The sequence below is a fragment of the Macrotis lagotis genome, chromosome X (assembly GCF_037893015.1).
Source record: "Macrotis lagotis isolate mMagLag1 chromosome X, bilby.v1.9.chrom.fasta, whole genome shotgun sequence".
NCBI lineage: Eukaryota > Metazoa > Chordata > Mammalia > Peramelemorphia > Peramelidae > Macrotis > Macrotis lagotis.
The window spans coordinates 93,515,695-93,659,873 of NC_133666.1; the positions used below are offsets into that span (position 1 = coordinate 93,515,695).

General features: G+C 35.4%; 1 protein-coding gene, 1 long non-coding RNA gene and 3 pseudogenes across 6 annotated transcripts; 3 read left to right on the top strand and 2 right to left on the bottom strand.

Moving 5' to 3' along the window:
* The first annotated feature begins 4,002 nt into the window (after nucleotides 1-4,002).
* LOC141499701 (eukaryotic translation initiation factor 2A pseudogene) lies at nucleotides 4,003-5,952 on the top strand (annotated as a pseudogene).
* Nucleotides 5,953-36,767: 30,815 nt separating this feature from the next.
* Nucleotides 36,768-94,589, bottom strand: LOC141502074 (uncharacterized). Of its 2 annotated transcripts, XR_012472374.1 has the most exons (4): nucleotides 94,325-94,589; nucleotides 89,609-89,663; nucleotides 52,981-53,132; nucleotides 36,768-49,630 (listed from the first exon to the last, which is right to left on the bottom strand). It is a non-coding gene; the product is annotated as an uncharacterized LOC141502074 (long non-coding RNA). The 2 variants fall into 2 exon arrangements; XR_012472373.1 differs by having other exon boundaries at nucleotides 36,768-53,132.
* LOC141498325 (elongation factor 2 pseudogene) lies at nucleotides 73,617-76,466 on the top strand (annotated as a pseudogene).
* On the top strand, nucleotides 93,546-120,023 carry NFIL3 (nuclear factor, interleukin 3 regulated). Of its 4 annotated transcripts, none has more exons than XM_074206639.1 (2): nucleotides 93,546-93,560; nucleotides 112,393-120,023. In XM_074206639.1, exon 2 carries the CDS (start codon nucleotides 112,563-112,565, stop codon nucleotides 113,946-113,948), a length of 1,386 nt encoding a protein of 461 aa, XP_074062740.1. In that variant the 5' UTR covers nucleotides 93,546-93,560; nucleotides 112,393-112,562; the 3' UTR covers nucleotides 113,949-120,023. The 4 variants fall into 4 exon arrangements, with proteins under 4 accessions (XP_074062740.1, XP_074062738.1, XP_074062739.1 ...); XM_074206637.1 differs by lacking the exon at nucleotides 93,546-93,560 and adding an exon at nucleotides 93,588-93,954 and having other exon boundaries at nucleotides 110,335-120,023; XM_074206638.1 differs by lacking the exon at nucleotides 93,546-93,560 and adding an exon at nucleotides 93,588-93,954.
* Nucleotides 103,497-104,633, bottom strand: LOC141502073 (glyceraldehyde-3-phosphate dehydrogenase-like; annotated as a pseudogene).
* Nucleotides 120,024-144,179: the final 24,156 nt, after the last annotated feature.

The following is a 144,179-nucleotide window of genomic DNA, read 5'->3' on the forward strand; positions in this document are numbered from 1 at the left end:
TCAATGATATATCGTATTTTCCAGTATCATAGATTGAATAATCCAACAATATCAACCAGATAGAAAAGATGTCAGGCTTTAGCCTGACTCCAAATCAAGCACACACTGTACCACATTTCTTCTGAATAGTAGGATCCCTAAGATCTAGAGAGATACCATAATAAATTCAGAGTAGCAATTGCTATGATCTTTTAAAATTAGTTTACTATGTTCATTGTATTTTAAAGATTGAGATATTTCATAACTTATAGTACTTGGCTAGTGAACGAAAAAGGTTTCCCTTTTTCCTTTCTTTTCTGTGAATGCTTTTTCTGTGCTGTAGGTGGCATCTCAGGACTAAGAATACATACCTCCTTCTATGCAGCCCTTAGTCTCTATTGTTAAGTATAGCTTTTCACCTTAATATCAGCATTTATTTATCATTTGAGTACTTGACACTTTGGGGGCAAATTTTCTCTTGGCTATTTCCTAAAAAGACAACCTCTTTTGAACAAAGGGTAAGACACTATGTAGCCTCCATTGCTTTAAGTTTTTATTTACATTTAGACAATCATTTAAGAACAAAGGTATACACACATACAAAACACATAAACATCTGGTAACAGCTTAGCAAAAAATAAAAGCAAAAAATTCTAAATATATTTTGTTTTAATTAACTATTTTTTACTTAAGTAGAAAAATAATTTTTAGCATTCATTTTTTAAAAATTAGTTCCATATTATCTCCCTCACTCCTTCCATCCTCCTCTGTCTCCTCATTGAGAGGGCAAGAATTTGCAGTCAAGCAAAACATTTCCAGGTTAGTTGTGTTATGAAAAAAAAACCCACAGACTCCCTGTACCACTACCACCCCCAAAAAGAAAGAAAGCTTTAAAAATAATGCTTCAATTTGCATCCAGACTTCAGTACTATGCCTGGAAATTTTTCATCATAAATTCTTAGAAATTGTATTGCTGAGAATAGCTATATATCTTCATATAATATTGCCATAATGTGCACAATATCCTCCTAGTTCTGCTTATTTTACTTTGCATCAGTTCATGTCTTTCCAGGTTTTTCTGAGATCACCCAGCTTGTCATTTCTCAATTGATGGGTATTCCAACCCTTTGCTACCACAAAAATTGCTGCCACAAATATTTTTGTATATATAGGTCCTTTTCCTTTTTTAAATCTTTTTGGCATAAAGGTCTACTGGTGGTGTTGTTAGGTATGGATGGTTTTATAGCACTTTGATCATAATTCCAAATCGCTCTCTAGAGTTGTTGGATCAGTTCAAAACTACCAAAAGTGCTTAAGGTTCCCAAATTTCCCACATTCTATCATTTGTCATTTCCTTTTTCTGTCATATTAGCCATCCTGATAGGTATGAGATAGAACCACAAAGTTGCTTTGATTTGCATTTCTCTAATTAATAAAGATTGAGAGTGATCTTTTTTTTTCATATGATTACAGACAACTTTGGTTCCTTCATATGAAAATGGTCTGTTTGATCAATCAAGGAACAAAGTTGACTCAGTTCCATATTTATTTAAGAAATGAGATTTTTATTAGGGAAACGTCATTTTTTTCATTTATGATTATTAGCTGTGTATTTCCCTTCATGTTATTTTCCCCATTCATCCTTTTTTTTACTTTTTACTTTTTTTATCATTCCATTATAGTCAAGTCACACCCATGCCCTCTGTCTATGAGCACTCCTTTAACTGTCCTAATAATGATAAAGTTCTTAAAAGTTCTAAGTAGCATTTTCCCACATAAAAATGTAAGTTGTATAACCTAGTGAATCTACTATGATTTCTTTTTTTCTGTTTGCTTTTTTCTGTTTTTCTTGTGTCTTGTGCTTGAAAGTCAAATTTTCTACTTGACTGGAGATTTCAAGAGGAATGCTGGAACTACTCTATATCATTATATATCCATTTTTTTCCAGGAAAATCATACTAACATTTTTGGGGTCAGTGATTCTTGCTTGAAATCCTAACTCCTTTGTCTCCAGAATATTATATTCTAAGCCATCCCTCCCTTTAATGTAGAATCTTCTAAGAATTTGCTATCCTGACTATGGCTCCATATTTGAATTATTTCTGGCTGCTTGCAAGATCTTTTCCTTGCCCTGGAAGCTTTGGAATTTATCTATCATATAGGAATTTTAATATTGTCATCTTTCTCAGGATATGAGCAGTGTATTTTTTCAATTTCCATTTTATGCTCTTGTTCTAAAATATCAGGGCAGTTTCCCTTGATAGTTTCTTGAAAAAAGTAGGCTCTTTTTTCAACCATGGTTTTCAAATAATCCAATACTTCCTAAATGATCTCTTTTCTAAGTCAATTGTTTTACCAAAAAGATATTTCATATTTTCTTCTATCTTTTTCATTCTTTAAATTTTTTAAAATTGCCTGGCCAAGATGGTGGAGAGAAGACATGCACAGTTCTAAAGTCTCCTGATCTTTCCCCATCTATCAAATGAAACAAACCTCTTAAAAGAAATCCGACCCACAAAACCTAGAAAGAAAAGCCAGGAGAAAGAACATCTACCTCAGGATTTGTTTCTGGCAGCTGCAATGGTCAAATTCGGGCGGGTGAGTCTGGGCTCAGAGGGAGGATCAGCCCCTGTCAACCAGATTAACAGCTGAATTGGAGCCGGGATTCTGAGGGCCTGAGAGCCAGACCTGCTGGATCAGCAGTGGGGCTAGATGGCAGGGGCTTGAGTCAACTAGGGAGTAGAGGCACTGCTGTTGGTGCTGTCCCCTGAGAGCTTGCAGACAGGGCTGGGGGGAGAGTTCTGGTGCAGGAGAGCTACGGACACCATCCCTGGGCTCCTCTGGCCTTCGGAACTCAGAGTCCATGCCTCCATTACAGCTCAGACCTCTTCCTGGAACAAATGCAGACTACTTCTGTCTCAGGCCCGTGTGTGTGAGCAGAAGAACCAGCCCAGCTGACAAATAACCGCAGGCCAAGGTAAAGAGCACCATTGATTGAAGGCAAAAAATTTCAATAGTTCCAACTCCTCCCTTCAAGCAAAGGGAGAAGGCCTCTCAACCAAGGTCACAGACACTCCAGAGAAAGCAACCAGCACCTCCTACTGGCCAGCCAGAGAAACTGCACCCAGTGAGTAAAGCCTTTAGCGATCCCAAGCCCCTGTGAACCAGCCCCTCCCCAACTCAGGTCTTAGCAAAATGAAGAAGAGTCAGCAGAAAGGTGGATCCATAGAAAAATTCTTGGAAGGAAAAGACCCTAACTCAGAAAGACCTAGAACCTCTGAGGAGAATATGATATGGTCATCAGCACAGAAAGACTTCCTTAAAGAAATAAGGAAGGAACTTAAAAATTGGGGAGAGACAATTAATACCTTGCAACAAGAAAACAAATCCTTAGAAAGTACAATTGGACAAATACAAAAGGCGAATAAATCTCTTAGATCCTCAATTGGACAAATACAAAATGAGAATAAATCTCTCACATCATCAATGAGAATAAATCTCTCACATCATCAATTGGACAAATACAAAATGAGAATAATTCTCTCAGATCCTCAATTGGGCAAATGCAAAAAAGAAAATAATTCTCTCAAAACCTCAATTGGTCAAATGGAAAGCTCTTTCAAAAGGAGAATTGACCATTTGGAAAAGGAGTTGCAAAAGGTAAATGAAGAAAATTCCTCCATAAAAAAAAAGAATGGAGTCTACAGAAACAAGTGACCCCATGAGACAGCAAGAGTCCGTTAAACAAAATTAAAAATAGAAAAAATAGAAGAAAATGTAAAATACCTCATCAACAAAACCACTGACCTCGAGAATAGATGGAGGAGGGGCAACCTGAAAATTATAGGACTTCCTGAAAACATTGAAGAGGAAAAAAAAAGCCTGGACTTAATATTACAGGAGCTAGTGATGGAAAACTTCCCTGATATCATGGAATCAGAGGACAAAGTAGTTATTGAAAGAGTACATTGCCCGCAGGGGCCGGCCAGGTGCGCTGAACTCTGACCCAGGCCGCCAGACGACGGGAATCTCCTTCTGGAACAAGATGGCGCCCTCGGCCCCGCTGCTGGCAGTTCGAGGATCCGAGGGGCTCTACATGGTGAATGGGCCTCCTAATTTTACAGAAAATACTGTATTTCTAAGGGAATCAGGGGAAAATTGCAAAGTCTATGCTTTTAGCAAAGATGGAAGCCTGTTTGCTTGGTGTAATGGAGAAAAGGTAAATCTTGTGAATGTTGCTGACAATGAGTTGCTGCATTCCTTCAATCTTCCAAAAGCAGTTTGCCTTGAATTTTCACCAAAACATAATGTCCTAGCAATATGGCAGCCTTATGTAGCTTCTAAAGATGGCATATCAGGAGTCCCTAATCTACAACTTTGTGATGTAAAACTGGAAAATGTTTAAAGTCTTTCATCCAGAAGAAGATGCAGAACTGGTGTCCATCTTGGGCAGATGATGAAAGTATTTGTGCCAGGAATGTTAACAATGAAGTCCACTTCTTTAAAAACAACAACTTCAGTACAATTGCAAACAAACTCCATTTACAAAAAATTAGTGATTTTGTGTTATCACCAGGACCCCAACCATGCAAGGTGGCCATCTATGTTCCTGGCAGCAAGGGAGCACCATCATTTGTGAAGCTGTACCAGTACCCCAGTTTTAGTGGGATTCATGCTGCTCTGGCAAACAAAAGCTTCTTTAAGGCAGATAAGGTGACAATGCTGTGGAATAAAAAAGCCACTGCTGTATTAGTAATTGCTAGTACAGATGTTGACAAGACAGGAGCTTCTTATTATGGAGAACAAACTCTTCACTACATTGCAACCAATGGAGAAAGTGCTATAGTGCAATTACCAAAAAATGGTTCCATATATGATATAGTATGGAATTCCAGTTCCACCGAGTTTTATGCTGTTTATGGGTTTGTGCCAGCCAAAGCTACAATTTTCAATTTGAAGTGTGATCCCCTGTTTGATTTTGGAACTGGTCCTCAAAATGCAGCCTACTACAGCCTGCATGGACATATATTAGTACTTGCTGGGTTTGGAAATCTCCGGGGACAGATGGAAGTGTGGGACATTAAAAACTACAAACTTATTTCCAAACCAGTGGCTTCAGATTCAACATACTTTGTCTGGTGCCCAGATGGAGAATATATTGTAACTGCTCCAAGGTTACGTGTTAGTAATGGATACAAGATTTGTCCCATCAAATGCAGAAATATGGCAGGTGTCTTGGCAGCCCTTTTTGGATGGAGTATTCCCAGCAAAAGCAATAACTTACCAAGCAGTCCCAAGTGAAGTGCCGGAGGTGGAGTCTAAGGTTGCAAAGGCTTACATACCCCCAGCCTTAAGAAACAAACCCATAACTAACTTCAAGTGGCATGAGGAGGACCTGCCTCAGAACATGAAGCTACTCTCTAAAACAGCTCTGAAAAATCAAAGAAAACATGAGGCAAAGAAAGCTGCAAAACAGGAAGCAAAAAGTGAAGGTGGTCAAGATTTGGAGCTTAACCCAGCTCCACAGCAGAACACCCCACGAAATGTTGTCTCTCTGCCAACATCAGGAGACCCTGAAGTAGACAAAAAAATCAAGAGCCTGAGAAAGAAACTGAAAGCAATTGAACAATTGAAAGAACAAGCAGCTAGTGGTAAACAACTGGAGAAAAATCAGATGGAGAAGATCCAGAAAGAAACAGCTCTCCTACAGGAACTGGAAGATTTGGAATTGGGTGTTTGAAGTTTTATGAAAAATTAGTTACCTGAAATCAGTGTAAATACATTCTCTGTATTAAACCTACTAGAATAATTAATTTCTTTTATTTCAAATGGCTGAGTCCACACACATGTACATATTTACTGTTCATCTATATTTCTAACCATTTACCTTAAATTTTGTGCATGTTGAAAATAATTTAATAATGTTTATTAAATTTGCTTTTACTAATTTCAAAGATGGGGTAGAAATGCTTATGATACAAATTAGTATTAATAATTAATATTAAGTATCAAAATAAGCATATCAAAATAATACTTTGGGGGGAAATATAAATCTGATAGCTTGAAGATCCCATGCAAAAAAAAAATTGCAACAGTTTCTACAGAACTATAGAACTTAATAAATAACTTTTTAAATTAAAAAGAGTACATCGATCCCCACCAGAAAAAGATCCTAAAATGAAAGCACCAAGGAATATTGCAGCCAAATTCCAGAACTATCAGATAAAACAGAAAATCCTGCAAGCTGTCAGAAAGAAACAATTTAAATATCAAGGAGCCACAGTAAGGATCACGTAGGACCTGGATGCATCAACATTAAGGGATCAAAGGGCCTGGAATGAGATATTTCAAAGAGCAAGGGAGCTTGGAATGCAGCCAGGAATCTACTTTCCCGGAAAGCTGAGCCTTCTCTTCCAGGGAAAAAGATGTACATTTAATGAAAAAGAAGATTTCCAAAAATTTCTGATGAAAAGACCAGAGCTAAACAGAAAATTTGGACATCAAACAGGAGGTTCAAGAGACATATGAAAAGGTAAAAAAAAAAAAAGGAGGGGGGCAGTAAAAGGAAAAAAAATGCTATCCAGTAAGTTGAAACTGGCTATATCCCAGCATGGGGGAAAAGATTCTCATAAATCTTGAGAATTGTAACTCTAACAGAGAGAATATACCTAGCCAGAAATGATGGACATTCATGACCTATCCATGAGACTGCTATCTAAATAGATGTAACTGGCTTTAACCACACTTGGGAGAAAGACCCTAATAACTCTCAGGAATTTTGACTCTGTTCGATAGAAAATAATGAACTAGAAGGGACACTCAGAATTTTGGATGACTTAGATAGAATGATCTAAAAAAAACTACCTCCTTAAAAAGGGGGACAGGAAAGAGATGGGAGGAGGGAGGGGACTGAATGGGGTAAATATCATTACACTAAGAAGTACAAAAAACTGATGGTAATAGAGGGGAAGAAGGGAGCAGATGAGAAACACCTGAATCTTCTTCTCATCAGACTTGGCTTAAAGTCAACCCACACATACTCAGTTAACTTATAAAACATCTAACCTTTCAAGTATTAAAAGGGGAAAAGGGCAGGGGGGGATGGAGAAAAGGAAAGGGAATGGGGGGAAAAGGGGGAACTAACAAAAGGAAGGGAAGGGAAAAAGGGAAAAGGGAAAGGGGAAAGAAAGGGGAGGGTGTGGTATAGGAGGGCAAACACACTGAAGGGGGTGGTATTCAGAAACAAAATACTGGGGAATATGGATAAAGGGGGGAAAGGGGGTAAAATACAAACAGAGGGAAGATAGCATGGAGGTCAATAAAGACTTAGTAATCATAACTTTGAATGTAAATTGGATGAACTCTCCCTTAAAACATAAGCAAATAGAAGAGTGGATTAAAAACCAGAATCCTACAATAAGCTACTTACAAGAAACTCATGAAGCAGAGTGATACATATAGAGTAAAGGTAAAAGGTTGGAGCAAAATATATTTTGCTTCAGCTGAAGTAAAAAAAGCAGGGGTAGCAATTGTTATCTCAGACAAAGCAGCAGCAAAAATAGATAGTGTTAAAAAGATAAGGAAGGAAACTTTATCCTCCTAAAAGGTACCATAGACAATAAAGTCATTTCAATATTGAATATGGATGCACCCAGTGGGACAGCATGCAAATTCTTAGAGGAGAAGCTGAAAGAACTACAGGAAGACATAGACAGCAAAACTTTACTAGTGGGAGACCTCAACCTCCCACTCTCAGATCTAGGTAAATTGAATCATAAAATAAACAAGAAAGAAGTTAAGGAGGTAAATAGATTGTTAGGAAAATTAGATATGGTAGACTTATGGAGGAAACTGAATGGGGATAGAAAGGAATATACCTTTTTCTCTGCAGTACATGGAACTTATGCAAAAATTGACTATGTCCCATTATCACCCCTACTATTCAATATTGTATTAGAAATGTTAGCTTCAGCAATTAGAGAAGAAAAAGAAATTGAAGGAATTAGAATTGGGAAGGAAGAGACAAAACTCTTACTTTTTGCAGATGACATGATGGTCTACCTAGAGAATCCCAAGAAATCATTCAAAAAACTATTGGAAACAATTAGCAATTTTAACAAATTTGCAGGTTATAAAATAAACCCTCATAAATCCTCAACTTTTCTATACGTGTCTAGCAAGACACAGCAGGGAGAGCTAGAAAGAGAAATCCCATTTAAAGTAACCTCAGACAATATAAAGACAATATAAAATACTTGGAAGTCTATTTGCCAAGACAGACTCAGAATCTTTTAGAAAATAATTATAAAATGCTTCTCACACAAATCAAATCAGATTTATATAACTGGGCAAATATCAACTGCTCATGGATAGGTAGAACTAATATAATAAAAATAACAATTCTACCAAAACTAAACTATCTGTTTAGTGCCCCACCAATCAAAATTCCAAAAAATATTAATGAGTTAGAAAAAAATTGTAAGTAAATTCATATGGAGAAATAAAAAGTCAAGAATTTCCAGGAGATTAATGGGAAAAAAGTGCAAAAGAAGGTGGCTTAACCCTACCTGATCTAAAATTATATTATAAAGCATCAATCATCAAAACTGTTTGATATTGGCTAAGAAATAGAGTGGTGGACCAGTGGAATAGACTAGGTGTAAAAGCAGAAGATGATTATACTAATCTGCTGTTTGATAAAACCAAATTTTTAAAAATTGCTTTATTGTCTCATAGTGCCATTAGTTTCTATTTTCCCTATTCTAATTTATAAAGAATTTGTGCCTTCTATTCTATTTGACCAATTCTACTTTTTAACGAGTTTTTTCCTTCAGTGTATTTTTGTACCTCTTTTTCCATTTGGTCAATTTAAAGAGTTCTTCTCTATGGTGGTTTTCTAAGCCTCTTTTACCATTTGGCCAATTCTGTTTTTAATGTGTTATTTTCTTCAGTATTTTCTTACCTTGTTAATACAGTTTTTGATTCCTTTATCATGATTGTTGTGCATCATCATAATTTTATTTCTCATTTTTTTCCTCAATCTCTGCTATTTGATTTTTAAAAATCCTTCTTCCTGGAATTCTTCTTGGACCTGAGATCAATTCACATTCTTCTTTGAGAAGTTGGATTAACTATTTTGGCTTTGTTGACTTCTGAGTTTGTGTTTTGATCTTCCCTGTCACCATAGTGACTTTGCATGATCAAATTCTTTTCTTGCTCTTTACTCACTTTTTCAGCCAATTTCTTGATTCTTAACTTTATATTAAAATTGTGTTCTGCTCCTGAGAGCACTCCAGAATTTTTTTGGGCTGTGCTGTTTATCAGAAATAATTCTGAGGGCCTACAAGTTTTTGCTTCTTCCAAGGTGGTTAGGAGAGGTATAGTCACTGCTCTCCTGGTCTGTACTTCCTATGTGTGAGCATAAGTATTCTTTTCTGCCCTGCATTTCTGACAAGGTCCCCACTCTTGCTGATCCTTCTTATTTTGAGCCAGTAACCCAGAATTGCATCCTCCAAGCAGTGTCAAAAAATGTCCACTCCTTCTGACCAATTGTCCAACCCTCTTATCATTTGTAGAGTGAGAGTTCCAGAAATCACAACTGCCAATTCAGTCACCCCCACCAAGTCTGCTGCTGACTTGTACAGATAAAAACTGTCCTGGAATATATTCCATTCTTACCGCCCCCTCTACCCCACCCAGAGATACCAGCATTTCCTACCTACCTTCTAAGGTGTCTAGGGATGGAAAATTGTTTCATTCTGTCTGTTGGTTTGTTCTATTGGCTGAAATTAATTCCAGGCATCATTTTTAAATTGCTAGGAACTGTAATTTGGGAGAGGTAAAGCAAGTTCCTGCCTTACAATTCCTACTTGGTTCTTCTACTCTCTGTTTATGAAACAAGTAAACTCCTTATTTAAAAATTCAGGAATGTACCAACACTTTACAAGAAAGGAAAATTGTGTAATTAAATATAAATAACATGCAATATATATATAATGACATAGCATTGAGGTGTGCTTTGAGAATTTTCTTTTTAATTATTTTTTTCATCCATATGCACATGTATATTTTTCAGTTACAAAATTTCCTCCCACCCTCCCTTCCCACCCCCCTCCCCTCAGTGGCAAAGGAATTAGGATTAAGGGAAAGATATATATTTATTTTTCTTTCTCTGGATGGTGTGCTTTGATAATCTTAAAGTACTATATAAATGCAATTAATTTTACCAATAATGATAACAAAAGAAATAATAATAACAACAACTATAGTACCAGTTAATTTCCCCAAGTGGTCACATTCTTAGATTCTAAAATTCTGTGTTATTCTACTATAATAGGCAAACAGTTCAGTCAGACACCTGCTCCCTCAACCCTAAAGGTAAAATTATGGTTTTTCATGGCATGCAGCCTCCTGCAGAGTTCTCAAAATATTTCAAATTAGGTAGGGTTTTCCTTCTCATACTTTTTCTTTTTTTATTTATTTTTTATTTTCATTTTCTACAAATGTTTTTTTTACATTAATAAAATATTCTTGTTTACAAGTAAACAAAATACTCCTCCTCCCCCATGAATATAGATAGACTTGTTTGGGTGAAAAAAGTAAAGGGGAGAGAAAAAAATTAAAGTAAAAAATAATAATAGTAATAATTGTAGGTATGGCCAGGTGGCGCAATGGACGAAGCACTAGCCCTGGAGCCATGAGCACCTGAGTCCATATCCAGCCTCGTAAACCCAACAATCACCCAGCCGTGTGACAAGCAAGCCACCCGATCCCCACTGCCCTGCAAAAACAAAAAAACAGAAAGAAAAAAAAAAGACCCAAAATAAAATAAAATAGTAATAATAGTAGGGGTGGCTGGGTGGCAGACAGAGCATTGGCTCTTGAGCCAGGAGCACCTGGGTCCAAATGCGGCCCCAGACACCCAAAGATCACCCCGCTATGTGGCCCCAGGCAGGCCATCCAGCCCCACTTGCCCTGCACCCTCCCCCAAATAATAATAACAAAATATGTGCTTGAGTATTTGTTCCAACACCAACAACTCTGTCATGGGTGGATCTCATTCTTTATGATAAGTCCATCACAAAAGTTATTTCCATATTTTTCCACCGTTGCCATTGCTGATCGCAACTCCCTCCTTTCTTATTTCTCCACTACCATGTACTCTATTTTCTCTCTCCTTTCACTATGACTCTGCTGTAGGGTCACTGAGTGGCGCAGCAGACAGATCCCTGGTCCTGGGGCCAAGAAGCCCTGAGCCCCCATACCACCCCTTAGGCCCAGAATCCACCTGGCCCTGTGGTCCTGGGCAGGCCCTCCATTCCCAGCCCCTTGCAAGAAGTAAGAAAGAAAATGTGTTATATCTGGCCACTCTCCCCCCATGGTCCATCCTATCCTCTTTTATTCACATCCCCACCCCTTCCCCCTGCTCCCCCCTCCTTCTTACTCCAGATGTCTATACCCCATTGAGTATATTTGCTGTTTCCTCTCCTAGCCATCTCTGATGAGAGCAAAGGTTCCCTCATTCCCCCTTACCTCTCCCCTTCCATATCATTGCAATAGCTCATTGTAATAAAAAAAATCTTATTATGTGAAATATCCTGGACTATTCCCCCTCTCCTTTTTCTTTCTCCCCTTCCATTTCCCTTTTTTTCTTTTGACTCCATTTTTACACCATATTTTATCTTCGAATTCAGCTTTCTCCTGTGCTTCAACTATAAAAGCTCCCTCTACCTGCTCTATTAACTGAGAAGGTTCATATGAGTATTATCAGTGTCATTTTTCTATGAAGGAATACATGCAGTTCATCCTCATTATGTCCCTTATATTTCCCCCCTCTCCTCCAATCTCCATGCTTCACCTGAGTCCTGTATCTGAAGATCAAACCTTCTGCTCAGCTCTGGCCATTCCAAAAGGAACATTTTAAATTCCCCTGGTTCATTGAAAGTCCATCTTTTTCCCTGGAAGAGGACATTCAGCCTTGCTGGGTAGTTCATTCTTGGCTGCATTCTAAGCTCTTTTGCCTTCGCCTTCCAGTATATTATATTCCAAACCTTACGAGCTTCCAATGTAGTTGCTGCTAAGTCCTGTGTGATCCTGACTGCAGCTCCACTATATTTGAACTGTGTCCTTCTGGCTGCTTGTAATATTTTCTCTTTGGCTTGGGAGTTCTGGAACTTGGCTATAATATTCCTAGGGGTTGGTTTTTTGGGATTTCTTTCTCTGGGGGATCGGTGGATTCTCTCCATTTCTATTTTGCCCTCTGCTTCTAGAATGTCAGGGCAATTTTCCTGTAGTAATGCTTTGAAAATGATGTCAAGGCTCTTTTCCTGATCATGACTTTCAGGTATTCCAATAATTTTTAAATTATCTTTCCTAAGTCTGTTTTCCATATCAGTTGTTTTTTCAATGAGATATTTCACATTTTCTTCTAATTTTTCATTTTTTTGTTTTGAAGTATTGATTCCTGATTTCTGTTAAATTCATCAATATCCCTGAATTCTATTCTTTGTCTGAAGGATTTGTTCTCCTCAGAGAGTTTTCTTATCTCTTTTTCCATCTGGCCAATTTTGCTTTTTAAAGCATTCTTCTCCTTAATAACTTTTTGAACTGTTTTATCCATTTGACCTAAGCTGGTTTTTAGCATGCTATTTTCTTCAGCATTTTTTTGGATTTCCTTGACTAAGCTGCTGACTTCATTTTCATGTTTTTCCTGCATCTCTCTCCTTTCTTTTCCCAGTTTTTCTTCCAACTCCCTCATTTGATTTTCAAAGTCTTTTTTGAGCTCTGTCATAGCCTGAGCCCAATGTCTGTTTTTCTTGGAGTCTTTAGATGCAGGAGCTTGTGCTTCCTCATCTTCACACTGAGTATTTTGGTCCTTCTTGGGCTCATTTGCAAAATATTTCTCAATAGTCTTCTTTTTGTTTCTCTGCTTGCTCATTTTCCCAGCCTGGGCCTGGTTTGGGGTGTTTCTTGAGCTTTTGGGACACTCCCACAAGGGTCTCAGTGTGTGAGGCTCTGTCCTCCCTCCTGGTCTGTGAATGACCATAAGCACCCCCCTCTGCCACGGGGCTGAGGTGGGGGGGGGGGGCCTAGACTGCTATCAGGATCTGAATGTGGTCAGAGCCCCAGAGTCCTGTTCCAGGGGCAGAGGACAGAGCTCTGCAGTCTCTCTTCACTCCCCTCCCTCAGCTCCATGGGCTCATGCCCTGGGGGCTCCTGCTTACCAGCTCTGCCTGCTTCTGTTTCCAGGTCTGGGCTGCAGAATGACCAAATTGCTCCCTGTGTGCCCCGAGGGCTGGGCTCCACGTGCTGGCTCTGGCAGAGGTTCCCTGCTGTTCCCCCACTTTGTGCCCGGTGCTCCTCGTGGTGCAGCTCGGGAGACTCCCCCACTGCTGTGAGCTGAGACTCCCAGTGCCCTGGGGCTGCCTCCAGGAGGCTGAGGTTCTTTGGCTCTGGGGGGCACCCCTCTGGCAGGCCACCTCTCCAGTCCCGGGGAGCAAAGCCTTTCTGCTCTTTTCCAGGTTACCTTGAGTGGGAGAACTGCCTCACTGGGACCCTTTGTGGGTTCTGTCTCTTGAAAGTTTAGTTAGAGTCCTTAGCTGATGAATTTTATCAGAGAGCTCCTAAGACTCGATCCCTTCTTGTCGCCATCTTGGTTCCCCATACTTTTTCTTAATCTCCCCTCTCCTTAATCCCTAGCTACTGTACTTACTCACCCAAAGTTCCTCAATCAGACCAAATCAAGTTCTTCCCTTTAATAAGATATGGGGGGGGGGGGGGAAGAAAGTGAAAAAGAGGGTAAGGGAAATCATAAAGAGGAGGGAAAAATGAAAAAAATATAATGAGGACAGGGAAGGAAAAAATTGAAAGAAAAGCTAAGTAAAGCTAAGAAAAGTATACACCAAAGGATTTAATTTGTTCATAAATAGGTCAGCTGAATTAAAAGTGCCAGAGGGAAAATTGTACAAACTACCATCTCATTTTTTCACCACCCAAACCCAAGGACCACTCCATAAGCACCAATTATAAAAAAATAGAAGAAATTTCACTTTGTGCTGTCTACCAAGGCTATTTTGAGTAAAATGAATTCACTGAAGCATCACTTAGTATATGTAGAACACTTTGAATCTAAGGAAAACTGAGAAAATTGTAATTGTTCTACATCAGTAAAAATATCAGCTATTGTAAGTTTATTATATTATATTATATTATATTATATTAATTATATTATATTATATTATATTATATTATATTATATTATATTATATTAATTATATTATATTATATTATATATAATAATTTTAAATTTTTTTCTAAATTTAAAGAATTCTACTTTCTTCACAATAACCCCATGAAGTAAATAACATGAATGTCATTATCCCCATTTTATAGATAAAGAAACTAAGCCTCAGGGAACTTACTGTATTTATTCAAGTTCACATAACTAGTTAGTGTAGTAAGATTTTAAGCCTATTTTCCTGAAAGGGTCTAAGAACAATGCTTGTTTCTCTTTACCAAGTTTATAGTCAGGATTGTAATGGCAGCAGTCCTCTAAAGTTTATTAGTAGGGGCTCTAGTAAGAGGATGACCAATACATTGGAGACAATGATACCCACTGAACTAGGTATAAGGGTGGGAAAAAAGTATATGAATGAATGAAGCAGTATGTATAATAAATAGGAAAAAAGATCTAGTAGTTTTTTAGTTGAAGTTTTTCATGTGTACCAACTTTTCCCATATCAAGAACTTTCAAAATACTGGACCTGTGGTATTTGGGATATGGCTCCCAGGTGAGGAAATTCCTTCTACCAATATAGATTGGCATTTTCTTTGCAACTTATAATCTTAGAAAATTTAATAGACTTTTGAGGAAAGGATAAGGGTAAGAAGAGAGACAGGAAAAAAGCAAATGAAAGTGAGAGGGAAGAAAAATAGAGTAATCATAATATAATGTGAATGAGATGGAGTATATAATATGGAATCATATAACATAATGGATTAGAAAGAAGAATCTAAACCCATTAATTTAGAAATATACTTGAAACAGAAAGATGTACACAGAGTTAAAATAAGACATTCAAGCAGAATCTATTATGTTTCAACTGAGGGGCTGATTTCAGACAAAAGAAAACACAGCAAGAAGAGATAGAAAGAGAAATTCCATTGACAGTAACTGCAGACAATATAAAAATATAGTCTATGTAAGAATCTACATGTCAAAACAAATCCAGAAGTAATATGAACACAATTACAAAACACAAGCAATTGCTTCTGAGTAGGTTGATCAATATAATAAAATGACAATCAAACTAGCAAAGAAGTATTTTTAGAGATCTAGAAAACAATTATAAAATTAACCTGGAAGAACAAAAAGTCAAGAATATCAATAAATAAAAACTGTGAAGAAAGGTAGTCTAGCGAGAACAGATTTTAAACTGTTTTACAAAGTGAAAATCATCAAAAAAAATCTTATTAAGTGCACAATATTCATTAGTAAATGTACATAGTATCCTAGTGTTTGATAAACCCAAGGATCTAAGCAGGATACTACAGTAGGTTTATGAGAGGAGTAAGCATTAAAGTGGTACAATGGAGGGACTGGGAGAGAACAGAGAGAAGTTAAGCTGCTGAATACATTTTGTGATACAAATTCAGATTAGATTCTAAGTGATATAGACTTGACTATAAGCAGTAAGACTTCCATTTTCTAAAATAAAGAAATTTGATTGAGTTGGCTAAAATATTTTAGGGTCCTTTTTCTTTTTCTTTATTCTCAAATACCTCTACAATGCTCTTCAGAATGGTGGGACTAGTTCACAATCAATTGCTCCTGAATAGGTTGATCAATATAATAAAAATGTCAGTCAAAGTAGCAAAGAAGTATTTTTAGATCTAGAAAAAAATTATAAAATTAATCTGGAAGGACAAAAATCAAGAATATCAATAAATAAAAATGTGAAAGAAGGAAGGAAGCAACCAGTTGTGAATTAGTGCACTTATTTTTCCACATCCCCTCTAACCTTTGTCATTTTCCTTTTCTGGCATCTAATCCAAACTCATGAATTGTTGTTTTAATTTGAATTTCTTTCATTATTGGTGAATATGAGCATTTTTATGATAGCTTTGATTTCTTCTTCTGAAAAGTATATCATTTGACCATTTATCAATTGGGAAGTGGCTATTATTTTTTCTAAATTTGGTCCAGTTTCCTATATATTTGAGAAATTATATTTTTTTCTTTTTTTAGGTTTTTGCAAGGCAATGGGCTTAAGTGGCTTGCCCAAGGCCACACAGCTAGGTAATTATTAAGTGACTGAATCCAGATTTGAACTCAGGTACTCCTGACTCCAGGGCCAGTGCTCTATCCACTGTGCCAACTAGACACCCCGAGAAATTATATTTTATCAATGAAACTTTCAGGAAAAAATTCCCCACTTTCCAGGCTTTCATTTTAATTTTGGTTGCATTGGATTTGCAAAGTAATTTCACTTTAAGCTACACAACATTATCCATTTTATTCCATGAAAGAAATTCACAATTTTGAAATGTTCCTCTACCTATACAACTGATGGGTAATTTTTTCTATCTTCCCTAATGTACCTAAAGGACTCAACTTGACAAAGTACAGACAGGAACTCTCCCCCAAACTCTTCAAATACCTTTAAATTGTGAGTCTAAACAAATTCTAAAGCAGCAGAACTCCCCAAAAGATTGAGTGACAAAATACAGGACCCATTCCTTCTAAAAACACTAGAGAGTGTACGAATAAATGGACTGTTCCTTAGAATAAGAAGCAATATCTATCCAAAACCATCAACAAGCATTATATGCAATGGGGATAGGCTAGAGGCATTCCCAATAAGAACAGGGGTGAAACAAGGATGCCTACTATCACCACTACTATTCAATATTGTATAGAAGTGTTAGCTGCAACAATAAGAGAAGAAAAAGAAATAGAAGGAAGTAGAAATGGGAAGGAAGAGACACAACTCTCACTGTTTGCAGATGACATAGTGGTATAACTAAAGAAGCCCAAAAATCATCTAAAAAACTACTAAAAATAATTAACAACTTTAACAAAGTTTCAAGATATAAAATAAACTCATAAATCCTCAGCATTTCTATATATGACTAGCAAGGTGCAGCAGAAAGAGCTAGAAAGAGAAATCCCATTCAAAGTAATTGCAGACAATATAAAATACCTAGGAGTCTACCTGCCAAGGCAGACTCAGAAACTTTTTGAAAACAATTACAAATCACTTCTCACACAAATAAAATCAGACTTAAATAACTGAGCAAATATCAACTGCTCATGGATAGGCCAAGCTAATATAATAAATATGACAATTCTACCAAAATTAAACTACTTGTTATTGTCCTACCAATCAAAATTCCAAATAATTACTTTAATGAGTTATAAAAAAATTGTAAGTAAATTCATATAGAGAAATAAAAAGTCGAGAATTTCCAGGGATTTAATGAAAAAAGTGCAAAAGAAGGTGGCTTAGCTCTACCAGATCTAAAATTATATTATAAAGCATCAGTCATCAAAACTGTATGTTATTGGCTAAGAAATAGAGTGATGGATCAGTGGAATAGACTAGGTGCAATAGCAAGAAATGATTATAGTAATCTCTTGTTTGATAAACCCAAAGAATCCAAATACTGGGATAAAAACTTCCTCTTTGATAAAAACTGTTGGGAAAATTGGAATTTAGTATGGCAGAAATTTGGATTAGACCAACACCTCACCCTATAACAAGATAAGATCAAAATGGTACAGGATTTAGACATTAAAAAAACAGTATTATAAGCAAACTAGGAGATCAAGGAATAGTTTACCTGTCAGATCTATGGAAAGGTAAGCAGTGTATGACCAAAGAAGACATGGAGAACATCATTAAAAACAAACTAGACAATTTTGATTGCATTAAATTAAAAAGATTTTGCACAGATAAAATCACTGTAACCAAGATCAAAAGAAATGTAGTAAACTGGGAAACAATTTTTACAACTAGTATTTCTGATAAAGGACTCATTTCTAAAATATACAGAGAACTGAATCAAAATTTTTAAAAATAAGCCATTCCCCAATTGACAAATGGTCAAAGGATATGCAAAAGCAATTTACAGATCAGGAAATCAAAGCGATATAGTCATATGAAAAATTGCTCTAAATCACTACTTATTAGAGAAATGCAAATTAAAGCATCTCTGAGGTAGCACCTCACACCTCTCATACTAGTCAATATGACCAGAAAGGACAATGATCAATGTTGGAAGGGATGTAGAAAACCTGGGACACTAATACATTGTTGGTGGAGCTGTGAACTTATCCAATCTTTCTGGAGAGCAGTTTGGAATTACGCCCAAAGGGCAATAAAAATGTGAATATCCTTTGATTCAGCAATACCACTACTGGATCTATACCATGAAGAGATCATGAAAAAGTGTAAAAACATCACTTGTACAAAAATATTCATAGGAGCCCTGTTTGTGGTGGCAAAGAATTGGAAATTAAGTGAATTTACATCAATTGGGGAATGGCTTAATAGACTGTAGTGTAGTATGTGATAGAACGCTGTTGTTCTATTAGAAACCAGGAGGGATGGGAATTCAGGGAAGCCTGGAAGGATTTGCATGAACTGATGCTGAGTGAGTTGAGCAGAACCAGAAGAACATTGTACAACCTAACAGCAACATGGGGGTGATGATCAAACTTAATAGACTTGCTCATTCCAACAGGGCAACAATCAGACACAATTTTGGGACATCTGTGATGGAGAATTTCATCTGTATCCTGAGAAAGAATTGTGGAGTTTGAACAAAGATCAAAGACCATTAACTTTAATTTTTTTAAAAAAACATTATCTTATTATGTAATTTTGCTATCTCTTCTACTTTATTTATCTTCCTTAAGGATATGATTTCTTTCTTATCATCAGCTTAGATCAATGTTTACCACGGAAACAATGTAAAGACTAATAGACGGCCTTCTGTGGAGGGTGGGGGTGCAGGGACAGAAGCAAGATTAGGAGGAAAATTGTAAAATTCAAAATAAATAAAATCTTGCTTTCATGAAAAAAGAAATGTTAGATTTAACAATAAGAGAAGAAAGAAAAATCTAAGGAATTAGAATGGACAATGAGGAAATAAAGCTCTCACTCTTTGTAGATGGTATGATGGCATACATAGAGAATGCTAGAAAATCAAAACTACTAGGAAACAATTAACCACCTTAGCAACATTGCAGGATATAAAATAAACCCACATAAATCATCAACATTTCTCTATATTGCCAACAAAACACAGCAGCAAGAGATAGGAGAAATTCCATTTAAAATATTTATTGACAATATAAAATACTTAGGAATCCATCTGTAAAGACAAATTCAGAAATTATATGAAAATAATTGCAAAACATTTTTCACACAAATAAAATAAGATCTAGATAATTGGCCAAATGTCAATTGCTTATGTATAATCTGAGCTAATATAATAAAAATGAAAATTCTACCTAAAAATAATAATGATGATGATACACATTCTTACTCTACTTTTGATATTATTGGAAAGGCTCATAATTTATATCTATTACTGATAATGCTTCCTCTGGAATTTGAATAAATACCACTTATCATTTTAAGAAAATTTCCATTGATTCTTATGCTTTCTAGTGTTTTACTAAATGTATTTGGTCAAAAGATTTTGCTACATCTGTTGGCATAATCTTTTGATTTTGTTATTTTGTTACTGGTATTGTCAGTTATCTGTTTTATTCCTAATGTTGAACAAGCCTTGCACGTTTAGTATAATTCTAACCCGTTTCCTTATTTACTAGGGTGAATTTCTGTGTCTCCTTTCTAAGTAGATAAAGATGCCCTCTTTTTAAGTAGCTAATTAATTGACCTAATGAATGCACAGTTCTTATGTATTGCATAGCTCATTCTTGCATAGTGGCATATAAACATTTTAACCTTTTTTTTAGATCTTTATGATTTTTCTCATATTTACCATTTTATAATGTCAGATTTTCTATACACTTCTAGGGTTTTTTTCATCAAGAATATTTGAAAGTCTTCTATTTCATTAAATATTCATTGTTCCCCTATAGGAAACACCAATTTTTCTGGATATGTTATTCTTGATTGTGATCTTATCTCCTCTACCTTCCAGAATATCATATAAGAAGTTATATTGTAAAATATCAGTACAAAGAAATTGATTTTAATAGCATAAAAATTTCCTATCTAAAGCCATAAAGAAAAATTCATAGAATACAAATATATTCCAACTTTTCCCAATAAATACAGGGATATTTGTAACTATCCTAATTTTGACCTAATCTGGAAATGTTAAGAACAACAAAAAGACAAGAGATCAGAGGGAAAGTAGACCTAGAGTGCAGAACTCAGAAGGATAAGACTGGGAACCCTGAAGACAAAGATTCTTACTTTATAACCTTACATTGAAGTCAGTTCTGCCTATATATCATCAGAACATAAAGCAGCTTATATTGATACACATATACACATGTATATATTTTTATTGTGGTTTCTTAGTCATTTTTCATTCATGTCCAACTCTTCCTGATCCCATTTGAGGTTTTCTTGGCAAAGATATTAGTGTAGTTTGCCGTTTCCTTCTCTACCTTATCTTATAAATGAGGAAACTAAAGCAAATAGAGTTAAGTGACTTTCCCAGAGTCATACAACTAATAAGTATATGTAATAATAATTATATGGAATAAGAATTGAATTCAGGAAGATGAGTCTTCTTCATTCCAGAGCCAGCACTCTCATCTATAGTAACACCAGTGTCAAATATACTTGCATGTAAATATATATCTGAGTGCATATATGTATAGTTTAGTAACTCAGAGCATCTACTGGCATAGTACAATCAGGTACAGACTTGGATTAAGTAATATTGAAGTTCAAATCCTGACTCAGAAACAAAATAGTTAGATGATTCTGGGCAAGTCACTTTACCTTTCTCAGTTTCATTTCTCTCAAATGAGATAATATATTTGTTTTGTGTGTGTGTGTGTGTGTGTGTGTGTGTGTGTATAGATAGAGAGATAGAGATAGATAGATAGATAGATAGCTAAAGTCCTTTGCAAAGCTTAAGGAAACCTTAAGTTAGTTATAATTGTTGTTATTTGATATTTAGTTGGTTATATGCATTTATTAAGTGTAACAATTGAAATCTACCAAAGATAGACACTGAGGCACAAAGTTCCAAACATCATCAGTTTGTTAGCAATAGCAATAGCAAGTAGTTTGCCAATAAAGAAAGACTAAGAAGACTTAAGCATGCTGAAAAGAGGCAGAAATGAGGAACAATAAATAGAGAACATAAACCACATAAGAGGAATGTCAACCCCACACTAAGAAACATATAATTGATTACATAGGTATTTACTTCATTCTGACTGATTTGAATATTATAGGAATTTCAATTGTCATCATGGAAGTTTTGTTTTTGGAATTATCCTTGACAAGAACAGGGAATCTTTACAAGAATCTGGAACTCTAACAGGTGTGTAATGCCCAGGTGGTTTACCAAAAGACTTTTAATAGAAAGGGGAAGTTAGCTTAGGAGCTGAGTTACCTCAGTTGTGCAAAAAAGAGAAGGTTTTTTTTTTAACAAGAAGGTTGCAGTCAACCTCCTTTCAGACTGTTCAAGATTTTCACTTTCTCTCTCCTTTCTCTGCCCCATTCACATTTGTTAGTCAACTATGATTTAGAGGAACATTAATATATATCTAATAAATGTAACTATCATCAGTAATTGATTTATAGATGACTAATATTTCACGATTCCCCCCACTGATTATGGGACATATCTCCTATGAATCGCCTTACCCTAAAGAATATAGTCCAGCTGTTTCTTGAAATTATTACTTTTCTCAGTTGAGAAATAAAAATATCTGGCTTTTCAAAGACAAAAGGATCTCCATTTACAATATATGGAAAAGAAATCCTGGGTTGACACTCATTAATGGTTCCCAAGTCCAATAACTGATTATTAGTTCAATTTCTGGTAACACAATAGATAAAATTTGAGAGAAGAGCAACAACTGGCAATGAAACTGTACTAATTTTGTGAATTACATTAATTTTTATAATTAGCGTATCCTGAAAATGTGGGAGAAATGTCATATTCAAAGGGTTGGTTTTGTTTGTTCCATTAGGCAACCACATGAGGCAATGGTCTAGTTAAAAAAAATGGGGTGGCTAGGTGGTGCAGTGGATAGATCACTGGCCCTGAATCAGAAGTACTTGAGTTCAAATCCGACCTCAGACACTTAATAATTACCTAGCTGTGTGGCCTTGGGCAAGCCACTTAACCCCATTACCTTGCAAAAAAATAAATAAGTAAAAAATAAAAAAAATTGAAGGGACTAATAACAGATTTGTCCCAGGATTTGTTGGCCTAAATGTGTTTTAGAAAGGACTGGATGTCATTTGGGAAGGCAGAAAATGTTTTTCAAGGGTCAAGATAATTCTGATGCACATATTTACACATCCAACATCCATGGAACCTAATTGCATTTATATGTTGCAGAGCATATTCTATATCTTCATGAAGTTTATTAATAGAATTAAGAGTTGTCCAGTCCTCTCACAGCTTAGCACATTCAGTTAGGTTAGGGTTTCAGTATGGGCTTTGTAGGGGCCAATTGGGAAGATTTCTTGGACTATCTGGGACTGTACCTGCAGCAACTCTATTAGTCTATATTAGCTGTTTTTTCTTTTCTCCAGGGGAGAGCAAGATATCCATTAGATCTATAATACATTCATACCTTCTAAATGACCTGAAATTGAATAACATTCCCAATGTCCTTATCAAATTTGCAAGCACTTTTTGACCTTGTAAGAAGGTCAGGGGGGTTAAAAGGATGAACCAAGGAACTAAGAGTCCCATTTCTCCTATAGAGAAATCCTGAACCAATTTTCCCACAGAGGAAACATACCATTAGACTGGTGTCTAGGCAATTCAAAGGAGATAAGAGAAGGAGGACTGTACCCAATCTGAAAAGGTCTCCAACAAAACCAGATTCACTGGATAAGGATATACCTCTTCTGTAGCCAATTGTAGCTTTTTCAATAAACAAGAATCAAAATAATCTAGATCCAAAAAACTCATCAACTAAGTCTCTAGCAGTTTTAGACCAAATCATACATAATTTTATGGCATGTGGCTTTGTCAGATCGAAACAAGAGCTTCTGTTTGTACCATGACCTTAAAATTTTCTCCAAAGAATTTATGGTAGGACACTATTAGTATTTCCCATAACTTCAAAGCAATCTTCTCAAAGCTATCAAAGAAAATCTTATCTTCCAATATTTAGAATTATCTCAGTGCTACAAATACTTTCCTGTTTGCTGCTATTCAAAATCAAAGGTAATCTATACTCCCCAAAAATCAATTTAAGAATATTTCTACCAAATTGCATGTCTGGGTTCTTTAGGAAATTTTCTACATGTAAAAGAGAATATTCTGCTTTCAAGAGGAAACTCTTTGCTTCTAGAGAATTAGGCCTTCTCCCTCTATTTGTGAAAGAAGTTGTTTTATTCACATCACAAATCCTCCCAGTTACATAAGGATTTACTTGATATAGTCTATTAATGTCAAGTCAGAATCTGGCATTCAAAAAAACCCCAAGTAAAACAGACAAATATATATTATATTTATATTATAATATATGTGCATATATTATAATATAAATATAATATATATATATACTGACTAGATTCAGAAAAATCAGTCATTGTCACTTGAAAAGGCTTCAAGCTCTTTTTTTGTGAAACTTAACTCTGCTAAAAATTCTTAGACAAGAAAAATGAAACCAATAGAATCAGACAGTACACCTTAAGCATGGAAATCTTTAAGTTTGTCTGTAATCACTCCCCCCCCCCAACTGATGTCTCTGTCTTTTGTTAAAGCCTCCTATTCCTGTAGGAGAAATGCTTCATCCTACTCTCATAGGCCTGTTGGAGGAGAAGGAATTAGGCTGTTTATAGTGTGGAATATTGTTTATCTAGAAAAATTTCTTGGATTTTGTAGAGAAGATATATATTCTGCTAATTAGATTTTTTCCCATTCAAGAAAGTACACTGTTACTTAAGGGTTTTAACAGAGAAAGTCAGTTGTTTATATCCAAACACGCACCCACATGGAGAAAAGCAAAGCACCTAACAAAGTTTTCCTCCCTTTTACTTAAGGATGTGAAAACTTAGTCCCTGCTACCTGGGAAAGTCACTAGCACTTCACCCTTATAGACTCTGTACTAGCAGCCATAGAAAGAAAGCACACAAAAAAGTTAAAATGCCTGGAGCTCTAATAAAATATTTATTTTGTTTTTGTTTTTGCAAGGCAATGGGATTAAGCTATTTGCCCAAGGTCACACAACTAGTCAATTATTAATTGTCTGATACCAGATTTGAACTCATGTCCTCCTGATTCCAGGGCCAGTGCTCTTTCTACCTCATCACCTAGCTGCCCCCTCATAAAAGATTTCTAACCAAAATAGGCAATGGGAGTTGAGTCAGAAAAAAGGACATCAAGAATTCATAGATTTCGATTGACAAAAAAGGGAGGTCCTCCTAGGTTTCCCAAACAAGTAAAATAAAGGAAACCATGGGCCAAAGAAAATTTGTGTTGGATATAAGTGTTAAACTTGGAGGTAGTCCCCTGAACAAAAACCCTCTATGAAATCAATCAAAACATGTTTTGGGAAAATCTTCCAAAGGATGGTCCTGAAGATCTGAGTCCTGCAACTAGGTCCTGGCATGGTCACCAATTTTCATGATTGAAATCTGCAGATGATAGAGATTGAGGCACAAAGTTTATGCACAATCAGTTTATTAGCATGACTAGCAGTTTGCCAATAAAGAGGGTCCAAGACTACCTCAGTTGATACAAGGATGTTGAACTCAGTTTACAGAGAATTTTTCAGGCAGATAAGAGAAATAATAAGGGGAAGCATAAACCATGTAAAAGGAACATCAATCCCATACTGAGGAACATAATATTGATGACATAGGTGTTTGCTTCGTTTCTACTGTTTAGGAGTTGTAATCATGGAAGTTTTTCTGGGGGAAATTATCTTTGACAAAAACAGGGAACCTTTACAGAACTCTGACAGGTATGCAATGCCCAGATTAGGGACATTTCTGGTCCCATGTGGTTTATGTTTGATAGTCTCATGACTATGATTCATGATGTTATATTGGAACAGCAAATGGCATAAGGAACTTGGCTTACCAAAAAGTTTTTAATAGAAAGGGGAAGTTAGCCTGAGAGCTGATCTTTACAAGTTCACACAAGATTTGCAAAAAAAGAGAACTTAATTAATAGGGAAGTTAAAGTCAACTTGCTGTCAGTTTGCACAAGGTATACACACACACATACACACACACACACACAGACACACACACATCTTAATCTAGTATGATTTATAGGAGCATGACTATATTCTTGAAAAGATGTAATTACTATATTATGTGCTGTTGCTTGTCCTTCATGATTGAAGGGGGCCTAAATGTTACTACAATATCAGGAGCAATGCATAGTGTGTCTAGGTGAGACTGATCATGCCAACATGGACTTAAAAGGCTCTTCCACAAGCCAGAAACAAATTGCTAGAAAGGATATGTCTAAATTTGTACATCTCACATTTTTATTTAGCCTATGATAACTACGTTTTGTTCATAGAACACAGAACAGTCTTTGATGCAGGAAGGCCATGCTAGGCAACCTGTGCCATGTCTCTCATGACTCACAACCAATAACAAAGTTTTTCAGAGAGACCTTGAGTGTGTTTGTGTACTAGTCTTCTGACCCCCATGTGAACACATGCCTTGTGTGAGTACTGTTTGATAGTTGAACAACTTGCCTAGTCCATCAGAGTTGTACTCTTTGGAGCAGAGTTTAAATGTTTGACCGTTCAGCTCATAGGGGTGGCTAGGTGGTGCAGTAGATAGAGCACCAGCCCTGGAGTCAGGAGTACCTGAATTCAAATCCGGCCTCAGACACAATAATTACCTAGCTGTGTGGCCTTTGGCAAGCCACTTAACACCATTGCCTTGTAAAAACCTAAAAAAAAGAAATTTCAGCTCATGAAAGGATCTCAGTGCCCTATTTTAGCAGGTTAGCTTCACTATCAACCTGAGACAATTCAATGGAAACAGATCAGTTTTCTGGCAAGGAACAAGTAGATTGTCCTCATTTCACAGGCATACAAAAATGAGGGCATAACAATAGCTATGTAGAGCATCAATTTATAGACAACCTAATACCTCTTCTCTCCTACAAATTCTGTTTGAGCCTTGCAAATGCCATGCAAGCCATAGCAATGAGTGCAACCACCTGATTATGTGCACATCCCTAGAAAGCATACTGCTAAATAAAAATACTGCTAACATAAGTAAACTCATCCACAGTATTCAAAATTTCTCCATTTCCTTTAACTGATGATTTCATATGTGGATGGTATGATGTTAGTTGGTGGAGAACATATTTTCTTGGTGCTGATTGTTAGGCCAAAATTAGCATAAGCAGCAGAGAACTGATCTATACTCTGTTGCATCTCAACTTCAGAGGTTGCATTGAATACACAATCATCTGCAAACAAAAAATTATAGCGACTTTCCCTCTACTTTAGTCTTAGCTTGTAGCTTTATCAAGTGAAATAATTTACCATCACTGTGGGAGCTAACCTTAGTGCTATTTTCATCCTCATCAATGGTATCTGACAACATCACTGAAAACATTGTGCTAAACAGCATGGGAGCAAGCACATAATCCTTCTTCATTCTATTGGAGAATAGTAAAGTGTGAAAATATTGTTCATTATCCACACTGATTCTCTAAATGAATATCTTCCAGGTGAAGGATTAGCTGATTAAGGAGGACTCTGCCAAGAATCTTGCCAACAGTAACTAAGACAAAGCCCCACTCTGCTGGTCCCAAGAAAACCTATTTCCTTTTCCTTTTTTATAGATTGACTAGTGTCCAAATGAAAGGATCCTTCATTTTCTTGGGGATAGCCTCCATCTGCCATAAAACCTAGATTTCAGATGTTTGAGCAGTGAAGTCCGTGTCTTGTAGATCTGTGCTGAAATCTAATCAGCACAAGGTGCTTTGCCACAAAAGAGGAATCTAATGGCATTCAAAACCTCCTCTTCCATTTAAAGTCTGGCTAGAGAGAGATTGATTTCAACCTGAGATTATATAGACAATGGCTTCAGCATTGGTTGATGAGGATCTATTGAGAACACTGCGGAAAAATTCATCCCATCTCTCCAGGATCATGTCCTTATCACTAATCAGTATAACTCAATCAGTAATGAGCATCAAAAAAATGTTAGATTATTACCATCATCATAAAACTGAATTTTATTTGTCTTCTTACTGGGCCAAGAATCCTGCATCTCTTTGATCTTTGCTTGTACTTTATTTTTAATGAAATTAGATGCTGCTTTTTTAGAGAGATAAATTATCCTTCTTATCCTTGTAGAGTTATTATTTTCATTTAGTAACTTCTGCATTTCCCCATAATTTTCACCAAAGTCATAGGAGCTCAGGGGCAAGACAAAAATGAAGACAACTGACAATGTATCCTAGTGGATATAATGGATGACCTTGGTGTCTGCAATGCCTTACCAAGCTCTAAGCCCTCCACAATGCCAGCTTTTGCCACCTTCATGGAGCAATGAAACAAATTGTTCAAATTTACCTATTACACAGGAGTGATGTTTGGGGTAGACTCTACCCTAACTTACCAATGGATTTTCCCCTTGGCTGCCCTCAATATGGTTTAACCCATGTGACCAAATGATTAGTTGAAATGTAGTTACTGAAGATGCTACAGCTTCCTGGAGGCATTGATGAGAGCTGGTGATAAGTGAACATGAAAGGTGAATGAAGAACCCTGAAAAGAGCCTGGCAGAGGTCCTAGTCTTCTCTGGAAAACTCCCATATACCCTGCTAAATACTAGAGATACAAAAAAATTGCAAAAGTCAATCCCTGGGGGCATCTAGGTGCAGTGGATAGAGCACCGGCCTTGGAGTCAGGAGTACCTGGGTTCAAATCCGACCTCAGACACTTAATAATTACTTAGCCGTGTGGCCTTGGGCAAGCCACTTAGCCTCATTGCCTTGAAAAATCTAAAAAAACAGTCAATCCCTGCTATTAAGAAGCTTGTAATCCAATAGAGGAAACTATGTATAGACAATATAAAAGGAAGACATTAGCACTAGGGAGAAATTATGAAAATCTAATTGTAGAATTTGGGATTTTAGCTGGAACTTTAAGGGAGCTAGAGGACAGAGATTTAGGAGGAGAAAATTTCAGAAATGGTGGACAAGCATCAAAAATGACCAGAATTGGGGCAGCTAGGTGGCACAGTGGATAGAGTACCAGCCTTGGATTCAGGAGTACCTGAGTTCAAATTACGCCTCAGACACTTAATAATTACCTAGCTGTGTGGCATTGTGTGAGGCACTTAACTCCATTGCCTTGCAAAAACCTAAAACAAAAGAAAAGAAAAAAGAAAATGACCAGAATGTGGTGTAGCACTAGCTTTTCCCTACACAATGCTAAATGAAGTTTCTACATAGATATTAAAGCCACAGATTCTACTAAGAAAAAGAGAACATCCAACGAAATTTTCAATGGTAGACATCACAGAGGATCTTCAATGAAGATCTCCCTTTGAGGGAGAAGGGGAAGTAAATTCCAGCAAGGCAGGAAAGCAGGAAAGCCAGAAGGAAGCTTTTAGTCACAATGCAATCCAGGTCCCCACAGTTTGACAATAGTATAGGTCCCAGCAGCTAGATATCAAACCAACAAGGAGGGTCCTAACCACAAACAAAAACTAGGAACCCTAGGAAAACTAGGGAAAAAGACAAGACTGGGTTAAGAACAATCCACTGGGTAGGCAGAACAAGGACATAAAGGAGGAAATAAACCTCTGCAAAGGCAAGACCTGGACTGCATCGGCAACATCTTGGCCAAAGACAAGCCAGGGATCAGATCCCAGCCCCAGCATAAAAATCTTGAATCTTTACTCCCTATACCCCAGGATTAGAACTCAGACATTTCAAGATGAGCAAAAAAATTAAAAGAGTGCTTACTCTAGAAAAATACTATGCAGATGAAGATGATAACAATGAAAGAAGAAAACAGTGAAAAATTACCCACAGGGTAGTCTCAAAAGAGTCTATGAAGTGAACTCAAATTCAAAAGCTCATAGAAAAAACTTAAAAAAGAATTTAAAAGGGGGCAGCTAGGTGGTGCAATGGATAGAGCACTGGCCCTGGAGTCAGGAATACCTGAGTTTAAATCCAGCCTCAGAAACCTAATAATTACCTAGCTGTGTGGCCTTGGGCAAGCCACTTAACCCTATTGCCTTACAAAAAAAAAAAAAGTTTAAAAAAAAGAATTTAAAAACCAAAGAAGAGAGGAAGAAGAAAAATGGAAAAAAGAAATGAGAGTTATGCAGGAAAATTAAGAAAATGTGACCAAAAAAAATCAACTCCTTTAAAAATAAAAATATCCAACTGGAAAAAGAACATAACTCTTCAAAAAATAAAATCTACCAGTTGGAAAAGGAAACACAAAAGTTAATTGAAAAAATTAAAACCCTACAAATTAGAACTGAGCAAATAGAAACCAATGAATCCATGAGACTACAAGATTTCATTAAACAAAATAAAAAGGCTGAAAAATTGAAGTAAACATAAAGCATCTTTTAGGAAAAACAATCAACATGGAAAATAGATCAAGAATAGATAATTTATGAATCATCAGACTACCAGAAAGCCTAGTTCAAAAAGAGATCCTGGAAAATATCTTGCAGGAAATTATCAGGGGAAACTATCCAAATCTGCTAGAGCAAGAAGACAAAAATAGCCATTGAAAGAATACATAGAACTCCTCCAGAAAGAGACTCCAGGATTAAAAACTCTAGAATTCTAAAATAAAGGAGAAAATGCTATAAGTAGCAAAAAAAGAAGCAATTTAAATACAAAGAAAACACAATCAGATGTACACAGGATTTATTAGCTTCAACACCCAAGGACTGGAGGACTTAGATTACCATATTTTGGAGAGAAAAGGACGGGGGGTTTACAACCAAAAATTTACTACCCTGCAAAATTCAGTATATAAATTCAGTGGGGAAAATAGATGTTCAATAAGAAAGAGGACTTCCAAAATTTCCTAATAAAAAGCAGAATTGAACAGAGAATTCAGTCACCAAATACAGAATTCAAGAGATGCATGAAAAGGTAAATGGGAAGGAAGAAACAAAATGAAACAAATGTTAGACAAGACCATCAAATTGTACACAATACTATAAGGAAAGATATAATACTTGTAACTCTTGAGAATTGTTTTTCTCTAGATTGTATTTCTAGATCTCTAGATTGTATCTCAAGAATTGTATTTCTCTAGATCTCTCTTAGATTAAGAGGATGTGTGAGTATGATTGGTTCTTGTCTTTCCATGGAAGAGGACCAAGATGACATCACTATGTTTGAGACAAAAACTCTATTGAAAAGCAGGGGTATTTACTCTAAACTTATGTGTCTCATTTCCCTTTGACCTACTTTAATTCTGCTTTGTTCACAAAGCTGAGCACTTTCTCTGATGAGGGCAACATATGCTGGGTAGTCCTGAGCAATGTCTCCCATAACTTGCAATCAATTGTAAAGTTCTTAAATGAGAGCTTCAGAGCTTACCGATACTTAGACACTTTGAGATTTTATAGTTAATTAAATCAGAAGTGAATTTAGAGGTAGAGGGTGAGAACCTATCTAGAAGGGTTGGACTTAATCCATACTTCAATTAACATGGGGGGAGTGTGGGAGAGAGTATGCTTAGGGGTAGGGGAGGTACAAATGGTTCATGAAATGATTTGGCTTTGAATGATAATTTGGCTCATGAGGACTGTGGGTCCTTGGAGGGTACTTGAAGAGGGGTAATGGATAAAATGATTATATTTTGATGTAAAAAAAAAGAAAATGTCCAGAATCAGAAGAATGGAGTAATTTGTTCAAGGAGTAGCATGGATGCCAGTGATACTATATTGCTGATTACAAGAGAATAAGTAATGTATAAGACTAGAAAAGTATGTGGTTGTGGATGAGTGTTTGTTGGGGAGAGAGATTAAGGACTTTGCCAAAGAGATTTTATATTTTATACACAATCTTACAGGGAGATACTATAACTTAATGAGGAGATGTGCTGGGGGAGAGGGATTGTGTAAGCCTTGTGCCTTAAGAAGATTATTTTGAGAGATGGATTGAGGGAAAGACCAGAGAAAGGGAGAATAATAATTATCATACTATTAAAATAGTTAAGGATGACACCTAGATTGTGAGCTTGGGTTACTAAAAGTCTGGTTGATAACTTCCACAGCAATGGGAGTAAGAAGAAGGGTTTGAGGGATAAGATAACAAGTTTAGTTTTGGACATATTAAGTTTAAGATATCTCTAGGACATTTGGTTCAAGATGTACAATAGGCAGTTGTAGATGCAAAACTAGGAGGTCAAGAGATATTCAGAATTGAGTAAAATTCGATAATTATCAGCAAAGAGGTCCAATCCATGGGAGTTGATGTAATAGTATGGAGGGAGAAAAGGGCCTAAGAGAAGCCCTGTGTGACATCCATGGTTAATAAGCAAGATTTTTTTTAATAAGCAAGATTTTGATGAAGATATAATGAAGGAAACTGAAAAGGAGTGGTAAAATAGGTCAAGGAAGAACCAGAAGAGTGTCTAAAAACCTAGAGAGAAGGGTGCATCAAGAAGATCTTGATCAATACTATAAAGTCAGAAAGGATGAGACTTGGAAAAAAGTCATTGGTTTTGCCAATTAAGAGCTTGTAACTTTAGAACTGAATGATGAGACCAGAAAGCCTTTATAGAATTAAGAAGATAATGAGAGGAAAGGAAGTTCAGTTCCAGATCTGCTGTCTCTTTCCCTCCCCCTGTCCCACCATTGGAAAGGCAAGAATTACAATCTTAGTATTCTCAAGTTCCATTTGACAGCATGTGAGTAGGAGTGAAGGCAGACAATGTTAGGAGTGGTACAGAACTGAGACTTGCCAGGACAAGAGCTTTGTATTTTTTTTTAAATTTTAGTTCTTTATGTTGAGTTTTACAATTTTCCCCCCAATCTTTCTTTCTTCCCTCCATCCCCCACAGAAGGCAATTTGTTAGTCTTTATATTAATCAAAGTTGAATGTGATGAGAGAGAAATCATAACCTTAAAGAAGAAAAATATGTGATATAGCTGAATTACATAATAAGATAACATTTTTTTAAATTAAATGTTTTTGTTCAAACTCCACAATTCTTTCTCAGGATACAGATGGCATTCTCCATCACAGATATCACAAAATTGTGTCTGATTGTTGCCTTGTTGGTGTGAGCAAATCCATTAAGGTTTATCATCACTCCCATGTTGCTGTTAGGGTATACAATGTTCTTCTAGTTCTGCTCATCTTGCTCAGCATCACTTCATGTAAATCCTTCCAGGCTTCCCTGAATTCCCATCCCTCCTGGTTTCTAATAGAACAGTAGTGTTTCATTCCATACATACACCACAGTTTAAGCCATACCCCAATTGATGAACATTCCCTCATTTTCCATTTCTTTGCCACCACAAACAGAGCTGCTAAGAACATTTTTGTGTGATGTTTTTACCTTTTTCATAATCTCTTCAGGGTATAGACCCAGTAGTAGTATTGCTGGATCAAATGGGATGCACAGTTTTGTTGGCTTTTGGGCATATCTCCAAATTGCTCTCCAGCAAGGTTGGGTGAGTTCACAGCTCCACCAACAATGTATTAGTGTCCCAGATTTCCCACATCCATTCCAACATTGATCATTGTCCTTGCTGTTCATATTGATCAGTCTTAGAGGTGTGAGGTGGTACCCCAGAGATATTTTAATTTGTATTTCTCTGATAATTAGTGATATAGAACAATTTTTCATATGACTATGGATTGCTTTGATTTCCTCATCTGTAAATTGCCTTTGCATATCCTTTGACCATTTGTTGGTTGGGGAATGGATTGTCTCTTTTGTTAAAAAAAATTTGACTCAGTTCTCTATATTTTAGAGATGAGTCCTTTATCTGAAAAACACTAGTCATAAAAATTGTTTCCCAATTTACGACATTTCTTTTGATCTTAATTACAGTGGTTTTGTCTGTGCAAAAGCTTTATAGTTTAACATAATCAAAATTATCTAGTTTATTTTTAATGGTGTTCTCTGTATCTTCTTTGGTCATAAATTGCTTCCCTTTCCATAGATCTGACAGGCAAACTATTCCTTGTTCTCCTAGTTTGCTTATAATATTGTTTTTTATGTCTAGATCCTGTAACCATTTGAATCTTATCTTGGTATAGGGTGTGAGGTGTTGGGTCTAATCCAAGCTTCAGCCATACTAACTTCCAATTTTCCCCAACAGTTTTTATAGAAAAGAGAATTTTTATCCCAATAGCTGGACTCTTTGGGTTTATCAAACAGAAGATTACTATAATCATTCCTGCTATTGCACCTGTCTGTTTCACTGATCCACCACTCTGTTTCTTAGCCAATACCAGATAGTTTTGATGACTGATGCTTTATAATAGAATTTTAGATCTGGCAGAGCTAAATCACCTTCTTTTGCACTTTTTTTCATTAAATCCCTGGAAATTCTCAACTTTTTATTTCTCCATATGAACTTATAATTTTTCTAACTCATTAAAGTAATTATTTATAATTTTGATTGGGAGGGCACTAACAAGTAGTTTAATTTTGGTAGAATTGTCATTTTTATTATATTAGCTTGGCCTATTCATGAGCAGTTGATGTTTGCTCCGTTATTTAAGTCTTATTTTATTTGTTTTATTTGTAATTGTTTAAAAAAATTCTGAGTCTGCCTTGGCAGGTACTTTATATTGTCCAAAGTTACTTTGAATGGGATTTCTCTTTCTAGTGCTTTCTGCTGCACCTTGCTAGTCATATATAGAAATGTTGAGGATTTAAGAGAGTTAATTTTACATCCTGTGACATTGCTAAAGTTGCAAATTATTTCTAGTAGATTTTTAGATGATTTGGGGGGGATTCTTTAGATATACCATCATGTCATCTGCAAAGAGTGAGAGTTTTGTCTTTTCCTTCCCAATTCTAATTCCTTCAATTTCTTTTTCTTCTCTTATTGCTGAAGCTAACATTTCTAATACAATATTGAATAGTAGTAGTGATAATGGGCATCCTTGTTTCATCCCTGATCTTATTGGTAATGCCTCTAACCTATCCCTATTGCATATAATTCTTGGTGATGGTTTCAGATAGATACTGCTTATTATTCTAAGGAACAGTCCATTTATAACTACACTCTCTAGTGTTTTTAGTAGGAATGAGTGCTGTATTTTTGTCAAAAGCTTTTTTTGGCATCTATTGATATAATCATATGATTTCTGATAGGTTTGTTATTGATATAATTAATTATACTGACAGTTTTTTTAATATTGAACCCACCCTGCATTCCTGGGATAAATCCTACTTGGTCACAAGGTATTATCCTAGGGATAAATTGTTGTAGTTGTTTTTACTAAGATTTTATTTAAGATTTTTGCATCTGGGGTGGCTAGGTGGCACAGTGGATAAAGCACCAGCCCTAGAGTCAGGAGTACCTGGGTTCAAATCTGGTCTCAGACACTTAATAATTACATAGCTGTGTGGCCTTGGGCAAGCCACTTAACCCCATATGCCTTGCAAAAACCTAAAAAAAAAGATTTTTGCATCTATACTCATCAAGGAGATAGGTCTATAATTTTCTTTCTCTGTTTTAACTCTTCCTGGTTTAGGTATCAGCACCATATTGGTATCATAGAAAGAGTTGGGCAGAGTTCTGTCTTCACCTATTTTTCCAAAGAGTTTATACAGAATTGGCACCAGTTGTTCCTTAAATATTTGATAGAATTCACTTGTGAAAATTGATCTGACCCTGTAGGTTTTTTCATAGGGAGTTCAATAATGACCTGTTGAATTTCTTTTTCTGAAGTATTTAATTTCCTCTTCATTTAACCTGGGCAACTTATATTTTTGTAAATATTCATTCATTTCATTTAGATTATCAAATTTATTAGCATAGAGTTGGGCAAAATAATTCTGAATTATTACTTTAATTTCCTCCTCATTGGTGGTGAGTTCACCTTTTTCATTTATGATATTAGCAATTTTGTTTTTTCTTTCTTTTAAATCAAATTGACTAGAGATTTATCAATTTTATTGGTTTTTCATAAAATTAGTTCTTGGTTTTATTTATTAATTCAATAGTTTTTTTACTTTTGATTTTATTAATTTCCCCTTTAATTTTTTAGAATTTTTAATTTGGTACTCAATTAGGGGGGTTTTAATTTATTCTTTCCTCTAATTTTTTAGTTGCATATTTAGTTCATTGTTTCCTCATTCTCTAATATATTCATATAAGCATTTAAAGATATAATATATCCCTGACAGATGCCTTGAGTGATAGGTTTTGGTATGTTGTTTCATTATTGTCATTATCTAGGATAAAATAATTAATTCCTTCTATAATTTGTTGTTTGATCCACTCATTCTTTGAAATGAGGTTATTCAGTTTCCAATTAGTTTTGGGTCTATATCTCCCTGACCCAATATTGCATATGATTTCTATTGCATTATGATCTAAGAAAGATATATTCACTATTTCTACCTTTCTGCAATTGATTATTAGGTTTTTATGCCCTAGTACATGGTCAGTTTTTCCTGTAAGTACCATGTACTGCAGAAAAGAAAGTATATCCCTTTCTATTCCCATTCAATTTCCTCCATAAGTCTATCATGTCTAGGTTTTCTAACATTTATTTACCTCCTTAACTTCCTTCTTGTTTATTTTATAATTAGATTTCTCTAAATATGAGAGCGAGGGTTGAGGTCTCCCACTAGTAGAGTTTTGCTGTCTATGTCTTCCTATAATTCCTTCAACTTCTCCTCTAAGTATTTGGATGCGATACCATTGGGTGTATACATATTTAGTATTGAAATTACTTTATGGTCTATGGTACCTTTTAGGAGGATAGAGTTTCCTTCCTTATCTGTTTTAATAATATCTATTTTTGCAGCTGCTTTGTCTGAGATAAGGATTGCTACCTCTACTTTTCTCACTTCAGCTGAAGCAAAATATATTTTGCTCCAACCTTTTACCTTTACTCTATTTGTATCTTTCTGCTTCAGATGAGTTTCTTGTAAGCAGCATATTGTAGGATTCTGGTTTTTAATCCACTCTGCTATTCACTTATGTTTTAAGGGAGATTTCATCCCATTCACATACAAAATTATAATTACTAACTCTTTATTGCCCTCCATGTTACCTTCCCTGTTTGTATTTTCCCTTTTTTTCCCTGTATCCATATTCCCCATTATTTTGTTTCTGAATACCACCACCTTCAGTGTGTTTGCCCCTATATCCAACACCCCTCCCCTTTTCCCTTTGCTCCTTCTTCCTTCCCTTCCTTCTGTCAATTCCTTTTCCTCCCCCTCCTCTTTTCTCCTTTTAATAATTTAAAGGTAGGAGAAGTTTCTTTTTTTTACATTTTCTTTTTTTTTCAAGGCAAATGGGGTTAAGTGGCTTGCCCAAGGCCACACAGCTAGGTAATTATTAAGTGTCTGAGACTGGATTTGAACCCAGGTACTCCTGACTCCAAGGCTGGTGCTTTATCTACTACACCACCTAACTGCCCGAAGTTTCTTAACTTAACTGAGTCTTTGTATGTTAACTTTAAGCCAATCTGATGAGAGTAAGATTCAGGCGGTTCTCACCTCTTCCCTTCTTCCCCTCTATTGCACCTCCTTTGTACTTCTTAATATATTGAGATTTACCCCCATTCAGTCTCCTCCATCCTCCCATCTCTTTATTGTTCTCCTTTTTAAGGAGGTATTGTTTTTAAATCATTCTATCTGAGTCACAGAAAGGTCACAAGTGTCCATCTCTTCTAGCTATTCTCTCTACTAGAATTACAATTATAATTATTGAGAGTCAATAGAGTGTTTCTCCCAGGAAAGGAGATATATATATATATATATATATATATAGTTTCATCTGATTGGATAACAGTTTCTCAAATAAGTCATGCATGTCCATCTCTTCTGGCTAATTAAATTCTTGAGAGCTATTAAAGTCTTTCTTTCAGGTAGGGCTATTTTCAGTTTCATCTTATTTGATAACAGTTTTTTTCCCCTTCCACCCCCTTTTTTAAAAATGTTATCTTTTCATGTGTCTCTTGAGTCTCCTGCTTGAAGTCCAAATTTTCTACTAAGCTCTGGTCCTTCCATCAGGAAAAGTCTCCTATTTTATTAAATTTCCATCTTTTGCCCTGGAAGAGAAGGCTCAGTTTTTCTGGATAATGGATTCTTGGCTGCATTCCAAGCTCTCTTGCTTTTTGGAATATTGCATTTCAGGCCCTTCGATCCCTTAATGTTGATGCTGCCAGGTCCTGTGTAATCCTTACAGTGGCTCCTTGGTATTTAAATTGTTTCTTTCTGACTCCTTGCAGAAAAGGATTTTCTCTTTTATCTGATAGTTCTGGAATTTGGCTACAATATTCCTTGGTGTTTTCATTTTGGGATCCTTTTCTGGAGGGGATAGATATATTTTTTCAATAACTATTCTGTCCTCTGCTTCCATGACATCAGGGCAGTTTTCCATCACTAAATCCTGTAATATTAAGTCCAGGTTTTTTTCTCTTCAATGTTTTCAGGAAGACCAATAATTTTTAGGTTATCTTTCTTCAATCTATTCTTGAGGTCAGTGGTTTTGCTGATGATAGGTTTGTTATTGATATAATTAATTATACTGACAGTTTTTTTTAATATTGAACCCACCCTGCATTCCTGGGATAAATCCTACTTGGTCACAAGGTATTATCCTAGGGATAAATTGTTGTAGTTGTTTTTACTAAGATTTTATTTAAGATTTTTGCATCTGGGGTGGCACAGTGGATAAAGCACCAGCCCTAGAGTCAGGAGTATCTGGGTTCAAATCTGGTCTCAGACACTTAATAATTACATAGCTGTGTGGCTATTTTTTTGGTTTTGTTTAACAAATTTTTGTTGTTTCATGAATTCATTGGTTTCCATAGACTACATTCTTTTTTTTAGGGAAGAATTTTCTTCATTTACCTTTTGCAACTCCTTTTCTAATTGGTCAATTCTATTTTTGTGATTTTGAGAGAATTATTTTCTTTTTGCATTTGTCCAATTGTATTTTCCAAGGATTTGTTTTCTTGTTGCAAGGTATTAATCTTCTCTTGAGTTTCTTTTCCCAAATTTTCCAATTGATTTTTAAATTCCTTCTTGATTTATTTAAAGAAATCTTTCTGTGCTGGACACCAAATCATATTCTCCTCAGAGGTTCTACATCTCTCTGTATTAGGGGCTTTTCCTTCTAGAAATTTTTCTATGGTCCCCCCTTTCCAGTGGCCTTTCTTCATTTTCTTAAGATCTTATGTTGGGGGAGGGACTGGTTCACAGAGGTTTGGTATTGAAAGTCCTAGAGGCTTTACTCACTGAGTGTAGTATCTCCAGCAGACCAGTAAGGGTGCTGGAGGTTTTGCTCATTTGGATGTAATATCTCCTCCTGGCCAGTGGGGGTGACCTTCCTGTAAGTCTGGGACTGTCAGTCCCAAGGCAACACCTCCACACTCTGTTTTTTCCTCAGAGTGAAGAGGTTACCAAGGCAAAAGCCCCCAGGGGCTGATCTTAGATTAGTTCATATCTCGCCCCTCCCCCACTGGCTTGATGTTCTCTGCACTTGCCACACCCTTGATCCCCAAAGACAGACCTTGAGATAAATGTTCCTTATCTAACTTCTCTTTATGGGTTTTGTCAATAGGACTTCCACTAAGAGGTTTGTTACATATTGTTTATGAGGGAGGATTAGGAGACCGTAGCACAGGACCTGGCTTCTCTCCACCATCTTAGCCAGAAATCAAGATCTTTGTTAATAGGATACTACAGCAAAGGACTAAAGAGGAGAGAACAATATATAATTGAACTGATAGACTAAGGGATTCAGTGGTAAAGGAAGGAAAATGTAGCGAGTGCAGGGGTAATGGCCTGTCAAAGAACAGATGGGTGGAGGTCATAGTGAGGATAGAGGTGAAAATAAAGGACCACAAAAATGAATGTGTAGGGTGCAAATTTAGAAAGACAGTTAGGGATTCAAAATCATTGGGACAAGGAGATTATGACCCAGGGGTAAGGAGAATTTTCTAATTATTGATGCATAAGTTCACATGAGTTATTAAGTCAAGTACGAATTGGATCTCACGTTGAATACAAGCAGGGTATTAGGCAGCTCAGGAGAGACTAGTGGTCTGATCTGAAGGAATGGTTTCTTCTATTCTTGCTAGTAGCTCAGATAAAGAGATAGATAAACTGAAGAAGGTAAAGAAGAAATAACCTCTCTCTGTTTCCTACAGGACCCAAGATGCCACTATCTCCCTGCAGACTATGAAACTGGCATGAGAAGGAATGGCATCTCTAATCTCCTGTAAACAAGAAAAATCAGGTCAGGTCAGGTAATTGACCCTACTATTTATCGTTACTTCATCCTTTGAGATTCTTCCCAAAGTTCTGGGAGGGTTTTTTCTGGGTGCATTTTGGGCTATCAGTCAACCTTAGGGTCTCTAAATCCTTCATTATCATCCCATACTTTTTTTTCTGGTCATATAATACCAATTAGTTCCCACCTTTCATAACTACATTCATTGACTCACCATAGGAAAGTATAAAGGGACTACAAAGGTACAATGAAGGTGATATAACTAAAGCAATTCCTTAGACTCAAAATCATTTGCTTCAAGAAATTTGTGAAGTTATTTGGGCTGCAAGTAAACCATCTTCAACTGTAAAAATATTTTTTTTTAGGGGCAGCTAAGTGGCGCAGTGGATAGAGCACCAGACCTTAAGTCAGGAAGACCTGAGTTCAAATTTGACCTCAGACATTTAAAAATTACCTAGCTGTGTGACCATGGTAAGTCACTTAACCCCACTGCCTACCAAAAAAATATGGTTTTTCTATCACTGGACCCCCTGATGCTGTGTCCCTGCTGTATAAAGATTGGGCTACTTTGAAAATACATCATTCCTTTTTCTTCTATTTCTTTTTAGCTAGAATTTAACTTTTTATAATTCTAAATGTAATTACTGAAAAAATCAACATTTCAGTATATAAAGTAGAACATAAAAAGGGTTATATATGAAACTATAAATCTCTCTTATTCACTGCTTGATTTTGAAAGTACATATGTAATAAATTCAATGTCCTACTTTAAAAATTGTTCCACTTATCTGTTTTCTTCTGATTTCTTTCTCTTCTATTCTGTGCTATTTTTTAAATGTTTTAAGGAATTCATTTCTCTCTCCTCTGTACTTCTCTTTCTCTCCCCTTTCTCTCCATTCCTCTTTCCCTTCCTCCTTCCATCTTTCCTTTCATGCTTCCTCTTTTTCTTCCTTTTTCCTCCCTCCCTCTCTTTCTTCATCAACACTGTCAAATTCTTCACTTCACTTCAAATTCTTCAAATTCTCACTTCTATGGGGATAAAAAATAAAATGCAATCCAAAAATAAACATAGTCAAGCAAAGACAAATTCAATGATTTGCCATGTCCAAGAATGTGTGTCTCATTAGACACCTTAAAATCAGTAGCATGGAAAAAAAGAAGAATCTATTAAAAAAAATCAGTAATATGGTTCATTATAAATCCTTTGGATTGTGGTTTCACTCAAACTTCCCCTTTCTTCATTTTTTATGATGGAACAATATCATATTACCTTAATATGCCACAATTTGTTCAGACTCTTAATGGACACTTTTAGTTTCTCTGTCCTTTTATAATAAAAAGAGCTGCTATCAATATTTTTGTGAATATAGATACTTTTTGTATTATTTTTTATCTCTTTAGAATATCAACATAATAATGATATCACTAGGTCTTAAGGGCATGCAATTCAGTGATGTTTTAGGCATAGTTGCAAACTGATTTCCTGGACAGTTCACAGGTCCACTATTGATATACCTGTCCTCCAACATTCTTTTTAACAAATGTTATTTTTCCTTTTGTCATATTTACCAATTTGATAGCTTCCTTTCAGGATTAATCACTCATACCTTTGACCACTTATCAGTTGAGATATTGCTCTTGTTCTTATATATTTGAATTTTATTGGAGAAACATGCTACAAAGATTTTTCCTGCTTCAGGGAACTATTGCTTTCCAATTCTAATTGCATTGGTTTTGCTTCAAGTTTATACAATGACAATTTAAATGCAAAGAAAATGATCCATGTTATGTTCTATGATGTTCTCTGTTCTTTGTGTGGTCATGAACTTTTCCAACTCACCATAGTTTTGAAGGGTATTTCCTTTCTTACTTTTCTAATTTGTTTATGATGTGATATTTTGCATCAGCAATATCTTCATTTGGTGGTAGTATAAATATATTTTTTTCCAGATTACTTTTTAGTTTTTTCAGAAATTTTCATTGAATAGTTTATTCACAAGTTAGTGGAGGGAAGACTTTGAGTTCATCAAACACTGTTACTACATATGATTTTTTCTGTGTATGTTGTATACCTAATGTGTTCACTAATCAATTCAATTCCCTTTTTAACCTATAAAGATTATCATTATAATTTAATTATCAATTCTAAATAAATTATTTCTAAATAAATATAAATTCTACCTAGAGATAAATCAGGAGAAATAAGATTTGTGGAAATGAAAAACAACTGAAAAACATAGCATTACACACTGACAATGTTATATGACAGCTATATTTGAGTCTTCAAATAGTGGGGATGAAGAATTAAGCTTACTTTACTTGGTCTCAAAAAGTAGAAAAGTAAGAGTTTTGCATAATGATGATGAAAATGCTGATGTTCATTCTCAAAGAAGACCATGATATCAAGTGATATCATGTGATGCCATGACAAGCACATGGATTGGATTTGAGTGAGGAAGTGCTGTGCTAAAGTGCTGTGCTAAGTCACCAGCCTCATTTTCTCTTTCAGAGCCATCTGGATCCAGCAGCCAGATGTGAATCAGATTGACTGGAGATGGACCTGGATGCGAGGCAATCAGGGTTAAGTGACTTACCCAAGGTCACACAGCTGGTAAATGTCACATGTCTGAAGCTGGATTCAAACTCCTGTCCTCCTGACTCCAAGGCCAGTGCTCTATTCACTGCAACATCTAGCTGCCCCAAGAGTCATGCAGAGAAATTAAAGGAATGCAAATTTCGGCTTTAAATGCCTACTAATTTCCTATCAATCAGAGATGTCTAAAAAAGTATAATATGTTGCCTTCTGAAGCAGTAGGTTCTATATGACTAGCGGCTTCTTATCAGGGATATTATTGAGTATATTTCTTTTTTTAAAGAAAGATTTTATTTATTTATTTTGAGTTTTACAATTTTTCCCCTTTTCTTGCTTCCTTCCCCCCACCCCCCACAGAAGGCAGTCTGTTAGTCTTTACATTGTTTCCATGGTATACACTGATCTAAGTTGAATGTGATAAGAGATAAATCATATCCTTAAGGAAGAAAAATGAAATATAAGAGATGGAAAAAATTACATAATAAGATAATGGGTTTTTCTAAATTGAAGGTAATAGTCTTTGGTCTTTGTTCAAATTCCACTATTCTTTCTCTAGATACAGATAGTATTCTCCATCGCAGATAGCCCAAAATTGTCCCCGATTGTTGCACTGATGATTCGAGCAAGTTCATCAAGGTTGATCATCACCCCCATTTTTGCTGTTCAGAAATATATTCTCAAAAAAAGAATATATTTGTGATGAAGTATTACTTGGACTGGATGGTCCCTAGATCCAACTAAAATTCTGAGAATTTTAAAAAGTAGTACTACTACCACATTTGTGAAATTTACTATTCTATTCTATTATCTTATCTTACATTGCATTCCATTATGTTACATTATTTTAATTATATTACATTAGTTATATTACATTATATTAAATATTCATTAAGTACTTACTATATGGAAAATTCTGGTTTAAGGCTTGAAAATACAAATAGAAGCAAAAAGGAAGGTAATACTTATGCCGAAGGAATACTTATGTAGAGGTGGGGGTGGGAGTGTGGAAAGGTGGTAAAATAGTTTGAAGAGTCAATAGTTATGCTGAGTTAGAGATAAGCATAGAAAACATGAATAGTTCCAAAACTGGAGGTTCTATATAGGAATTCACCAAAGAAAAGTAATTCTTCAAGAATCAGAGGAAGGAGGGGCAGCTAGGTAGCAGTGGATAGAGCACCTGCTCTGGAGTAAATCCGGCCTCAGACACTTAATAATTACCTAGCTGTGTGGCCTTGGGCAAGCCACTTAACCCCATTTGCAATGCAAAAAATGTAAAAAAAAATCAGAGGAAGGGACCATCAGAATAGATATCTCCACTGTAAAAAGTTCAGTAGGGTGAAGATGGAAAAGTATTTAAAAGAGTCAGGAATTGATTCAAGTTAGAGGATTTCTTTTTGTATCCATTGCACGAGGCAAATTTTGGTAACAGCGTAATCTCCAATCATTTGTTATCATTCTGTGTACTCTAATGAACCTTGTACATAACAGATAAATAATTTTAAGTGAATTAATTCATCTGCCTTTTTATAAAAAGAATGTGATCCTAAAACATCACCTCTGAAAAACAATACTAATGAAGTACAATAATAAGAATGATTTTCATTGCATTTAAAATTCATTTAGATAAATGAATATATAATTTTCAAGAGACAAATTATGGTCTCTTGAATACTCAGATCACTACAGTTAGAGATGTGAATTCTTAACAAGAAGCTTTCCCTTGTTGAGTCTATGTTTCTGTGGATCTGATTTTTCAACAGAAAAATAGGCAGAATAGTCTGATAGTATATTCATCATGGGATTTTTGAAGGAATAAATATTACATGAAGTTTCCATGATTGTGATGATAAGAGAGAATTTATTCTGCACTTGTTCATACTCTGGCCACAAAAATGCTAGGGGGATTGGAAGGGCAGAAAAGAAAGCATCAGAATAGGAATTGCAAGTTTAGGAATCTGGAACTAAAGTTCACATTAGAAGTGATAGAATTTATTTCTATTTCAATTGTGATTTCATCAATGTAGCTTTCCCTGCATACGCAAACTCCCACACATGCAAACCTCCACACATCCAAATATTTCTGAGGCTTGGTTAATGGAGACAACAACAAAAGCAAATCAGGCTTTTTGATCTTCTATACTTCAATCACTTTTCTAATCCTTATGCACTTACCCCCCAAACTGAAAACAGAGAGCTTGTCTAAAGAATGAATTTTGTTATAACAATAATTATTTTCTACCACCAACCATTGCCCACAAACCCAGAACTTTTAATTTATTTTCCTTTTTTTAAAGATTTTAAAAAATTAAATATTTTTGGCGGCAGCTTAAGTGGCACAGTATATACAGCACCAACCCTGGAGTCAGGAGGCTCCAAGTTCAAATTTGACCTCTGATACTTAACTTGGGCATGTCATTTACCCCATTGTTTTGCAAAATCAAAAAAAAATAGATATTTTATCTATTTTTCCAATGAAATGGTAGTTTTCAACAATCATTTTTTGCAAGGTTTGGAATTTTATATTTTTCTTCCTCCTTTCCTTCCCACCCCTCCCCCAAAGAAAGCAATTCAACAAAGACCATACATGTATAATCATGCTAAACATAGATCCATGTTAATTTTGTTGTAAGAGAAGAATCAAATGAAAACGGTGAAAAAACATAATACATAAGACAACTTTTAAAAATTGAAGATAGTAAATTTTGGTCTGCATTTAAACTCCGCAGTTCTTTCTCTGGATATAGATGTGTTTTCCATCACAAGTCTTTTACAATTGTCTTTGATTATTGTACTGCTGAAATGAACAAGTCCATCATAGTTAATCATCACTTAATGTTGCTGTTGATGTGTATAATGTTCTTTTGGTTCTGCTCACTTCACTTAGCATCAGTTCATATGAGACAGTTCAAGGGGAAATAATGTAACAGAAGATATTTTTTAAATATAAGATGAAAAGGAGGGGAAATGAAGCTAATCTCAATTTTTCAGTGAGGAATGTAACAAAATTCTCAGCTGAAAGGTTAAGTGGAGATAAATCTATGTTTATGGCATTTTAAACTAATTTGAGCCTAAATAAGTGACAGAAATATAAGCTCTCTACTGTGAATCTCTAAATTGTGATTTGAATGTTTCTATAAATCCAGACATATTCTAGTGAATAACTTTCTTTAGAATTTATTTCAAGGTTAAGGATATAATTGTAAAAAGTTACAGGGAAAACAGTATTCAGGTCTCTTATCATTCTTTACCTGCTGAGCAATAGATTTATTGTTTTACAGTAGGAGAGAAAGGTCATTTCACTGATTATAAAGAGGTAAATTTGAGGGTGAAGTTTCAAAGTTTCAAAAATATGCAGCAGTTTTAAATTTTATAATAGATCTAGCACTTAAAAACTGCCTGCCTATTATTAACTCTTTTCTGATTAAAAAAAAGAGAGAGAGAGAGATATTTGTGTACACCAAGAAAAACCAAAACAGTTAAGTGGATCTTATTAGAGCATCTAATTAAATACTTAGAAGCATTACAAATTATAATAGAGTACTGATCAATTTAGAAATAATGTTTTAAATTGATGTGTATTTTTAAATTTGAAATTGTGCTGAATTTTATGAGACTCATCCATTTTTATAGTAGATGAAATGTGCTGATTAATGGGCTAGTGGCATATAAGGAGATTTGATGTTAGTTAATGCTGCTGATCATTATTGTTTTGCTTTGACTTTGGTTTAACTCCATCCATGTTTGCTGAATTTCCTTAGCTTCCTGAAACATATTAAACCTCCCTCTCTAAAAATTTACTTCATGGTTTTAGATGTTCCTATTATGGTTTGTACTGTTTAATCTATTTTGTTGTTTTTAAACCAATTGGTTAGGAAAATTATATGCAATTATCCCTCACAGATAACCCTGGTGAAATACTTAGTGTTGTTTCACTTGGGTGCAGAGAGGCAACCTGTTATCTTGTTGGTCTCTGTTTAGTTTTCTTCTTAGACTTTACATTGGGGCAACTAGGCAGAACAGCAGATAGAGTGCTGGGTTTGGAGTGAGGAAGATTTATTTTCGTGGTTTCAAATCTGGCCTTAGATACCTAGTGACTGTGTGACCCTGATCAAGTCACTTAGCCCTGTTTGCCTCAGTTTCCTCATCTGTAAAATGAAAGGCAACAGCAAATCACTCCAGTATCTTTGCCAAAAGAATCCTAAATGGGGTCATGAAGAGTTGGGTATGACTAAAAAAATGACTAACATTAGTTGTTGAGTTAAAATCTATTAGTGCATTCTCTTGCTAATGATTGTTAGAAATTTTATAGGATTATCTTAAAAATAAGTAACCTATGAGAGAATAGTATGTTGACCATTGATCAAAGAGGAAAACTGTAAGAATTAACAATTGTTCCTATATTTTATATTTGATTTTTTTATTGATTTTTACTCTGTTAATGGTTTTACTCTGTAACCCCACATAACAAACCTCAATCTATTCTCTGTCTTTGTGAAGAACCTCATGATTTCTAAAACTCATTCTTTCTCAGAATTAGAAAGCAAAGAGTTAGGCTTTCCCACAATCATTGCTAATTAAATAGAAACTCTGAGCTAGAGTTTAGAAGTACAAATCTTTCATAAAATACTCTAATATAAACTCACATAGTTATGTAGTTATAATTTTACCTATAGTTTCCCAAGTTATAGCCCTTATATCCCTGGTTCTGCTCTGTCTCATTGTTATCCATTTGCAATGAGGAGACATTGTGAACAGCAAAGAAATATTAACATCCATAGATGAGGTCACTGAATTATTAGTTGAGAAGGGGAGAAAAGACTGGTATTTCTGTTTTTTGTTCTTTGCATTTTCTTTTTTCTTTATGACTTTTGAAGGGGAAGTCTGAGGGAGGTTACATTTTTTCTTTTCTTTTCCTTTATACCAGGCAGCTTGTCCAGTAAAAGCCCTAAACCATTTAAATAGTAAAAAGAAGTTCCACTAGAATTTCCCTGGGACTTTGACATCATCGGGTGGTATGTGAAAAGACTGATTATTTAATAGGATTCTTCCATTCTCCCCATAGAAATTTGGGTTAGGCTAGATTTTCCTAAAAGACAATATAGTTATGTTTTCCTTGCTGCAGCTTCCTGGCAGTTTCTGGATTACTGATGTGATGTCCTGATCATGTAAAGACATAAAAGGCACAACCACATGGTTAAGGACCTTTCAGACTTGATATATCCCTCTCCTCTCTCTTTTAAATACAGGCTGGGGAAATAACTGTCAGAAGTTCTGAAGGAATTTCTAGCTGCTTTCATCTCAGGCAAAAGGTTAGGTAATTCTGAATAGAATAAGGATTTTTTTTATTTTTAAGGGTTTTCTTGGCAAGGCAAATGGGGTTAAGTGGCTTGCCCAAGGCCACACAGCTAAGTAATTATTGTCTGAGGCCGGATTTGAACTCAGGTACTCCTGACTCCAAGTCCGGGGGTTTATCCACTACGCCACCTAGCCGCCCCATAAGGATTTTTTAAAAATTACTCTATTCAGTGTATTATAAACTTAAAGTTCTCTGTTTAAAAGATTTTTAGATTAAAATACTTTTCCTTTAAAAATACTTTTATAATTTTTATAAATTTCTCTATGAGAAAATCTGACTAACAACTTGAAAAGAAAGAAAAACACTGAACAATAATTTATATATAACTCAACAATCCAATGAATTTCTAATTTCTTTAGTGTAAATATTCTTTTCAGTACTGTATACAGTGACCCATCTATGCTTATGCATCTTATTCACATCTTATATATTTCCTCCCATGAGTTCACTACAATAAGGGTTTTTTTTTTATTTTTATGTATTCAAGGCAATGGAGTTAAGTGACTTGCCCAAGGTCACACAGCTAGATAGTTATTAAGTGACTGAGGTAGACCTTGAACTCAAGGCCTGACTCCAGGGCCACTGCAGCACCCGGCAGACCAGTAGGTTTTTATTTATTGGCTATCCGAAAACCACATGAGTCAACACCACATCCCTTAATCAGAAGGGACCTTCTTCTGCAAAAGGTAAGTAACATGGCATCATTTTTGAAGAAGTATCGTCATTTTGTTAACTGCTCAGTAACCTGTGAGTGCCTCATTTTGGCCCCAAATTGAAACTGAACTAACAAAGTGCCACTATCAAATTGGCACCTAATAATAGGGTGTTTCAGCAGTCCCCTTTCACACAAATCATATCCAGTATAAAGATAAGTAAAAATAAAAGGGCAGCTAGATGATACAGTAGATAGAGCACTGACTTTGATGTCAGGAGGCCAGGAGTTTGAATCTGACCTCAGACACTTGCCACTTACTAGCTGACCCTGGGCAAGACTCTTTTTTTTAAAGATTTTTCAAGGCAAATGGGGTTAAGTGGCTTGCCCAAGGCCACACAGCTAGGTAATTATTAAGTGTCTGAGACTGCATTTGAACCCAGGTACTCCTGACTCCAGGGCTGGTGCTTTATCTACTATGCCACCTAGCCGCACCCCCTGGGCAAGACTCTTAATCCTGACTGTCTCACATTCAGGACTGTCTTCAATTGTCCTGATTCATATCTGGTCACTGGACCCAGATGACTCTGGAGGAGAAAGTGAGGCTGGTGACTTAGCCCAGCATCCCTTCACTCAAATCCAATTCATGGTATCACCTCCTTGAAAATGAAGGACAAACATCATCATCATCATCATCATCATCATCATTATTAAGACAAAGTTTAAAATCTTTATAGAATTATAGAAAATGAATTTATGATACATCTCTGCTAATTATTGATTTGTGACTCATAAGTTATAATTTTCTTCTTTGAATGACATCTTTCCAAAAACTGACTGTGAACTACAACATTGAAAAATCATGAGCAAATGCAGAACTGCTAAACATATATCTCTAAAAATATAAAATAAAGAATTAGCATGATTTGAAAGGAAGAACATTAAAAGTCTTTCCAATGATATGTTTTTGGCACTTTATTTATTTTGGTTTTTGCAAGGCAGTGGGATTGAGTGTCTTGCCCAAGGTCACACAGCTAGGTAATTATTAAGTGTCTGAGGTCAAATTTGAACTCAGGTCCTCCTGACTCCAGGACTGGTGCTCTATCCACTGTGCCACCTAGTTGCCTGCTGGTATTTTATTATACAATGTAGTGCCAAAAATGTTAGCTATGTCATAAGAAGAGAGAAAATAATTGAGGCACAAGCAAAAGGATAAGCAGATGACTTGATGACTTTCAAGAAAATTAGAGACAAAAAATTTTAATTAAATTGTATTCAAGATCACTACAAAATATCTAAACTATCTAGGGTCAACTGACCCAGAATTTTTATCAATCAATGAATCAAAAAACATTTATGAAGCACTTACTTTGTGCCAGACACTGTGCTAAATGCTGGAGATACCATATGACCTCATGTATAAGACACACCTTAATTTTGGAGCACAAAATCTGAAAAAAAAAGTATTACATACAGTTATTGAACTCAAATTTTATTCATCATAAAATTCATTAAACTTCTTGTCACTGTGAAAACTCCCATACATTAGATTGCCCTCATCTGTATTTGATGACAAATCACTGTCTTAGGAGAGGTTCTGACTGCTCTCCTGCCTGTGCTCTGGTCTGTGGTTCGCCACAAGCTCTCCCTGGACAAATCTGATGTGTGGACACAGCTTAGTCCATTCCATTTCATGAACCTGAAGCACAAGTTGTGTCCTCCTTTGAAATCAATCACTTTTTTTTTCATCAGCAATTCTTCTTGCCTCCTGTTGAACTATCTTTGCTCTTCATTCCATATCTTCAATTCCCTCTCTAAATAAGGTCATTTTGCTTCTCGTGGCCTTCTTCTGTTGTGGTATTTTCAATAGTTTTCTTCTTCCTGTAGCCAGTGTCAGATTTTCTCAGTTGGAGGAGGATCAAACTTATGTTCAGCAGCATGATTTTCATTCATTTTTGCAAACTGAATCACTTTGAACTTGAATTCAGTACTGTACAAAAATATTTTCTGAGTCATTTCTGGACAGAATGTGGCAAAACATAACCTAATATATCAGTAACAAATACAAAACAATGATAACAAGCACAGAAAAAGCGGGAAATGAAAGTAAAAAAAATCTACAACAATGAGCGCAAAATCAAGCACGAAAGAGAGAGAAATCCAAGTAAAAAAAATCTACAAGCACTGTATAAGATACTCCCAAGTTTTAGAACCCAAATTTTTCCCAGAAAAGGTTCTTATACATGGGGAAATATGGTAACAAAGAGAGGTAAAGATAGTATCTGAACTTCAAGAACTCACACATTAATAGGGGAATGTTCTGGTTTATAAATGACTTAGGCCAGTCACTTGATAGTTTAAATTTTACATTGGATCAAAATGAAACACTCATAGGTCATTCACTGGTTAATAAATGGAAACTTCTCAACTCTAGCAAGAGTCAGGTATTTAAACCAGGATGTTCATTAAGGACACTTGGTGTCAATTCAGCTAGGCAAAGTTCCTTTTAGGATATTCCTGTTGTTACTCCAGTTCATCATCATCACCTTAAATCAGGACAAGAATCAGTCTCTGTTTTGGAGATATGCTCATGTAAGCTGTGTTCCTGATATTATTGGTTCTGCCTTAGAATAGTTTTCATATCGAGATCCATTGGGAACTGCAGAGAATAATCAACTATTGACAAGATCATTAACCTTTCTGAAAGGGAAAGGGAAACCCTAGATTTCTGAATTTTTATTCTCTTCCAGTTCTTTTCTTTTCTTTGTGAAAGGGCTATTACATTTTTCTTTACTGTTACACAGTACCCATTATGCTTTTTTAAAAAATGTGTTTTATTATCCTTTTCCTCATTCCTATTCCCCATTGCCTACTCAAGGAGAATTGTCCCATAAAGATCCCAAAAAAACACATTTAAATGGTAGAAGGTGCTCTAGAACAGTGGTTTTCAAACATTTTGGTCTCAGGACCATTTCTCTTAAAAATTATTGAGGGACAGCTAGGTGGTGCAGTGGATAGAGCACTGACCTTGGAGTCAGGAGGACTTGAGTTCAAGGTTGACCTCAGTCACTTTATAACTATCTAGCTGTGTGACCTTTGGCCAGTCACTTAAACCTATTGCCTTGCAAAAGAAATTATTGAAGATTTTTCTTCAAAAAGAACTTTTGCTTATGTGGATTATTTCTAAATGATATTTATTATGTTAGAAATTTTAAAATTCATAACAATATTATGAAAATAGTTTCAATTTTATGAACCCTCAGATCTCTGGACAGCTTCCTACATTTTGAGAGTTTCTCTACAAATTTCTGAGGATATACCACCATGAGAGGAAACCAGAGTTTCCACCTATCACATTCCTTGATAAAGGTTTGTCCTTTCCCCACCCCACCCCTAAAGGGGAAAGAGAGCTATCTCTGGTATTTGATTGGGCTAGAGATGTAGCTTCTTAATTACCTCAGGCCAAATTAACATACATTCCTGATTATCCAAGGGCATACAAAGATCCTCCCAAATGGAGTCAAAATATTTCAGACTTGGTAGGATTCCCAATAGTATATGAGTCATCATACCCTCCCTTGCTGACCAAGAAATGTTTACAAACGAGACAAGTAGGGATATGTCTACTCAAACTAAATAGTGAATTGAAGTAAGTTCATAGTAAGTTGAATATCTTGTCTATGCTAAATGAATCTTTTGTTAATCGCAAAATGACCTATAAGTGTTTCCTTTCATTTCAACATCCAACATGAATTGAATTAGACCAACTCCAAACACCTGGACTTCCCCATTCTATTCTCCCTTTGAGTTCTTAGTGGCTTTTGAAAAAAAAAACAGTCACCCATCCAGACAAGATTGCCTCAGTCAAATATAATGTGGGCCTTGATTTGTCTTAAAAAAGGAACTGTAGTCATATTCCCCACTCTCAAGACATCTCTTGTGCAGCTATGTCCATTACCATGCCACCCTGGAGGAGCTTCTCTCAGACCCATCAACTCTGTGAAACCAGCTTCTAATCTGTGAGTGGCTGGAGCTGAATAGAGCAAGCTAGAGACAAAAGAGTCAAGAATCAAACAAGTTTAATTTCAAAGTGAGGCAAAAAGACTTGCAAGGAAGAACACATGTATCACAACCTCATCCCTAGTGGGGGGAATCCCACTTTATTGTGATCAAATGTCAATACTTATAACAATAGCTGGTCAGTGAGTTGTAGCCCTCACAATGAGGGTAACAGCAGCAATATGACAAGTTGGATTCATAGCAAGACTTCATGAACAGAACATGGATACAGTAAGTACTTGACAACTCAGAGAATATCTGGTGCTGTTCAAAGCAATACAATAATCATATGAAATAATTCCAGGGATTTTCCTGTAGCTGAGATTATCCAGAGGGGTGAATGCAAAGGATTGTTGTTAAACCAAGCTCAGGACATAATTTTCTTGTTGGGCTATGTTCTGGAAAAAAGATAGTGTCTCCTAATATCTTGACATTTCCCTCTTTTAGTCAAAGGGAGAGGTCCTGAAAGAACCCCTATCCTTCTGATCATTAAAGAAGAGGCAGACACAAGCCAAAATGCCACAGACACCAATTGGACCAGGATGAGTATTTGCCCAAGAAGCTGGTTTTTTTGAGGGGACTTTTCAGGAAAGTATGTCCTAGATATCATTGCTAGCCCCTGTTTGCTTGTAAGCAGAAAAGGTAAGGGCAAGAACATAGGGGATGGAAATGCTGATACATACTTGAATCAGGTGACCTTGATGGTTGGGCAAATTAACAATAGAGAGAACAATATACTTACCCCTTATCTAGAATCTTGGGACAGCTGTTAAGTCTGGGTGTCAGTTGCTTCTGGAGTCATACTAGATGAGGTCCCCAGAGGGTTCTGCCATCCACTCAGGAACAGGGACTTTCTTCAGTTGATTCAGGAGTCCACAGGCACGAGTTTGGCAGCTGTGGGAGTAGTGAGAAGGATCAGGTAGGAACCATTAGAAGCAACAACTGATTGCTAGTTTTCAAATAAGATATATGGATTGTTTGAGATGTACAATTGTGAGAAAACTCAATGGCATCAATCCATGAATCTGAATATCTGGTTGGCATAAAATAGGTCCTTGGTTAAGGATCTCTTAATAGCACATAGAGATCAATCAGGTTTCCAGTCACGCAGGGCTAGGTTCAAACAATGCAATAAGGTTTTTCTCATAATTCCCATAATTGCATAATTACATTGTCAGGAATTAGATCAAACTACTTGGAAGTTTCTAAAATTATGTTTAAGTTTTCTTGGTTACCTTGGTGATATGTAAATCTCTTTACTCAGAATTTAAACATCACTAAAATCAAGGCTCTCTATATTCTAGTGACCCATTCTCAATATCCATATAATTAGCAGCTTTTGAATTAAAGATATCTCTTGTAGTTATCTGGTGCCTAGATATCTTTTTCTGGGCAGTAGGCTTATTCTCAGGAGAGCTTTAAAAGGGTTCTGCTTCTCTGGTTCCTAATCTAGAGGTTCCTAGATAATTCAATAGCAATATCATTTAAATTTGGTTCTCTAATTCTTAAACTTCAGAGAATTTCAGTTTTGTACCATTTACTTGTTTCTATTGTTACCTAAAACTTGTACCTGATATAAGAATCTTTTCAAAATTTATGAGAGGGGCAGCTAAATAGCATAGTGGATAAAGCATCAGTCCTGGGGTCAGGAAGACTTGAGTTCAAATCCAGCCTCAGACACTTAACAATTGCCTAGCTGTGTGAACTTGGGCAAGACACTTAATCCCGATTTCTTAGAAAAACAAAGAACCCCCCAAATTCTGGAGGATCCAATTGTAAAATGAACTTTTCTGGTCTTTTAAAATTATCAAATAGTTTAATAATGGGAAAATAATTTCACTTTCTTTACCATTATCCATACAAATCCATACAATCCAAACCCAATTTTAAGATTTTATTACCAAAATATGCTCAAAGTCTGAATTTCCATGATGGATAAAATTGGAAACTAATAATATACATATGTATGTAGTTCTTAGAGAAAAGTCTATTCCATTTATTTAGAAAACTTTATACCTTGTATCTTTGTCTTACTACTTTATTTAATCATTTCCCCCAGGGGGGCAGCTAGGTGGTGCAGTGGATAGAGCACCAGCCCTGGAGTCAAGGGGACTTGAGTTCAAATATTTTCTCAAAGGCTTCATAATTACCTAGCTATGTGGTCTTAGGCAAGTTACTTAACTGCATTGCATTGCAAAAAGCAACAACAACAAATCATTTCCCCTTTAGCAGGATATCATCCATATATTTGGCCACAAATACAGTTTGAAATTGTAAGATGCTCATACTTGCATATATAGGAACTCAGAAATGTTTCAGTATCAATCTATTATTTAATAAAATTTAGTATTTCACTTACAAAAATTCTTGATTATAGAAATTAACTATAAAAGGAAAAAGAGGGATATAGTTATAATAATATTATCTAATATAAAAGGAGAAAAAACTCCCTGATTCTAGACAAGAGTCATATCTGAAAGCCAATCATGTAGTCCCCAGGTGGGTAAATTTAAGAAGTAGCACAATAGAGAAATAGAGTCAGGAGGGTCCTAAACCACCCCCAAAATTTTTCCCAGGCACAGATATCACCTTTAACAGTTCCCAAGCTGAAGCACATGCCATTTACTCCTCTTGGTTTTGTGACAATACAGAAAACTATCCCTATAATCAAACTCAAAACAATGATAAATTATAGTCCCAGGAATTTTTATTTTAAATAGCAAAGTTTCCCTAACCACAACAGAGGGCTTGAAACTCTTTCCTGATGTTTCTCTAACAGTTAATATTTCATTTGTTTTTCTCTTACAAAAACTACCCATATTCTGGGGCTTCAGACAGACAACTCATCATTAATTTATTGAAGCTACCTCTTTAAAACATCCAATACACTTTCATAATAGCCAAGATTTTCAAATGAAAATTTGCTATTACATATTTTTATTATTTACATAAAAATATACCTCACTAAGTATTTGAGTTTTCAAATATCTATTTTTATCACATCCTTTTAAAAGTCCAGTTCATGTGTAAAAGCATCCAGATTTAAAAAGTGCTTTGTCTAGCAGCATTTTACTTACAAAATACAGAAATACAATAATAACATAAACAATATCAATGTATTTAAAACATGAAACAAAACTTCAAGTGACATTAATTTAGTTAATTAGAATGCCTAGTTATCCCACATAAAGTCAATAATCTTATTATCTATGGCATTTTATAACCATTTAGAGTTATCAAGTATGCAATAATTACATTCAATTAAAGAAATAATAATGTAGCACTTTATATATATATATATATATATATACACACACACATATATATATATATATATATATATATTACTGTGTTAAACACTTTACAATCATTATATAATACTCACAACAACCCTGGAAAGTGAGTACCATTATTATTTTTCTCATTATATAGCTCAGGAAACTGGGGTAAAAAGAGATAAGAACTTGCCTGAGATTATACTGCTAATGAATTTATGTAATTGAACCATAATTCAAATATCGTTTCATTTTTCCAGAATTGTTTTCAGTACCTGTATTTGGGAATCTGATCTGAGATGATCAAAGAAGAATTAACAATAAGGTGCAAACTGTTTATTTACCTAGTTTTTCTTTCTTCACTCTGAGATCACTTCTAAGTAAATGCCTTCCTTTATTGGCCTAGCACAATGAAACTATTAATCTTGACTTGACTTTTAAAACTTTTAGAATTAAATATTTATTTTCCTTTAAATGGTACCCCAAAACTTACCAAGACATTTCAGAAAGGAGTGAATTCCTAAAATTACCCCAAAGTCTCTGGAGTTCTGTCCTGTAATCTTAAAATGATTAATCTACAAACTCCTTAGATTATCAAGATGGTCTACCAATTTTGATTATCTAACTTTATTTCTGAAGTTCCATCATAGCCAAAACTGAAATAGTTGGGGATAATATGTCTTGCAGATTTTTTTCTTTTTCTCTTTTCTTATAACCTAATCTCTGGTAGAAGACAGAAAATAGAAATCAGTCCTGTGTACTGGGGCAATTGTATTCTAAATTTTCTGACTACAGCTCTTATAAATTTTTCTGGCAGGCTGCATTTTAAATCTTTCAAGGTAATAGAACCCACACAGACATTTTTTGTGATACGGATATTTTACCTTTTACAAAGACACAGACAAAATGACAAAACAAATACAAACAATTCTAACAAAGCAGGCAATTACAATTCTAATTTTAACTGTTTCAAACGAGGCACACAATTACTGAAGTGTGCAGTTAGGCATATAGTTGCAGTTTTACAGGGGTATGCAGAAAGTCCAACTAACAGAGTAGTGCAATTAAGAAGGGATATCCTTACCAGAGTGATATGAAATGATAAACTCCATGAAGATGGGAACTCAGAGGATTGGAGCCATAACAAAGGTAACTCACTAGAGGAAAGGTGATCAGATTCTAGAGCAATAAAACTCCACCTAGTTGCCCTATCTAATGAAACACACTAGATTTTTTCCAAGAAATATCTCTCAGTTTTATTTGTCAAATAAGTAGATAATTTTTAAAAATTTGCTTTCAAATTTTGTTGAACTCAATTTTTATTTTCATGGTTTTTGTATTGGTATGCAGTGGAGTTTTAAGATTTGTTACTTTTTAGATTTCCTATTAGTTGCATTTACAATTAATTGATTGTTTATTGAATGTATTTTGAAATATTAATTTCCTCCCATAGCAACTGCTTTCTGTGCTTCTGAGAAGATTTGTTATTTTTGTTTCATTGTCATTTTCTTTGGTGAAATTGTCTCTCATTCAGTTGTTCTTTTTACTCATCAATTCTTGCTCTGAAAGAATACTTTTGGACTTCCATCCAAGATGGCGGAGAGAAGACAGGAACAGTTCTAAAGTCTCCTGATCTCTTCCCCATCTATCATGTGAAACAAACCTCTTAAAAGAAATCCGAATCAGGAAACCCAGAAAGAAAAGCCAGGAGAGGAACATCTACCTCAGGATTTGTCTCCCGCAGCAGCCTTGGCTGAGTACCAGTGGGTGAGTCTGGGCTCCGAGGGAGGATCAGCCTGGGATCAGCGAGATTAACAGCTGAATTGGAACCAGGAGCCTGAGGGCCCGAGAGCCGGACCTGCTGGATCAGCAGTGGGGCTGGACGAAAGGGGCTTGGGTCTGCAGGGAAGCAGATGCCCTGGTGTTGGTGCTGTCCCCCTGGAGCTTGGGGAAGGGGCTGCGGGGAGAGGTCTGGTGTAGGAGAGCTGCTGATGCTATCCCTGGGTTCCTCAGGTCTGAGAAACTCTGAGTCCACACCTCCATTGCACTGATGCCTCCTCCAAAACAAACAATTGCAAACTACTTCTGCCTCAGGCCCAGGTGTGTGACCAAAAGAACCAGCCCAGGTGAGGAATGACCTCAAGCCAGGGTAAAGCCCAGCATTGATTGAAGGCAAAAGAATTCAATAGCTCCAATTCCTTCCCTCAAGCAAAAGGAAAAGGCCTCAATCAAGGTCACAGACACTCCAGAGAAAGCAACCAGCACCTCCTACTGGGCAGCCAGAGAAAGTGCAATCAGTAAAACCTTTGGCGATCCCAGGTCCAGGTGGACCAGCCCCCCCCAACTCAAGGTCTTAGCGTAATGAAGAAGGGTCAGTGGAAAGGTGGATCCATAGAAAAAATCCTGGAAGGGAAAGACCCCAACTCAGAGAGACCTGGAACTGCTGAGGAGAATACAATCTGGTCTCCAGCACAGAAGGACTTCCTTAAAGAAATAAGGAAGGAGCTTAAAAATTTGGGAGAGACAATTAATACCTTGCAACAAGAAAACAAAACCTTAGAAAGTACAATTGGACAAACACAAAAGGAGAATAAATCTCTCAGAACCTCAAATGAGCAAATGCAAAAAGAAATTAATTCTCTCAAAACCTCAATTGGTCAAATGGAAAGCTCTTTCAAAAGTAGAATGGACCAATTGGAAAAGGAGTTGCAAAAGGTTAATGAAGAAAACTCCTCCCCCAAAAAAAGAACGGAGTCTATAGAAACTAATGACTCCATGAGACAGCAAGAGTCAGTTAAACAAAATCAAAAAATAGAAAAAAATAGAAGAAAATGTAAAATACCTCATCAACAAAACCACTGACCTCGAGAATAGATCGAGGAGGGGGAACCTGAGAATTATAGGACTTCCTGAAAACATTGAAGAGAAAAAAAGCCTGGACTTAATATTACAGGATCTAATGATGGAAAACTGCCCTGATATCATGGAACTGGAGGGCAAAGTAGTTATTGAAAGAGTACATCGATCCCCACCAGAAAAAAGATCCTAAAATGAAAACACCAAGGAATGTTGTGGCCAAACATCAGAAATATCAGATAAAAGAGAAAATCCTGAAAGCAGCCAGAAAGAAACAATTTAAATATCAAGGAGCCACAGTAAGGATTACATAGGACCTGGCTGCATCAACTTTAAGGGATCAAAGGGCCTGGAACAAGATATTTCAAAGAGCATGGGAGCTTGGAATGCAGCCAAGAATCTACTTTCCTGCAAAGCTGAGCCTTCTCTTCCAGGGGAAAAGATGGACATTTAATGAAATGGAAGAATTCCAAAAATTTCTCATGAAAAGACCAGAGCTAAACAGAAAATTTGGACATCAAACAAGAGGTTCAAGAGACACATGAAAAGGTAAAAAGAAAGGGGGGGGGGTAAAAGGAAAAAAATGCAATCCAGTAAGTTGAAACTGGCTATATCCCAGCATGGGCTGGGGGGGAAGAGACTCTCATAAATCCTGAGAAATGTAACTCTAACAGAGAGAATATACCTAGCCAGAAATGATGGACATTCATGACCTGTCCATGAAACTGCTATCTAATGGGATATAACTGGCTTTAACCCCACTTGGGAGAAAGACTCTAATAACTCTCAGGAATTTTGACTCTATTCAATAGAATATACTGAACTAGAAGGTACAGACACTTAGAATTTTCTATGACCTAGATAGAATGATCTAAAAAAATACACTACCTCCCTAAAAAGGGGGACAGGAAAGAGATGGGAGGAGGGAGGGGATTGAATAGGACAAATCTCATTACACTAAGAGGTACAAAAAACCTATGGTGACAGAGGGGAAGAAGGGAGCAGAGGAGAAACACCTGAATCTTCTTCTCATCAGACTTGGCTTAAAGTCAACCTACACATAATCAGTTAACTTATAAAACATCTAACCTTTCAAGTATTAAAAGGGGAAAATGGGGGATGGAGAAAGGGAAGGGGAGTGGGGGAAATAAGGGGAAATAACAAAAGGAAGGGAAGGGGAAAAGGGAAAAAGGGAAAGGAAAAAGAAAGGGGAGGGTGTGATATAGGACGTGGGTGGTATTCAAAAACAAAATACTAGGGAATATGGATAAAAGGTGGGAAAGGGGAGAGGGAAATACAAACAGAGGGAAGATAGCACAGAGGGCAATGTAGAATTAGTAATCATAACCTTGAATGTGAATGGGATGAACTCTCCCTTAAAAACATAAGCAAATAGCAGAGTAGATTAAAAAACAGAATCCTACAATATGCTACTTATAAGAAACTCATTTGAAGCAGAGAGATACATATAGAGTAAAGGTAAAAGGTTGGAGCAAAATATATTTTGCTTCAGCTGAAGTAAAAAAAAAGCAAGGGTAGCAATCTTTATCTCAGACAAAACAGCAGCAAAAATAGTGTTAAAAGAGATAAGGAAGGAAACTTTATCCTCCTAAAAGGTACCATAGACAATAAAGTCATTTCATTATTGAATATGGATGCACCCAGTGGGACAGCATGCAAATTCTTAGAGGAGAAGCTGAAAGAATTACAGGAAGACATAGACAGCAAAACTCTACTAGTGGGAGACCTCAACCTCCTGCTATCAGATCTAGATAAATCAAATCATAAAACAAACAAGAAAAAAATTAGGGAGGCAAATCGATTGTTAGAAAAATTAGATATGGTAGACTTATGGAGGAAACTGAAAGGGGATAGAAAGGAATATACCTTTTTCTCTGCAGTACATGGAACTTATACAAAAATTGACCATGTACTAGGACATAAAAACCTAATGATCAACTGCAGAAAGGCAGAAATGGTGAATACATCTTTCTCAGATCACAATGCAATAAAAGTCATATGCAATACTGGGCCAAGGAGATATAGACCTAGAGCAATTTGGAAACTGTATAACCTCATTTTAAAAAATGAGTGGACCAAAAAACAAATTATAGAAAGAATTAACCATTTTATCCTAGATAATGATAATAATGAAACAACATACCAAAACCTATGGGATTTATTCAAAGAAACTCTAAGGGGATATATTATAGCCCTAAATGCTTATATGAATAAATTGGAGAAAGAGGAAATCAATGAACTAAACATGCAGCTAAAAAAATTAGAGAAAGAACAAATGAAAAATCCCCAAACACCAAATTAGAAATTCTAAAAAGTAAAGGAGAAATTAATAAAATCGAAAGCAAAAAAACTATTGAAATAATAAATAAAACCAAAAGTTGGTATTATGAAAAAAGCAATAAAATTGATAAACCTCTGGTCAATTTGATTTAAAAAAAAGAAAGAAGAAAACCAAGTTGTTAGTATTATTAATGAAAAAAGGTGAACTCACCACCAATGAGGAGGAAATTAAAGTAATAATTCGAAATTATTTTGCCCAACTCTATGCTAATAAATTTGATAATCTAAGTGAAATGGATGAATATTTACAAAAATATAAGTTGCCCAGGTTAAATGAAGATGAGATTAAATGCCTAAACAGCCCCATCTCAGAAAAAGAAATTCAACAAGCTGTTATTGAACTCCCTAAAAAAAAATCTCCAGGGCCTGATGGATTCACAAGTGAATTCTACCAAACATTTAAGGAACAATTGGTTCCAATCCTATATAAACTCTTTGGAAAAATAGGGAAATATGGAACTCTGCCTAACTCTTTCGCTGAAACCAATATGGTACTGTTACCTAAACCAGGAAGAGTTAAAACAGAGAAAGAAAATTATAGACCTATTTCCCTGATGAATATAGATGCAAAAATCCTAAATAAAATCTTAGCAAAATGACTACAACAAGTCATCACTAGGATAATACATTATGATCAGGTAGGATTTATTCCAGGAATGCACGGATGGTTCAATATTAGGAAAACTGTTAGTATACTCAATTATATCAACAACAAACCTTTTAGAAATCATATGATCATATCAATAGATGCTGAAAAAGTTTTTGACAAAATACAGCATCCACTTCTATCAAAAACACTAGAGAGTGTAGGAATAAATGGACTGTTACTTAAAGTAATTAGCAGTATCTATCTGAAACCATCAACAAGCATTATATTCAATGGGGAGAGGCTAGAGGCATTCCCAATAAGATCAGGGGTCAAACAAGGGTGCCCATTATCACCACTACTATTCAATATTGTATTCGAAATGTTATCATCAGCAATTAGAGAAGAAAAAGAAATTGTAGGAATTAGAATTGGGAAGGAAGAGACAAAACTCTCATGCTTTACAGATGACATGATGATCTACCTAGAGAATCCCAAGAAATCATCTAAAAAACTACTGGAAACAATTAGCAACTTTAGCAAAGTTGCAGGTTATAAAATAAACCCTCATAAATCCTCAACTTTTCTATTTATGTCTAGCAAGAAACAGCAGGAAGAGCTAGAAAGAGAAATCCCATTCAAAGTAGCCTCAGACAGTGTAAAATATTTGGGAGTCTATTTGCCAAGACAGACTCAGAATCTTTTTGAAAACAATTATAAAACACTTCTCACACAAATTAAATCAGATTTAAATAACTGGGCAAATATCAACTGGTCATGGATAGGGAGAGCTGATATAATAAAAATGACAATTCTACCAAAACTAAACTATCTGTTTAGTGCCCTACCAATCAAAATTCCAAAAAATTACTTTAATGAGTTAGAAAAAAATTGTAAGTAAATTTATATGGAGAAATAAAAAGTCAAGAATTGCCAGGAGCTTAATGAAAAAAATGCAAACGAAGGTGGTTTAGTACTACCCGATCTAAAATTATATTATAAAGCATCAGTCATCAAAACTGTTTGGTATTGGCTAAGAAATAGAGTAGTGGACCAGTGGAATAGACTACGTGTAAAAGCAGGAGAGGATTATAGTAATCTGCTGTTTGATAAACCCAAAGAGTACGGCCATTGGGATAAAAACTCCCTCTTTGATAAAAACTGCTGGGGTAATTGGAAGTTAGTATGGAAGAAACTTAGATTAGACCAACACCTCACACCCTTTACCAAGATAAGATCCAAATGGTTACAGGACATAGACATAAAAAACAATACTATAAGCAAATTAGAAGATCAAGGACTAATCTACCTGTCAGATCTATGGAAAGGGGAACAGTTTATGACTAAGGAAGAGTTGGAGAACATCACTAAAAACCAATTAGATGATTTCAATTACATTAAATTAAAAAGCTTTTGCACAGATAAAACCAATGTAATCAAGATCAAAAGAAAAGTAGTAAATTGGGAAACAATCTTTACAACTAGTGATTCTGACAAAGGACTCATTTCTAAAATATACAGAGAACTGAATCATATTTTTAAAACAAAAAGCCATTCCCCAATTGACAAATGGTCAAAGGATATGCAAAGGCAATTTACAGATGAGGAAATGAAAGCAATCCATAGCCATATGAAAAAATTCTCTAAATCATTAATTATTAGAGAAATGCAAATTAAAGCTACACTGAGGTACCACCTCACACCTCTCAGATTGGCCAGTATGACCAGGAAGGATAATGATCATTGTTAGAAGAGTTGTGGGAAATCTGGGACACTATTACACTGTTGGTGGAGCTGTGAACTCATCCAATCCTTCTGGAGAGCTATATGGAATTATGCCCAAAGGGCAACAAAAATGTGCATACCCTTTGACCCAGCAATAATACTACTGGGTCTATACCCTGAAGAGATGAGGAAAAAGGGTAAAAACATTACTTGTACAAAAATATTTATAGCAGCCCTGTTTGTGGTGGCAAAGGATTGGAAATCCAGTAAATGTCCTTCAATTGGGGAATGGCTTAGCAAACTGTGGTATATGTATGTCATGGAACACTATTGTTCTATTAGAAACCAGGAGGGATGGGATTTCAGGGAAACCTGGAGGGATTTGCATGAACTGATGCTGAGTGAGATGAGCAGAACCAGAAAAATACTGTACACCCTAACAGCAACATGGGAGTGATGTTCAACCTTGAAGGACTTGCTCATTCCATCAGCGCAACAATTGGTAACAATTTTGGGCTGTCTGTAAAGGAGTACCATCTGTATCCAGGTAAGGAGCTGTGGAGTTTGAACAAAGTACAAGGACTATTCCCTTTAATTTGGGGGGGGGGAAACAGATATCTTATTGTCTGATCTTGTTACCTCTAAGAATTCTGTTCTCTTTAAGGATATGATTTCTCTCTCATCACACCCAATTTGGATCAAGGTACAACATGGAAACAGAGTAAAGACTGACAGAGTGCTATTTGTGCAGTGGGGGTGGGGGAGGGAAGCAAGATTGGGGGAAAATTGTAAAATTCAAATAATATCTTTACTAAAAATAAAAAATAAAAAAGAATACTTTTTAAATTCTTATCCTTTTAAAACAATAATACTCATGTACAGCTTCTTTTAATTGCTTAAATAAATCTACCTTTCTAGGTTCTCTGACTTTGCGTTTTTTATCTGACCTTTGTATTTCAAACTTCCTAATCAATTCTGATCTTTCATAAGGAAAGTTTTAAAATCCCTATTCTATTTTTGCTCTTTAGGACTTTATTTATTTTTGCAAGTTATTCTTGATTTTAAGAAATCTTTTTGCCCTTTGGACATTGTATTTCTTTTTTTTTTTAGGGTGTTTTTTTTTTTGCAAGGCAATGGGGTTAAGAGGTTTTCCCAAGATCACTCAGCTAGGTAATTATTAAGTGTCTGAGGTAGGATTTGAACTCAGGTCCTCCTGACTTCAGGGCCAGTGCTCTATTCACTGTGCCACCTAGCCACCCCTGTGTATTGTATTTCAATGTCTCCTCTTATTTTGAGTAAAAATTTCCTATTCTTTTATGATCCTGACCACAGTTTATTGAAATTTAGGAGAACTCTTTCTGGATGCTTTTAATATTTTTTTTCACATGGCAAAGCTATGGACAGGGAATATTCACAAAAAAAAACAAACTTTTGGTTTTGAAAGGGAAATTACAAGGGCAGAGAGGAAAGTACTAGAATCCAAGGGAGGCATCTCACATTGCCTTTTTGATGATTATGATATATGAATATAATGAAAAATTTGGGGACCTTAAAAATAATAAAAGAGATATTTCAGAGATCCTAAGTGCCATGGAATGAAAGAGCATAAAGTGAGCAGAACTTGGAGAAAAATTCAGATAAGGACAGCATTATAAAGAAACTACTTTAAAAAGCTTAATATGTTTGATCAAAATACAGACAACCATTTCTACAGAGGACCAATGACAAAGCATATAACCTACCCCCTGAGAAGAGATAGATTTTTTTTAAAATGTATTTATTTAAGGCAATGGGATTAAGTGATATGCCCAAGGTCACACAGTTGGCAATTATTAAGTGTCTGAGGTCAAATTTGAACTCAGGTTCTCCTGACTCCAGGGCTGATGCTCTATCCACTGCACCACCAAGCTGCCCCCAGACAACATTTTTTAGCATCCCCAGTAAACTGTTATATTTATAATAATTATAGTAAATTGTTATCAGAGTATGTACCAGGGGGTAGAACTTGATACTTTTACAAAGTGTAGGAATAGAGTCTGAATGCTTATAAAAATACAAAACACTCCTCCTATTGTGAATTATGAAATATTATGGATTAATTGAAGCCCACAATATAAAATAAATAGAGCTTTAAAAGATTAAAACTTTGCTTTTAATTTGGAAAAATAGGGGAAAGTTGTCAGAGAAAAGTTGATAGCCATTAAATACGATGGTACAAATAAAAAGAAAAAATATCAAAACTTTTTTTAATTTTCAAGTGAACAGAAAAAAAGTTCTTAAAGGGACACAGTCAAGCAGAGCAATCTTGTATGTTAAATTTAATATTCAGTTAAAACTGTAATAAAAGTTTGCTTTTTTATATTCAAGTGTTCAAGTCTTGACATTCAAGAAGTTCAAAAAATAGTTAAATTATAATAACATCAAATTCATTTTAAAAACTGTTAATTGGCGGATTACAAAAAAACAGGAGACTGCATTGTCAGACATCAACTCTGTATGAATAATAAAAACTAGTAGGTTGAATATATAATTTTCTAGTTAATATTTATGAGTTTGGGGATTGCTATTAGTGTATAATGCTGAATGACTGCAATATAAATCTATGTGCATTGCCAGAGCATGGTCCAAATTATATAATTGTTTCCCTTACATGAGGACATTTAAAATACCCCAGATTTTATTAAATTTCTTATTTTATTTTTGAAAATGAGATCATTTAGGGGTGCCTAGATGGCGCAGCCTTGGAGTCAGGAATACCTGAGTTCAAATCTGATCTCAGAAACTTAATAATTACCTAGTCATGTGGCCTTGGGCAAGCCACTTAAGCCCATTGCCTTGAAAAATCTAAAAAAAAAGTCTAAAGAAAATGATATCGTTTAGAGGGTAGCTGTGTGGCAAAGTGGCTAGAGTAATGGCCCTGGAGTCAGGAGGAACTGAGTTCAAATACAGTCTCAGACCTTAATAATTATAATAATAATAAGTGACCTTGGGCAAGTAACTTAACTCCATTACCTTGCAAAAAAACAAAAATAAGAAAGAAAATACGATAATCTGATTTAAGTTTTTCCTATCATAAATGACTATGACATCTGTACATTTCAGGTACAGAAAATATCATCAGTTCAATTGTTTTAAATTGTCTGCTCCAACAAAAATGCCAGAACACACATTTTATTTTAATTATATGTATTTAAGATATATTGTAAATAAGCATTTAATATTATAGTTGAAAAGAGTCCTCAAGAGATTATAAGGTCTAAGCTTTGCATTTTACAGATAAGGAAGGGTTAAAATGACATGAACTTAGAAATACAAAATAACTTGACCAAATTTAGTCAGTAACCAAATATTTGTTAAGCACCTACTAAGTATCTAACTGGACTACTAGGTGGTTCAGTAAAAGAGAGTTCTGGGCCTGGAGTCAGGAAGATTTACTAGCTTACTAGACACTTACTAGTTGTGTCACCCTAGGTAAACCATTTTATATCATTTGCCTCAGTTTCCTCATCTGTAAAACAGATTGGAGAAATACTACTACAGTCTATTTGCCAAGAAAACCCCAAATGGGGTTATGAAGAGTTGAACATGCCTGAAAATAAATGAACAATACTAACAGTGGACCAAACTAAATGCTGAGGCAACAAAGTAGTACAGTCCCTGCCCTCAAGAAACTCACAATCACAAGATCAGATAAAACAATTGGGTAAAAAATAAGTTCTATATAAGATGAAAAGGAAATAATGAATAGAAAAAGGTACTAGAATGAGTGGTAACAGCTGTAGTAGATCCCAAGTTCCTGACTTCCAAGTAAGTATTCTTTTTATCACAGCATATCATAGCACACCACACTACACTGTACTTCACTACTGTAAACTGCACTGCACTACTTAAGTCATCTAGACAGTGTAATGTAAAAGAAATTGTGAAGGACTTGAAGTCAGGAGAGACTTGGGCTTGAATTCAGTCTCTGATGCTTACATTCTGTATAATTATTATTTAACTTTTTTGAGATTCGGCATACTCATTTGTAAAATGGAGATTAAAATACCTCTACAAAACTACTTCATAGAATCCAAATGAAAGTATAAAACTGTTTTTTTAATGATACATAAGCATTAGCTGATAAGCTGTTTGATTTTAGAAAAACATGGAAAGACTTGCCTAAAATGATGAAGAGTGAAATGAGCAGAACCAAGAAACCATTGTATATAGAAACACCAACATTGTTCTAAGGATAACTGTGAATAAGTCAATTTATTATAAATCCTCAAATCAACTATAAAGGACCTATGAAGGAAGTGGTTATCTATTTCCAGAGAACTAACTGATAAATAGGATGTATAATGTGGTTATCCATTTGTATGTGTGTATTGTGCTGTGCATAATACAAATGGAAAAGTTCTGCATTTTTTTGTCTTTTTTGTATTTAAGTTCAAAATGGATTTTAAAACTTTTTTAAAAATTATCTGAGTATGTTAACTTCAAATTTCTAATTCCTAAGCAAAAAAATCCTGATCTATTTCTCCTTCTTTGGTCTCCTTAGCTGAATGAAATCACAGCTCTGAAATCTAGTATTTTACTTTAAACTTACCTCATTTTTTCAAGTAAAGTAGGAGCAGGACACAGAGTTTACCCATGAAGGTTGACACAGGATGATTCAAGAGCATTATTGGAACTATCAGTTAATCTCATTGTTGGAACTACATAGATTAACAAGATAAAAGAATTGCCAATTTCAATATCATGCCAGTTCCAGGACCAGGAAACCCTACAATAAACAGTTGGAGCTCAGCTTAATCCCTGAAACTGCAAAACAGAGAAATGTCAAATGCCCCAAAGGTTAAACACAGAGAGCTACCTGACTTTTACAAATCTAATAAGCAGTTATATGATAATTCTGGCAGCTATTTCTTCCTAAATACTTTTTAAGGCAGCTAGGTGGTGCAGTGGATAAAGCACTGGCCTTGGAGTCAGGAATTCGGAAGGTTGGATCCAGTCTCAGACATCTGACACTGTACTACTGTGTTGCCTTGGATTGCTTGCATCCAGGGTCATCTCTAGTCATCTGACTCATATCTGGCCAACAGACCCAGATGACTGTGGAAGAGAAAGTGAGGCTGGTGACTTAGCACAACACCCCCTCAGTCAAATCCAATTCATGTGTTTGTCATGGCAGAACCTCCCTGATATCGCGGTCTTTTTTCTAGAAGGAAGGAACAATCAACATCATCATTATATCTCTTTAATCTTTCAAAATTCCCTATTTGTTATGTTCTGCATATCCTATCAAGATTACTCCACATGTTCATCAATCCAATTTTAATATAATCCCGTGCCTGTTCTTAACTCCCTATTTAAGACACACTCCTCCTACATATGCCTCTTTCAGAAAGTACCAATTCAAAATTCACTTCCTAAATCAGCATTTCTACTTCCTTTTCTCTCTTTTTCTGCAATCTGGTTTCCAACTACAGTTTCAACTGAATGTGGCCTCTCCAAAATTACCAATGATGATTTAATTGTCAAATTTAATAGTCTTGTCTCAATCCTCATCCTTCTTTACCTCTCCTCAGATAGATGAAGGTGGATCATCCTCATCTCTTTGATACTCTTTTCTAGGTTTTATCACATTATTTTCTCCTTATTTTCCTCTTATCTGTCTACCCACTCTTGAATCTCCTTCACTGGATCTATATCCAGGTCACATCTACTAACTCAAAGCTCTTTTGGGTTCTCTTCCCTTTCTGTATTATCTATCATCAGCTTCCAGAAATTCAATTATCAACTTTATTCAGATGATTCTCAAATCTACTTAACCTACTGACTTCCAGTCTCACATCTCTAAATGCATGAATTAGACATCTTGAACTAGATGTCCCACAGATAATTTAAATAATATAAATTCATTATCTTCTACTTCCCTTAATAACTCCCCCATACTTAATTTTTTTTCTTTTTTCTTTCTTTTTTTTTTTTGCTATTGAGTCTGTTCACTCAGATTCTCAGTCTTTGGGTCATCCCTGATTCCTCAATTTCTCTCTCATTCTTCTGTTTCCAATCTCCTACACAATTCTATCAATTCTGCCTTTGTAAGATTTCCTCTTTATTCCCTCTCCTATCCTCTGACTTGCCACTACTGTGATACAAATCCTCTTTATCTACTGCCTAAACTATTGCAATAATAATGGAGACCTTCAGGTCTCCATTTCATTCTCCATCAGACTGATATTCTTAAAGCACAGAACTGAGCATATTACTCTTCTATTCAATAAATTCCACCATCTCCCTATCATTTCTAAGATAAAGTATAAAATTTATGTTTGGCATTCAATCTCTTCATAAGCTGATCCCCCTCTAGCCTTCTTACATCTTTTCCTCCCTCCATTCACTCTGATCCAGTGATACTGGTCTCCTATCTATTCCTCTCTTAAAAACTTTATGACTCTCTCTACCAGTCATTTTCCCTTTCCTGGAGTCCCCTCCTTCCTTATCTCCATTTTATGGTTTTCCTGAATTCTTTATGTCTCAGCTAAAAACTTTTCCAGATGATTCTTAATACTAGTGACTTCCCTTTGTTAATTATTTCCTGTTTATCCTGAATAAATCTCATTTGTACACAATTGTTTACATGCAGTCTCCTCATAAACTTGTGAGCTCCTTGAGAGGGTAACATTCATTTCTCTGTTTGTCATCTATCTATCAGATTATTTATTTCGCATACCCAGCACTAACTACAATGATTGGCATATATGTGGAAATGTTTGTGTACTTGCCTTGACTTCCTATAAGATGCATTCTTCAGTTAATTTTGCTTAACAATTTGATCCCTTACTTCTAAATCTCCTAAGGTTTTTAAAGTTGCTTATGTTGTTAATCAACATTCATTCTGATATAATTTTTAAATGGTCTACACTTCCATTTCAGCACAAAATCACTTCACTAGGAGTAAAGGCCTGTTTTTTAGTGATTTTGCAAATAAATAGGGTCACATTTTCTGATGAAGAAATCAAAATAATTTATAGTCAAATGAAAAAATGATCTCAATTGTTAATGATTTGGGGGCAGCTAGGTGGCACAGTGGAGTGGCAGTTAGGTGGGATAGGACCTGAGTTCAAATCCAGCCTCAGACATTTAATAATCACCTAGCTGTGTGACCCTGGGCAAGTCACTTAACCCCATTGCCTTGTTAAAAACAAAAAAAATTATTATTGATTAGAGAAATGCGATTTAAAACAACCTTGAGATATAATTTCATACCTACAAGATTGGTTATCATTATAGAAGGGAAAGTGAAAAATGTTGTAAGGGATTTGCGAAAAATGAGCAAGCTAATTAATTGTAAGTCATCTGGAATTATGTCCAAAGAGTTATAAACTAACCCATACACTTTGACTCAGAAATATCACCACCTGGTCTAATTTTGAAAATATTTAGGGGAAAAGGAAAAGAGCCTATATGTTCAAAAATGTTTATAGCATCTCTCTTTGTGGTGACAATGAACTGGAAATTGCAGCTTTGTCCATCAATTGGGCAATGGCTGAATAAATGGGCAATGGCTGAATAAGTTGTGGTATATGATTGTGAAGGAATACTACTGTGCTATAAGAAATGATGAGCTTGGGGCAGCTAGGTGGCGTAGTGGATAAAGCACCGGCCTTGGAGTCAGGAGTACCTGGGTTCAAATCTGGTCTCAGACACTTAATAATTACCTAGCTGTGTGGCCTTGGGCAAGCCACTTAATCCCGTTTGCCTTGCAAAAAAAAAAACCTAAGGGAAAAAAAGAAATGATGAGCTCAATGGTCTTAGAAAAATATGGAAGGACTTGAAAGAAATAATGAAGAGAGAAATGAGGATGACCAAGAGAACATTGTATAAAGTAACAGAAACATTGTTTTAAGATCAACTTTGCACTTCGGGCCAAGATGGCAGAGAGAAACCAGGAACTTTGTTAAACTCTCCTGGGTTTCCCTCAGAACTGACATGAATAAATACTAACAGATTTTGGAGTGACAAAACCCACAGAAGTACAGAGTGGAACATCTTCCAGCAAATTCTGTCACTGAGAAACTATTGGGGTGCCCAGGACAGAAAACATAGACCCAGCGTAAGGCTGCAGGATGAGGAGGGGACTAACCTGAGATCCTCAGCTGTGGGAACTGAGGCTATTGTGGTACAAGTTTCTGGGTGGGTTGGCTGGTAGAGCAAGCCCAAGTGCACTAGAAAAGCTCCAGCATGGGTACCCAAGACCCTCACTCAGCCAGCATATCTGGTCTAGACATCAGATCTTGACATCAAGCCTCTGGCAATCCCAGTAGTGGGGAAGGCCTGGCATTCCTTTGCAAACAGCTCAGACATAGCCCTAAGTGTTCCCACTTCTCTCAACTCAGGGAGAGTCCAGCTGACTTTCTAGGAGCTGATGCTCCAGAGGGGCATTTCCAGTCCAGTCCAACGTAGCCCAGTGATTGGGCTGCCTGACAGACAGCCCAGAGAGTTCTCCAGGTGTTTCCAACAGTCCAAGGAGTTAGCAGCTGTTATCCCCAGTGCAGATAATTCAGAAAGAAAAACTCAGGAAAAATTCAAGAGTTCCTTACCAGTTGGTCTAGAGAGCAATTTACCTCAATTCCTGACATTTACGGCCCAGCCAGTAAGCAAGCCTCTAGGATTCTCAATACCTAAGGTCTACACCAGACAACACCAGACAAGATGATGGGTAACAAATCCTAAAATTAAAAGGAAAGGTCAGAGAAAATCAGGGTCTATTGAAAGTTACCTTGGAGATAGAATGGACAAAACACTAGTTTTGAAAAGGAGGGAAAAAGGGATGTTACATATGAAACTTCAGAGGAGAATATAAATTGGTCTCCAGCACAAAAAAAGACTTCCTTTTTCCTCCTTTTTAAAAAAATTGTTTTTTATTTTTCACATTTCTACAATAGTCTTGTAAAAGTAAACATAATCCCCCTTCCCCCACAAAAATTGAGAAACTCCAAGAAAAATAAAGAGGGGGGAAAAAGTGTGCTTCAGCCTGTATTCAAATTCCATCAGCTCTGTCTTTAGGATGAATCACATTCTTTATCACAAGTCTATCATAAGTTATTCCAATATTTTTCCCACAGTTGCTATTGCTAGCTGCATTTCTCACCATCCTATCCCTCCTCTCCCCCATTTATTCTATTCTCTCTCCTTTCAATCTGTTCTTCCTCAAAAGTGTGTTGTATCTGATTACCCACTCCCATGATCTTCCCTCTCTTGAATCACCTTCCCCCATTTTACTCCATTGCAAAAGCTCCAAAGCAAAAGCTTCTTCCTTTTTTATTTTATTTTCTTTTTTGCAAAAAGACTTCTTTTTTGTTGTTGCTTTTTGCAATGTCATACAGCTAGGCAATTTTTTATGTGTCTGAGGTCACATTTGAACTCAGGTCCTCCTGATACCAGGGGCAATGCTCTATCCAATGTGCCATCTAGCTGCCCCCCCAAAATGACTTCTTAAATGAGCTCAGAAAATATTCTGAGAGCAGCTAGGTGGCACAGTGAATAGAGCACAGGCCCTAGAGTCAGAAGGACCTGGGTTCAAATCTGGTCTCAGACATTTTTAAAAATTTGCCCAGCTGTGTGATCTTGGGCAAGTCACTTAACCCCATTGCCTTAAATAGAAAACTTTTTAGAAAGAAAGTATTCTAAAGATCAAATGGAAAAAATTGGGGAAATAAATGCAAGAGAAAATTAACATCTTGCAACAAAAAAGTGATAGAAGAAAACAAATCCTTTAAAATGCAATTAGACAGATGCAAAAAGAAAATAAATCCTTCAAAAATACAACTGACAAATGAAAAAAAAAACTTTTAAAGAAAGAATTGACCAAATGGAAAAGGAGATGCAAAAACTAAGAGTCAGCTAGGTGACACAGTGGATAGAGTACCAGCCCTGGAATCAGGAGGACCTGAGTTCAAATCTGATCTCAGACTCTTACCTAGCTGTGTGACCTTGGGCAAGTCAATTAACTCCACTGCCTTGCAACACCCCCCCCCCCAAAAAAAACTAACTGAAGAAAATATCTCCTTGAAAAATTAGGCTAGGAAAATTGAAGGCTAATGACTCCAAGAGACACTTGTTAAACAAAACCAAAAAAATTGAAGAAAATGTAAAGTGCCTCATTGGTAAAACAACTGACCTGGAAAATAGATCCAGGAGAGATAATTTAAGAATAATTGAAATACCTGAAAACCACAATAAAAAAAAAAGAGCCTGGATTGCAAAACTGTCCTGATATCCTAGAACCAGAGGGCAAAATAGTGATTGAAAGAATTCACCAATCACCTCCTGAAAGGGGTCCCAAAATGAAAACACCAAGGAATTATTATTATAGCCAAATTCTAGAATGATCAGATCAAGCAGAAAATTCTGCAAGTGGCCAGAAAAAAGCAATTTACATACCAAGGAGATACATTCAGGATTAGACAAGACAAAGGATTAAAGGATCTAGAATATGTTATTCTGGAGGCAAGGGAGTGTGAATTACAATCAAGAATTCACTGCAGCTCTTCCGTCGTAGCCGCCATTCTCGGGACGACTCACCCCAGTCGGATCGCGAGCTGGAGAATCCACTGCCATCCATCACCATGGTGAACTTCACCGTAGACCAGATCCGGACCATCATGGACAAAAAGGCCAACATCAGAAATATGTCGGTCATCGCTCACGTGGATCACGGCAAGTCCACCCTGACGGATTCACTGGTTTGCAAAGCTGGAATCATTGTCTCTGCCCATGCCGGTGAGACCAGGTTCACAGAAAATGATTTGAACTTCATCAAGCAGAGCAAAGATGGTTCTGGTTTCCTCATCAACCTCATTGACTCACCTGGGCATGTTGACTTCTCATCAGAAGTAACAGCTGCACTCCATGTTACTGATGGTGCCTTGGTTGTGGTTGACTGCATATCTGGTGTGTGTGTTCAGACTGAGACTGTACTTCACCAGGCCATTGCTGAACGAATCAAGCCTGTCCTGATGATGAACAAGATGGACCGAGCCCTACCTGAGCTGCAGTTGGAGCCAGAGGAACTGTATCAGACATTTCAGCGAATTGTAGAGAATGTGAATGTTATCATCTTCACCTATGGGGAGGGCGAGAGTGGCCCAATGGGAAACATCATGACTGACCCAGTCCTTGGTACTGTTGGCTTTGGCTCTGGGCTTCATGGTTGGGCCTTTACTCTGAAGCAGTTTGCAGAGATGTATGTGGCAAAATTCGCTGCCAAGGGTGAAGGTCAGCTGGGACCAGCTGAATGGGCTAAGAAAGTAGAGGACATGATGAAGAAATTATGGGGTGACCAGTATTTTGATCCTGCCAATGGGAAATTTAGCAAATCAGCAACCAGCCCTGATGGAAAGAAGTTGCCTAGAACTTTCTGCCAACTGATCTTAGATCCAATCTTCAAGGTATTTGATGCAATTATGACCTTTAAGAAGGAGGAGACTGCAAAACTGATTGAAAAACTTGACATCAAACTGGACAGTGAGGATAAAGACAAAGAGGGAAAACCACTTCTGAAGGCTGTCATGAGACGTTGGCTTCCTGCTGGAGATGCACTTCTCCAGATGATAACCATCCACCTGCCTTCTCCTGTAGCTGCTCAGAAATACCACTGTGAACTGTTATATGAGGGTCCTCCTGATGATGAGGCTGCTATGTGTATTAAAAGCTGTGACCCCAAAGGTCCCCTGATGATGTACATTTCTAAAATGGTGCCAACCTCAGACAAAGGCAGATTCTATGCTTTTGGCCGTGTATTTTCTGGTCTTGTTTCCACCAGCCTAAAGGTCAGAATCATGGGACCCAATTATACCCCTGGGAAGAAGGAAGATCTCTACCTGAAGCCAATTCAGAGGACAATTCTGATGATGGGCCGATACGTTGAATCCATTGAAGATGTGCCTTGTGGTAACATTGTTGGTCTGGTTGGTGTGAATCAGTTCCTTGTCAAGACAGGTACCATTACTACCTTTGAGCATGCCCACAACATGAGGGCGATGAAGTTTAGTGTTAGTCCTGTGGTGCGTGTAGCTGTTGAAGCCAAGAACCCAGCTGACCTGCCCAAACTAGTGGAAGGACTGAAGCGCCTGGCCAAGTCTGACCCTATGGTCCAGTGTATCATTGAGGAATCTGGGGAACATATTATTGCTGGTGCTGGGGAGTTGCATCTGGAGATCTGCCTGAAAGATCTTGAGGAAGATCATGCTTGCATTCCCATCAAGAAATCGGACCCTGTTGTCTCCTACCGAGAGACAGTCAGTGAGGAGTCAAATGTTCTCTGCCTTTCCAAATCTCCCAATAAGCACAACAGGCTGTACATGAAGGCTCAGCCCTTCCCTGATGGCCTGGCTGAAGACATTGACAAGGGTCAAGTTTCTGCCCATCAGGAACTCAAGCAGAGAGCTCACTACCTGGCTGAGAAGTATGAGTGGGATGTGACTGAGGCCCGTAAGATCTGGTGCTTTGGCCCTGATAGAACTGAGCCCAATGTTCTCACAGATATCACCAAGGGAGTACAGTACCTTAATGAGATCAAAGACAGCGTGGTGGCTGGATTCCAGTGGGCTACCAAGGAGGGAGCCCTGTGTGAAGAAAATATGCGTGCAGTCCGTTTTGATGTACATGATGTGACTCTGTATGCTGATGCCATTCACCGTGGTAGTGGCCAAATCATCCCCACAGCCTGGAGCTGCCTCTATGCCTGTGTGTTGACTGCCCAGCCTCGTCTTATGGAACCCATCTATCTTTTGGAGATTCAGTGTCCAGAGCAAGTGGTTGGGGGCATTTATGGTGTCCTGAACAGGAAGTGAGGGCATGTGTTTGAGGAGTCCCAGGTTGCTGGCACCCCTATGTTTGTTGTGAAAGCCTATCTACCTGTCAATGAATCTTTTGGCTTCACAGCTGATTTGAGGTACAATACAGGTGGCCAAGCCTTCCCTCAGTGTGTACTTGACCATTGGCAGATCCTGCCTGGAGACCCCTTTGACAACACTAGCCACCCTTGCCAGGTCGTGGCAGAGACCCGCAAATGCAAAGGGCTGAAGGAAGGTATTCCAGCCCTGGACAACTTCCTGGACAAATTATAAAAGCTCCCTCCAACATCAGTTCAAACTCCTGTTGGACTTTAGCATAACACCAATGCAGCAAATTGTTAAAACTGCAGTGACATCTCTTTGCATATACTTAATCAGTTCATAGCAACTTGAGACTTTCAAAACACATTGATATTCAGCCTTATAGGTTTCTGTGTTGCACATGACACATTTGGGGCCCACTTGGTGCCATAACTTGAAACATTTCCACTTGATGCAACTTGAGTTGCCTGTTTCCATATTTATTCAAGTCTTCAAAGAGGCAGAAAAAGGTGTCCTCTTTGCAGGGTATATTTGGCCAGGGCGGTGGGTTGGGATGGGTCCCTAAAATTTTCTTCTTCATTTTTCAAAGTGAAACATAGTGCCCAAAAAAGTGCAAATGAGTGCATTAAGAGGTTTTGCTTGAGTAAATGGCCTGTAGTGGATCTTCAGGATGGGTGAAGGGAAAGTTCAGGAGATATAATCTAGTTGGCCAGAAACTATAAGGCAAGAAAATTTTGTGCAGTGTGATTGTCATCATGAACATCTACAGATGTATTAGTGCCATTGGAATAATAAATTTGATATGGTGATGAATATCAAAAAAAGAATTCACTGCAAAAGTGAGCATATTCTTTCAGGGGAAGAGATGAATATTTAATGAAATAGGTGACTTTCAAAACTTCCTGATGAAAAAAAAAACAGAGTTGAACAGAAAATTTGATCTTCAAACAGGAGCCTCAAGAGATACATGAAAAGGTAAATAAGGGAAAAGAAAAAAAACTGCTAATCAATAAGATTAAACATCCCTATCTAGGAGGAAAATTCTCATAACTCTTAATAATTGTAATTCTATTAGAGGAAGCAGACTTAAGCTGAAGGTAATGACCTAAGTTGTTTTTTATGGAATGGTTTAAAATTAAGACATTAAAAAAGGTGATGGATTATAATGATATGGGAGGAAAGGGAGATAGAATAGGATAAACTACATCACATGAAGAGGCACAAAGGACCTATTACAGTGGAGGGAAAGAAAGGGGGGGTGAGAACTGCTTGGATCCTACTCTCATTGGATTTAGCTTAAAGAGGGAATAACACAAATGCTCAGTTGTGTTTTGAAAGGTATCTTATCCTTCAAATATTAGAAGAAAAAGGGAAGGAGAGATTGATAGAAAAGAGGGAAGGAAGAAATGGAAAAGGAAAGGGGGAGAAAAGGAGGTAGTTAATAGAGGGCAGATTGAGGGAGGTGGTATTCAGAAGCAAAACACTGATGAGAAAAGATGGATGAAAGGCAGGGAAAAAGTACAAACAGAGGAGAGATAGCATGAAGGGTAAAAAATAATTCTAATTAGAACTGTGAATATGAATGGGATGAACCCTCCCAGAAAACAGAAGCAGATAGCAGAGTGAATTAAAAACCAGAATCTTACAAAATACTACACTTACAAGAAACACATTTGAAGTAGAAAAATGTACACAGAATAATGATAAATGACTGAAGCAAAATATATTATGCTTCTCCTAAAGTGAAAAATGCAGAGATAGTAATCCTTATCTCAGACAAAGCAATTGCAAAAAGAGATCTCATTAAAAGGGATAGGAAAGGAAACTACATCCTCCTGAAACTATCATAGACAATGAAGTAATTTAAAAACTAAACATGCATGTATCAAGCAGTATAGAATCCAGATTCTAAGAGGAGAATTTAAATAAGTTGCAGGAAGACCTAGACAGCAATACTATACTATAGTGGGACCTCAACGTCCCACTTGCAGAATTAGATAAATCTAAAGATACAGTAAACAAGAAGAAAGTTAAGAAGATGAATAGAATGTTAGAAAAGTTAGATATTATAGACCTCTGGAGAAAACTGAATGGGGGTAGAAAGGAATACACTTTTTTCTGCAGTACATAGCACCTTCACAAAAACTGACAATATGTTAGGGCATTAAAAACCTCATAATCAAATGGATATAAGAAGAAATATTAAATGTATCCCTTTTTAGATTGTGATGCAATAAAAATCACATGCAATAAAGAGACTTGCTGAAATAGACCTAAAATTAATTGGAAACTAAATAATCAATTTTAAAGAGTGAGTGAATTTTAAAAAATCATGGTTATAATTAATAATGTCATCCAAAACAATGACAACAAGAAAAAAATATATCAAAGCTTGTGGGATACAACCAAAGTATATATCAGGAGAAATATTATATCTCTAAATGTTTAAAGGAATAAAATAAAGAGGAGAGGAATGAAATGGTTATGCTACTAAAGAAGCCAAAGAAAGAACAAATTAAAAATCCCCAATGAAATATCAAATTAGAAATCCTGAAAATTAAAGGAGAAATTAAGAAAATTGAAATTAAGAAAAATATTGAACTAATAAATAAAACAGCATTAGTTTTATGAAAAAAATCAATAAAATTGATAAACCTCTGGTTAATTTGTTTAAAAAAAGAAAGAAGAAAACCAAGCTACCAGTATCCAAACTTAAAAAGGTGAATTCACCAACAATGAGGAAGAAATTAAGGTAAAAATTTAGAGCAATTTTGCCCAACTGTATGCCAATAAATTTGGCAATATAAGTGAAATGGATGAATATTTACAAAAATATAAATTGCCCATGTTGAAAAAAGAGGAAATTAAATATTTAAATAACCCCAGCTCAGAAAAATAAATTGAACAGACCATCAATGAACTCCCAAAGAAAAAAATCTCCAGACCCAGATGGATTCACAAGTAAATTCTATCAAACATTCAAGGAACAATTAGTTCTAATTCAATATAAACTATGTGAAAAAATAGGTGAAGGAATTCTGCCAAATCCTTTTTTTAATTTTATTTATTTAAGGCAATGGGTTAAGAGTGACTTGCCCAAGGTCACACCGCTAGGCAATTATTAACTATCTGAGGCTGCATTTGAACTCAGGTCCTCCTGACTCTAGGGCTGGTGCTTTATCCATTGTGCCACCTAGCTGCTCCCCAAATTCTTTCTATGACACCAATATGGTGCTGTTACCTAAACCAGGAAGAATCAAAACAGAGAAAGAAAATTATACACCAATTTCCTAATAAATATGGATGCAAAAATTTTAAATAAAATGTTAGCAAAGCAAGTACAGCAAGATATCACTAGGATAATACACTATGATTGAGGAAGATTTTTATTAGAATACAGAGTTATTTCAATATAAGGAAAGCTATCAGCATAATTGACCATTTCAATAACAAAAGTAACAGATTATACAATTATGTTAATAGATGCCAAAAAAGCTTTCAGTTCCTATTAAAAACACTAAAAAGCATAGGAATAAATGTAGTATTCCTTAAAGTGATAAGCAGCATCTATCTAAAAGTAATATTGATAAGTTAGAGAAATTCCCAATAAGATCAAGGGTGAAATAAGAATGCCACTATTATTCAATCTTGAATTAGAAATATTATGTTTAGCAATGAGAAGGAAAAGAAGTTGAAAGAATTAGAATGGGTAATGAAGAAACAAAACTCTCACTATTTGCAGATGATATGATGGTATACTTAAACAACCCTAGGAAAAAAATCATCTAAAAAACTTTATCAAAGTTGCAGGATATAAAATAAACCCACATAAATCATCAGCATTTCTAAATATTACTAACAAGACCCAGCAGCAAGAAATAGAAGGAGAAAGTCCTTCTAAAATAGTTGTAAACATCATAAACTACTTGGAAGTCTACCTTCCAAAGGAGGCTCAGAAACTACATGAAACAACCATAAAACACTTTTCACACAAATGAAATCAGATCTAAATAGCTGGGCAAATGTCAATTGCTTATTGATAGATGAAACTAATACAATAAAAATGACAATTCAATCTAAATTAAATTACATATTCAGTGACATACCAATCAAATTCCCCAAAAATTCTTTTCTTGAACTAGAAAAAAATAGTAACTAATTTCACATGGAGGTCAAGAATGTCAAGGAAATTAATGAAAAAAAAAGTGCAAAGGAAGGTGACCCAGCAACAGCAAACTAAAATTGTATTATAAAGTATCAGTCATCAAAACTGTTTGGTACTGGTTAGGAAGTAAAATGGAAGATCACTGAAATAGATTAGATGCCAATGAAATAGTAGCAAATTACTATAGTGATCTGCTGTTTAATAAACCCCAAAATTAAAGCTTCTGGGAGAAGAACTCACTTTTTGATTAAAAACTGCTGGAAAAACTGGAAGATAGTATGGCAAAAACTAGGCATAGACCAACTTCTCTCACCTTATACCAAGATAAAGTCAAAATGGATATAGGATTTAGACATAAAAGGTGATATCACAAGTCATTAGAAGAATAAGGAATAGTTTACCTGTCAGATCTATGGAAAGGGGAGCATTTTATGATAGAGATAGAGATACATTAAAAGAGATAGAGAACATTATAAAATGCAAAATGGATAATTTAATTATATTCAATTTTAAAGTTTTTGCACAAATAAAACCCAATGCAAAAAAAAGATAAAAAGGAAGGCAGTAAGTTGGGAAACAATCTTTACAACTAGTGTTTCTGAAAAAGAATTCATTTCTAAAACATGTAGAATCAAATTTATAAGAATACAAGTCATTCCCCAATTGATAAATGGTCAAAAGATATGAAAAGACAATTCTCATATGAAGAAATAAAAACTATTTAGTCATATGAAAAAATACTCTAAATCATTATTGAGTAGAGAAATGCAAACTAAAACAACTCTGAGGTACCACCTTAGTCCTATCAGATTGGCCTATATGACTAAAAAGGGAAATGTTTGATGTTGGAGGAGATATGAGAAAACTGTAACATTAATGAATTGTTGGAGGAGTTGTAAACTGATGCAAGCTTTCTGAAAAAATAATTTGGAATTATGCTCAAAGAACAATAATACTGTGAATACCTTTTGATCCAGTAATATTATTACTAGGCCTCTATCCCAAAGAGATCACAAAAAATCTACATATACAAAAATATTTATAGCAGCTCTTTTCATAGTGGCAAAGAATTGTAAATTGAGGAGATGTCCATTAATTGGAGAAAGGGTGAACAAATTGTGGTATGTGAATGTAATTGAACACTATTGTTCTATAAAAAAATCACGAGGGAAGGACTTTGAATAGTCTGGAAAGACTTGCATGAATAGATGTGGAATGAAGTGAGCAAAACCCAAAGAACATTATATACACTAATAGCAACACTGGGTGATGATCAACTATGACTGCACATTCCAACAGTAAAATAATAAAAGACAATTCTAAAGAATTGTAGAAAATACCATCCATATCCAGAGAAGGAACTGTGGAGTTAAAATGAAGACCAAAGTTATACTATCTTCAATTTTTAAAAGTTGTCTTCTGTATTATGTCTTTTTTCTAATTTTTTTTTATTTGGATTTGATTCTTCTCTCACAGCATGATTAATATGGATTTATGTTATACATGCATAATTTATATTGAAGTCCTTGCTGTCAGGGAGCTGGGGTCAGGAAAGGAAGGAGGGAGAAAAATATAAAACTCAAAACCTTGCAAAAAAAAGATTGTTGAAAGCTATCATTGCATGTGGTTAGAAAAATAAATAAAAACAACCCAAATAAGTGGAAAAAAGGAACAACTTTGAATAGCTAAGTTATTTTGGTGCCTGTTAAGTATAAAAGAGTTGACCAACAAACCCCTGATTTATTGAACTAGAGCATCTCCCATTATATTGACCCTATACATTCCTTTTTGACGTAACACATTTACTCCTGATTTGTAGCAAAACTTTAGGTTATGTCAAAGATGACTGGCAACTGATTCAGAGGACCACACTCTTGTCAAGGAACCTTCTCCCCAACTCCACCAATATCAATAAGAAAAACTAATTCCTCTTTTTGCTTCCTCGTCTACTGTATGCCTTTTAATTTCCTTCTTAGATGAGGTTAGTGAAAAGCTACATTCCTATTATTTGTAGTTTAAATGTTAATTATTCTATTAAAAATTTGACCTGCTTTGTTTTGTGCATGTAGTTATCAAGGAAGTATGAGCTGAGAGCAAATGCAGCCTAGATTATACAGAAGATTTCAGATCAAACATTATTTGCAGAAGGATGGGTTGGGAGAAGCAATGATTAAGCATTGGGGCTTATCTCAAGAACGTATAAATACAGTGGCATGGTCCGTGTCAAGTTTCTAAGTTAGTCCAAGTAATAATCAACTTCCATATGCAGTATGAATGGTGTATCTATTCTCAAGATCCCAGAAGTTTTTTGTCAAAGAAAAAGTATCATTTCCCCATAATTTGTGGTATGAGTTATTGAACAATCAACACTGTTTACATTTGTTTTTACTTCCTACTTATCTACTTTATTGCCCTAGATTATGTTTCTGTTATCTAAGACTATCTAATTTTGAAAAATTAATGTGATACAAACTAAACATTTTTATTATGTCCTTGGATATTCCTGACCCTTTATTCATTTAGAAGAATTGTTAATTTTTTCTAATTCTACAAAGCAATATCTTTAACAATGTATTTGATATTGTATAAACTCTGTAGAATAATTTGAGTAGTATTGTAACTTTTACTAAATGTGACCCAGGGATGAACACCAAACTCCAGTTCTTTCAGTCTCTTATTTTTAAAAATATTTTCTCTGCTTTTCCAACTTCATACAATGATAGTTTTTAACCAATTATTTTTTTGGCAAGGTTTTGTAAGATTTATAATTTTTCTCCCTCCTTCCCTTCCCTCACCCTCCCCCTGACAGAAAGCAATTTAATATAAGTTCTACATTTATAACCATGCTAAACATAGATTGATACAAACTATTATTTCCATTAAAATTTTTTTTGTAATTACATTTATATAATTTGGCTAGGTAGCCCCCAGCTAGCTAATATGTTTTGTTGTTACTTGAAATTTCTTTTCCTAGTTCTTTCTCTTGGCTTTTTGTTAACATTATATAGAAAGATTCTTCCTTTCAACTTAGTTTTTTGAATGGAAGTAGACTACTCAATTCCCATATACCTATTTCAGAATCCTGAAATTTTTACCATATTAAACAAAGAATAAGGCAACCACTGAGGAACTATAGTGACTTCTTCTATTCCAGAATTGTACTAAAAGTCAGTCAAAAGACTTCAGGCAATAGAAAAGGGGTTGATCAGCAATTACAGTACAATACGATCAATTCAAGCCAATGGTTTTGCTCTGTAACCAGAGGTCAGAGACATGTGTAGCCTGTAAGCATATGTGACAAGATTCTGCAAAGAATTCAGCTTTACTGAAGGCAGTAACCAGTATTGCATAGTAAGACTCAGGCTCACAATAAAATTATATTTTGTTCTGGTACCCTGACCACCACTCTCCTTCTACTTAGTAGAGTAGGTAAGTTTACAAATAGCTAGTAACAATGGCAGGAAAATATTGCAAAGTGGAACCTAGATGTCACTTACAAACTGTCCCATAGATTAAAGGAGCATAATTATCAAACTGTATTATATATCAACTAAAAATCACATCCTGAGACTTCATGCTAAAATAAGTGAAGCCGTTTAGCTTGCTGTCAGGAATACTTGATCCTACGATCTCTAAATTTCAGATAAGCTCCAAAGATGTCCACAGTAAGATCAGTAGAAAACCAAATGTTACTGATGACTTTGAGATGATGTGGATATATAATTACATTAACCCTAAAATAGCACTAATAATTTTGAGATGATGCAGATATGTTAATAAACTGACTCCAAGATTGTATGGATAAGAGTTAGTCTATCCCCTACCAAAACTTATAGTAATGAGACTCCAAATTCTGCCCTATTCCCCGCATTCTTCCATCTCCTAAAGGTCCATGTCACTCAAGTGCCCCCAACTCGGTTCTGCAGTTACACAGGTCACTCTCCTTCTCCTCATTTTCTTCTTTATGATTCCTGCCTTCATCCACCACTCCACCCCAGCTCAATGTCATCTTCCTCTGTACCTCCCCTCTTTGTACAATTTATTTTCTGTCTGTTTGCCCCTTCACCCTTTGTAACTTACAAAAAAGTGTAATTGAAGAATTACTCCCCGCAGCTTTTGTACTTTTTTTCCTGATGAGTACCCAAAGAACACAAGCATACCTGTTCCTATATTGTAGCTCTATTTCAAAATCCATAGTAGCCACTGACAGCCATAAAATCCAGTGCTTTGAAACTCAAAAATCTATAGATGCTTAAATTTGGAAAATAGAGATTAGTGATGGAGTACAGTTGAACCAGTGTGAGCTCAAGCAGAGTTGACCACTTTAACCAAAAAATATGCAACAGATCTGGAACCTAGATCTGGCGTAAATGTCTAGGTCAAGAACTAAAAATGGCCTAAGGTTCCCAACAAGTATATAAATTTATCATAGATCTAATGATACCTTGAAATCTGACATAAGAGAAAATAAGCACAAGAAGAGACTCAAAGGGGGAAAAATGATTTTTAAAGAGTACTATGTGAATTTAAAAAGAAATACAGCAAGAAACAATAAATGAAATGTATTTAGGGGTGGCTAGGTGGTGCAGTGGATAGAGCACCGGCTGGGTTCAAATCCGACCTCAGACACTTAATAATTACCTAGCCATGTGGCCTTGGGCAAGCCACTTAACCCCAATTGCCTTGAAAAAAATTCTAAAAAAAAGTATTTGGAATTTATTGAAAGAATGGCTTAGAAAAAAAAAGAATTAAACTGTACTTAAATAGAAGAATCTTTGAAAATTAGAAGACCAAATTGAAATTAGTGGCTCATTGAGACAACAAGAAATATTAAAGCAAAATCAACAGATTAAAAAATAGAAAAATAGAAAAAGGAGAGATAATTTAAAAATCATTGGAAAATTAAAACTATGATTTTAAAAGACTTGGAGATTATAATTCAAGAAATCAGTTATGAAAATTGTCTAGATCCTTTACAATCACATACTAAAGTAAACAGAGAAAGAATATATTGCTTACTTCCTAAAAAGAACCCTAAAAGGAAAAGTCCAAAGAATATCTTAGCCAACAACTCCAATTCCCATATTAAAGAATAAATTTATTTAGAAAGAAGTGCAACTGCCAAAGAACTACAATCAGATGACTCAAGATTTGGAAGGTTTTACAATAAATGAGAGGAGAATTTGGAATAAATTATTAATCTTAAAATGAAAAACAGCTTACCCTACAAAACTAAATATAATCCAAACTGATGCTAAGTGAGATGAGCAGAATCAGAAAAACATTGTACACCCTAACAGCAACATGAGGGTGATAATCAACCTTGATGGGCCTGCTCATTCCATCAGTGCCACAATCAGGAACAATTTTGGGCTATCTGTGATGGAGAATAGCATCTGTATCCAGAGAAAGAATTGTGGAGTTTGAATAAGGACCAAAGACTATTACCTTCAATTTAGAAAAAAAGCCCATTATCTTATTATGTAATTTTGCTATCTCTTATACTTTATTTTTCTTCCTCAAAGATATGATTTCTCTTTCATCATATTCAACTTAGATCAATGTATACCATGGAAACAATGTAAAGACTAACAGATTGCCTTATATGGGGGCAGAGGGAAGGGAAGCAAGAATAGGGGAAAAATTGTAAACCTCAAAATAAAATCTTTCTTTCAAAAAATAAATATAATTCTACAAGGATTGATGTAGACTTTTAATGATGTAAATACCAAAATGAACTTTGAAATACAATTATAAAAGTCAAGAGAAACCTATAAAGATACATTTATTTGAGCAAGTGGAAGGAACTATATGATGATGAAGTACAAACATTCTAATAGGAGTAGAAAACGGTTTTTTTCCAAATCTTAATGTCTTCAAAGAGTATTAAGGGATCAAATAAGAAAAACAAAAGATTGTAAGAATTAAAAGAGAAAGAAGGGTAAAAGGAATAGACTATTATAAAAGAGGGAGTGGATAATAAGAAGAATAAGGAATAAACATGGAGAAAAAGGTGCCCATTAATTGAGAATGACTAAAAATTTTGATATAATGGAATATTATTGTTTTACAAGAAATTATGAAAGAGGTAGAGTTCAGAGAACTCCAGGTAGTAAATAAAAACAGGAGAACATTTTAAATAAACAAATCACTTAACACTGTCTCAACAAAAAAAGAGAAAAAATAAAAATAATAGTTACACAGAAGAGAACAGAATACAGAAAAAAACAAGTTAGTCTTGAAAATATGAGCATTTTATTATATTTTTCTAAAAAGGCAAGTAGTAGGACATGTCAATTCATATTTTTTATAAATAATCCTCTTTTTGTCTCCACCTACGTAGATAGAAATGTATATTTTTGAATAGAGTATTTAAGTTCAGAATGAAAAATAAATTTAACATTTCAAAAACACTATAAAAAAAGTTGTTTAGGGGCAGCTAGGTGGCGCAGTGGATAAAGCACCAGCCCTGGAGTCAGGTGTACCTGGGTTCAAATCCAGTCTCATACACTTAATAATTTACCTAGCTGTGTGGCCTTGGGCAAGCCACTTAACCCCATTTGCCTGGCAAAAACCTAAAAAAAAAAGTTGTTTATTTTATTACAATTTATCACAATTTATTCAATGATTCTCTAGGTAAGTGATCATTTCATCTGCAAAGATAGATAATTTTATCTCTTCTTTGCCTATAATTTCTGTTATCATCCACGGCTAACATTTGTAGTATTTTGTCAAATAATAATAAATAAACAAACAAACAAACAAATAAATAAATAATGAAAGCAATATGGGCTTTATTATTTTGCCCCAGTATTATATTAACAACTTCTCCATTATATATAATCTTCACTCTCAAGTTTAGATAGATATTTTTGATTATATGAAAGTTCATTTTACTCCTGTGTATTTTAGTATTATATGAAAGTTTTACTTTATTCCTGTGTATTTTAGTATTTTAAAATGTCTGAATACTGTATTTTACCAAAGATTTTTCTTCATCTATTAATATAATTTTGCAATTTATCATTTTGCTATCTATTTGCCATGCTTACCTCTTTCCTAGAATTGTCTTCCCAGTATTTCCATTATAAGTTTAAATTAATTCACAATTATTGGAATAATTCTTTGAATATATTGCTTTAAGGCTCTTTTCTAATAATTTGATTTAATGTTTTTGCCAGTATTCATTTCTGATCTTGGTCTTCAATGCAGTGGGGAGAGGTAGAGTTGTTGGTAACCTTTTTAAAAAGTATTTTTATACCTGTTTCAATATAATTGACATTGTAATTCTATGTATTTTATTTTATTCATTTGAAAACAGGACTTTGAACAGTTAGTAAACTGCACCACACTACTAAACAAGAGACATGGTACACCTAGTCTCTCTCTATATTTTTAAACTCCATTTCATCTCTTCCTAGTTTGTGCATTAATACCATATGTGTGTCATAGGAGTGTAGCACTCCCTCTGGACTTTCTCCCCAATTGAGTACTATTTTCACAGATTCCATAGTACTCTGTGAGTCCAAAGTCTTAAAACTGTAACTTATGAGACTTCACTGCTGAGTTTACCTTTAATTGTCAGTGGGAAAACACAAGTAACTGATAGGCATTTACTAAAATGGTAGTCAGAACAGTCAGAACATAATCCTCCTCCCACCCCATAGATTTGATTTGCAATCTCTCACAAATTCAAAACACAGCAGTGGAAAAAGTGGGTAGAAACGTATAATGCCTGATAATGAAGCCAAGGAAACACTCACCTCTTAATAATGCAAGATTCTGATATCTTTTATTTTTTCATGATTTCCTCATTCTGTTCCTCAATCTTCCCCCACCCATCCCCCATCCTGAAGTTTAGAATGCAAAAATTGATCCAAGATCCTGTTTCTCCAGGTCACTCAACTCCAACTGAAAGAGCTAATTACCATTGAACCCATGACTAACCACTCTACTGACAGGGGCAATACTTCTTGACTATATTTTCTGTTCCTTCTTTCTGTGACTCCTCACTCCCTGATGGATTTAGTGTCTTGTATTTTGCAAAACTCTACTTTAAGATATCATGACTCAAGGTGGCTAGGTGACGCAGTGGATAGAGCACCAGCCCTGGAGTGAGGAGTACCTGAGTTCAAATCCAGCCTCAGACACTTAATAATTACCTAGCTGTGTGGCCTTCTTGGGCAAGCCACTTTAACCCCATAGCCTTGTGAAAAAAAAACCATATATACATATATCTATATCTATATCTATATCTATATCTCTGTCTCTGTCTCTATCTCTCTCTATCTATATCTCTATCTATATCTACATATATCTATCTATCTATCTATATATCATGACTGACGGTGGAATATGGAGAACAAAGAAATCTCATCCCCTTTCACCCAGGGGATGAGATACATACATATATATATAATCACAAAGCTGCTCCTTAACTTGGTCTTGACTGTCTCAGGTTTTGCTTTTTGAAAGACACAGGGACATATTTAATATATAGTAATCCAAAAGGCAAGTTATCCTTCCAACACTATCAGAGAGATTTCACCCCAAATTAAATTTTTTTAATGCAACAAAACTTGAATTTTCTATTATCTTTCTTGTAATGGCATTAATTGAATTGGAAAATAGAAGGTAGGGAAATCAGATTTTTTTTTGAAAAATTAGAATTTAGTTTTATGTATTGTCTTAGTCTTTTTGCCTTTGATTTTCAAAATTCTTTATTGTAATTATAAACACTTTGTTGAAATTTTTAGAAGAAATCAAAGCCATCTCTAGGCATATGAAAAAATGTTCTAAGTCACAATTTAGTGATTTCACTATTAGGGAAAAGTCAATTTTCACTATTAGTTTAAGTTGTAAATGTTGAAGTAAAGAAAGGAAAATAAATATATTATTTGATGGAGTACTTAACTGGCCCAACCATTGTTTGGAGAAAAATCTGGAACTATGCCCCAAAGGCTATAAAACTAAGCATATCATTTTGTCCAACCAAATCATTACTAAGTCTATATTGCCCCCAAAAAATCAAAGAAAAAGAAACAGGATCTATATGTACCAAAAAAAAGATTATTAGCAGCTCTTCTTGTGTCAAGAAGTAGAAATTGCAGAATCAATTGGGGAATGATTGAACAGGTTTCATTCTATGGTTCAATTGGAGTACCAATGTGTTATAAGAAATGATGAGGGTGTAGTTTCAGAAAAATATGGTAAGATGTACATGAACTGATGTGAAGTGAAATGAGAAGATCTATCAGATGTGATCTCAGAGTGAACAGTAGTAGCACATGTTGTAATGAGGATCAGCTGTGAAAAATTTGCCAACTCTGATCAATACAATGATCCACAATATTTCCAAAAGACTCATGATGAAAAAAATACTATCTACTTTCAGAGATAACTGATTAACTCTGAGTCTAAATTACAGTATAATTTTCTCAGTTTATTTTCTGTGATATGATTAATATGGAAATGTTTTGCATTATTTCACAAATTGATATCATTTGACTTACCTTTTTAAAGGTAGTGGAGTGGTGGGACAGAGGAAGAGAGTTTGGAATTCAAAATCTAAAAAGAAAAGAATGCTAAAAATAAATAATGATTTACTTTAAAAAAATAGACTTAAAAACTTCTCAAAACTATATTAAATATTCTGGGGTAGTCTTAATCTAGACCAATCTTATGATTCAGATTCAGAAATTAAAAGGCAATGAAGAATTTGAAGACCGTATAAAGGAATAATAACATTAACATTACTAATGTAATGATACTTACTCTTACTCTTAGTAAAAAAAAAAAAATCAGGGATTGTAGATCCCCTTCAAAGTTCTAAATTATCCCTGAGGAATTGGGATTGTCTTTGTATAATGCAGTGCTATTGGTCCAAGTCCCCTTTCTGTTTTGTTAAACACACACACACACACACACACACACACACACACACACACACACTTCTGACATACTAGCATGACCTCCAGCTATTGGACTTCTGATGGTATACATCCTGAACTTTACAAGCTCAAAGGTTTGTAGACATCTCCAATCTCTCCTCCCAAAAGCAGGAAAAAAAATAGACACAATAGAAGCAAAAGCATCAGAAGGGTCATGAGCTGTGGTAGAGAAGGAAAATCTAAAGGAGAGTCATTTCTCTTTTTTTAAGAAAACATTTGATATTTAATTTTTTTAGTTAATAGTTTTTAGTTTAGTTTAGCTATATAGTTTTCAACATTTTTCTAGTTTTCTCCCTCCCACTCTTCTCTCCCCCTTCCCTAAGACAGCAAGTAACTTGATATAGGTTACACATGTACAATCATGTTACACATATTTCCATATTAGTCATGCTGTGAAAGAAGTAAAAAAAAAGGGAAAAGCCAGAAGAGAGGGAAAAAAAATTTTTAAAGCAAAAATAGCATGCTTTGATGTGCATTCAGACTTAATAGTACTCTTTCCGGGTTATAGATGGCATATTCTATCACAAGTCTTTTAGAATTGTCTTTGATCACTGTATTGCTGAGGAAAGTTAAGTCTTGTTGATCATCACACAATGTTACTGTTACTGTGTACAATGTTCTCCTGGATCTGCTCACTTCACTCAGCTTTGTTTCATGTTAAGTGTTTCCAGGTTTTTTTGAAATTTGCCTGCTCATTATTTCTTATAGAACAAAAATATTCCGTTGCATTCATATACCACAACTTATTCAACCATTAATCAATTTGAAAATGGCTCTTAATTTTATAAATTTAATTCAGTTCTCTATATATTTGAGACTGAAAACTGTCTTAGTCAATGAAATTTTTTATAAAAAAATTTTTATATTGTCTGTGGTACCTTTTAGCAACATGTAATTACCCTGATTATCTCTTAATGAGGCCCATTTTTGCTTTTGTGCAAATTAGCTCCAGCAAGAATGCTGAATCTGGAGTCAAGAAGACTCATATTCCTGAGTTCAAATTTAGCCTCAGAAACTAACTAGCTGTGTGACCTTGGGCAAGACACTTAATCCTTTTTGCCTCAGTTTTTTTTTCTCAATAGAAAATAGTAAACCACTCCAATATCTCTGCCAAGAAAATAGTTCCAGAAAGGGCCAAACATAACTGAAGCAACTGAATAACAAAATTTTTTCTTGTTTTTGTTTTGTCTGAGTTCATGATTGCTACCCCTTTTTTTGCTTCAACTGAAATATAATAGATTGTTTCATGATTTTCTTTTCTTTTTATTTTAAACTCTGTGTGTGTCTTTTTGTTTCAAGTGTAGTTCTTGTACACAATATATTTTTTTGCTGGTTTCTAATCCATTCTGCTCCTTGTTATTTGTGCCTGACCTGTGGTAGAACACTATAACTTGTTTCTAACATAGTGATTTCATTTTGGTTTTCTCTGATAAAGAACCACCAGCCAACCATTTATACTATGATCCTGACATGATTATAGTGATGGAAAATTCTATAGAAAAATTTAGGGAACTTGTTGCCAAGAGATGGGATATAACACCTGTTTTGTGTAGGCTCTAAGGGGAATGGAAGTTGGAGGTCATTTGGTTTCTCTTTTGCCTGAGGCATAAAAAGCCTAAGTATAGGGTAAGTTGCTGTCAGTTTTGATCAGATTTCTTGCTTCCTTTGGAGATTGTTTTTCTAATTTAATATGGCTTTTGCTTGACTATGTAAACAGAGAGGAATAGGGCTATATATTCTTTTATATGTTAGAAATTGTTATTGATTATTACCAATTGATTGATTTTAATTGATTTTTAGTAATTCATTATTAGTAAAATCTTATTGTATTCTATGACCTATGGAGGATAATGAACAAAAAAGTGCAAAATATGATAGTCTAAAAAAAGACTATTGGTGTACATAATTGTTTTCGTTTTCATTTCTTGAAAAATCACTGCATAAATATTCCCCTATCACAGTTTGTGAATAACTCTTAAAATAATTCTTAGAGAGGGAAAGAAGGCATCGAGTGAACAGGAGAATCAGTGACTCCCTTATCTATGAAGACCATTAAAGGAAGACTTTAACTGCAGTGTCAAGAAAACTGTATATTCTTTGTAGCTCACAGTAGAAAATGCCAGCTGGCATAATAACAGCAGAGAACACACCCAAAAATGAATCAATGCATATATCTTCATCAGCTTTTCATGCTATCCAGAGATTATATATAATTCGGTAAAGAATGACCACATGGGGTGGCGGGGTAGATAGATATAAATCAGTAAAAGTAGTTTTTGCATTTTGTTGTATTATTATCACTTTTATTATTATTATTATTATCACTGGTGTCCCTTAGTTTGGGAGGGAAATGGTGCGTATTTACATTCTCTATTTTTCCTCCTAGTAGTAGTATTCCATTTAATTTCTGAGGAGTTTTTGGTTTATTTTAATCAATGATCCCCATAATAAAACCTTATTCAGAATTAAGCCTTTAAATCACTCTTCTTCCCTCCCTCACGCCATCCTCATTTCAACCTTTTGCACAAAATCTCCCTTTACGAAACACACTCTATTCCACCTTCCCGTTCCCGTTTCATGGCTGGCAGGGTCTCTAGCAAACAAACAGGACAATCCATTCATTCCTGTTTCAAAAACAGCCTCCTGGCTCCCCAAGCTCCGCCCCCCCCCCCCACGCGTATCCCCGAGGTCCTGGGGGCTGAACGTGCTCCTATTTTAACCAATGCCACTTTCTCCTCGCCAGGCGGGCGGGATGGCTCCGCTGGGAATCATGGAGCTAGCTTTCGGGATTTTCTTCTCCACCGGACTCACGAGCTACCACCGTCCGTAGTTCATTCAGCAAAGCTGGCTCTCCAATTTGGCGCCGGGAATCCGGTGCAACAGGTAGCTAGCTGTCTTTCACAGTTTCAAAAAAAAAAAAAGATGGAGGAGAGGGAGTGAGAAAAGAATAACGAGAATAAAGCGGATTGGATTTCTCCCAACTCAAATTCGCCGACCCGCTCCATAGAAATGTGGCGTCTCTCCCTCCTCCTCCTCTCCTCTCTCTCCTGCGCTGGTAGAGCAATATACTTAGCAAATCAAGTACCACAAATGGTCGAGCTGAGGGAGGAGTGGATGTAACAGGAATAGGGAGGCCAGGAAGGCTTAGGTAGTGATGTCGTAGGAAAAAAGGGAGGGAAGAAGAAATAGAGGGAGGGACCGAGGCAGCTTGAGCTGCAGGCCTCCTCCGCCCCGACGAGTAAGAGCCATTGGCGGCGGGGCGGGTTCTGTGCTCTGTGATTGGGACGCCGCGGATGCCAGTCACCCTCGAGCTGGCAGAAGGATACGTTGCAAAGAGCACGATGTTGACCTACTAACACAGATCTCAGGCGGCGGCGGCGGTGGCAGTGGCAGTGGCGGCGGCAGTGGCGGCGGCGGCGGCGGCGGCGGCGGCGGCGGCGGCGGCGGCGGCGGCGGCGGCGGCGGCGGCGGCGGCGGCGGCGGCGCAGTGGTTGTTCCCCGCTATTATTGGCTGGTAGACCCCTCCCATCACTCCTCCTCTACCACCACCCCCATCCCCCTCCCGTGCCCCCTCTTTCCGACCCCAGGAAGTGCTGCCACTAGCTGTCTCTTGTGTGTTGCGATAGCAGCCCTCGGGCCTGCCCGGAGGTAGGAGTGAAGCCCCGCAGCGAGCCACGGCTCTTGAGCCCCTTTGATGCTGTCCCCCAGCCCCTGCCCCAGCACACCCAGCAGAACCCGGACCTCCCTCTACCCTGCCCAGCCTCTGTCTCCAAGAGAGCCGAGGCTTGGAGCCGGGTGTTGGTATCGGGTTCACTTGCGACTTTCCGGGGAGACCTCTTTTCGGGCTTTTTTGTTGCGTTTTCTGCCCCTCCCACCAAATTCTCCGGGCCAAGATGAAAATGAAAAAGGTAATTACACAAGCTGTGTACTAATATTTCTAGGCTTTGTTGTCATTTTCTCCCTTTGTGTCTCTGAATCCCTCTGTCTCTCCACTCCCCACCTACTCATGTGTAATTTCGAAAAGTTGCTGTCACATCCAGAAGTGTATGTGTGTGTGTGTATAAAATAGTGTTTAATATTACATCTCTAGACGGGTGTATTCATTAATTAGACAAACTTTTGCTGATGTCAGTGTGGGAATCTCCACCTTAAGGAATCTATATTGATTGCAACCCCCCTTCTCGAGCACGTAGACTTTGCTCCCTTTCTCTACCCTGCAGTTGCATAATATGACTGTATTTAAGGAAAACTGATGTTTTGATAGAGAAAAGCACTTACGGCAGCTCTTCTGAGGTCAGTTCATTTCCGAGGATGCAGCAAAAGGTTTTCTGACTCACGTCCCCACTCCCTCTTCTCCAGGGATGGAGGGAGATTAGTGGGTGGGGAGGAAAGCAGACAACGTGAGGGGCGGAGGAACGCTAAAAATACTTGATTTGGTTGAGAAACGAGGTTTTAAAAAGGGGTGGTGGTGAAAAAAATGCCCGTTCCACAATTGTTTTTGTGTGGGAGGTCAGCCCTTACCTTTGTTTTCCACACCGTTTTATCGATAGTATGTTTTAAACCCTGAAGGAAGATCTGTGAGGTTTGTTCTTTCATACATTGCATAATCCTCCCACTGTGAAATATTGGCTAGGATTATGAGAATGGGTGTGTGCGTGTGTGCGTGCGTGTGTGTGTGTGTGTGTGTGTGTGTGTGTGTGTGCCGCGCGCAACGATTCTATAATTTTGGTGCAGCGTGGGGGAATTGATTTATAAATTACATCTATAGTCTATCTTAAATAATAAATAATTTAATATTCACAAAAATATACACATTCTAGCTGAATGTTAGCTTTGAGATTGTGAGGAGGAAAGCTACTTAATCTTACCGTGCGTCTCGGAGGTTTTTTAAAATCTGGAAAGAATTAAGTCAGTTAAATTCTTCCCTTCCATTAAGGGAATTTTGTTGTTGTTGTTGTTGTTGTTTAACCCCTTTCCCTCCACACTTGAGTGTAATTGGTTTTTCAGACACTGCAAAACAGATCACCTAATAGTTCCTGGAAATGTTGCATTATGTAACCACAGAATTTGTTGGCAGAGGGCAGAGGAAGAGGGAGCTAATTACGCGATTTTTATAATCTAACTACAAAGAAACTAGGGCAAGAGCTTTTTTTAAAATGGCAAGGTAGCAGTTTTTTAAAAGGATGTTTATAAATAGAAAAGTAGGCAACTGGGTAAGACGTGAGTTAGTTCATGCTGGTGAATGTCATATACCCTAAAATGAAATTGAGTTCTTCTATATTTAGCCCTATCACAATTTAGCAATTGTGGCTTCACAGTGCTATTTCTGGTGTTTTCTCCAGAACTGTTAGCAAGTAGACGTTCAGAGCCATTTACTGAGGTTTTAGCTCCAGGTCTGAGACATTTTGATGATCCCATATTTTTTATGGCATTTTCCCTAGGTGACTCTAAAAAATAAAGTCAGGAAAACTGCTGCTCACTAAAAAGCTCCCAGAAGATTAAAGGAGTCATTTTCTCTTCTGGGCATTTGTAATTAGAAACAATGAAGTCACAAGTATTTCCTTCTGATAAGATTTACCACTCCCACCCACTAATGTGATTTGTAGGAGGTAGACATAGGTCATTAGTTTGTTTTAGGCTGCTTTTCTAGATTTCATTTAGAATAATGCATGGGCTGTGTGTGTCTGTATCCGTGTAATACACAGCCCTTCTGAAACTTGCCCTATTCTAAGTTTATTAGTCTATCAGTTTATTTTTTCCCTCTGCTTCTCTCTGCAAACGCCTATCCATAGTCCAACACATTTGGTGTAGGGCATACACGGACCTCGATCTCCTTAGCTAAACTTCTCCTCTATTCACAGCTGTCTACATTATTGCTTAGGTTGAGGGGGGTGTCTAAGCTTTCCCTAGGAGGCCAAGAGAATGACAGCTCCTCCTTCTGGAAGATAATGCCAGTGGCCAGGCCCCATTTCCCTTTTCTGCTGACCCAATGCCATCAGCAGGTCCTTGGAGCAAACTATATATACCCCCTCCTTCCTAAAGCCTTATCCCTTAAGTAAGACCTCTATTGGGTTTAAATTGAGACTGTGGTGGAGAACGGTGGGAGAAATTGTCAGCTTTGTCCGAGGCGGTAGGATGGTGGTGTGAGAAAGTGGTAATAAATGAAGCAGACTCGGGCTGGCCAGGGTTGGAATCGAAGATAGGAGTGCCCTGCCTCCAAGGCGTGGGGTAAAGGACACTGGCCGCATCTGGGGTTGGCGCCATGGTTCTGCGCTTCTTTCTCATTCTCCTCTTTGTTCTGGGTGGGAGCGGCGCTGGCGCCGTGGGACTGGGAGGAATGCAGCAGCAAATCCTCGGAGGAGGCTGGGGGAGAGGAGCTGCGTGTGTGTGCGTGGGGCCGTGGATGTTCGGATCAAACGTAGCTTCTGAGGGATTGGGGAATGCGGTGCTCCACTTAGTGATCTTGGACTAATTGGCAGAGCTGAGGGACCCGGAAGAAGCCGAAATGCGCCTGTAGTCATGTAGTGTGGAATGTGGAAAAGCTGTTCATTAATACAGGGAGAAGAAAAGGAGGAGGGGAAGAGGAAACCTCCAAGAATGGAAAATGGGAGGGGTGGGGGAGAAGTGGGAGGCATTCTGGGAGAAAGCAGGAAGAAAAAAAGGAGTTTGTCGTGTTGCAAATTGTTAAGCAATACTTCCTCTTTATCTTTTGCACAAATCGGGGACTTCATTTTTTTTTTACTCTTTTTTTTTTATGACTGCTGATTGGGAAACATGTTTGTTCTAGGGACAGAATTTGGTTTCCAACATCAAATGAAAAGTGGAGCATCCACCCTTCATCGATTTCCTGCCTTCCCCAAAGGGAGATGGAAGTTTGGGTGGTGGATACTAGACCATATGCTCCTGTGTTCTTTAGAGCAAACGGAGGAGAAACGTAATGTCAGTCCCGTTATATTTTTATGTCCTGTGGATAAACCCTATCAGGTGGTATTTTTTTTTATTACAAAACATCCAATAGGTATGACTAGTAGTTGTCACGTGTGATCGGCAGGGTTCAAAGTGAAGGGCAGGATCTTACTACACTGTTCTGATACTGTCATTCCAATAGATTTTCGAGACATTTTTCAGGGAATGACTTTTAGAAGATCTGATTTTAAAATATTCCGCCTTCTTTGAATAGACATGAAAACGAAACATTCTTTGCTGTCCATGGACAGGAAAGTTATTGTGGTGACATTTGCTTCATCTCTTTTTAATAAAATATAGCAAATTGTATGCAATATTAAGGTAATGTTTACTGTCCCTCGGCTTTTAAACTCTTGGACAACTCTGGAACATTTAGTTTCAGAAAAGTCTAGCCAGTATTTAAAAAATACAAACATTTTCATTTCTTTTGATCCATGTGATATTTGTTGCAACACAAAGCCTTCATAGAATTTATTTAAGGACTTAATTTAGTAAATTACTCCGTTTGGCCACAGATCTGTTATTTTTTCCAAAGACAGTTATCTTGAATTTTGAGTTTGTTCTTTTTAATTTTTTAAAATCTTGATCTGTTTTGTTATGTTATATTAAGCTATTGTGAAATTGTTACATTATGCTGTTGTTAATAACATTGAAATCTAAAAATATTTTCTATTAAGGCACATCTTTCTAAGGCAAATACAATCATGTGAGGTAAATCGTGCATGTGCATATGTGCTTACACATAATGAGACTGGGATTTGGAGACTTAGTCTCCAAACTCTCAATTGCTATTATCCTTCTTGGAAATAAAAAAGAACTTTTAGTTCAGATAAACATCCCCTTTTGATGTTAAATTTTAGTGAGGGCTGTCTAGTTTTGGAAAGGGTTTCCTACACTGGTTAGCTAGGATTGAAAGCTTATCTTTGTGAATTGCATTTATAAAATCACTATGATGCAAGTACTTAAAAAATAAAAATCTTTGCTTGAAACTTTTTTCACGGTTTCTGATTCGCTATTTTAAAACAGATTCTTTCAGATGACCTTTCTATGGTCATTATAGATAACTATTAGATTCATGATTAAGGCTATGTAATGGAAAAGGTGTAGTCATATGCCCAGGGTTTTGTTTTAATGACAGAATACCAACTTTGTACATATTTCAGTTGTAATTCATATGGCACTGAGGCATTAAAGTTAAAGAACGAAAGAAAAAAGAAACATAACTAGGCATATTTATATTTAGGATTTTATTCAAATTAGAGGAAGATCATTGACAATTTTTCTTATTTTTCTTAATGAAATGCTTGTATTTGCTAGCACTGATACATTACTTGCTGTCTTGCATTTTTCTAAACTTACTTTTTATTGAGAGATTTGCTTAATAGTCTGAGAATGTTGACTTAAACTTTAAGCATTAAATATTACATGAAATTTTTATCACCTCTTTTCAATTATCTTTAGATTTCTCTGTGAATAATATTCCTGTAGTAGACTACTACTTTTCAAATGATTTGAATTTCATATCAGCATATTTCTGATTAAAAAATTTCAATGACATGCTAATATAGGTTGTTTTTATTGAATTGTATCTTGTATATTCCATTTCATTGAAATTAAGAATTTGTCTAGATAGCAGATATAAAAGGATGATGCCCTTACATGTAGCAAGTTAAATTGTAATTTGTATGTTAGCCAAATTCATCCTTCCACTTGAACTTTTGCTGTTTAGTCATTTTTTTCAGTCATGTCTTGATTTTTCATCATGACCCCTTTTGGAGTTTTCTTGGCAAAGATACTGGAGTAGTTTAACATTTTCTTCTCTAACTCATTTTACAGATAGAGTGTTTCTCTTCATTTCTTTTTCCCACGTCAGTTTCTCTAACAAGGTGAAAAGAAACATCACTTTCTCTTTTATATTTTATTAAGTTGATCCTCATAGATTAAAAAAGTTTTTTTTTTTTAAAAAAAGCACTCTATTCCTAACTCCACCATAGAGAGAGGCACAATTAGGCATTTGTCAACAGTCACTTTAAAAAACTACCAGTATAACCTTTTTCCTGCAGCATTTCATATACTTTTATACTCTTAGAAAACAACAATCTCCATAGTCTTTGTGCATAGGCAAAAATAAGGGTTACATTTACAAGCCTTTTAGTTAACTTAGAATTGTGTATTTAATCATTTTACCCTCCTGGGATCCTCAGACCCTCAGTAAACAAATTAATGCCAAAGATAAACTTGTTTTATGATTTTTTTAATTTATCCTCTTCACAGGAAAATTATAGTAAAAATCAGTGGGATCTACCATCCCTGTTACTCAGAACCAAAGTGTAGAATAATATAAAGGAGATCAGGGACATTAATTTGCTGCCCTCATTTCCCTTTTAATCATTTTTTAATGTTTTATTCCTTCCATGTTATATATAGAAAAATTTGTAGTTTCATTCTTCAGTGTCCACTGAGTTGTCAGTGTTCTTGGATTTCTACAAGCCAATTTTCTCTATCTTGAAAATTTTCTCCTGAAGTCTAAACCATTTGAACATTTACTTGTCCGCCATCGAAGAATATTCCCTATTTTATAGAACTCTTAGGTGCTCTCTGTACTCCCAAATAATGCCATCATTTAAGCCTTCTAAAATTTATTACCTTCAGTTTCTTGGTAGGGTTTTCTCTATGTGTGTTTTTAACTTCATACTACTCTTAAAATTATTTAAGTAATTGCTTTCTGATAAGTATATCTGTACATTTAGTTTTGCATTTTGTTTACAGATTCTGTTTTCTTAGTGAATTAAATTGTTGTACTTGACCACTTTCATTTAAGTTCATCATTCGAAAATTTCTTAAACTTTAATACTTTACATATATAAAAAAGAAAATATTTATGTTGCTATAATAAAATGTCATCAATAAAAGCATCAAAATTTTGAAGCTTTGTTTTATGTTAACATTTCAGCTAATTTATCAGATTGTCCAAGAGGAAAAATAAAAACTGAATTTCATTAGTACATTGATCAAATTTTGATATTTATTAGTAGGTTTTGCATATTAAGTTGAAATTTCTAAGAACTTCAAGACTAGTGAAACTACCTTTTGGAGGCAGAATTTTCTTAAGTATATAATGATATAAATATTCAGAATATCTTTTTGCTTTATGCAAAGGTTGCTAAGAAAATGCCCATGAACCTGAAATATTTCCTTTCTGGATTTTCTTTTACTCAATTATGCATTTTTTGCCATATTTTCACACACATTTCACTTCAATTTATAATCTTTACATAAATTAAACTACTAATGAATGAAGTTTTAAACTGCTTCCATAAAGGCAAAAAACATCAAAAACAAATCACCTTCTTCTTAATGAGGGTTATGCAATTTAACTTGATTTCTGTTCAGCATGAAAAATTTCCTTTTAACAATACTTTTCATATAACCACACTTAGAAAATGTTTTAGAGATCATTTGGTCTAATAGTTTCATTTTTAAGACAGGTTTATGAGGCACAGACAGGTTAAGTGACTTCCCAATGTATAAGTAGTAAGCAGCAAAGTTAGGAATTGAATCCAGTCCTGCCACTGATCCAACATTCTTTTCTACTATACCAGTTGCTAGGCATATTAGATAAATGATGAACTTAGGGGCAAGGCAAGGCAAATATGTTTGATTCTTTTTTATGCCATTGACTATTGGCAGTATATAGGTATGAGATCATTTAAAACAAAATTTCCATTATAAAGATAGTTAATTAAAAGTAACAAAGGGGCAGCTAGGTGTCAAGTGGATAAAGCACGGGCCCTGGAGTCAGGTGTACCTGGGTTCAAATCCTGTCTCAGGACACTTAATAATTACCTAGCTTGTGTGGTCTTGGGCAAGCCACTTAACCCCATTTGCCTTGCAAAAACCTAAAAAAAAAAAAGTAACAAATAGGGGACAGGCTACTAGTTTTCTATTGTGTAAATTTTTAAATATTTGAGAGAAAAAAAATTTTTAGGTAGTGTAGGCTATGAAACATTCTTTCTCTGCTATCAACAATTTTAAAGACTTCTAATGAAATATACCACATTGGGGAAAATAGAGATAAGAGATGTGAATATGTAATGTGTGATCCATGACACAAAAATGGGAGATTTGTGAGAGATTCAAGATTCAAAAAGATCTTGATGGGCCAGGACAGTTGCATAAATCTATTAAGATTCAAGATAGCAGAGATGAATATAAATCCTTACCCTTGGATTCAAAAAATTGGCCTCACAAATGGATGGATGGATGGGTAGAACATTGAACTGAAGCTCAAAATTAGGTGAATGATATATAATTAAAATTTCTCGTATTTTCTTATCACCTTAAAACAACCTAGTGAGATAGGAATTACAAATATTGTAACTCCCTTGGTACAAATGTCAAAATGGAAGTTCAGCTATATTAAGGTTCATGCAAGGCCTCAGAGGTGGGATTTGAAATCAGGTCTTCTTGACTACAAGTGATGTATTATATCCATTATTTCATGGTGTAAATATTGCTTAAATGATATGACCAATCTTATCCCTGGAAAAGAAATGAAGAAAGGAATTTCTCTTTTCTTTTTTGTAGAGTTTCAAGGACATGAGTGAATAATATTGCATGAGCTTTAAGTTATAGTTTTTACTATGGTTTTTGCATTCTTCTTTGTTATAACAAAAGGAAGGGTGCGTGTGTGTGTGTTTGTGTGTGTGTGTGTGTGTGTGTGTGTGTGTGTGTGTGTGTGATAGCAGGAGATATCTGGAAATTATTTTGCTATTGATAAATTTTTATTTTTAAAAATAATTGAATAAAATTGGACTTTACGATGCATCTTTAGATACTTCCCTCTTGGGTATACTTAAAGCTCTTATTGCCAGAGTAAAATATAATTTGCTAAAATTGTTCCACAAATATGACTGATAAACAATACTGATGCCTACCTTGAACCATATTTTAAAACATTTGTATCATTTTTCTTTTTTGCCAATGGTGATTTTTTTTAAAAAATTAATTTCTCCGGGTGGCTAGGTGGCGCAGTGGATAAAGCACCGGCCCTGGAGTCAGGAGTACCTGGGTTCAAATACGGTCACAGACACTTAATAATTACCTAGCTGTGTGGTCTTGGGCAAGTCACTTAACCTCATTTGCCTTGCAAAAACCTAAAAAAAATTGATTTCTCATGCTATAATAGAAAATTAAAAAAAAACAGGAAAAACTTTCAAAATAAGAAAGCATAACCTAGCAAAATGAAGCACACTTCATTGAACATGTCCAGTTCTCATTGCAGAGGATGAGTGTGTGTAGATTGAGTAATATATATCTTCAGTCTCTGAACTAATTGAGTCTGAGTTCTAAAGTCTCTCGGAGTTGATTTTCTTGTTAATGTAATTTTGTTCTCTTTACATCAGATCATGTAGGTCTTCCCAGTTTCTATGTTCATTTTGTCATTTTTATGACACAATAGTCCATTTAATATCCATAATTTTTTCAGATGACACCCTCTTAATTCTTAGTTTGGAGCTACTATATAGAAAATGCTACTAGCAATATTTTTATATAATGGGTCCTTCTTCTTTTCATCTCATTAAAGTAGAGGTTTGTTCCACTAGTATATCAAAGCATGGGTTTATAACTTTGGGGATAGAGTTTCAAATTGTTTTACAGAATGACTGAACTAATTCACAGTTTTATCAGCATTATATCATTGTGTAGGTTTTCTTACAGCATCTCCATTCCAACATTTTCCATTTTCCTCAATTTTCATTTTTACCAATCCAATAACAGAAATTCATTCTTGAGTTTTCATTCTTCCTAGGCTACTTTCCCTCATAAAATTTTAGTCAATAAAATCCTATTTGTTCTTAGCTGTACAAGTTAATGCCATTTTAGGTTGTGCTGAAAAAAAAATCAATATCCAGGACAGGAGAAACAACAAAATTAATGCCTTCTTAGATTTTTTTTTAAAAAAGGAAAGAATTCATAATATTGTGTTCAGTTGTGGCTCCACACTTTTAAGAACATTGATAAGCAGAAAGTGTTCATGGGAGAGTAAGCAGTTTGTCTTCTGCCATTATCTCCTCCTTCACACCTGTCTCATTTGATGAGGTGGCCCTTTTCCTTCCCAAGACTCAGCCCTCAACAACCAGGTAATTCATTCCATTCTACAACTGATTGACTTTGTCTCATTTATCTTCAGTCTCTCCTTTTCCTGTCTGCTTCCTACAAACATGCTCATGTTTCCTTGTCCCTTAGAAAACACTTACTTGATGCCTACTAGGTATCATCTTATGCATAGCAATTAAACTCGAGGACAACATCTACAGTAAGTTCTCTCCATTCTCTTTTTAACTCTGCAGTCTGGTTTCAGGTCTCATTATTCAATGAAAACTATTCTCTCTTAAATTACTTTGATTTCTTTTTTTTTCACTGAATATGATGACTTTATTGATGGTACACAATAAAGGACTCTAGACTTCTCCCCCCTACTACAGGGGTGCTTTGGGACAAGGATGTGAATGGGGCACAGGATCCCTGGTAGAGGAACGCATGTTAGGCATATGGGCTCCCCAGTGATGTAACTTTTTTTTTGGCTGGGGATGAAGATTCATCCATGGCTTCCCATTTTATTCTTTGGAGGCCATGAAGACCATGAGGTCAACTACACAGTTGCTATAACCATACTCGTTGTCATACCATGAAATAAGCTTGACAAAGTGGTCATTGAGGGCAATGCCAGCGCCTGCATCAAAGGTAGAAGAGTGGGTGTCGCTGTTAAAGTCACAGGATACAACCTGGTCCTCTGTGTAGCCTAGGAGGCCCTTCAAGGGTCCCTCTGATGCTTGCTTCACCACTTCCTTGATGTCATCATATTTGAGCCATGCCTGTGAGCTTTCCATTCAGCTCAGGGATGACCTTGCCTACAGCCTTAGCAGCTCCAGTGGAAGCAAGGATGATGTTTTGGGCAGCACCATGCCCATCACGCCACAGCTTGCCAGAGGGACTATCCACAGTCTTCTGGGTAGAAGTAATAGCATGCACTGTGGTCATGAGTCCTTCCACAATGCCAAAGTTGTCATGAATGACCTTGGCCAAGGGGGCCAAGCAGTTGGTGGTGCAGGAGGCATTACTGACAATCTTAAGGGAATTATCATATTTCTCATGGTTCACTCCCATCAAGAACATTGGGGCATCAGCAAGAAGGGGCAGAGATAATGACCCGTTTGGCTCCACCCTTCAAGTGAGCCCCATCCTTCTCCATGGTGGTAAAGACACCAGTGGACTCTACAACATACTCAGCTACAGCATCTCCCCATTTAATATTGGTGGGATCCCGCTCCTGGAAGATGGTAATAGCTTTTCCATTGATCACCAGCTTTCCATTCTCAGCTTTGACAGTGCCCTTGAACTTGCCATGGGTTGAATCATATTGAAACATATAAACCATGTAGTTGAGGTCAATGAAGGGGTCATTGATAGCCACAACATCTACTCTGCCAGAGATGAGTGCAGCCCTGGTCACCAGACGCCCAATGCGGCCAAATCCGTTGACTCCGACCTTCACCATCTTGGCTCAGGAATGCGACTGACCAGAGCAGCAGATCCTTGCAGGGAGCTTGGAGAAGAGCTGAGAGCCACTTTGATTTCTTAATTGCCATATCCAATGACCTTTTTTCAGTCCTCATCCTTGACCCTCTCTGTAGCCTTTGACACTATTGAACAATCTCTTGTTCTTTTTTTGTTCAATGTTTTTGTTTTCAATTTTATCAATCTCTTCTTTGCTCTTCAGGATTTGGTGTTTAAATTTTTTTTAAAACTAATCTCTCATATTATTTATTTATCTTTTCCCATTACTACAATAATCTTGTAAAATTAAACATAATCCACCCTTCCCCCACAAAGCTAGAGAAATGTCAAGAAAAATAAAGTGAGAGGGAAAAAAAGTCTGTATTCAGATACCATTGACTCTGTCTTTGTTATGGATTGAGTTATTTATCATAAGTCCATCAGAGAAGTTGGTTCATTATGTTTTTCCCATAGTTGCTATTGCTGTTTGTATGTTCCTCCATCCTATTCCCCTCATTCTCTCTCTCCTTTTACCCTATCCCTCTTCAAAAGTGTGTTGTATCTGACTACCCTCTCCCACGATCTTACCCCTCCTTTGCCACCTACACCACCCCCTCCCACCCCACCCCTGGCCCCTTTCTTCCATCCCTTTCCTCTCCTTTTTTCCTTAAGGATAAGATAGATTTCTCTACCCTAGTGAGTGTAGATGTTATTTCCTGTCTGAGTCACATTCAGTGAGAATGAACACTCATTCCCCCTCAAACTTCCCTTTGCACACCATGGCAAAAGCCTTTTCTTGCCTCCTTTCCCTTTCTCCCAGTATATTCCTTTCTCACCCATTATCTCCATCTTTATTATATACCTTCATATTCAGCTTCCTCCTGTACCTTGTCTATATTTCCTTCTTCTAACTGCCCTAATAAATGAATAGGTTCATGTGAGTATTAGTACCATCTGATGCAGGAATACTAGCAGTTCAAGATCATTAAATCCCTCAAAATTTTCCCTTCCATCCACCCTGAGTGATTCCTGGAAAACCCTGAGAGATCTGTAAACTGTCCTTGCTACCATTAGACATAGGCACCCCAGAGGCTGTAACTGAGTGACTGGAGCCAGTTTGCTCCAGAGGCCAGCACTGCCCAGTCCACTCTGGCCTTTTCCAACCCTGGTGAAATAGAGCCTTCCTGTGTATCTTCCAAGTTGTCTTGGTCCAGAAAATTATTTCACTCAGTCTTTCTGTGGGTTCTATCACTCTAGAATTTGGTAACAGTCATAATTTAAAGGCATCTGGAGGGGAGCTTCTCTTAATATTTCTTTATTTCTTAGTTTCTAAAGACTCTTTCTTGAATCTATTTCTCTTCTCTCTATATACTATTTATTTCACATGGTGATCTCATTAGCTGCCGCCCCCAAATTCATTGAGAATTATATAACTCTATCCTCTCTGTACACCTCCATCTCAAGTCTCTACCTACTCTTAGACATCTCAAACTTGATGTCCCATAAACATCTTCAACTTATCTTTCCCCTAACCTCCCAATATTTTCTGTTACTGTCTAGGGGGCTACCTTTCTCCCAATCTCCCAACTTTTCCTCAATCTCAATCCCTACCCCTTCCCTGCCCTATCACAGCCAATCTGTTGTCAAAATCTATAAATTTTACTTTCATAAAATATGTCACTTTTCTCTGCCCTTTTAAATCCTCATCTCTTCATACTATTGAAATGCTCTGCTGGTTGATCTGTCTGCCATATAGCTCTCTCCCTACTTCAGTCCTCAAAGTGATTTTTCTAAAGTGTAGGTCTGGTTTCATAAACCCCCTTCTCAATAAATCCTATCACCTCTAAAATTAAAATCTTTTATTTGGTGTTTAGAAGCCCTTTTCCCTTTTCATCTGTTCTACCTACCTTTCCAGACTTCCTTTACCTTATATCCCCTACTTGCTCTTCAACAGCAATACTGACCTTCTCACACAAGATACTATTTCTTCCATTGCAGGTTATGAGTTCTTTTTCTTGTATCTTTCCCTTAGCATGTGTCTGACACGTAAGTTAATTAATTTTGTGATCCTACTATTTAAGGATTTGTTGAAGGAAGTAGGGATATTTAATCTAGAGGGAAAAAAATTGAAGGAGTTGGTGGTGGACCTGATGTTTGTTTATTTGTCAAATGAAAGTGTTGTTATGTGGAAGAGGGATTAAAATTGTTTTATTTGGTCCAAGAAAGGGTGACAATTATACAAAAGTGGATTCAGACTCTTTAGATAAGGAAAAAATTCCTAATCATTAGAACTATATCATAATTGACTGAGTTGCTTTATAGAATGAGTAGTGATTACATTTCACTGAAGCACCTTGGATCAAAAGACAGGATGACTATTTGGTATGTTGTGGTGAAGATCTTAGTATCCAGATGTGCATTGTACTAGATAACCTCAAATACTCCTTCCAACTCTGAGATTATTTTCAGTTGGATCCACTTCTTGATGATTCCATTTGGGATTTTCTTGGCAAACTGGAGTGATTTGACATTTTCTTCTCAGTTCTTTTTATAAATGAGGAAAATGAAGCAAATAGGGTTAAGTAACTGCTTAGGGTCACAAAAGTAGTTCAGGACATTCTAGATACCAGGGTTTCCTAGATAGATTGGATACACTCTATGCACTGCAACATTTAGCTACCCTGATTAGGAATACAAGTAGAAAGCTAATTTTCAATGATGTGTCTTCTTAAAGATAAGTAGAGCTTAAAATGAAAATTTGTGCTTAATTATGCTTATTTATTATTTTAGTGAGGTGTGTGAAACATTAGCTTCATTAAATTTCTTTCACTCAATAAAATAAAATTCCTTTTACTCTTAATTAACAAAATAATAAATTGAATAATTCGCATTACCATCATCTCTTCACATCACAGGGGTTTGGGACTGGCTGTGTCCCTTCCTCCCCCCAAAATAAATTTGCATAAATATTTTGGTCCTACAGAGAAGATTTGAGTTTTTTCTTCTTTTGTGGGTTGCTATTTATAAAATTTGGGATAAGTATTTGGTCTGTGCCATCTTTCCACATTTTCTGTGGCTTACTCAAAATTCCTCCAAAATTCTTATTTAATTTCTTATGCCAACCATGGAGATAATGGTGAAGTGGAAGGGGGATAACTAACCTCTATATCTACCATAGAAGTACTTTATATACATAGTGTTATCTCATTTGAGTCACAATAACATCATTAACAGCATTTGGTGCTATTAATATAATTTATCAAAAGAAAAGTTAAGTAGTGACTAATGTAGGTAGAATAGAATTTGCTGAAAGTGATAAAGTAGTTATGAAATTATTCATAAGGGAAAATAGTTGAAATGAAGTCAGAAAAATCTGGAGGATTCTTCCTGATGACATCATCAGTTAACAAGTTGTTAATAAAGTGAAAATGATTGCTGTGAGATAAAATATAATTCCTTTGGGTTGTCCCATGGAGGAATCAACTTGCACTCAGCCTTTAGAATCACTGAGCTCTTACATATGCTTAAGTAAACTGAAAAATACACAGTTTTCCAAGCTTGTTTCATAACTTTTGATAATACTTTTTATGGAATATTCAGTGAGATAGATGAGATCTTCTGAGACAAATTCTAAAGATTATAGCAAGTTTCTGTGAAATTTTTTTTAATGTTCCATATTGATTGATAATTTTGACACATTAATTTTGACTTTGTGTTATTTTAAATGATAGGAGAGACAGATACATATTTAAACATGTGTAAAAAATAAGTTTTTCCCCCTCAATGTATTGGCTTTTCCCAAAGTATAAATAAGGGTCTTTATGAAATGCTTTTTTGCAGATTAAAAAAAAGTTTTCATTATTCATTCATTCTTCATTGAAAAGAGTATATATCTCAACAATAAGTATAATACATCAAAATAATTTCATAGCACCAAGAAAAATCTAATCAGAACAAACAAGTCTAGGGAAGAGAAATGATGAGTCAAGGTCTGTGTTATACATTAGAAAATATGAAGAGAACAATATATATTATGCAGAAACATATGTATGATTTTAAATTCTGTTAGAATCGTTTTGGTTTATGAAAACTATCATTATGAATGAATATTTTAAAAATTATACAGTAAAGATGTTTTTGCATAGTACAGAGGAAAGCCTGATTTCTTAAAGGATAGACAAATTCCAGTATTAAGTTCTAGAAGATAACTACTGAATACAATGTTTATGAAGACTTTCATAAGGCCACTCTAAATGAATGAAACTGCTGAAGGTTAGAATTTTTTTACTTTTAAAATGAATACAAAACATACTAAAGACAGTATAAACATAATAATTGGTAATCTATATAGAAAATATTTGAAATATGGAAAAATGAAGATTTTAGCCAGAATCCACTAATATAGGTTGCAGAAGTAGCAAGGTAATTATGCTTAGAACAGGAGTTCCTTTTTTGTTTGGTTTTGTTTTTGCAAGGCAATGGGATTAAGTGACTTGGCCAAGGTCATACAGCCAGGTAATTATTAAGTGCTGGGACCACATTTGAACTCAGGTCTTCCTGATTTCGGGGCTGCCCCTTTGGGTCTTTTTTTGTTTGTTTTTGTTTAGAACAAGGTTTCTTAATGCTGGCCAGAGGAAATGGTCTCTGTGGGGGGTTTGTTTTATGAAGACTTCACCAATCTCTGACTCAGAGAGGCAAGAGAGAATAAGATTTTAATTCACGGGTTGTTTAAACAGTTAGAAGTTACTACAAAAAGTTTACAGGTTATGTGCTTCAGAGAAGTGAATTTTAACAGAAGTAAGAAGAGAAAGGAGAGTTTGGGAACTCATGTTCCCCCAGAGCCGGTCAGCTTCACAACAAGACAAACAGCATAATCAGACAAGATAAACAAAAGGGTAGAAGAGTTTGGGGGATGTCACGCCCCCTTGCAGGGGCCATCCTCCAAAGGAAGGTGAGCAGCCTCAATTGCTGAGTGTAGATGTTTGTCCTTCATTCTCAAAGAACAGCTTGACCTCAGGGAGGTGAGGCTATGACTAGCACGTGAATGATGGGTGCTGTGTGCTAAGTCACCATCCTCACTTTCTCCTCCCTAGCCATCTGAGTCCAGTGGCCAGATAAGACAGGAGATGGCCCTGGATGTGGGGCAATCAGTATTAAGTGACTTACCCCAGGTCACAAAGCTGATAAGCTTAAAGTTTCTGAGGTTGGATCTGAACTCCAGTTTCCTGCTTTCAAGGCCAGTGCTTTCACCACTGCACCACTGAAGAGTGATCTGAGCTTTTAAGGAGGACATAGGAAGCCACAGGTGAGGATCTACAGTAGTTCCAAGAGCAGAAATGAATTACTAAGAGGTACTGTAGTTGAACGGTGGTAGGTCTAAGACAATCCTTCCAGATGGCCAGTAGGATCCATTGTTTTGTTGATAGAGGCTTATTTTGTGCTTGAAGCAGGGATTTACTGAGTGTGTATGTGTGTGTGTGGGGGGGGGGGATCAAGATTCTTTACTGAAAGTTCATTGGCCTCATCTGATAGTTTGGACAATGGAATGGGAGGAGGGGAGGGAAAGTGGGGTTGGTTGCTAACATTTCAGTGCAGAAGGAACAGATTAATTATAGAGTATCTGTCTCTTAACATTTCCCCTATTTCATTAACTGTTTTTTGTTATACAGATCCCTTCGACTGTATGATTTGTAAGTGATTAAAAATAAAGGACACAGAAGTAAACTGTTACCAAAATTTGTTTTTAAATTTATTGACCCCAGGTTAAGGACCCCCTGAACTTAGAAAATTGTTGAAAACAATGAAGGGGAAGCATGAGGAGAAAGGAAAGGTGGCCCCAGCATTCTGTGCCTCTTCCTTTCCCAAGGTATCTCTTGAGCTAATCAGTTAAAGAATCAAATCATAAATACATTTCTCAAAAATTGAAAATACCATCAACGTAGAACTAGGAAAGATATAAAGAACATATAAAATTGGTGAAAGGAAAAGAAGTTATGTGGTAGATCACTTGAGCAAAGCAAAAGATTGTTTAGGAGAAGCTAGGTGTTGCAGTAGATAAGAGTATCAGGCCTGGAGGCAGGAGGACCTGAGTTCAAATTTGTCCTCAGACAATAATTACTTAGCTGTGTGACCTTGGGCAAGTCATTTAACCCCATTAGTTTCATTTTATGCTACTAAATTATGAATATAATCTAATGAAGGCTAATGGGTGGCTAGAGTTGAGTTGCTTATCTTTATACTAAATTACTAATTTTCTCAATACCTTTGGTGATGGCAAAACCTTTTTTATAGGTAAGAGAAAATGTTTTTTCACGGAGGACAAATAGGAAAAGAAAACTCTGTTTCTAAGTATTATTTTCTTAAATAGTAGATGTTTTAAAAAATAGTTTTCTAAGTGTCTGCTATTCTTATTTTCCATAAGATTATATCATCAAAGACAATGTAATGTAGTAGTAATTAATCATGGTTTTTTTAATGACAGAGAAATCTGGTATAAAATTGTTATTACATCACTTTCTATACTTTCTGTAAAAAACAAAGTACTTTAAAATTTGCCCATCTGATATGTTAAAAGTTACTTTCTTTAGTTAGTATAAAACTATTCACAATGTACAGGATCAGGTGTCACTGCTAAGTGGAGAGTTATATTTGAGCATCTGCCTTATTAAGTAATCCCTACAAAAAATGTGAATATTCAGAAATTTTCTAATATTTATTTGGATTCAGTGTCTAATATCAAGCAACTTGTAAAGTCAAAATCAGAACTTAAGTATTTTATTAATAGAATATTAATAATGTTAATAACTAATATTTTGAAGATGAAAAGGACCTTTGGGATCATCAAATTCCCTATCAGCTGAAATTCTAGAAGTTCTGAGGGGTGACATGATAAAATGAAATTTACTTTAATTCTTCCTGTACTTGAATTTTCTCTTATGCCCTCAATTCAAAATTTTTTACCGCTAAGAATAAAATTCTTTCTAGCATTGAATTGTTCTAGCATTGAATTCTTCTTATAGTCTATGTGTTAATTGATTAACATAAGAGTTTATTTTAGTCCAAAAATGTAACATAATATAAAAAAGCTTATCACATTGCTATGTGAAATTTTACTCAATTAATTTTGAGGAAGCTAGAAATATAAAACATTTCTAATTGTCTAATCCAGATACTTTCAAAAGAAATTCCTATATTTTGAAAAGCAGACCATTTGCCACTGAAAGAGAATTAATTGTTGAAATAAACTAAGTTACTAAACCAACCAGTTATTGAAAGTTTTATCATGACTACATTGTGGTCAGGTTTTTTCCTATAAATCATTTTTATATGAATCATATTTTAGTTGTTTTGGTAATACAAATTCAGTTTATATATTTTGTTGTGAAAATTTAGAACCAGATCTTTTGAAGTTTCAGAAGCTGTATAACATAGGAGGACAGAGTATAAAGTATTTAGTTTGGAGTGTAAGGAAGCTGAGTTCAAATTTCCCCTTAGACTTTTACTGGCAAGTTGACTCTGTGCAAAGTTGAGACTTTTTTCTGTTTCTTAAGCAATTCCATAGGACTTAAGTAATAGACAGGTTCCAGAATTATGGGTCTTAATTTCTGAGAGAGACAGGATGAGGATTTCATATCAGGCTGTGCTTCAATTATTTGCCCTTTGTCAAATGAACTTCTACCATAGTTTTTGTTTTTTTTTAAATGAGTAATTAATTTGAATGTCTAAAATGGTTTAAAAGTAGCATGGCATAAAAGTGGCAGTTTATCAAAGACAAAACTCAGAGATGTGTAACTGTTCTTGTTTTAATTTATCTATTGCAGATCACTTCTACATTTAGCAAGAAGAGCTTTTGCAATATGAAATAAAAAAAGGAATGCTGATGGATATAAACCCACAGTTTTTTTAAGAATTATGGTTTGCGAAATACTGGAGATATAATTTGCCCTGCAACACAAGATTAAAAAAAAGATTTAATTAAAGTTTTTTTCTGATGCAGTTAAGAAAAATGCAGACCATTAAAAAAGAACAGGCACTTGTTGATACAAGTAGAAATGTGGACAAGATGATAGTGCTTAACTCTGCTCTAACTGATGTGTCTGAGGACTTGAATACAAATGAAGATCTATTACTTAATGAAGGAGTTGGTGGAAAAAACAAATCTTCAGCTTGTCGGAGAAAACGGGAGTTTATTCCAGATGAAAAAAAAGATGCTATGTACTGGGAAAAAAGACGAAAGAATAATGAAGCTGCTAAAAGATCTCGTGAGAAGCGGCGACTGAATGACCTGGTTTTGGAAAACAAACTAATTGCGTTGGGAGAAGAGAATGCTTCTTTAAAAGCAGAACTACTCTCACTAAAATTAAAATTTGGTTTAATTAGTTCTACAGTATATGCTCAAGAGATACAGAAACTCAGTAATTCTACAACTGTGTATTTCCAAGATTATCAAACAACCAAATCAAATGTTAGCTCATTTGTGGATGAACATGAAACTTCTATAGTGGGAACTAGTTGCATTTCTGTCATTAAACACTCTCCTCAAAGCTCTTTGTCTGATGTCTCAGAAGTATCATCAATAGAGCATTCTCAGGAGAGTCCTATTCAGAACAATTGCATAAGTCCTCAGGATAAGTTCCAAGACATAAAACAGGAACCTGTAGAATTAGAGAGTTGTACAAGAGAGTCAGGAGATGATAGAGGTTCTTACACAGCATCCATTTATCAAAACTACATAGGAAATAACTTCTCCACTTATTCTCATTCACCTCCCTTGTTACAAGTCAATCGATCTTCTAGCAATTCACCAAGAACATCAGAAGCTGATGATGTGGTGGTAGGCAAGTCATCTGATGGAGAAGATGAGCAACAAGTTCCCAAAGGCCCAATTCATTCCCCAGTGGATCTTAAAAGCATACATGCAACAGTTGTTAAAGTTCCAGAAGTGAATTCTGCACTACCACATAAGCTTCGGATCAAAGCCAAAGCCATGCAAATAAAAGTGGAAACATTAGATAATGAATTTGATGCCACACAGAAACTTTCCTCACCTATTGATATGTCATCCAAGAGACATTTTGAACTTGAAAAGCATGATAAACAAAATATGGTACATTCTTCCCTTACTCCTTTCTCTGTACAAGTAACTAACATTCAAGATTGGTCACTCAAACCAGAACACTGGCATACAAAAGAATTCAATAGCAAAATTCAGAATAGTTGCAAAACTGGAGTTATTGAAATTAAAGACAATGTGTATAATGTCTCTGACTCAGGGAACTTGTATTTAAAACAAGGGATATCAAATTTATCTACAGAGGTTGCTTCACTTAAAAGACTTATAACTACCCAACAAATTTCTGCTTCAGACTCTACTTAAGTTACTACTGAATTTTAAAGATGTTTTAAAGATGTCATTTGCAGTAGCTCAACATGTTTTGTATTATGCTGAATTTTCACTGGACTTGTGAGGTCATTTCACTGTAATGTTCATATGTTGTCTGATTAGGTGTCTTTTGGTGCAGAAATTATTATGAAGATTATTAGATTGTGTTATGATCACTGTGCATAGTAAAGTAGTCTGTGCAAAAGCTACTTTATATATAGAACATTATTTTTTATTCTTCAATTTGTGTGCAAGTTACCACTTACAATAAAGTATTGGTGACAAACATGGAATTTTACTCCATTAAAGCCAATTCAATGAAAAAAAAAGCAATGATTATGTTAAATGATGGATTAATTACACATTTAACATATTACTTATTACTTTGAGTTTTATTTCTTACCCAAGATAAATTTGTAATATATACTTTCCAGTGAATTTGTTTTATTTTCCATAAGTTTGACTGACCTCTTGAAAAAAATCCTAGAAAAGAAAAAAATAACAATCTATTTTTTCTTTGAAAATTCTTTTCTTAAATACTTTCATCATTAACTTTTTTCTTTTAAAATGAACTTTTCATTACACATTGGTTTTGTTTGTTTTTTTTTAAAGAAAGACAGCAGCCTTGCCAGAGTTATCTCTTTTAAAGCAGTGTACATAGATAGTTAATTGAATCAGTGACATGGCTTACTATATGGCTATGAGTGATAAGAAAATGGATTTGTAATTTTCTTTCATTATAACCCATGCAGTGCTGGCAGATGACCATCTGGGGAGCTTAGCTCTTCTTAATAAAATAAAACACCAAAATATACTTGTATTGTTAACTTGCTTACTATTTTTATATATTTTATAAAATTTCAAAGGACACATCAATATTCCTTTTTAGTCACCAGGTAGTTTCACCATACACTTACTGTTTGACTTTCTATAGCAAAATAAACGACTCTTTTTTTTTTTTTTACTGAATATAGCAACATATATTATTTCAGAACGGCCATGGTAAGTCATGGGAAAGTTAATGTGAAGTTCACCATTTCTGGAATGTTTATTTAAGATTATCATCAGAAATGTAAAGCTCATTATGTATTACAAATTGATTCCATTTGCAATATTTCTAAGATAAAGAGCTTAAGGACATTTTGCTACTGATTCATTAGAATACTTTGTGGCTTTTATTTAATATCCCTGTTTTACATGAAACTGAAGTATTTTAGGTATTGAAAGAAGGTTTAACCCCTTGATCACTAAACATTTATTAATACTAAACACTGGAGATACAAAAAGAGGCAAAAGGCAATCTTTACCCTTGAAGAATCTACAATCTAACTCTATTAAAGTACAGTACATAACAGCATTATTCTGATGGTATTCTCTTTCATTAAACTACTTGATATTTTACTAAAAGACAGGGATAGTCTTTTGTGACTAATACTTTTAGGTTTACAAAGCTCTTAACAGACTTTATCTTGTTTGAACTATGTGAAGTAAGTGATTATTTTTATCTTTATTTCATGGATGATGAAACTGAGGCTAATTGTGACTTGTCCTGGTCAGATATCTGAACTAGTATTTGAATTTGGGTCTTCCTATTGCAGGTCCAGAACATGAGATTTTAAGGGTCACTTAGGAGTAGCGAACCTCAATTTATTTCTAGACAATCACAAATAGATCCAGAGTCTCTTCCTTTGTTCCCATAAAGATATCACTGTTAGTGCCAACAAAGGTTTTCACTTTCAGCAGTCTAGTCTAAGTCAGGACCATTAAATCTTTTAAGAAATATTTCCTTGGGACAACAGTATGAACTGTGTAGCAAGCTTTAGTGTATATGTTCAAAAATCAGAGAAATGCTAAAAAGCCTAAATGTTACCAAAAATAAAAATATGATCTCCAAATATTTTCTTATTCTTTGTTTCCCCTAAAGTATTTTGCATATTATCGAATAAATGCTCAATAGATATTTGTTAAATTAATGAATGAAATAGATGAGTAGATTTAGACAAAGTGACAAAATGAAGGAATTAAGTGAGCATAAGTTGTTGGTCATTTATGAAAAAAATAATTTGAAGATTAAAAATAATATTGGCTGGCAAATGAGAGAAGAGAAACTTCAAATGTAGTCGTGAGAGGGCATTTTATACTTTGAAGATGTCAGGAGCATAGAGTTGGTAAGTGAATGAACCAATTTCTCATGACTCCTGTCTCCTAAACCATCTGAATTTTTCTTTTCCTTTACCATTACTTTCTTCCCTCCTATGAAACTGTTCAATTTCATGTAACATCAGGTCCATATGGGATATTACTATTGTTAGTATTATTATTATTGTTATTATAATTGGAAATAATTCACATTTAAATTGTGCAACAAAAACTCTGAGGTAGTTTATATAGCATATGCTGAATTGTTCCAAATTTAGGGAAAAATAAATGTCTAAAAGCATTTTATTAATTATGAAAACTGTAATTCCTTAATTAAACATCTGTCTACATTGAACTAACTTGCATTAATTGTTCTTATGGCTAAGAAAATGTAAGTTGCAAAAGAAAACAATAGTTACTTTGGTCAAATGCTGTTTCTTAATACTTATTAACTTATTAACCTCTCAAGATTACCTCACAGTTTTGGGGATATTGACAGATGCATTGGTACAAGGAGTTTCTATACTATTCTATATGTCTGGACAGCCCCCCCCCCCATGTTATAAAAACTAAGGAATTCTAAATTAACCTGAAACTAAAGGTTTTTGTCTCTGAACTAATTTCAGTCATTTTGTCACATGTGAATTCATGAGTAAAGATAGTATGGCTTAAATATATAGAAAACTGTCCTTTAAGCCAAAAAGAACTATATTTAAATCCTGCCTCTTGACTATGAGCCTGGGCAAGTCATTAAATTTATCAGTTGTCCATGCAACCCCTCAAGACTTGCAAAGAAGGTGTCAGCAGTATTAGTGGAAGGAGTTTCCTTACCTGGGAGTTCACCATACTAAAATTAGAGTTTAAGGTCCCTAGATATTTAAAAGTTAAATGATTTTCCCAGTGTCACATAACTTTTAAATGTCTGAGACAAGATTTGTACTAAAGTCTTTCTAAAGCCTCCAAATCCAGCACTCCCTAACTTAGATATAACCAGCTCTAGGCAGTGCTTAAATTTTAAATATATTTATAAAACTTTTAATTTTTACTTACATTATCTCATTTGATTTTCACAACTATCCTTATTAAATAGGAATTTTAATCTTCATCTTATAGATAAGGAAAATGAGACAAAGTGGGGGAGGCCCGGCCATATATTTTGTCCAAGGTAATTCAGCTTGTAAGTATTGGAGGCAGGATTAAAAAACACATTTCCTGATTCCAGGTCTACTCTCTTCTCAGCTGAACTGCATTGCCTTTCCTTTCAAGAGTCTTAAATATTGTATCCATTGTGTATAGAGCAAATACACTAAATACTTTCCCTTTTAGCTCTACCTCTATGATGCTGTTACAAGTGTTCTAATTAATTAAAAACTGTAAATAAAGCTCCAATGTTCTTTATGCTAGTGAGTGACTACTATGTGCTCTATTCTAGGTTCCACTGAATATGCCAAGAAGTATAAGACCCAGCCCCTGCCTTCAAGGACTTTACAGTCAAGTTTGGCAGACAGGATATATAAAACATAAAAAAAATCAAAGTAACATGAAAAGTGCTAAATGAATGGAAGAGAAGGTACAGACTGGATGAAGATAAAAGATTTGGATCTTGAAGTACCACTGAGGTACACTGGCACCCCATTCTGCAAATGAAAAAAATTAAATCACATGGGTATTAAGTTATGGAATGTGGGCTTCAAATCTAGATCAGGAGACTCTAAGCCTAACACTTAAACAGTGATCAATAAAAAGGAGAAAACCTGTGAACTGAAGAGGGCAAATAATCTTTCCCATCTGGGACTTAAAATATTGATAGTATTCAAAATATAGAGAACAGGGAAGAGCTTTTCAGATGGAAAGAATGATAAGAAGAAAGGTTAAGTGAGTTAAGTCTGACTGATTCAGTGGATCATAGCATGCCAATACTTCCTCTAAGGTTTTCTTTTCTTTTTTCTTAGGTTTATTTATTTATTCTTTTGCAAGGCAATGGGGTTAAGTGGCTTGCCCAAGGCCACACAGCTAGGTAATTATTAAGTGTCTGAGGCCGGATTTGAACTCAGGTACTCCTGACTCCAGGGCCAGTGCTCTATCCACTGTGCAACCTAGCCACCCCCTCTAAGGTTTTCTTGGCAAAGATATTGGAGTTGTTTGCCATTCCTTTCTCCAGTGGAATAACACAAACAAAAATTCAGTGGTTTGCCCCAGGGTCATTGATAGTTACTGCTTAGGTCTATACTAAAAAGTACAATTACAAGATATGTCATTTGGATAGTGAGCAGATGAAATTGGCATGAGTTAAGGTATTAATTTTCTGTAAGTGAGCAATGTGAGATGCAATTGAACATATTGTCAAGGGCATTGAATGTTAAAATATAAAGACTGAACTTTGTTCTCTTGGCAGTAGTGAAACAAGGAAAGGTTCTGTCTACATTCTTATTACTTGCAAACAAACTTTTAAATGTATGTTTCCACCCTTTCATAATCAGACAAACCAAAAAATACTAATTGCTTCCATTTCCTCACCTCCCACTAATTTCTCAGCTTGGCTTCTGATTCTGCAAATAGACTGTTAACTGCTCTCTCCTAATTGCTAAATTCAATGACCTTTTCTTAGTTCTCAAATATTCAACTTTTTGACAGTATTAACACATATTAAAGAATATCCAGAACTATCAGACTTGGATATTTTATAATGCATCTCTTAAATTGATAAGGTAAAGAGCATAAGAATCAATTCAAAGTAAAATTATAAAAATTTTGTCAAATTGTTATACCTGATCCTTCTAAGTCTCTTCATTACTCCTATGCTCTTTCCATCCCCTCATTTTTTTTGACAGTACTCAATCCTGTACCTATGTGACTACATCTCTTTTGATAATTATCTTCTCTTTTTCCACCTGCAAATTGATACCCTAAGGCCACATGCTCATCAGATATCTTTAGCTCAATGATCATTTTAGTGAAGATTTCTCTCTCCTGAGAACCAGTACTGCATCATCAATTTCCTGTTGGATATCTTCCAGATTACCCATAAGCATCTCAAATTCAACATATCTAACATTATATATCCTCCTAACTTCTCTTTCTAAGTCCCCAACTTGCTTCACAACTCTTACTACACTTCTCCTATCCAATCATTCTGTAAGCCTTGTTAATTCTACCTCCATTAACTCCTATATTCCTGCAGTAGCCTCCTAACTGGTCTTCCTTCTTCCAGTCTCTGTCTATTGCATCCTCCACATACTTGCCAAATTAATCTTTCTAAAGCATAAAGACTACAGAAGATGACTTTTCAAGAATCTTCACAATGTGGCTTCAGTCCACTTTTCCAGTCTTATTTAATTTCCTTTCTCTTCCCTTCTTTTGAGCCTTTGCACAAATGCTGTCCTTCTTCTCCACTCCCACCTCTTGGAATCGCTAGTTTCCTTCAAGGCTTAGGTAAGGGTACCCTTCCAAACACTACATGATTACTTTTCTGATCCCATCACTCTGAACAAAATTATTGATATTTACTTTGTATTTACTTTTCTCTCTGATGGTAGTACAGATAAGGTGTATACTTTCTGTCATACCAGATGAAAATGGATGTGTTACAGTTGTATTAGCTACCCACACAAACATGAAACCCCCAAAAAAGCAATCTGTCAATCAATTTATTAACTAATAATATAATTTATAGAGTCATCTCTGAAATCATCTGAGCTGGGTTAAAATACTACTTCTCAAGGGCCTAATAAAACTAACTTATCCTAATGGGACCTCAGTTGCCTTTTATTTAAAAATAATGCTTTCATCCAATGCTAAATTTATATTGTGATAAAATGATGTAGTTAAAATTTCCTTTTTTGGGAGGGGGGTAGGATTAATTCAATGCAGTATCAATAAGTGAAAGGGACAAAGGGAGAAAGACTCAGGTGGTAAGACTAGTTTGGCACATAGTTATTTCAGGAGTCCAGGTACAAAGTGATAAGGACCTGAAATACTATGAAGATGCTAACCTACTTTTTGCTTCCTTTTGACCATTTTTGTCTTTGTTTAGATTCCTAAATTGATAGTACCAAACTATCAACATTATAATTATAGTATACAAAGAATGTGGGTTATCATAGAGAATGCTTTATTTAGTAAACTGTATACCAAATATGTACTTTAAAATAATCATTCATAAATGAATAAGTAGATAAACGTTTTTGTGAAGGAAAAAATGTTTTCAAAGTTTTTTTGTTTGCTTGTTTTTACAAGTCTATGAAGCAACATTTCTTGAAGGAATTGGGCTAGATTCCTCTGTGGTCCCTTCCAATTCTAAATATCTGAACCTCTTCTTCAGCATCAGAACTTGTATCCAGAGTTCTATAAGTACATATTGGATTGTAATGAATAGAATTCAGTGAGTTGACTGAATTGGATTGATATGTTGAAAAAAGAGGACCAGAAATTCTGATCAAATTAAAATTGGTCGCTGGTTCAGAAACAGACACAAGCATAATAGAGCCATTGCATAACTCATGTTATGCAGCCCTGAAACAGGACATAACTGAGAATTGTTATATAGATATGTCCATTCTGTGGTCTCTTTGAGATTGTTAACTCCCCTAAAGAAGTGTTGGTTATCAATCACCATGAAGAAGGAAGTGTCACTTGACCTACAATGAAAAGAACATTGGGGTCTGAAAACTTCCTTGAATCTTATTTATCATGTGAGAAGGCAGACTGAAGAAAGTGTTAATAATTTAACAGTAGTAGGTATGAGATAAAGATCAATTAAAGCCTCAGAACATGTTCTGACCACAAGGATTCAGAGTACCTGAAAGAAATAAAATGAAATAAAAAAGAATGGCAGGGAGAATTGATGCCTTAGAATAACTGAGATGGAAAAACCTCACACAAGAACAAAGCATCATAAAAAATAGAAGAGAAAATAGTAATTCATTAAAACATAAGAAATGTTAATATCAAAAGAGAAGAAAAAAATTAAGAAATCTTATTAAAACCAACTGGCCTAGAAAACTGGTCAAAAGATAATCTAATAGGATTATCATTGTGAAAATCATGACCTGAAATGTTTGGATACCAAATTTCAAGAAATTATAAATGAAACTGTGAAGAAATAGAATTGACAATGGAAAGAATTTACCAGTCAGCTCCTGGAGGGAAAAAAAAAAGCTAAAATGAAAACTCAGGAGCTGAATAGACAAAAATCCAGAACTAAAAGAGTGAAGAAAGAGAAAAAAAATGCAGATAAACAAAAAGAAAGAGTTCAAGTATCAAGGAGTCAGAATAAAGATCAAGTAAAACTTGACAGCTAGCATTCAAGAAAGGAGATTGTGAAATGCAACATTCCAAAAATTAAAAGTTTACAACTAAATATAACCTTTCTGGCAAAACTATGCATAATTGTCCAGGGGAGGGAATGAATCTGTAATGAAACAGAAAATTTGAAAACATTATTAATAAAAAAAGCAACTGGATAAATATTTTGAAATAGAACTGTAGGTGCCAAGAGAAACATAGAAAAATGCATATTTTTTTAATTAGAAGGGAACAAATAAGGATCAATTGTTAGATATCAACGGGGAGGAATAAATTTACATATCAATAGGGAAAAGAACAATGTCTTTTTCAGAACCCTGTAGTATCTTTAGCGTCAGAGAAAGGTTAAAATGACAGAAAGTCTTTTATGATTTTATTCTGCTTAAGTGTTCTTTAGAGAAGACAAAAATGGGATGAACAAAGGCCATATTAAGGGGAAAAGGAGGATCAAGCAAGAAAAGAAATTCTTTTTTTAATTTTAATTTTTATTTATTTATTTGGTTTTTAGTTTTTGCAAGGCAATGTGGTTAAGTGGCTTGCCCAAAGCTACGCAGCTAGGTAATTATTAAGTGTCTGAGGCTGGATTTGGACTTAGGTGCTCCTGACTCCAGGGCCAGTGCTCTATCCACTATGCCACTTAGCTGCCCTTTTTTTTTTATTGTTTTTTGAATTTTACAATTTTCCCCCAATCTTGCTTCCCTTTTCCCAGTCCCCATAGAAGGAAGTCAGATAGTCTTTACATTGTTTCCATGCTGTCAAAATTGAATGTGTTGAAAGAGAAACCATATTCTTAAGGAAAAGATAAAATATAAGATATAGCAAAATGCAGAAGATAGCTTTTTTTAAAAATTAAAAGTATTAGTCTTTGGTCTTTATTTAAACTCCACAATTCTTTCTTTGGATACAGATGGTATTCTTTATCACAGATACCCTAAAGTTGTCCCTAATTGTTGCACTGATGAAATGAGTAAGTCCATTAAGACTGATTATCAATCCCATGTTGCTGTTAGGGTGTATAATGTTCTTCTGGTTCTGCTTATTTCACTCAAGTCAGTCCTTTCTCTCAAAATACTCGTAATCTATTAGGAAAGAAAGCATGAAAACAAGATAAATACAGGATGAGCTCATCAATAAATGGAAGGGACTGGGATTATAGATAGTGCTAAAGTGCCTTCATATACCCCATCAGATGTGAACAAATTTATTTAAAACAAAAAAGAAATTAACATAAGCAAAACTTGGGAAATTAGAGATAATAGATCTCAGAATTATTTAGTGAGAAGAAATAAAGAATTCTTTACTATTCATGCCATCTTTATAAAAAATGATCAGGTATTGGAGCATATAAACCACCCAAAATGTAGAAAAGCGGAAATACTAAAAACATTGGCTACTGACCAGAGCAAGAATATTCAATAATGTGCTCTTAAAGAAAAATTATGGGGGGCAGGGTCAATATGACAGAGTAAAGGCAGGAAATCTCAAAAGCTCTCCCCCAGACCACTGCAAATGCCTTAAAATTATGACTAATCAAATTCTAGAGTGGTAGAATCCAGAGAAAGATTGAGTGAAACAATTTTCTGGAAAAAAACTAACTTGAAAATTCCTCAGGAAGGGTCTGTTCCACTGGAATTGGAAAGGGCCAGAGTTCGGCCCCAGCTGTGCCCAAAGGATCCAGTTTTAACCAGCCAGGAACAGTCTTTGGGAGCACTTGGGTCTATGGCAGTCAGGTCTGTTTCCAGCCCAGGGATTGCTAGGGATAACTTGTTTATCAGGAAAACTCTGCCCCACCAAAGTGAGCATGGAACACAGGCCATTGAGCATAGACCTGATGCATGGAACCTGTGGAGCCTCCTAGCAGCTGCTTCCAGAGCACTCAGCCCACAGGCAGTAATGGGATCGGGTTAAGACTACAGCAGTCTCCACCATCCCTGGGACAGAACTCTTGCTTTGCCCATACTCAGATCCAGGTTGTGGTCTGGGGTCCCATACCACCAGGGCCTCCTCATAATTCCAGGGCAGAGGAGTATGCTTGTGGTCATCATCAGACCAGGAGAGCAGATGGAGCCTCTTATGAGACCATGAAGGTATTGATGTGGGGGGAGGGGGAAAGGGATGTTCAAAAGCTTGGGGAAATGCATCCTCCACCCTGGAAGCATAGCCCTCCATCCTTAATAAAGAATTAAAATCAAGGCTGGAGAAATTAATAAGCAACAGAAGAGAAAGAATCTGACCATGGACAATTACTTTGGTCTTCTGGAGGATCAAAATACACACTCAGAAGATGACAGAGTCAAAGATTCTGTATCCAAAGCCTTCAAGAAAAATATAAATTGATCTCATGATATGGAAGAGCTCAAAGATTTTGAAAATCAAATAAGGGAGATAGAGGAAAAATTGGGAAGAGAAATGAGAGCAATGTTAGAAAATCATCATGAAAACCAAGTCAGCAGCTTGATGGAGATACAAAAAATACTGAAGAAAATAACATCAAAAAAGCAGTTTAGGTCTAATGGAAAAAGCAGTCCAAAAGGTCACTGAGAAGAATGCCTTAAAAAAAGAAGCAGAATTGGCCAGATGGAAAAGGAGATAAAAAAAGGCTCTCTGAAGAAAATAATTCCTTCAAATGTAGAATGGAACTAAGGGAAGTTGATGACTTAATGAGAAATCAAGAAACAATAAAACAAAACCAAAAGAATAAAAAACTAGAAGAAAATGTGAAATATCTCATTGGAAAAACAACTAACCTGGAAACAGATCAAGAAGAGATAATTTAAAAATTATTGGGCTACCTGACAGTCATGAACAGAAAAAGAGCCTAGACTTCATTTTTTTTTAATTTTTTTAGGCTTTTTTTTTTCTTCACAAAGCAAGCAGGATTTAGTGGCTTGCCCAAGGTCACACAGCTAGGTTAATTATTAAGTGTCTGAAGCCAGATTTGAACTCAGGTACTCCTGACTCCAGGGCTGGTGCTCTATCCACTGCACCACCTAGTCACCCCTAAATTTTTTTAATCTATATGCACATGTATATTTTTAAATTAAAATTTTCCCTCCATCTTCCCTTCCCAATCCCCTCAGCAGTGGTCAGGTTAGCATTGTACCAAGATACTTTTGATAAGCATGTTTGCAGATTAGTCATTTTTGGTATGAGGAATTAGATACATAATTAGATACATAAGAGATAATTTTTTATAAAGTGTTCATCAAATTCTGAAGGGTTTTTTTTTTTGCTTCTTTTTTCTTCCTCCGGATTGTGAAAATATTGTCCATAGCCAGTCTAGTGTGGTTGTCCTAACTCTCTTAACTATTGAGAGGAACTGCTTCCATCAAGGTTGATCATCTCACAATGTTTGTTAATGTATGCATTGTTCTCTTAGTTCTGCTCCCTTGGCTTAGCATCAGATCCTGTAATCCTTTCCATGCATCTCTAGAATCCTACCATTTATGCTTTTTTATAGAAAATAATATTCCATAGTATTCATGTACCATAACTTGTTTATCCATTCCCCATTTGATGGGCATCTCCTCAATTTCCACCTCTTTGCCATTTTAAAGAAATACATAAAGCTGCTATTTATATTTTGGAACATGTGGGACTTTTCCCATTTTTTTATGATTTCTTCTAGATATAGTCTTAGAATTGGAATTGCTGGAGCAAAGATAAACATTTTTATTGCTCTTAGTGCATAGCTCCATATTCCTAGACTTCATTTTCTTTTTTTTAAGGTTTGTGCAAGGCAATGGGGTTAAGTGGCTTGCTGAAGGCCACATAGCTAGGTAATTATTAAGTGTCCGAGACCAGATTTGAACTCAGGTACTCTTGACTACAGGGCTGGTGCTCTTTCCACTGCACCGCCTAGCCTCCCTAGACTTCATTTTCAAGAAATTCTCCAGGAAATTTGTGCTGATATCCTAGAAACAGAGAGTAAAATAGAAATTAAGGGAATCCAACTAATCACCTCCTGAAAGCAATCCCAAAATAATAACTCCCAGGAATATTATAGCCAAATTCCAGAACTCCCGAGTCAAGGAGAATAGCAGTCAGAAAGAAACAATTCAAATAATTGTGAAACTACAATTAGGATAACACAGGATTTAGCAGCATCTGCATTAAGGGCTCCTAGGGCTTGAATTATGATATTCCAGAAGGCAAAAGAAATTGGATTACAACTGAGAATCAACTACTCAACAAACTGAGCATATTCTTTCAGGGGGAAAAGATGGACATTCAGTGAAAGAGGGGACTTTCAAACTTTCTTGTTGAAACAACCAGAGCTGAACAGAAAGTTTGATTTTCAAGTACAGAACTCAGGGTGAAACAGAGAGGATAGATGGAAAGGGAAATTAATTAGAGAATTAATGATGTTGAACTGCTTGTATTCCTGCATGGGAAGATGATACTGATAACTCATATGACCTCATTAGGACTGTTATAAGGAAATATAGACAAGGCCCAGTAGGAAGCTAAATATGAAGGTATAATATAAAGATGGAGTTAATGGATGAGAAGGGAATGTGAGGAGGAATGAGTGAGTGTTAATTCTTATCAGAAGGGGTGGCTAGGTGGCGCAGTGGATAAAGCACCGGCCCTGGAGTCAGGAGTACCTAGGTTCAAATCCAGTTTCAAACATTTAATAATTACCTAGCTGTGTGGCCTTGGACAAGCCAATTAACCCCATTTGCCTTGCAAAAACCTAAAAAAAAATTAAAAATAAAAATAAATAATTCTTATCAGAAGTGACTCAGAGGAAATAACATCCATACACAATACTGTATAGAAATCTAACCCTAGAGGAAAAAAAAAGGAGAGAAAGAAAGAGGATGGGGGTAGGGGATAGAAGAGAGAGAGGATCATGGGAGAGGGGAGTCAACTTTTGAGGAGGGAATAAAGTAAAAGGAGAATAGAATAGGGGTGAGGAGGAATAGGATGGAGGGAAATGCAGTTAGCAATAGAAACTGGGGAAAATATTGAAACAAATTTCTCTGACAGACTTCATTTCTCAAACACAGAGAACTGAGATAAATTTATAAAAAATAATTGCCATTCCCCAATTGATAAATAATCAAGGATTATTTTTTCAGATGAGGTTATTAAAACAATCTATAATCATTTTTTAAAAGTTTTAATTCACTATGGATAGGAGAAATATGGGTTGGTATTATGAGGTATTACCTCATTTATACCTATTAGTTTGACTAATAGGACAGGCAGAGAAAATGACAAATATTGAAAGGATGTAGGGAAATTGAGACATAGATGTACTGTTGGAGGAGTTGTGATTCAACAGTTCTGTAGAGCAATTTGGAACTATGTCCAAAGGACTGAGACCATCCTATCCTTTGGCCTAGTAGTATCACTACTAGGTTTATATTCCAGAAGAGATGAAATATGGAAAAAATCTATATTAATAGGGATATTTATAGCAATTCTTTCCTGATGGTAGGGAGTTGGAGATTGAAGGGATGTCCATCAACTGAGAAATGATTGAACAAATTGTGGTATGTGATTGAGATGAAATGATATTCTGTTATCGGAAATGATGAAATTGATATCTCACAGTAAAAAATCTTGCATGAGCAGATTCAGTAGGAAATGTACTGTATATAAAGTTACAGTAATATTGCAGGATGACCAGTGAAGGACCTATCTTTTCTCAGCAATACTGTGATCCACGAGAACTCAGAAAAGCTTAGGATAAAAATTACTATCCATCCCAAAGACAGAACTGATGGTGTCTGAAATAAACTTTTTCATTTTATTTTTCGTGAGGTTTCTGGGGTTTTTTTTTTTTGGAATGCTTTGGGGGAGAGCTCTGGGAAGTCCCTGCTTTTACACTACCATCTTAGATAACACAATTCTTTTTTTTTTTTTGCAAGGCAATGGGGTTAAGTAACTTGCCCAAGGTCACACAGCTAGGTAATTATTAAATGTCTTAGGCCAAATTTGAATTCAGGTCCCCCTCCAGGGCTGATACTCTATTCACTGTGCCACCTAACTGCCCAGTAACATAATTCTTTAGAATTAGATGGTCAAAACAAATTACAGAAACTGGAAATTTTCATTAAAGAATGTAACGAAACATCAAAATTTATGAATGCAACAAAAAGAGTTCAGAGGGGAAAACATAACTAAAAGCTTTCATCAACAATGGCAAGTAATAATAAATCAATGCATGCAACCAAGACAATTGAAAAGTAAATAGAAAATCTTCAAAAAGCAACAAAATAGAAGTGTTTAAAGCTGAAAGTAAAATTTTAATTGATTAAATCTTTTTTTAGGTTTGGTTTTTTTTTTTTTTGCAAGGCAATGGGTATAAGTGACTTGCCCAAGGCTACATAGCTAGGTAGTTTGATTAAATCTTTTTTAAAAAAGAAATGGGGGGAAAAAAGAGTACTTAGCAATATAGAGAGAGGAAATAAAATTACCAGAAATTATTTTGTCTAGTTATATGCTAACAAAACTGACAATATTGGGGAAGTGGAAGGATACTTTTTAATGCACAGATTAATTAAAGAAGAAATAGATTGTTTACATAATCCTTTATCAGAAAAAAAATTGAACATGACATAAATGGACTCCCCCAAAGGAAAGAAATAGATCCAACATGAGGTGGATTTACATTCAAATTCTATCATTCAGTGAACAATTTATTCCAGTATCACCTAAGACTTTCTAATAATGAAAAAAATAATTGTTTAAATCCCTATGATTCAAATATGACTGATAACCTGAAAAGAATACTGCATACCAAGATTTCTAATTAATATTGATTAAAAAGTTTAAAGCATTAGCATACAGGCTACAGTAACATGATAACATTTTACAGTTTGAGCAAATTTGTTTTACAAAGGATATATAAATGGAAAGAACTCTGGGCCCAGAGTCAGAAAGATTCAAGTCTAGCCTCAGACACTAACTTAATCCAGTTTGCCTCAGTTTCCTCATTTATAAAATAAGCTGGAGAAGGAAATGGCAAACCACTCCAGTCTCTTTACCAAGAAAATCTCAGATGGGGTCAAAACAAGTTGGACATGTCTGAAATGATTAAATGATAAAAAAATATTGGTTCAAAATAAGGAATATATATATATAACAAATCATTGTAATGTAAAAAACCCATGTTTATATGTATATATATATATAAAATCTACATATATATGTATGTATATTTAGCAAGACAAAGGTGTAAAGTGACTTGCCCAAGGTCACACACAGAGGAAGTTATTGTCTAAGACCAGACCTGAACTGAGGACCTCCTGATGCCAGGGCTGGTACCTAGTTGCTCCAACTATGCAATTATATTAAGAGATGCAAGGTTATTGACAAAGTCTTACCAAATTCTATTAAAAATTATAGAAAAATAGGAATAAATGGACTTTAATAACTATCTAAATCTATGGACTAACGTGTTAGAGAAAGGTTAAAGGAAGATCACAGTTAAAGTACAAATGCTCTATTATTTAACATGGTGCTAGAACAGCTAGATGTAGCAATAAGGGATGAAAGATAAATCAAGACAATGAGGAATAAACAGACGTTTTGATGGTATCATGATTTCCTTGAAAACTTTAAATAGATAAACAGAACTTTCTGTTTCAGTCTCCAAATGCTTATTAGACATCTTGGATTCTGCATTTTTTTGTAAGATTTTGAGATTCATATTTTTCTACCTCCCTCCTATCTCCCCAAGATAGCAAGTGATCTGAGATAGGTTCTATATGTACAATCATGTTAAACATATTTCCATATTATGTTATGAAAGAAGAATCAGAACAAACAGTAAAATTCATGAGAAAGAAAAAAAAATTTTAAAAAGTGAAAATAATATGAATTAGCCTGTGTTTGTAATCCATGGTTCTTTCCCTGGATGTGGCTAGCATTTTTTCATCACAAGTCTTTTGGAATTGGCTTTGGTAACTGTATTGTCCATCTTAGTTGATCACCACACAGTATTGCTGTTGCTTTGTACACTTGTCCTGGTTAAACTCCCTTTACTCACTTAGAACAATAGTATTCTATTACATTTGTACACTACTACTTGTTCAGCCTTTCCCCAGTTGATGGGAATTTCCTCAGTTTCCAATTCTTTGCCTCTTCAGGTTCTTTTTGTTAGGCTCTCAGGCTAGCTTTCCCAGTATGACTCCTCTACCTTCCTCTGTCCAGTATATTTGTACAGTTCTGGTCAGAAGGGAAGTATTGGTGTTCCTTTTTTGTTTTCCTTAGTCATTAAAATTTTGAAATTAATTTTCAGACATTTTATTAATTTTGCGAGCTGTATGTCTTTTCAACTTTTCACATCACCATTTTTTTTACCACAACTACACTTGTATATATTTCATTTATACCCATTTCAAATATTCTCATGAAATATACCATCTGGTATGAGGTTAAACTTACTTTCTTGGGGTTTTTAAAAATATTTTTCTTATGAATTTAAACATAGAAAATGACATTTTCATATACATAACACAAAAATCATGAATTTCCATTTTATACATCTTTCTTTTAAAAAAGTATATAACAATTCCACATTACTTTCAAAACTATCCAAAATTTTTTTTTGTACTTTCTTCTGAACTTCCTGCTGGTCATTTCAAATATATTTCAGACTCTCTTTTGAGGCAGGAAATCCCTATTGTTGATCCTCCTTTCTCCAACAAAAACATAAAAAAGGAAAAAAAAATCTTAGTTAGCAAATGATTAAACAAATCTACACAGTAGCTATATCTCCCAAAAAGTTTTTGTAAAAATTTCCTACTTTAATGTGTAATTCTAAAAAATAATGGAGTTGAAGAATATATGAAAATGGCATATCAAATCCATCCCAAGAACCATGTGTTAGATTTCATTTGCAAATTTTGGAAGCTTCCAGGTGCACATGTAACAACACTGAAAAGATTCAAACTTTGAGCTGATGAATCAATTCCCTTCTTTGACCTCTGAGCAAGAAGAGTCAAGGTTCTTTAGATCCCTAAAAGGCACTGATCAGCCATCTGCCATTTTTTTCTTCAGATCATGTCAAGAATATTCAAAAGTCAGGGGCGGCTAGGTAGCGCAGCTGGGGCAGCTAGGTGGCGCAGCGAATAGAGCACCGGCCCTGGAGTCAGGAGTACCTGAGTTCAGATCTGGCCTCAGACACTTGGTAATTACCTAGCTGTGTGGCCTTTGACAAGCCACTGAACCCCATTTGCCTTGCAAAATCCTAAAAAAAAAAAACAACAAAAAAAGAATGTTCAAAAGTCTACAACAAATGATAGAAGAGCCACACTTTTCCCTTAATATAACAACTGCTCTCAGATGACAGCTAAAAGTCATGTAGACTTAGAAAAATATGAGCCTTGGCTTTGGACCAGGTACTATCTCATCTGTTTTACTTATTCCCTAAGCATGTTATCCAATAGTGATCCTGTGATGACTTTATCATCATTAGAAGAAATCTTGTGAAATTAAGAGATTTCAAGCACTTGGATATTTAGTTAGGTCTGGCTCTATTTTGGGATGAATCCCCTTGTTAGCTGCTGCAATGCTTTCCGGAGTAGATGATCACCAACTAGAGGATGAATCCAACTTTTGACTTGTATGTGGAGAAAGTTGACTGTTTAATGCAGAACTGAAGTTTTGCTTTTTTTAAATTAAGATTTTATTTTATTTTTCCAATTAATATGCAATGGTAGTTTTTCAACATTCATCCATTTGGAAATTTATGATTTCCACATTTTTCTACCACACTCCCCTCCCCCTTCCCATAATGGTGAACAATCTGGTAAGAATTGTACAGACATATTCATATTTAGACTCCAGAGCTTTTTCCCTCTGAATGTGAAAGGAATTGTCCACAGCTGGTCTCTCAAGATTGTCTTTAATCACTGAATTGCTGAGAGGAGCTGTATTCATCATAGTTGATCATCTCATAATGTTGTTAATGTGTGTAATGTTCTCTTGGTTCTGTGCACTTCACAGTTCATGCAAGTCTTTCCATGCTTCTCTAAAGTTTAATCGCTCTTGATTTCATATACCATAACTTGCTCAGCCATTCTTCAAATAATGAGCATTCCCTCAATTTCCAATTCTTCAGTGCAGAACTAAAGTAAATTGTGAAATGCCAATTTAGCACTTCTACAAAATGATTAATATTTTGATAGTTTTGTTTCAACTTCCCACAAGACTATAACAAGAACTATTTTATTGAAGTCTTTTAAGATTTTCTGACAATGTGTTATATGTTAAATGTATGTTATTTTTTGTAACAAAAATAAACAGCTGTAGAAAATCTAATTAATATTGTTCATTGCATGCTTTTTTTTTATTCCTACTTTGAGGAAAAAGTTATATAAGAGCCAAACCTTTGCATTAAAAAATATCCCCCTATGAAACTAGACTGCTGGTGTGATGACTCAAAGAATAACAGAAAATAAGTGGTTATTATTTTTTGTGATCAGGCTCTCCCAGGACTAAACTACTTTGACTGGTGGATATGACTTCAGCCTCTTGGACCAAACAGTGTCTCCAATTGTTTTTTTCCAATTATTTTTGAGTTAGTCACAATTTTTATGCTAAACGTAATAAACATTAAATAAAAAGAGCATTTTCAAATACAGTGAATGAAAAAAGTCACATAAAGCCATCTAACACTTGATTCTTCCTTTAAATATGCAATAAATTTAGCTTGTTATTATCAGAGTTCTCCTGCTTATTTATTTCTACTGATTTTTCTACTTTTTTATATACATTAAAAACACTTAAATAGGTTCATTTACATATTTTTCCTTTCTCATTTGGTAATCCATTCCCACTTCAGCTCTCTTCTCAAACTAAAAGAAAAAAAATAAGAACAAGACAGTGTATCAAGATGCCTAGTTGGGCACACACAAATACACATACAATTTCATTAGTTATGTCTGAAAATCCCTCGTTGTACTTCTAAATCTTTTATTATCAGAAATGAGAACCTTTTTATATACATAAGGGAAGAGAATGTTTAGAATAGTCCTTTACTCTTCTTCCAGTGCCAAGATGGCAGAGTGAGGAAGGAACCCTCTGAAAGCTTCCCAAATTCTCTTCCAAACAACTTGAAAAATCATCTCGGAACTGCTCTAGTAGCAGGGATCTTACTCATTGGTGTGGGAAAGGAACAGGAGGTCTGCAGCAAGTCTCCTAGTTTGGGGTTATTCACTAGTGAGGCCTTATCCTCCTCCACACCAGCACTTTCCTAGGCAAGCAAGAGATGTGTACCACACAGCCCCATCACAGTGGTTCCAACCCCAGGACAGGTGAACAGCCAAGCTTAATCACATTGTGGGCCAGGAGTGGGGCCCCATCCCTGAGATAGCCGAAGAGACACTACACCTGACACCAGCCAGCAGTTAGATCAGGCCCTTCCTACCCTCCATCAGAAGGGCCCTTTTTTTGTAGCAATCCTGCAACAGGACCTTGTCCCTAGGGCAGACCAGTGGCAACAAGATCCCTCCCCCAGTGCCAGCCAGCCAGTTTTTTTAAAAAATTAATTTATGAACTGAAATCAGCATTTTCTTGTACAATTTGAACAGTACAATTTTTTTTAAAGGTTGCACATGAAACTAAAAATTTACTAGGTACAATCTGCTATTCCTTTCAAATATATAAAATTGTCTTGTACATTTCTTTTTTTTCTTTGTCCCTTTTGCTGTCATTAGACAGAAATAGATATATGAAGTGTGTATGTGTGTGTGTGTGTGTGTGTGTGTGTGTGTGTGTGTGCGTAATTTTTTTCTCTTAGTTCATTCCCTGGATACAAATGTCATCTTTCCTCATATGTCCTTTATAGTTAATTTGAGTATAGATAAAATAGGTTATTAATTCAAAGTCATTCTTAAAAATATTGCTGTTAGTAAAAACAATGTTCTCTTGGTTCTCATTTTGCTCTTCATTATTTCTTGCAAATCTTTCCATGTTTTTCTAAAATCATTGAGTTCATAAGCACATTAGTATTCTATCATAATCAAATACCACAACATCTTCAAACATTCTACAATTGATGGGAAATCCCTGAAATTTATAGTTCTTTGCTACCACAAAGAGAGCTGCTATAAACATTTTAGAACATATATGTTCTTTTCCTTTTTCTCTATCTTTGGAAACAGAATAGTAGTGATAATGCTCAAAGATTATAGATAATTTAATAAAAGTCCAGACTGTTCTCTAAAATGGTTGGATCTGTTCACAATTACACTAACAATGAATTGGTAGCCCAACTTTTCCACATCCTACCCAATATTTATCACTTTCCTCTTCTATAATTTTAGCCAATTAGGTAAGTACAAAATTAAATCTCTAGTTTGTTTTAATTTGTATTTCTCTAATCAACAATGATTTAGAGCATTTTTTTCATATGAATATAAATTGCTTTGATTTTTTTTATTGGAAAACTGTATCCTTTGACTATTTATCATTGGTGAATGACTCATACTCTTATAAATTTGATAAAGTTCTTCATATATTTTATATATATAAAACTTTTATCTGATAAACCATAAAATTTTTCCCAATTTTCTACTTTCCTTCTACTCTATGCTACTTGTATTATTTGTACAAAACCTTTTTAATTTATTGTAATTAAGATTATCCATTTTATGCTTAACTTTGCTCTCTATCTCTTGTTTATTCATAAATTGTTCACCTTTACATTACTTTGATAAGTAATATGTTCCATGTTCTAATTTTCTTACAAAATGTCTTTTAATATCTAGGTCAAGTACATATTTTGACCTTATCTTGGTAACTGGTGTAAGATATTAGTCTATGCTTTCCAGTTTTCCAAACAATTCTTTGCCAAATAATGAATTATTATCCCCAAATCTTAACTCTTTTTATTGTTAAGGACATTATTATTATTTATTTGTTACTATAAATTGTATATCTATTCTATTGATCTAGTTTCTATTTCTTAGCAAGCACCAAATAGTTTTGATAATTACTACCCTATAGTTTAAGCTCTGGTATTGCTAAACTCCTTTTTCATTTAAAAAAAATTTTCCTTTGAAATTCTTGACTTTTTTGTTATTCCAAATAAATTTAGGTATTATTCTTTCCAGTTCAGTAACTGAAAAATTTGATAATTTAATTGGGATGTGGTTGAAAATATGAATTAGTCTGATAAAATTGTAATTTTTAATTATATTGACCTTGCCTATCCATGAATAATGAATGATGCCAATTATTTAAATATGATTTTATTTATATAAACCTTATTTTTTGATAATTTTGTCTATATGGTATTTTATACTGTCCCTGGTATTTTATACTGTCTAGAGCTATTTTAAATGGGGTACTTTTTTAACCATCTCATCTTGAATTGTTTTGACTATGTGACATATAGGAATGCCATCAATTTATGTGAATTTACTTTATCTACTACTAAAACGTCTGTATAGTTGATCATCTCACACTGTTGCTGGTTTTTAAAATTTTTATTTATTTAAGGCAATAGGGTAAAGTGACTTGCCTAAGGTCACACAGCCAGGCAATTATTAAGTGTCTGAGCCAGATTTGAACTTAGGTACTCCTGACTCCAGGCTGGTGCTCTATCCACTGTACCGACTAACTGCCCCCTAACATCCAAATTCATTTTTTTTTTAGTTTTTGCAAGACAATGGGGTTAAGTGGCCTGCCAAGGCCACACAGCTAGGTATTTATTAAGTGTCTGAGGCCAGGTTTGAACTCAGGTAGTCCTGACTCCAGGGCTGGTGCTCACTGCACCACCTAGCTGCCCCTAACATACAAATTCTTAAAGGCCTCAGATACTTAAATAATTAACTAGCTGTCTGACTTTGGGCAAGTCACTTAATCCCATTGCCTTAAATAAAATAAAATAAATGTAAATAAAATTTTAAAATGACAATGAAGTTATAAGCTGTCTGAGGCCAGATTTGAAATCAGGTCCTCCTGACTCCAGGGCCCATGCTCTATACACTGTACCACCTAGCTAACCCCTAATAATGTTGCTGTTAATGTGTAAAATGTTCTCCTGGTTCTGCTTACTTCACTCAGCAACAGCTCAAGCCTTTTTAAGGCTTTTCTAATCTTACATGATTTCCTACATGAAGGATAGTACACCATCACATTCATATACCACAATTTGTTCAACTATTACCGAACTGATAGGCTCCCCTCATTTTCCAAATCTTTGTCACTATAAAAAGAACTACTATAAAGTTTTTTTTTACACATGGGTCCTTTCCCCCTTTTTATGATTTCTTTGGGATACAGATCTAGTAGTGATATTTCTGGATGAAAGTTTTAAAAATCAATTTGAAAAAGTGGGAACAGAAATGCAAGAGAAATTCAACATCTTGTGAAAGGAAGTACAAAAATTATCAGAAGAAAGCAAATCTTGTAAAAATATGATTGGGCAAATGAAAAAAACAAATGGAATAAGATAATAGCTCCTTGGAAAATAAAATTGATCAAATGAAAAAGGAGATGAAAAAGGTAACTAAAGAAAATAATTTCTTGAAGAATATAGACTGGAACAAATGGAGGTGAATCAGTAAAACAAAATAAAAAAAGTGGAAAATATAAGAAACCTCATTAGCAAAACAACTAACCTGGAAAATAGATCCAGAAGAGATAATTTAAGTATTATTGGGCTACCTGAAAGCCATGATTAAAAAAAGCCTAGACACCATGTTACAAGAAATCATCAAAGTACCCTGATTTCCTAGATCCAGAGGGCAAAATAGTAATCACCCCCTGAAAGGGATCTCAAAATGAAAATTCCAAGGACTCTTGAGTTTTTTAAAAAGGTAGACTGCCTTCCATGGGGGATGGGGGAAGGGAAACAAGATTGGAGGGGACATTGTAAAATTAAAAAAACATTAAAAAAGAAAAAATATTTCCTCCTCCCAAAAAAGAAAAACACCTGACTTGGAAAACAGATGCAGTAGAGATAATTTAAATATTATTGACCTACCTGAAAGCAATGATAAAAAAAAGCCGAGATAACATCTTTCTTTTTTTTATGACTGTATTTTAATTATTTGTTTGTTTATTTATTTATTCATCCATATGCACATGTACATTTTTAAGTTGCAAAATTTCCTTCCATCCTCCCTTCCCATTTCACACCCTTCAGAGGTGAACAGACAGGTTAGCATTGTACATACATATTTTTGATAAATATGTTTACAGATTAGTCATTTTTGGTATGAGGATTTAGGATTAAGGGGAAAAGATACATAAGAAATTATTATAAAATCTTCAGAAAATTTTGAAAAGTTGTTTTATTTTGTTTTGCTTTGTTTTTCTTCCTCTCTAGATATCATCTGTCAAGAAATTGTTAAGAAAAACTGCCCAGAGATATAAAAAACCCAGAGGGTAAAAGAGAAATTGAAAGAATCCACCCATCACCTCCTGAAATAGATCCCAAAATGAAAACTCCCAGGTATACTCTTTCAGGGGAAAAAAAGTCATTCAATGAAATAGAGGACTTTCAAACTTTCCCGATAAGACTCAAGAGAAGAATAAAAAAGATAAATAGGAAAGGTAAATCATAAGGAACTTAATAAGATTGATGTGTTTACATTTCTCCATGAGAAGATGATACTGATTATTCATAGAAATTTCCTCATTTGGGCAACTAGGTGGCATAGTGGATAGAGCACCGGCTGTGGAGTCAGGAGTCCCTGAGTTCAAATCCAGCTTCAGACACTTAATAATTACCTAGCTGTGTGACTGCCTTATTTAAAAAAAGAATTTTCTCATTTTAGGGTAGTTAAAAGGATTATATATGGAGAAAAAAAAAATTTGAGTTGAATATGAAGTTATATATCTAAAATAATAAAAATAAGGAAAGAAAGGCAAAGGGAGAGGTATAATGTAATAAATTAACATAGACCAAAAAAAGGATTTTACAATTAAGGGAAAGGGAAGGAGTAAGTAAAACTTATTCTCATCAGACTTGCCAGAGAGAATAACATATATTCTCTTTTTTTTTTGCAAGGCAGTGGGTTCAAGTGGTTGCCCAAGTCCACACAGCTAGGTAATTATTAAGTTTCTGAGGTAGGATTTGAACTCAGGGACTCCTGACCAAGGGCTGGTGCTCTATCCACTGCACCACCTAACCACCCCTCTTCTTAATTGGATATAGAAATATAACTTACTCTATAGGAAAGTAAACGGGAAAGGAAATAAGAGAAAGGGAGTGTGTGATACAAGGGAGGGAAGTTTGAGGGAAGGGATAATTTAGAAGCAAAGCACTTTTGAGGAGGGACAGGATGAAAGGAAGGAAAGAATAGAATAAATGTGGTGAGTCAGAGAAACAGGATGAAAGGAAAATCAGTTCAGTTAACTTTGAAAAAATTTTGAAGCAAGTTATCTTATAAAGGACTCACTTCTCAAATGTATAGAGAACTGAGTCAAATTTATAAAAATAAGAGCCATCTCCCCATTAATAAATCATCAAAAGATAAGAATAATTTGCTGAAGAGGTTATCAATACTATCTATAGTCATTTTTAAAAATGTTCTAACTCAGTATTGTTTGGAGAAATGCAAATTAAAGTAATTCTGAAATACTACCATATACCTATTTGATTGGCTAATTAGGACAGAAAAGGAAAATGACATATTTTTGTTTGTTTGTTTTTGCAAGGCAATGGGGTTAAGTGGCTTGCCCAAGGCCACACAGCTAGGTAATTATGAAATGTCTGAGGCTGGATTTGAACTCAGGGACTCCTGACTCCAGGGTCGGTGCTCTATCCACTGAGCCACCTAGCCACCCCTAAAATGACAGATGCTGAAGAGGTTGTGAGAAAAATGAAACATGAATTCATTGTTGGTGGAGTTGTGTGATTCAACCCAAGGGCTATAGAGCAGTTTGGAACTATTTACAAAGAGCTGTGAAATCATGTGAAATCTTTGTTCAAGTTATACCACTGCTAGGTCTGTATTCCAAAAGAGATAAAAATACTAAAATTAAAAAGAACAAAGATAGCAAGCTCTTTATTGGTGGCAGGGAGTTGGAAATTAAGAGGATGTTCATCAATTGGGGAATAGCTAAACAAGTTGTTTTGTATGATTATAATGGAATACTATTCTGCTGGGGGAAATAATGAGCAAAATATTCTCTGAAAAACCTGGAAAGACTTAAATGTGCTAATACAAAGTGAAATTATTGTACACAAAGTAACAACTATATTGCAAACTCAGCTGTGAATGACTTAGCTATTCTCAGCAATACATTGATCAAAGACTGAAGAACTTTATGAGGAAATACGCTGTACATCCTCAGAGAAGATGCTGATGATAGATTGAAGCATACTTTTCATTCTTTTAATTTCTTTTTTTGACTTTCAATTTCTAGCATTTAAAGAACTATATGAAATTATTATAGGGAGAATAGGTTTCCTCTACTTCTGTGTATCCTGGAAGAAGTTCTAATATATATCCATTGCATTCATGTTGTTGTTGTTGTTGTTAGTTAGATACTTTTTATGATGTTAAAAAAGATTTCTCTAAGCTTATACTTTATTTAGCAACTTTGAAGTTGGCAGGAAAAAATCTGTTGCAATCAGAGTAGATTACAGTACAGCACTGGCAATGTCTAGGAAAGAGCAACAGGCTGAGCCTTGAGGTATAGAACAGATTGCTCAAAGACCAGAGCATAGGGCAAAAGAGGAGCAATCACATATCTCCTTACCTCAGACCAACAAAAAAAGAACTGAAAACTTAGAGTCCCAGACCTAGATTTGAAAAAAGCTAAATGAAAACAATTAAAGCTTAGGACAGTGCCCCTTCTACCCTAGGAGCAGAGCTCCATTTTTACATTAAATTTAAAATCAAGGCTAGAAAATGAGCAAACAGGAAAAACCAAAAATACTCCCAAAAGTTACTATGATGGCAGGGAATATAAAAACAAAAACTCCAAGGAAGTCAACATAATTAAAACTTAACACATTACTGTTGGGGGGGGGGAGAAAGATTAAGAGAAAAATTGTAAAACACAAAATAAATAAAATTTTTCAAAAAAACCCCAACACATTAAAAAGACCAGTCAAATAATAAAAGAGGCACAACAGTTCACCAAAGAGAAGAACAGAGAACATGGGTATGAATTGAATATGATGGGATGCTATACAAAAGCATCAAATTATGTCATGAAAAAAGAAGAATTCTCTAGTGGAAGGGATAATGGGGGTAATTTATCTTATATAAGGCATGAAAGAGCTTTTATATTGGAGAAAATGACTGAGTTGTGGGGAAAGTGCTTGAACCTTAATTTCAATGGAATTGGCTCAAAAAAGGAAACAACATATGTATAATATATATTTTATATATATATATATATATATATATATAGTGAGTTGGATACAGAAATCTATTGAAGAGGGGAATAGAATAAAAGAAGGACATGTTGCTAATAGATTTGCTAACATGACAAAAAAAAAGAAAAATGACATTATTGGATGGGATATGGGAAAATCAAGACACTACTGCACTGTTGGTAGAGTTGTGAATTGGTTCATCCCTTTCTGGAGAACAATTTGTAACCATGCCCAAAGAGCTGTAAAACTATGCATACCCTTTGATCCAGATATTAGGTCTGGATCTCAGAATTAAAAAAAAAATGAAAAGAACCTGTATGTACAACCTAGAAAATGAGGCTTTTTTTGTGATGACAAAGCATTCAAAATTGATGGAATTCCTAGAGAATAGCTAAAGAAGTTGTGCTACGAGATTGTGATAGAATACTATAAAAAGTAAAGAGCAGAATGTATCAGGAAAATATCTGGATTTATGTGAATTGATAAAAAGTATAATGAGCAGAATTAAGGTACACATTAACACCAATATTGGACAGTGACCAAGTGTGAAGGACAGCTATTCTCAGCAATACAGTGATCCAAGACAATTCTGAAGGACTTACTATGAAAAATGCTATCTATCTCAAGAGAAAGAACTGATGCAGTCTGAATACATACTGAAGCATCCTTTTAAAAAGTTTACTTTTCTTGGTTTTTTAAAATTTCTTTATCAATTTGTTTGCCTTCTCACTGAGGGGCAAGAACAAGGAAGGAAGAAGGTAATTTGAAACAAAAAAGATAGAAATTTAATTTGGGGAAAAAATAAATAAATTTATCTTATAAAAAGAAATTCTCAGAAAAATGCAAATTTTAAATTAACACTTGTTCATATTATTGGTCTACAGTTTTCCATCTGTACTTTATTCTTCCTTGGCTTAAGTATTCTAATTTTGTCTCTTAAAAAGATTCTCATGGGGTGGCTAGGTGGCACAGTGGATAGAGCACTGGCCCTGGAGTCAGGAGTACCCGAGTTCAAATCCGGCCTCAGACACTTAATAATTACCACTTAACCCCATTGCCTTGAAAAAACTAAAAAAAAAATTATTATTTCTCTGTTTTTTAAATTGATATTTTATTTTTCCAGATACATGTTATGAAAGTTTTTCAACATAAATCCATATTAATTTGCATATTTCAAGTTAAATATTTTCCTTCCACACTCCCTTCCCACCCCCCACCCCCCCCACCCTCAGGAGTGAAGAGTCAGGTAAAAATTGTACATACATATTTTTGATAAACATGTTTACAGATTAGTCATTTTTGGTATGAGGAATTAGGATTAAGGGAAAGAAATACATAAAAGAAATTTTTAAAAAAGTGAAAGGAGTGTTCATCAGATTTTGGAGGGTTTTGTTTGTTTGTTACTGTTTTATTTTGTTTTCTTCCTCTGCATGGGGATAGCATTGTCCACAGGCTATCTAATTAGGGTCATCCTAACTCTCTGAACTGCAGAGAGGATCAACCATCAAGGTTGATCAACTCACAGTGTTATTGTGTAGAATGTTCTCCTGGTTCTGCTCCCTTTGCTCTGCATCAGACCTTGTAATTCATTCCATAGTTCTCTAGAGTCTTATATTAGTTCAACCAAACCAAGAGCTATTGACACTTTTCCAGTTTTTTAGATCTGACTTTATTTGGATGATAAGGGCTTTGTAATTGTGTTAATATAGTTTCTGGGTTTGCCTTAGGAGGTAAGATTCCCAAGTATTTAATGTTGTCTATAGTTACTTCATATGGAATTTCTCTATCTCTTGCTCTTGGGCTTTGTTTTCATATATAGAAATGCCAATGTTTATGTGGGTTTATTTTATATCCTGCTACTTTGCTAAATTTGTCAATTGTTTCAAGTAGCTTTTTAGATGATTATCTTGGGTTCTTTAAGTATACCATTATATCATCTGCAAAGCTTTACTTCCTCATCGCCAATTCTGATTCTTTCAATTTCTTTTTCTTCTCCTCTTGCTAAAGCTAACATTTCTAATACAATATTGGATAGTAATGGTGATAATGGGATCCTTGTTTCACCCCTGATCTTTTTTGGAAATGCTCTTAATTTATCCCTATTACACATATTTGTTTATGGTTTTTAGATGGACACTATTTATATTTTAAGGAAAATTCCATTTATTCCTTTACTTTCTAGTGTTTTTAATAGGAATGTATTTTATCAAAGGGTTTTTCAGCATTTTTTGAGATAATCAAGTTTATGTGGAAAAGGAATTAATTGTTCCCTAAATATTTGGAAGAATTCACTTGTAAATCCTTGGACCTGGACACTTTTTCTTAGGGAGTTTATTGAGGGTTTCTTCAATTTCTTTTTCTGAAAGGAAGTTATTTAAATATTTAATTTCCTTTTCTGTTAATCTGGGAAAGTTTTTATTTTTGTAAATATTCATTCATTTCATTCAAGTTATCCAATTTATTGGCATACAGTTTGGCAAAATAGGACCAAATTATTGCTTTAATTTCCCCTCACTGATAGTGAGTTCACCCTTTTCATTTTTGATACTGGTAATCTGGTTATCTTCTTACTTTTTTAAAAATCAGATTAACCTATTTTATCAGTTTTTTCATAAAATCAACTCTTAGTTTTATTTATTAGATCAATGGTTTTCTTGCTTTCAATTTTATTAATCTCTTGATTTTCAGAATTTCTAATTTGGTATTTAATTGGGGATCTTCAATTTATTCTTTTTCTAATTCTTTAGTAAATTCACTGATTTCTTCTTTCCCTATTTTATTTTTATAAGGATTTATAAATGTAAAATTTTCCCTCAAAACTGTCTTGACTACAACTTATAAATTTTGCTCTGATGTTTCATTTTTATCATTTTCTCAGATATAATTGTTGATTATTTCTGTGCTTTGCTGTTTGATTCACTCATTATTTAAAGTATTTAGTTTCCAATTAATTTATGGTTTTTCTTTCCTTGACCCTTTACTATATGATTCGAGAAGCATGCATTTATGATTTCTGCCTTTCTTCATTTGATTATAAGATTTTTATGCCTTAGTATAAGGTCAATTTTGGCATAGGTACCATGTACTACAGAGAAAAAGGTATAGTCTTTTCTATTCCCCAACAAGTTTTCTCTAGGGGTCTATTATTTTTAAGTTTTCTAGGATTTTATTCACCTTCTTAATTTCCTTCTTGTTTATTTTATGGTTAGATTTATCTAGTTCTGAGAGATGGGGGTTGAGGTCCCCTGTTATTAAAGTTTTACTGTCTATGTCTCCTTGTAATTCACTTAGCTTTTCCTCCATGGATTTGGATGCTATACCACTAGGTGCATACATATTTAATAGCAATATGGTTTTATTACTTATGGTGGCTTTTAAGAATACATCCTTTCCTTCATTATCCCTTTTAATTAGATCGATTTTTGCTTTTACTTTATCTGAGATCAGCATCCTACCCCTGACTTTTTTATTTCAATTGAAGCATAATATATTTTGCTACATCCTTTTAATTTTATCCTGTGTGTATCTCTCTGCTTCAATTGTGTTTCTTGTAAATAACATATTGTAGGATTCTGGTTTTTAATCCATTCTTCTATCTGCTTCATTTTATAGGGACTTCATCCCATTTATATTTACAGTTAAGATTACTAATTCTGTGTTTTCCTCCTTGCTATTTTCCTCATTTTTATTTTTTCTTTCCTTTCCTCTTATTTTTCCCTTTCCCCTTTAACTTTCCTTTGCAAATTTAACTTTCAATTTATTTTCACTTATACCTTCACCTTCCCCTTTTTATCAATCTCTTCTCCCCTTTTCTTTCCCCTTTCCCCCTCCCACATCCCTGTAGAGGAGGATAGATTTTTAAGCCCAAGAGGGAATGCTTCTTATTTCCTCTCTGTGTCAAATCTATTGAATATTCAGTCTTCACCCTCTCCCTTCTTTCCCTCTATTCTAATAGATCTTTGTGCCTCTTCACCTGGTGTTATTTATCAGTTAAGTACTATTAATCAGGTACCAAACATCAAAGCTTGATTAATTGATTGCTTGATAAGCAGCATTATCTCAAAATCAATAGGTACCCTCCCTTCTTCTATCTCGATAGAAATATACTTCTGAAGAATCTTGAATTACATCCAATTATAATCATTTTATATTTAACACCTTTCCAAATATTCTCTAAGAACACACAATCCTCAATTACCAAGTATCATCCAAAGCCAAATCATTTTATGAACCATTTGTATCCCTGTCCCCACAAGCATATTCTCTCCCACATCCAGGGTACTTAAACCCTTGTTAACTGAAGTATGGATTAAGTTCAACCCTGTTAGGTAGGTTCTCACCCTTTGCCAGTAAATTCATTCAGAGTTAATTAACTATAAGTCTCAAAGTGCTCTAAGTACTGGGACACCCTGAAGGTTTCTCTTAAGAACTGTACAATTGATTGTAAGGTATGGGAGACACTGACTCAGGACCATCCAGTT

Bases quoted from the DNA above. Each gene is read 5' to 3' on its own strand.
- NFIL3 (XM_074206639.1), top strand. From the start codon at position 112,563: ATGCAGTTAAGAAAAATGCAGACCATTAAAAAAGAACAGGCACTTGTT.